General features: G+C 36.7%; 1 protein-coding gene and 1 long non-coding RNA gene across 2 annotated transcripts; one reads left to right on the top strand and one right to left on the bottom strand.

The window, feature by feature from the left end:
* Nucleotides 1-4,248: 4,248 nt before the first annotated feature.
* Nucleotides 4,249-5,018, bottom strand: LOC128514084 (uncharacterized). Its single transcript, XR_008356433.1, has 3 exons — nt 4,903-5,018; nt 4,533-4,614; nt 4,249-4,382 (listed from the first exon to the last, which is right to left on the bottom strand). It is a non-coding gene; the product is annotated as an uncharacterized LOC128514084 (long non-coding RNA).
* Nucleotides 5,019-42,059: 37,041 nt separating this feature from the next.
* On the top strand, nt 42,060-129,989 carry ek1 (eph-like kinase 1). Its single transcript, XM_053487751.1, has 18 exons — nt 42,060-42,171; nt 65,154-65,218; nt 67,034-67,706; nt 90,309-90,464; nt 91,259-91,606; nt 94,179-94,291; nt 99,078-99,240; nt 101,717-101,825; nt 111,190-111,257; nt 112,346-112,471; nt 112,575-112,760; nt 118,703-118,764; nt 120,323-120,532; nt 123,294-123,443; nt 124,438-124,631; nt 127,153-127,290; nt 128,354-128,459; nt 128,547-129,989. Exons 1-18 carry the CDS (start codon nt 42,078-42,080, stop codon nt 128,652-128,654), a joined length of 3,069 nt encoding a protein of 1,022 aa, XP_053343726.1. The 5' UTR covers nt 42,060-42,077; the 3' UTR covers nt 128,655-129,989.
* Nucleotides 129,990-144,179: the final 14,190 nt, after the last annotated feature.

Genomic DNA, 144,179 nt, shown 5'->3' with positions numbered 1-144,179 from the left:
TAGATAAACAGAAGACATATGATGTATTCATAACTAATTAATTAAGTTTCTTGCATTACACATAAAACCAAAATTTTAATGATAAAATATTCATATGATGAACGTGTATTGGATCAAATTTTGATATTTACTACATTTTAGAGAATGTAAAAGCCGTAAGTTGACATAAATTTTAATGCAAGCTCACCCAATCTACTGTGGACAAAAAAATGAGCAGAAAAGAAAGTAAAAAAACTGGCAAAACAAAGATCAACGCACATATCAAGTGCACATCTATATACAAACATATACATATGTTATACATATAATAATATATACTTGTATATATACAAACATATACATACTGTAAGAATACTGTATATATTTTAGATTATTAAAATATATTTTACGAAAAATAATATAAAAATAACTGATGTAAATGTACTGTCTTTTATTCAGTGGATCTAATTTTACTGTTCTTTTATGTATGTGGCAAAAAAGGCCATCTTCTGCCTTTTTCCACTGTGAAGGCAAATGTTGAAAAAAAGATAGCCGTGCTGTAGCTGTGATGTGAGTGGAAAACAAGGTAGTCAGTAATTTCATTGCACTTTGAAAATGCACTATTGCTCATGCTTGAAACTGAAACATTACGTAAGTGAATCTGACGGAAATGTGTCTGTGTAGCATATAAGCAGAAGCTTTTGTGGTACAGTAGTTTTTTGACCGATGATGACAATTACAAGTGCGCCATGGCCTCTTAGTCAAATACTTCAGAATACTGTTGTTGGTTCTAATACACATATACAGTATTACAAGATACAAGAGTTGCCTTACAACATGATCAGTTGACTAACTTTTGTTCCGTATGTTTACTCATAATTTTTGGACACAAGATCTACTTGTGTGAAGTCATGTGAAAGTATCATTTGCCTGATATTGTCCTTTTTTGGAAGTTAGTCATTAGTGTTTAATGAGTTCACCAGTAAAGCACCAAAATGTGATCACCTACACTGATGTGCTTCTACATTTTCACCTGAGAAGAAAATTATATTTTTGTGGCAGAAAAATAAAGACGTTTAGATTTTAACTGTTCCATAGGCTGTTTAAATAATCTCATTGCTTGTTTAAAGCAAAACTCTTTTGTGACTCATTTATGACTCATATTAAGATTTAACATTGAGTGAGCAACCTACAATTGACTAAAATTATAAACACTGAATTTATAAGAAACAGGTCCATTAGATTAAATCAGTAAAGTAGGTCAGTATTGTCCGCAGGACTGAAAGGAGGGGAGAGCAGCTGCCTGCCAAAACCCACAATTAAAACCAGTCACAGACGCACTCAAAGCAATAGAACACATCTGCTAATGTTATCATATCCTAAACAATACTTTATCTAATTAGTAATTGCTTCTAAGTCGTTTTGAATTGCTTCTGAACCATCCGTCATTTAGTTCACAGCTAACTTGAGCTACAAAGCTAACAAGCTCTTCACATACAGCTGAATCGCTAGTCTCTGCACCCTCATGCCTCCAACCATATCATAGCTGTGCTGATATTCAGCAAAACTCAATATTGTGATATTATTCAAATATGTTTCAGCTGGAAAAACTTCTCATATCTTAAACAGACATGGTAATTATTTTTTACAATGTTTAACAAAGGATTTGCTTTATAGGAAAAAACAAAATTGCTGAAATTTTGGAATTGGGTTAAAAACTGTCCAAAACAGTATTAAAGTCTGAAATGATAGTGGTGAACCATTACTTTATTTAATTTAATTTAATTTATATAGCACTTTTCATTGTCGCAAAGCAGCATTTTAGAATAAAAAATGATTTGGAATTGAATTTAAAAAGTGAAAGTTTAAAAAGAAAATATTTAGTTTTAACTATCAGTTTCTCCCTGATGAGCAAGCCGAGGGCAAGAGTGACAAGGAAAAACGCTCTGAGATGACAGTATGGAGAAACCTTGCGAGGAACAGGAACTCAACTTGCGATGGAACTCAACAGCAATGGGGTGTCAACCCATTGCAGTACACAAGCATAGACGCTCACACTATGGGCATTTTTGGAAACACCAATTAACCTACTTTGCATGTTTTTGGACTGTCGGAGGAAATCAGAGTTCCCAGAGGAAATCCCCCCCCCCAAACACAGAGTGGACATGCAAACTCCATGCACACAGAACCAAAGGCGAGATTCGAGCACCCAACTCTGGAGGTGCAAGGCAACAGTTTTGACAACTAAGCCACGAAGCAAGAGCAAGTTTGTATACATGAATGCAAAAAGTTCCAAGGATATCCGCAGCTGTCTGACTCTAGGAAAACTGCTTGTTAATAAAACCAATTGGGGAAAAAGGGATTCTCTTTGCTAGGAAGTATAAAGATTGGACCTGGGAACAATGATAAAATGTCATGTGGTCTGGTGACCAGTCCATATTTACACAATTTTAAAGCAATGAATGTGTCAGAGTAAGCGCCCATCGTGTATGTGGTATGATCTCAGTAAGATCAGCAACATTATGTGTTTATGTAAAACTAAGTCAGCTGACTACCTACAGTAAGCGACCTAAACAACAATTAACTTGAGGCGAATGAGTTTAAGGTTGCCATTTCATTTTATGACTTTTGTAAGTTGCTTTTTGATAAAAATGTTTGCCAAATGCCTAAATGTAAATTTAAATGTACCCGAAAGGACACCAGGTCTTCCAGTGACTCATAGGATGACAATGGCAATTTTCATCAGATTCAAATTATGAAAAAGATGTTTTGGAAGCATGAGGAATCATTTTTACACACATTTACATTTAGGCATTTGGCAGATGCTCTTATCCAGAGCGACAAAAGTCATAACATGAAATGGCGACCTTAAACTCATTTGCCTCAAGTCTTTGAGGTGTACTAGAGATTAGATTTTAATTACTGTACACTTGACAAAGATCTTTACTTAAAGTGTGATACTTACTTTGGTCATCCAGTATACAGTATGTAGGAAAATCCCAAATCATGAAGCGTAGTAAAGTGATCTTTGCATCACTTTAAAGAAGAATCATAAAAATTTTACATGATTACAGAAATCTGTCACAGACTTACAGTGTATGAGGATGTAGGTGTTTTGATCAATGATTTTTTTTCTGGCATTCAAATTGCCATTTCAAAACCATGAGATAACCATTTCACATTAGAAAACGTGTCAACATAAAACCAAAAAATATTATTTACAATCACATTTATTATCCAATCACATTTATTATACATTCAAATTATTATTATTATTATTATTACTCTTTAAGGCCTGGAGCCTATTCCAGAGAGAGCTTAAGACAGGGTACACATTAAATAATGTGCCAACCGATCACAGGGCACAAACACACATACCCACTCATATTCTGTTACTGTACCATGGGGAATTTGGAAATGCCAATTTACTTAATTTGAAACCCGAGAAGCAAGTTTCAAACCCCAACTCTTGAGCTGTAAGGCAACAGTGCTAACCACAAAGCCAACATTCAGACGAACGCAAAAACAGACACTTTATACTATACACACAGTACATGGATAATGTAGCATACTGTAGCATGGCATTGACCCTTTTAGGCCCCCACTGGCCAATTGTACTGGAGATGATTGTTTATGTGTATGACCTATTGTGTGAGTCTGTGTAAACTTAGCTGAATTTTATATTTTTCATTTACTGTTTTCAACATACAGTATATAAAGAAAACTGTACATTTTCCAAATTCCTCTATGGTGTATGAGTGGGTGAGTGTGGGTGGTGTACCCTGACTTGTGCTCTGAGCTCCCTGAGATAGGTTCTAGGCCTTATGTCAGCCTAGACACACATTAATTATCCCATCACATTTAGTATACATTCAATTTGTTATTATTATTAGTATTAGTATTATTATTACTCTCTAATAATAATAATAATAATAATAATAATAATAGTTAAAAAAAATGTCATTATTTAACATTATCCTTTTAATTAATTGCCCAGTTTATATTAATTCCATATCATGGTACATGAACAAAACATGCGAAAAATTCTTATTTTAGAGTTGTTTTTATTTATTGAAAATGAGTCGTAAAAATACTTTACATAACATAATTAGTATCCAAATTAATCCAATAATAAAATAAATAATTTTCATAAATACAGTACAGATAAAGTAAAATATTAGATAAATATGGCATACATATCTAGTTTGTATTTAACACAAAATAAAAATGAACAAACACTATTTATTAAATATTAAATATTAAGGAATACAAAAATACTTTTTTGTTCATAGTTAGAACCATTATGTCATATTAAGACAGTATGCAGCATAACAACAGGAACCTCATTGTTTTCCTGCTTGGAGTTGTCAGCTCTTGGGCCTGTCCAAACACATGATTCCTTTCTTTTGGATAAAACAAAATTTAAAATTAGAACATTTTATGTATACAGTTCACAATAAGGTTGATAATAGAGAGTGAATTATCCATCTATCTATCAATCAATCTATCTATCAATCTGACAATTTATCTATCATGTATTTAATGTTAGTTACCTTTTCTAAATTTGCCAGAGTTGCATTGATTCCTTTTGCTTTTACACTGCTGCAATGGTGCTTCCCATTCTTAAGCGAAAACCTGCACACATTAAGAGTCTGATTAACAAAAAATAATTTGTTCACAGTCCTTACAAACTACAAATGGACACATTATCATATTGTATGCAATTTTGTTTATGGATGATTATAGATCTATAAACAAAATAAACATATGGCAATTAGTCACTGCTCATTATAATTAATGGATTCTCTTTTGCAGATTATAAGACTGTTTTTAGGTTAAGTCATTTTTCTTATTAACATAACAGATAGTAGGCTAAAGATATTTTCAATCAACATGAGAAATAGAAAGGTTAACTTTACTTACACATAGGCTTCAAGACATTTGCCTGATTTATGTGTATAGGCACATTGTTTTATAAGTTGTATGGGTACACGGCCCTCACTTGTGCGCGAACAGCAAGTTTTTGGTTTGTTGTCAATCGAGTGCACTGCAGTACAGGAAAAAAACAGGTTATATATATATATATATATAATTAGTTATATAAACCTTAGCATACAAGATTTGTTAATATACAATATATGTATACACACAGAAGATTTAACTTTAATCTAAGTTATTAAGAAAACTCACCTCCAAGCACACAACTGAACAGAAGTATGATTATGCAAAAGCAAAAGACCAACTGGCGTGCTGTCACAAAGTAATGCATCCTTGCTAACGAGGTCTATACCACTGGAATCAACTGTCCTTCCTTTACACTGCATTCATTCAGGACAAGACACTTTATATTCCATCTGAATTAGGGAAGTAATGGGTTCATGCTTTTAATCATGTTATGAATAATGCAGATGGAATATCTTGCAAACATCTCTGTCGCAGTGTATCATGACTCGTGCCTGTGCAATCATGTAAGATCTTCAGGTCTTCAGGCCTGATGGCTGAATCACTGTTCTAAATTGATGCATTACTTCCTTTTTCTACTTCCGGAGGTTCTGTGGACTGATAAAAAGTTTAAGATTAAGACTGAAGTTGCCGTAGACTGTTTTTATTATTTTAGTGAAATTAGATGTTGTAAATGCTAGTTGGTGACAGACTAAAATATTTTAAATAGAATATTTATTGATAGCTTGCCAACTAATGATAAAAGTTGAGCAGCTTGAACTGTGCATTATATCATCGTTTTTTTTTTTAAGAATTATTTTTATTGATGGGAATAAAGAATTGATGTGGGCTAAATTTTGGCACATACACACACATACTGTACACATATAGCACACACACACACACACACACACACACACAGCATCACTTATTCGTACATAAGCATATTTCTGCTTTCATAAGCATATGCTGTTTTCTTAGGATAACTAGGTAATTGGTGGTCCCCTTAGTTAAAGGTAGGCTGGTACTTTCCAGTACTGTCTAACACTAAACGTTTTATTGTCAGTACCCATTCCCGGAAAGAGGTATGAGCAGCCGCTTGCCAAAACCCACATTCAAAACCAGTCACAGGTGCACTTTCAGCAAGAAAACATTTCTGCTGACATTGTCATCTTAAGCGGCACATTATGTTGTTAGTAATTGCTTTTATGAATGCAGTTCTAAAATGCCTCTGAACCATCCATCTTTCGTTACTAGTAGTTAACATAAGTGTGAGCTACCCCCAGCTTCCTGATGGGTTCATGACTCACCTCACCATTTTGTTCATGGCTGCAAAGCTTCCTAGCTCCTAACACAAGGTGAAATTCCAGATCCCTTTCTAACTCCTGAACAAGGGCACTACTTTAAAAAAAGTTCTTTAAAAAGGGATCCCACACTCTACATAGGGCTCTAGCTTTTCATTTTATGCTATTTGAGATTTAACCCCATAAAAGTTTTTTGGGGGGTACATCGGCAAGAATTTAAAACTACTTTTACTCCTAGTGATCCAAAAAACTCTGTAATTAAGAAATTTTTTATATATTACTTACTAATCTGATGCAGATGAAACATTATACTTATGTCTTTTTAATCTTTGTCATATAATCTCATTATGATATAAGAACCATATAAGCAAAAGATATGGTCAGGTTTTCTGGAGATATTGTATCATCCAGCACATTGGGATTTAACCCAAGTGTAACAATATAACTATAGTGTAATAGTTTCTAACTTATAGAGTGTGTGTAAGTGTTATGTCTGTCAGATTTACTCTCCTTTTTTTATGTCATTATAATTTTTGGGTTTCATTTCCTCTATTTTTTTTGAAGCATGGCTGTCTGTATTTGCCTTTTTAGCCAAAAGGGCATTAGGGAGTTTGAACCTTGATTTCAGACAAAGAGAACTGGATTGTTCGATGGTTTTGGACTGGGGGCGTTTATGTAGTTCTTATGAGTATTTCCGTTCCAACCTTTCCGAACCCTATGGCAGAAGTTGGGGGAAGGCCCACATTTCTCATTTGTGACGATGAGATGCCCAAACTTTTTGCTCGTATATTGTGCAGTATGTGGACACCTGAAAATGACACTATACACCCATTTGTGAGCCCAAAGATTGTAGATATCATTGTTTGCTGTGGTATTAAGAATTCTCTTTTCCTGGGACTAAAAGGACTTGCCCAAAACCTATTCCAGCATGCCAGTTGCCCTGACTTTTCATAAGCCTTGCCAATGTACAGTATGGAATGGATAAGGAAATGGTTATTTCTTCTAAACACATTAAAGTTTAAACTGCCAGCCTCCTAATACACAGTATGACTGCAGATCAATCCCTGTTATCCGTTTTCCCTCAAATGAGGATGGGTGCCCTGTTGAGTCTGGTTCCTTCAAAGGTTATTTCCTATTAACATCTCAAGAAGGTTTTTCTTGCCACTTTTGCCGTCGTCCTCGGCTTGCTTATCAGGGACAATCTTATCATTTTGATTCATACACATTTACATTTCATACGAACTTCTATAATTCTTCTGATTGTGTAAACCTGCTTTGCGACAATGACACTTGTTAAAAGCACTATACAAGTAAAATTCAATTGAATTTATTTAAGTACCAGAATACACTGTGTATAGGGAACTCACGTGTAAACTATTAAAAACATTGAAAGAAAGAAAGATTAATTATATGCTATGCACTGTGGATTTTTTTATTTTATTTAACCCACGTATACTATATTTAACTCCGGAAATTTATTTTAGGGTCTGGCAGACACAAGTAGTCTTTGCGAAATGAAAGCTTAGTCATTATCACATAGAGGAACTTCAGAGGAAATCCCCAGTAAGATACATATATAGTAATTGTACGTTAAAACACGGATTCAGACAGATATACATCGAAACTTAGGGAAAAAAAACCTTAAGAAAAAAATTCTAAAGATCCTTAAAAGTGGAGGCTATGATGCCATCAAAACTAAATCTAGGATCGGATGTTGTTTCATGGTCACGTTTTCAGTTTTTTTCCAAACATTTGACCATTTTTGTTTGTGTACTATTTGTGTGTGTATTGTAGATTTATATAGTATATTCAATTCAATTCAATTTTATTTGTATAGCGCTTTTAACAATAGACATTATCACAAAGCAGCTTTACACAATCAAAAGAATTATTTAAGTTTCTTTGAAATGTGAATGTGTATGAATCAAAATGATTCATGATGAATGTGTATTACCATATACAGTATATATATATATATATATATATATATATATATATATATACATAGTTTAACCGTGAGACAGTGTGTGTTTGTATACTGTGTATATATATATATATATATATATATATACAGTATACACACACACACACTGTCTCACGGTTAAACTATGTACATAGTGTCATACTCTATGTCATAATGTTATATAGAAAGATCCCCTTAGTAAGATATGTGTTAATACTTTAGCCTGTTCATTGTATGTTGATGTGCTTCTGAGAAAGGCATCTGGTGTGGTGGAGGTGATGCATACAAAAGATTAATGCAAACACACGCACTCAGTTGCTTGGTGTGCTGGAAACCACAGCTCAGGAAGTTACAGCACTATTAATGTTCTTATGTGTTTCCAACATCCCTGGTAACTGAGTCATTAGGTCATGTGTAATCTTCCATCTGCAATGTCATGGCGACTTACAATATGTTTATATTAATACACAAGGAATTTGCGGATGAATTGCCTCTTCTTTTGTATTCTAATATGACCCTAACATAACACTGGCGTCACCGCAGAATAAGATGGTGTCATGATAGAGGCTTTTCATTCAAATGCCAGATGTAAGAAAAGCGTCTAGATGGTACTGTAAGTGTTTCGGTTTCAGTTCAGAGACAATAAAAATATGCAAAGATTTCTATACTGAAATGTTTCAGTTGTACTTTACAAAATGTTTTTGTTTATAGAATATAATGATTATGATGATGATATAATGATTTAATTATGATAATTATTTAGTTCATAGTTTTTTATACAAAATCAAAACTGTTCTATATTCTTTAAATAATCTTTTTTACTGTATGTTAGTCTTAATTTGAAAAGGCAATTTTTTTTTCATTTTTTTTTATAATTAAAATCATATTTGATCATTTATCAAATTGAATTTAATTATTTTTTTATTTATTTTAAATATATATAATACTCAAAAATACACTGATCAGATGTTTGGGAAAAGCTGTGCGGAACTAGGGTGTGCACTTTGGTATAGTTTAGGTTAGTACATTGGGTGTTGGGGAAAATACAGTACTGTAATTAGATTTAATAAAGGCAAAAGCTTTAAGCAGGATTGTCTTTACTGAGAAGAATGTCTGCTGCCATCTTGTGCAGAAATGGAAACACTGCAGATATTCAATATGTACCTAAATTTCTGGATTTATATTTTTTTATTTAAAACAAAAACTAATAATCAAGTTGTTTACTGCATGTTATAATTCACAAACGACTAGCTCGGAGGTGGCCAAGTTCTGTTCAGAGCCATGATATGAAAGTGATTTCACATAAGTAGTAGGCATGCAAAGAGAATGATGTGATTTGGCAAAGATGAATTAAATTTTTTTTTTAAATAAATAAATAAATAAATAAATAAATAAATATAAATTAAAAAAAAAAAAAATTTTCTATTGTGATAAATCTATTGTGATAAATACCGACACACAATTATGTTTTAGTAACACAATGACCCATTGAACTTTTTTATATACAAACTGGACAGTTAATCCTCTGGATGACAATATATATATATATATATATATATATATATATATATATATATATATATATATATGTCATCCAGAGGATTAACTGTCCAGTTTGGACAATCTGAATACAGAGAAGCATTCTATTTGTGTAATAAGTATGTTATTGATTATGCTGTGACCATCTAATAGACCACTTAAACACACTTTCAAAGAGAAAAAATCAGATGGCATTTGTGATCAGCAGTGAAAATATAAAATAAGTTTGTTAGATGAAATTATTATAACAGTTTATTCATTTATTTTCTATACTATCTATCCTGTACAAATTCACAGGAAGCCTGGCAACTATCTCAGATGGCCTATACCCTGGATTGGGTGCCAGTCAATCTCAGTGCACACATACACGTACACATGCACACACTACAAGGCCTACTCTGTATGTCTTTGGACTGTTGGAGGAAACCAGAGTACCTGGAGAAAACCCACCAAGCGCACAGAGGACATGAACACAGGCTTGAGGAGTGAGTCAAACTTGGAGGTGTGAGGCCACAGTGCTAACCACTGTACCACCGTGACCCTGTTATAATAGTTTTAAATAAAACATGTTTCCACCTCCCAAAATAATAGTTTGATATTTTGCATTCTATATCCTTATATTACACTTTTAATCTTCTTTTGAAAGAGTAATGTAAGAATAGAATACCTAACATATTTTATACTGTACCACCAGTTCCATTATATGGTAGCCGGTAAGAAATAAAAAAGACACACACTCTAATATTTTGTTACCACACTCTAAATAAACTACATTTATGTCTATCCAATGTTGCTTTAATTTTTAACCAATATCTTGTATTGATGATGGGAGAGTCTGATCATTTCATTAAGTCTTCACCAACACATTCCAACGACTTTAAGTGGTGCTCAATTAATGAGTGGAAATTATCACTTATGCTCATGAACCTTACCATCCTGGAATATGCTAGTGCCATTAGAAAAGAAAGAAAAAAATCTACTGTGATAAATTGGGGTGGTAACCTAGTCAATCAGTACATTCAGGTCATCAGCTGACTGTGTTTTATTGCCACAGAAAGTTTCTGAGCTTAGACCTGACTAATCATAACACTGTTTCCAGTGACTAGTGCAGTGGGCAATATGCATGATGCATGCATCACATTATGTGTTTCTCTTCTTACTCTGATGTACCCATGGCTGGGTACAATAGGGTCAAACTGATGTAGTAGTATGAAGTATCTGCTTTTTTTTAAATGCATTTTTTTCATGAAAAATCACTGTCGTAATTGTTAAAAATGTACTTGAATATCATTTTCTGAGCAAAGTGAAGTTTGTTCATGTTTCTGTTCCTGGTTTGTGTGTCATGCATGTGAAATGCATCCATATACAGCAGTGGTTCATTTTAAATGTCAAATGATATTGCGGAAGACCACACTGACTTTCCCTGTAATGCAGTGACATTTGAAGCTTAATCCAATAGCATAGACTGCGCTCTTTGAGCCTTACACGTTTCCTGATATCGAAAAATGCGTTTTGAGATGTTAGATTTATTTTTATTTTATTTTTAATGACAAAACTACACACGTTTACACCATGGAATTAAGGGGATACCGACACACAATTTTGTTTTAGTAACACAATGACCCATTGAACTTTTTTGGGCATAAATATGTAATACTTGGATTTGGATTTTGTTAAAAAACCTAAAGAACTATCATTTGTCAAGGTCATAAAATTACCTCAAGACAAGGCTTTACAAACTGAAACACATTTCCAGTGTTTCTAAGAATTCTGTTGTACAATGGGTAGAGGTATAATTATTAGAATGGCAAGTCCTTTACCTGGAAACATCTTAAATCCGTCATCAGGCATGTGCATTTCCTGTGTGCACTGCGAGTGACCACACAGCCACTGTCATGCTGCAGCCCCTACTCAACTACAACCACAACCAGCAACAGGAAACCAGCACTTACTCAAACACAAAGTTGCTTTGCAACAGGATGTTTATAATGTTAACCAGTTAATCATACCTGTTTCAGTTAGAAAGTAACACATTATAGATTGGTCTATTTACACCCTAGCTCAAGTACCACTTTCTATAGGTGATTAGATATGCAACGTAATTCCACTTAACAATAAATTTGAGCTTGTGGCCTTGATGATCATCAGTATAATGGGATTTTATACACCTGGGTGTTAAAAAATTGTTGGGTACTTTCCACTTTGAAACTCACCTTATGAACGGTGGTTCAGAGAAATGTTTCAGGGAAATGGTCAAGTACACACACACACACACACACACACACACACACACTGGTGGGCTGTTACAACAAATGTTTTCCATTGTTTTAACAAAAGACATCTAACTGTTATATTATAGTGATTAATCAAAATGCATATTAGAAAAAAAACTGTGGTATTTTAACATACCAACAATTCTATGAGCTACAGAGCAAAGTAAAACCTTACGCAAAGTTTAAAAGATACCATCGGAAGGATGGGCTGATTAAATATCTGAATTTGTTCCACTACTCACGTCTGACTCTATGGTGTGAAGCGTCTATATGTTCAATTAGGCAGGTGGGGGGCGCCTGTGGTAGGAAGCTATGAACCATTTTTTTCCTGTCCTGTGCTTGTATAAATTAATACTTGGGGGTCTGATTGGGTTTCACTGATCAGACTAGTACGGGTGAAGAGATGAGAACTGCACTGTTTTGTCTGTTTGCTGTTTTGCTCACAGCGACCACCTGCAATTGTGAGAATATTTATAGTTTTTTTTTTCTTTATGTACACATTATTCTTTTATTTTCTTTCTTATATTATAATGAAAGTGATTTGGGATTTTATATATATATATATCATATTTGTTTTTAATATTTCTTCTATGTTCTCATCCATACAGCAAGTAAAAATGCATGCGTCTGTCTCAAGATATCAAATTCCATCATTCCACCTGCAGCAGTAAAAGACTACTATATGCAGAATTCAGGCCTCTGCCACATTAAAGCTGTTGTGTAAGTATGCTCAATTTAATGTTTAAAAACTAGTATATAGAACGCCAGTGTTTTCCTAAAAAGTTACTTGTTTTATATAATTTTATATGTCAAAATAGGTTTACTGGTAATTAATGTTTATTGTATTTATATCTGTAATAACTGCATACCTTCCCAATCAGTTTCAATGTAGTTACTGAATAATGGTTACTTTATAGTTATAGTTTAGAAAAAATAAGTACAAATAAGTCAGAAGGTTAAAGAGTTAAACTTGACCTAAAACATATCCTGCTGTTATGCTGACAGATTGTTTTTCTTGTGTTTTTAAAGTATCAAAACAAGAAAAGGAGTTACAATCTGTGCCGATCCTACAAAGCCCTGGGTTCGTAAAGCCATCCAATTAGTGGACGCCAGAAATAAGACTCGTTCCACAACAGCAAGACCTATGACTACTGTTTCTGAGCGCACACTGATCACGACAGTTGGTTTTTACAATGTGAGCTAAACTGTTCAGCGCTATTAGACTATTTGTATTCTGTAATGAGTGAATAATGCCCTGAATTTATTTAATGTTTAATCACTGTGCTAGCTTATTGTATGCATATGTGTGCATTGTGCCTGTGGGTGAAAGTTTGGGCAGAGAATGGTGGTCTATGTGAGAACTAATGCCCTGTCACCATAAGTAGACTTTTCACAAATGGAAGCTGTGGCATAAGTGAAGGTTCAGCACTGAATAATACATTGGGGGGTTCCCAGCATACCCACAAAGCACTTATTGTACTAATTAAGCTCAGCTTTACATGATGCTTATAAAAAATAATCAGATGTATGTATTTCATAAATGTGGGGCATTTGCAAAGTTAATGGACTTAATTATGGGTAAAAGTGACTCTTTATTTCAAACTTGACTTGATCACAGTGCATAAATAATGCATGTTTTACACTTTCAAATAGAATATTTTTGTTCTGTGATTATTTAAAGCTATTTAAGTTGCAATATTTATGTCACACAGTCTTCACGATGATAAAGTAAAAACTTTTTTTTTTTATGTTTTGCTAATTTATTTAAAAAATAAAGACTGTTATATGCCATTTACACACGTCTTCAGACTCTTTGTTATTATACATGCAATTGACCCCTCCAGAATCCTATACTCATATCAAGGGTGGACCTTGAAGTCCACCTGTGCTTAAGTTAATTCTGTAGACATAATTAGGAAAGGCACACACCTGTCTATATAAAGGGTCACACAGGGTAAATCGTGTGTCAGAGTAAAAGCAAAGTCATGAGGTAAAGAGAATTAACTGTAGACCTGCAAGACACAACCCAGTTCTGAGGGGAAAATACAGGAAAATTTGTGCAGCGTTGAATGTGCTCAAGAGCATGGTAGCTTCTACCATTCTCAAATAGGGTAGATTTGGAAGAGCCAACAGTCTTCTCAGATCTTTCCAGCTGTCCAGCCAAACTGAGTAATCAGGGACAAAGGGCCTTGGTCAGACAAGTAACCAAGAACTCAAGGGTCACTGTAAATGAGATTCGAGTTCCCTATCATTGTAGCTCTCCACCAGTCAGGCCTCTAAGCTAAAGGGCATGACAGCACAATACCTGTGGGGTATGTATTGTAGTATTATCATGCCCAGAGGAGCCAGATTATGTAATTGGCAGATGCTTTATATTCACATTTACATTTAGACATTTGGCAGACGCTCTTATCCAGAGCGACCTTTTCTTAACCAAAAGTGATTTGTAGTTTCCATCATTGGACAGATCATTGAACAGATCCTTACACTGGCTTACTAGGTTACTAAATAAGTACTAACAAACACTGTTGGGAATGAAGAAGAAGCAGAAACAAATATGCCTTAAGTCATCGTTAAAAGATTGCCAAAGACTGTATGGACATCTAGAGCAGAGGTGGGTAAAGTAGCCCAAAAATGTCTTTTAGTACAGTAAGAATAGCTGTACTTCAAAATAACATTACCCAAGTACATGTAAAACGAAGTCATCCAAAATATTACTCAAGTAGGAGTAAAAAAGTATTCGGTGAAAAGACTACTCAAGTACTGTGTAACTGTTATAGATTGTAATGTCCGATTTATTAGGGCCCAAGACTATAGGGTGCGCAGGACCCATTTGTTTTCCTAAGAAATCTTTTTTTCAACCATTATGGGCTTTTTGGGAGTTTCATTTTCATGCTTAAAAACTCATAAAAATTGACAGACAGGTTGGAATCTGCTGCCATTAGGATGCCTGAGAGTCTGGGCCCTGGGCAAGGCACGGGGCCCTCAGGGACCCTCACACAAGATTTTGCTGCATAGGTTATACAGGTACACGTATGCATGTATACATGTGAAACGTGGTACACATTTAGCTTATTGAGCCGAACAACTTTCGCACTGCATGTCCTGGGCCCAGCTCAACAGGAAGTCAGTTATTTTGGGTTGTTCGCAAAACTTAAAATGTTGATATACTCCTCATAGGAGATCTAACCATCGCCACCAAAGCGGGCCTACAGTATGTGATCTAAAGACGCTGAGGATGCAAAATTGTAGAGGGATCTTTGATATCTCAAATGAGTCAGCCGTGACGATACCTTAAACTTAAACTGAAAAGTGATAAATAACCTTCTGTGTGACGAATTAAGTGGCATTATATTCAGTGACACTTTCAGTGACATCGCATTGAGAACATCAGAGTGTGACGCTTTTATCCAGCATCTGCGGTCTATTTTACACACGTACACATCACAAATGTCAACACTCAGGCAGTACACACACATCTCTTTTACACACACACACATACAGATATACACTCATATATCACACACATAGACACACACGCATCACAAATGTTAACACTCACACATCACATCTTTCTTACACTCATGCAGAAGAACACACACACACACACACACACACACACACACACATTATAAGAATTATATATGCTAACATTGCAACGTTCCATGAAACAGCTAAGCTTAAACATGTTTCTCAGTTTAGAAGTCAAGTTTTTATATGCTGAACTGTCTGTCAAGATCTGTTTTAAACATGCTTTCTATATGAGGCCAGGGATGTTTATCCTCTTCTGTTGTAGCATTGCAGACAGATGCCTCTGCTAATTTTATGTTTTTATTCCCTGTCTACCACGGCTAAAGATGTTTTCCCGCTACGGCGCCAGTTTGTGTGTGGTCATGTGACTACATGTGTTATTGTTACTATGACTAATTGATCAGAGTCATGTCATTATTGTTATAAATGTTAAGAAAAGTAAGAGTTAAGTGTAGCCAATTGTAGCGAAGTAAGAGCAGCGTTACTCCCAAACAAATCTACTCAAGTTAAAGTAAAAAGTATGGTGCAGTAAAACTTCTCATAGAAGTGCATTTTTTTTTTAAAGTTACTTAAGTGAATGTAACGGAGTAAATTTAACTTGTTACTACCCACCTCTGATCTAGAGGAAGTTCATTCCACCACTTAGATGCCAGAACAGAAAAGAGACTAGATGCACATCTTCCTCGAGCCCTGAGAGATGGTGAGACCAGCCAATTCCAAGACAGTGGAAAATGATTCAGAACAGAAAGCTAAGGATATCATGTGTACAGCCTCGCAGAAACTACAAGTTACAAGTTGATTATATAACAAATACAATTTTTTCTTGTCCTAAACAGTCTAGTTTGGGTGAGTATTTCCCCATGATACAGTAGCCTCAGATGCCACTTTACCCCATCCATCACACGATTTGATGTGATGTGCAATTTTTGCAAACTACTACAAAGTGTGTTTCTATAGACTTGAGTTTGTATAGACTTCCTGTCTGCTCAGACAATATTATCTATCTCTTCTGATCTCTCTTCTAAAAGCAAGATCTTTCAGCACACAGGCCCTCTGCATATACTGTAGGATGCTTTTGAAAGTTATTGTGAGCCATAAATAAATAAAGCAAACATCTCTACTTGCTTGAGTTCAGTTATGCAGGAGAGGGGGGGACTGGGGGTGGTGAGTAGAATGAATTTCTTATTGTTTGGGTAAGGAAGTGTGGGCGCCTGCATAAGTAGTCACTGTATGAAGTAAGTGGGCCGACAACGTGGTTATTTTTCATATTAATAGTCAAAACCACAGGTTGAGATACCAAGGAATAAGTGACGCACTTTCACTTTGACGTTTCAGTGGTCAATCCTACTTGCTTTACTACTGAAAAGGGCTATCGTATACTGTATATGGCTACTCCTGGTAAAGAATAATATTAAAATATTGGAATAATATTTATACAGTACACAATATACAATATATATATACACACATATATACACACACATATATAATAATAATGTAATGATTCAGAGTGTGCTTCCTCTAAATGTTCTATCTTATATATATATATATATATATATATATATATATATATACACACACACATGGAACTCCACTGCAGGTCCTGCTACTGTAGGTGGGTATATTTTTTATGAATAAAAAAAACATAAATAACTAACTAAATTAAATAAACAATTGAAAGAACATTTAGAGGAAGCACACTCTGAATCATTACATTATTAGATCTGTAAAAGATAACGTTATTGCGGTATCTGTTTTTCTTTTTCAATCTTTATTAGCTGTTCTGCGTGTCCTAAGCAGCAGGCCAAAGTGGAAAGTAGTAATAGCGCATTATTACTCTTCACAAGTGGTTGTATAGACTAGATCTATCAGTTGACTAAGACATTTACCCGTTGACTAATACATCTACTAGTCAATGATCTGTCAAATAGAAAAGCCAGTGGAAACATGAGTAGCAAAGCTGATAGAAAACAAATGCACACAATAGCCGAGGGAAACAGGCAAAATGTATTTTTGTTGGTTTGGACATTTTTAAAAGTGTTGTGTAAGACTATGCTGGGAAGGTCTTTGACCTTTGGCACTTTCACATCACGTTTATGTTTAAGTGTAGAGATGTGGGCAATATTAGTTTTTCACTCCCAATCTTACCTGCTCCCAAAGGAATTTTAACTGCTTTTCTTAAATGTCTGTTTTAACCTTTTGCAAAACTTGATACAGGACATCACAATATTTAATGCTATGACTAATTGACTACATTGATCAATAAGTAAAAATGGGCATGCTACCCCTACTATGCAAATGTGTTTTAAAGACGACCTATTATACAAAAATCACTTTTTAATTTTTTTAGATGATCACATGGACCGCTTGTAAAAAAAAACTTTAAATAAAAAACTTGAGTAAAACAAACATCCGTAGCTTTTTGTTTTTCTTTCATTTTTGTATTGGTCAGCACTTATTTTTGTCACATCATATAAGAAAAATACACCACCCAGCATGTTGCTCAGCCCTGTTGTTCTCTGGTGGGGTGTGGCTGAGCAATAGCTTGTTTGCACACAAACGGAAACGGGGCATTTGAATGAAGACTGATATTATAATATTTCAGGTGTTAATTTTTTATTTTTAAAATTATAGCTTATAAATAATTAAAACCCAAAATTCAGTATCTCAGAAAAATATATTATTACTTAAGATTTATACATATATAAAAAGATAAAAAGTATGAACATGTACAACGCTCAATACTTGGTCGGGCTCCCTTTGCATGAATTACTGCAGCAATGCAGCATGGCCTTCAGCTCTCTCATCCTTCTCGTCACAATACCCCATAGATTGTCTATGGGGTTTAGGTTGGGGGAGTTTGCTGACCAGTTAAGCACAGTTAAGATCATGCATTAAAAATTTATTTATTTTTAATGCATGATCTGATGGATATTTTAGCAGGAGCTTTAAGAGCTTTTTTAGCCACAGACTAGTCAACGTGCCCATGCTGATTCCTTTCTACTGATAACTGCTCTTACAATGGTCACATGAACCTCAGCACTGGCTCAAAGAGCAATGGAAGAAAGTGACCTGATTTGATGGATCGAAGTGCCTGGGCAATTGATGGCTCTAGGATGTACAATGTGAAGAAAGCATTTGAGCAAAGACATAGGTGATGCTCTGGACAACGTTCTGCTGAAAATCCCAAAAAAATAATTGTTTCAGACCAAATATTCCATAATGGTGATCACTTTTAGCTGGATAATGTACTCTGCTGCAATGCAAAATCACTTAGTATTGGTTTAAGGAACATAAAAAAAATTGACTTGACCTCTAAAGAAGTCTGATTGAGCATCTGTGGGATCTGCTAGCTTAAAAGTCTGATCTACAGTATGAATGCCCCACATTGCAGCGTGAAGAACTTAAAGGATCTGATGCTAACACCTTGTTGTCAGATACCACACCACAGCTTACAGTAAGAGATCTAGTGAAGTCCAAAGCTTGATGGTTCACAATAGTTTTGGTGACACACCAATGGACCTACACAATATCAGGCAGGTGATTTTATTGTTATGGCTAATTTGAGTATAATCACTTATTGAATATTTGATCCATGGACCTACAGTATAATATGATTTTGCATTCTGTCTGTCTGCAAAGATTGGATTTCTAGCTTTCTGCCTGTTTACCCATTGTGCCTGTTAACGTGACCCCTTCCTGTTCTGAACCTAATCTCATCCAGCCCCGTAACCCCGAGAGTAACCGTATTGTACTGTATCTTTATTGGATTTCTGATCATTGGACTTTTATTTAGATTTGGATTTTACCTAGCCCTCCATTCTCTTGCAGAGTTCATGCATTGTTATCATTATTGCATCTTTACAATAAATATGGAAAAGTCTTTTAATCGGGGTTCTTTTCTGAGTCTTGTTTATATAAGTCCATTCATTTAATCTTAAATTTTTATTATTGATAACTAAAACGACTAGGTCAAAATGAGGAAGACTGTATATCAATGCTTAATTCCGATTTATTTAATTGTCCTATCTGGCTAAAATCCTAACTGTTTTTTATGTTTAGATTCATTTAATTCCATTTTATTAACATTATATTTTAAACATAGTTTTTACCAAATAAAATCTTTAGTCTATCCAAATAAGAACATGCACAATAATCCTTGGGGTATCCATGTGATACCATCTACTGTAATTCAGGTTGTCCATATAATGCTAAATCAAATATAATGATTAAGCACTGGCAGCATGGTGGCATAGTGGTTAGCACAGTCGCCTTACACCTCCAGATTCCAAGTTTGATTCCTGCCCTGGGAGTCTGTGTGCATGGAGTTTGCATGTTTCATGGGCCAGGGGTAGCTCAGTGGTTAAGGCATTGGACTACGGTCTGGAAGATCCCAGGTTCGAACCCCACAACCACCAAGTTGCCACTGTTGGGCCCTTAAGCAAGGCCCTTAACCCTCAACTGCTCAGATATGTAATGAGATAAAAATGTAAGTCGCTCTGGATAGGAGTGTCTGCTAAATGTAAATGTTCTTCTCTTGCTTGGGGGGTTCCTCCTGGGGCTGCGGTTTCAAAGACATGCAGGTTAGACTAATTACCGTTCCCATTTTGCCCTCAGTGTGTGTAAGTGTGTGCCCGTTAATGGATTGGCACCCTGTCCAGGATGTACCCTGCCTCATGCCATAACTCTCTTGGGATAGTCTCAGGGCCATTTGCAACCCTGTATACTGGCTAAAGCAGTACAGACAATGAGTCAGTAATTAAGTATTATGTTTTTTTTTTCAGACATAGTTGCATATTCTACATACTAAAATATTCCTGCATGAAAGGTTCTGGAACTTTCCATTAATCAGATTCTTCGGGTCATCATGGTCATTATGTATATGTACTAATGGCTACTGTGGAGATTTGTAAATTGTGACTCATGTCGACGCTGTGTGGAGACACCCAGCCACAATCTGTGGGAAGCTTTAGATTAACAGTGTTTCACATCTTCCATTTCTCTCCGTTTTGTGCTTTTACACCATGTGCATACACACACATGGGCGTTCTTTGACCAAATTGTGGGTTGGGGGCTGTGTGAGAAACGGGGAGATGGAAATGAAAGTGTAATATGAGGTGTGAAATGCGTAGCGTTAACCAGAACCTTTGTAGCTAGCACTGCTCCTGTGTCACAATGAACATTATTTATGCACTCTTTTTCTGCGTGGTGTTCTGCTTCTGTGAAGGTATGTTGGAACTGCTGCATCTATCTCACTTGAACAGCCACTCTCTACTGTATATAGTCACTGGGTCATTTTTTGAATTACAGAATCAGACAAATTATTAAGTACAAGCATCATTTAAGTTGCTGTACCAGATAACCTTCTGTTTCTAAAGTACTGTAACATTTAAAATGGTTGTGTTCTGTAGCTGCATTATGGTCGAACTTTTGCTGCTTGAAGAAACATACAGTTGATGATAAACCTGTTAGAAACGTTGTGGATTGTAAAGTCCAGAAAGGAGGACTTTGTCACTTTGATGCAATCATGTGAGTATTCAAAGATTTTTTTTTAAATTTCCTTTATACCACTTATAATTTACATAATTTAGCCTTTACATGGAACAACTTGTTAAAAAAACTGTCGTACAGTAAATGTGCTTTATACATTATATGCATATATTTTAGGCTGTTTTTGAATTTTAACTTGTTGCCTGTAAAGAATCAAAATTGGTTACTTGTTTCTGTGTTTATATTTTAATTCTTCAGTATCAAGACACGAAGAGGCCGGACACACTGTTATGATCCACGGGAAGACTGGATTGTTAAAAATGTTGTGATTAACGAAAACTTGCCAAATACTTGCCATGTGACCCTAGGGAAGAGAAAAACCAGAAAGGCTAAAAGGATGGCAGAGGAGGGAAAAGGGGAAAGAGAAAAGGAACGCAGGAGAAAAGAATTTGAAACTACAGTAAATGACTGGTGAAATATACAATAGTTAACTGTAACATGAAGTGTTTTAATGAGTGCTGGCACTCAGATATTTAAATAGACATACTGGAGCTTCAGTAAAACATTGAAAGAAAAGTTAAGAAATTTAAAAAACCACAAGCTCTGTAAAACTATTCAATTGTATGTTTTTATATTTTTTTTTCTCTATAGTGTCAATGTAATGTACTCCTGTATATGTGCAATATGTATATAGTACAACAATGTCAGAAATTTACCCATGTTTAATAAATGGCTTCTTTATTAAAAGCTTTGAGATCTTTAATGTTTTTTCTTCTTTTTTGTTTTTGTTATACATATACAGTAATCTTACATGGGAAAAAATATCTGTAGAGGCCACAATACATTAAACAGAGGTAAACATAAAGGTGTGAATAGATTTAAAAATAAATACAGCAAATAGAAGTTTAAATAGATGCAGAACAAAGATTCACTTAACTCAGGAGCTTGAATGATGCAACTAATCAGAACTAAACAAAGAACACCTGGGAACCTTCATGAAATGAAATTAAAATAAACAGAATGAAACATAAATGTCAACACAAAAATGTAAGAAGCCAAGTAGGCATACAGTGCCATCCAGAGGGCAACCCTGGTATAACTATCTTTAAAGCTCAGCTACACAGGTGGGCCAGGGCACCCTAAAAACTAAACTAAAAGTGACTGGCATGGTGACTTAGTCTGAAGTTAGCGTGGGTGTTGGGCTGAGACATGGCCTGAAAACTAGACTGTGACTTAGCATACAGTAGGTGTTGAACTAGAGCTTGGCATGAAATCTTGCCAGGTCAATCCAGACTGTTTTTTATTGTATTTTAAATAAAATGTGCTTTTTGCCCATTGATCCTCACACCTTGCCAGTTTACACTTTGTCTACAACTTACTTTAGTTGTTCTTAATTTGTATTCATGAAGAAAAAAATTCTTAATGTAAGCTTCGTCTCTGATTAAGATGCTGTTTTAGCTAATGTCCTTTGTGTGATATTTTTTACTTCATGTGCTATAAGTAGTTGTATGTACTCTTGTCCTCCAATGTCATTTATGCATGTAATTACAAACCAAAACTTGAAATTAATCATGATCCTGTATATTATTTTCAACAAACTCTCAAAAAGTGGTACTGAAATACCGTTCCTCATTTAAGCCTATATTACGTATTAGAACCTATAATTTGTACAGAATGTACAGAATCGATAACAACCGAGATATACCCCTACTTTAAATTCCTGAATAGCACTTTATATTTACATATAAATATCTACATTTACATATTTAAATATTTGCAAAATATTTACTTAGTATTTACATTCAAGGTCTGCATACAAAATATGCCAAATAACCATGGGAGAACTAGGAAGTCTTAGTAAAAGCAAAATCTTTTTATCACATTCATTACTAATTATGAGCTTCCTTAGGGTATATGTGTATATACAGCTTGATCTGTTTTATTCCTGCTATTAAAATAACCCTCCTGGTAAATATACTGGAAAGAAACTTTCCTGTGGTGATATTTAACAGGTCACAGTTGGGGCATATGGTTGCTAATGCCTAATAATCATAATTTCCTTTCAGATTGTGACAAGCAGCCACAGTGGAGAGTTTCTTTCTTGTGCATTTTAGACCACAGATGTATATGGTCCTGTGCTTTTTGTAGATGAACTAAAAATTTCTAATCTAAACCTTGCTTTGGCTTTGCTTGTTAATTATGAGCCATTAAAGAAAGTCTTATCTTGGTATTAGAATTTATACCCTTTATTACATTTTATATGTTAAAATGTACCAGCAGGAACATTTCTGGAACTTTCCACTTTTCTACAGTCCGCAGCACTGAGTAAACGATTGGAACATAAGTATATGCCCCCCTCAATGGCTATTGTGGTCAATAATAGTAAAAGACACTTATCTTTTCCATTCAGCTACATTGTTAAATTTACCCACACTTCTATGTATAGAGCTTCTTTCTTGTACTCTTGACACTACAGTTACCTAAACGCCCCTGTGCTTTCTCCGACCAAATTTGTGGGTTGGGGGTTGAGTATGTAGACAGAGATGGAAATGACGGTGAGATATAAGGTGTGAAATGTGTAGTTTCAGTCAGAATCTCTTCAGACAGCACTCTGCTTCACGATGAACTTGCTTCATGCACTCTTGTTTTACATGGTGTCCTTCCTCTGTGTTACTGAAGGTAAGTCAGATCCACTGCTGTGTCTCACTACATCTCAACAGATATTTTCTTACATTTTACTGTTTATTATATGAGATATAATGAGATTATAGAAATTATATAAAGATTATGAGAAGCATTACATCATTCATCACCATTATTGTAAACAGAAAGCTTTTGTTTCTGAAGTAACATTTAAAATATGCTTTTGCTCTAGCTGCGAGTTGGCCCGATTTTTGCTGCTTAAAAAAAAATCCGGTTAAAAGACTGCATGTGAAAAACGTCACAGATTGTAAAGTCCTGAGTGCAGGACTTTGCCCTATTGATGCAATCAAGTGAGTATTTTAATACACTAAATGAACAGATGCATTCATGTACTGTACATAGAATACTGCCTTTACTGAGAAAAGAGCTTAACTTACAGTAGGCCTACACATCTTTAAACTGTTACTGATTCTTAGGTTTTTGCATGATGAAGGAATTATGGAGATTACTCATTTGTTTATGTTTTTGTTCTTGAATTCTTGTGATCCAGTATTAGGACCAAAAAAGGACAGACTGTCTGTTATGATGTGAAGGACGAGTGGGTTATTAAACATGTTGTGATGAACGGATCCGACTCGTGTGTCGTGAAGAGACTACCAAAACAGCACAACCAAAACAGCAAAAAGGCAAACAAGGCAAGAAAAGGTGGTAAAAGAAAAAGGAAGCAGGAAAAAGGACGTTTAAACTAGATTATACAGATACAGAGGTGCTAAATTATATCAGCACTTACAGTACAGTTACAGTACAGTTGAAATAGACTGAGCTAAACTGATATACAAAGTTCTTTACCTGGATGCTGATGCTCATATCAATATAAACAGGCTGTTCATCCATATCCAGTTTAAAGCATTAAACTACAGTTTTGTTTGACTGATCAAGGATAAATTGGTAAAAATATATACTTTTTTGGAATCTTTTACTTCTGTTAATTTCATTTATTTATGATTGTCTTTGTTTTCCATATTGTAAACAAGACATAGTCCCAAGAATGTGTAAATGATTTTATGTGCCAATGTTATCTAAACATGACTGTGTAATATATAATATACTGTATAACATGTAATCTAATATATGGGTCTAAGCAAGATTGTAATATAAATGATTAAACCAAAAAAGGTTACAGTTTGCATTTATCAATTTTGTTAAACCAACATATTAAAAAATAAACATTTTATTTTTACCCATCTCAAGTACATTATTGACTTACTCTAAAGGAGACTGGTGTCGCTGATGAAATAATTTATCAATATTCAGATTTTTTCGCATCTGTCCATATTCGAGTTTGCATGTTGCATGTGTGTGATTGTCCCTCTGACCAGGGTGTACTCCACCTCGTACCCTCAGTCCCCTGGGATAGGCTCCAGGCCCCCCCGCGACCCTGTATACAGGATAAAGCAGTAAGGACAATGAGTCAGAGTGAGTGAGTGATGTCACACTCATTTAACAAAAATCACATGACGGGTTTTTTTTTTTGGTTGTAGGTTTACTTCTACTTAAGAAAAAAAGCTAAACATTTAGAAAGTCTGTAGAGAACTAGAGTTTGTGTATTAAACTATACTCCAATGAGTAAAAGAGGATGGTTGATTAACTTGAAGCTGATATCACTTATCCACTAGGCAGCACATTGGAACAGCTTAAGTTCACATTGTCACTGGTCACTGTAGATGATAGTGTGTACATAATTTCAATTTAATTCAATTTTATTTGTATAGCGATTTTAACAATTGACTTTGTCGCAAAGCAGCTTTACACAATCAAAAGAATTATTTAAGTCTTGTGAAATGTGAATGTGTAATCAAAATGGTCAGATAGTCTCTGATGAGCAAGCCGAGGATGATGGTGGTAGTGGCAAGGAAAAACTCCCTGAGATGATAATAGAAAGAAACCTTGAGAGGAACCAGACTCAACAGGAAACCCATCCTCATTTGGGTGAAAACGGATAGCAGGGATTGATTTGCAAAAATCTATGTGAGACTGGAAGTTCAGTATAACAGGAGATGTATTAAATTAAATGGATATGGAAGTATATCAGGGCCAGGGGTAGCTCAATGGTTAAGGCTTTTCAGAAGATCCCAGGTTCAAAAGATCCCAGGTTCAAACCCCACAACCACCAAGTTGCCGCTGTTGGGCCTTTGAGCAAGGCCCTTAACCCTGAATTGCTCAGATGTGTAATAAGATTTTAAAAAATGTAAGTCACTCTGGATAAGAGCGTATGCCTAAATGTAAATATATACTATACAAGGGTGAGTCAAAAATTATTCAGGCTTCAGTTATATTAAAACTTCTGTCGGCCAATGTGTCTTATCAGCGCTTTCTATTGAAGGCAACTGTCAACCCAGTCACTACTGTCCAGGATGGAACGTGTTACATCAGTTTATTTGGAACTGCGGTGTGAGCAAAAACGAATGCCCCATTTGTCATTTGTATGAAAGAAGAGCTGCATGCAGTGATCTTTTTTTTGTGGCCTGACAGCGTACATCATGCATCATGTTATTTATTATAGACATTGTGCTCAGCATAGAGAAAGTGTTTTGTCACATACAGTATAAGTGTATCTAAATGCATAGAGCAGTTCAAGGAAGGTTGCACAAGTGTTACTCATCAAGAAAAAGACGGACTCCCATCCACGTTCATGGCTCATGACAAACGTCCGCACACTTCTGCCCACGCTGCCGACTTCATTTTGAGATGTTAAAGCATCCTCCTCTGATGAAGAAGTGAAGACAGCAGTGCATTTGTGGCTCGCAGCACAGCCTAAAACGTTTTTTGTTGAGGGAATACAAAAGCTTGTTGACAGATGGACAAAATGTATTGAACAGCAAGAAGATGATGTCAAAAAAAATTATGTATTTGTCTTTTCTAAAGGTTGATTAAATTAGTTCTACAGCCAGAGTGTGGATATTTTTTGACTCACCCGCATACATTATTGCAATATTATATAATCTAATTTCTTATACTTTATAGAACTCATGAGTTAAAATATAAACTGCAGAATTCGCTATTAATTATTTAAATATTTTATATAAATATGTCGGTTAAATATTCATTCATAGATCTTTTCATTGTATTATTATTATTATTATTATCACTTTTATTATTATTATTATTATTATTATATTATTATTTAACTGTGCTGCATATCACACTTCGTACATTCATCTTTAATTTTGAAGTTTATCTTATTATTTTATCATTTTTATTTTGTTTGTACTTCCCCAGTTGACTGCAAGATCAGTAATTTTTTATCTAATAAATCTCTGTAAGGCCACTATATGTTGGCTACAAGACAAGTATCTTATCTGGAGTTTACTGGGGGGACTGATAATCAGAAACAGAGTAAACATGATTTCAGAGAAGTGCCCACACACGCACACACACACGCACACGCATACACCTGTTTTGTGCCTGCTGGGCCCCACGTGTGGCAGGCTGTGGTGCATTGAGTGTATATTGAGTTATACAGTGGGCAGCATTAAAATCTTTCAGTGATTTAAACTGCATTGGCTTTCCTGTGGGATCAGACTGGATGGGCAGGCCTTTCTCCCCCATCGGCATGATTGAGCCTTGCGTGCTCATGATCCTGTCACCATTTTGTTGGTGTACTCAATGTTGTTCAGGACACCTGCCGGTGGTGTTAATGTTCTGGCTGATGGTGTACATGGTAATGCTTTGTGGTGAGTATACATTTTTAGAGATCAGGCCGACATTGGTAACAAGATAAGAGACGAACTGTTGTGTTTGTTCACCTGGTTGCTCAGAGACATCAGTTCATATACCATACAATACACTAAGAATAACTGCCCATTGCTGACTACATTTTGATCAATGTTCTCTCTCTCACACACACAAACACAGATTTTTTTCTCCCATGTTTGAGTGTTTGTGTAAGTGTGAAAGACAGTGAGTTCTCGGTGTGATTGTGTCAGAACTTGTTGCCTTAGTGGGTAAAGTGTGCAGGTTTCACGCTGCATAGTACATTCTGGATTTCCCCAGCATCCCACTGTTTCAAAACATACAACCTGTTCTGTTGTTGTTGGTGTTGCTGCTTAATTACCTAGGCAACGGCTGGTACTATATCACCCAGGATAGCGCTTTATTTTATCTGCATTAATTTTCCCTCTATACTGACTAATCCCCACAGCATGATGCTGCCACCACCATGTTAGACCGTATGGAAACTTTTACTTACTGTAGGTGATGTGCAGTGCCCTATTTCCTGATTCAAATATAGTAGGTCAATCTTTATGTCATTAGACCAGAGAATTTTGTTTATTCAGGTCAACGCCTGTTGACACACAGAAGACATCCCTTTTAGTGAGGGATGTCTTCTGTGTCCCCAGTGTAAACAAAGAGGCCTGATTGGTGGAGGGTTACATGATGTTCTCCTTTAAGGCTCACACATCCCCACAAGGGGGATTTTATTTAAAGCAACACTTAGATCTGAAAGACTGTTGGTTGTTCCAAATCGCTTCCATTTGAGAATGATGGAGGCTATCATGCTCCTGGGTGTTTTAATGCCACAAAAAGTTTCTTTTTTCCTTTTGGAGATCTGTGTCTTGACACAATCCTATCTTATAGGTTTACAGATTCCATCAACCTCATGGATATGTTTTCACTCTGACATGCACAATCTAATGTGAGGCCTTATCCAGACTGGTGTGTGCCTTTCCCAACAGTGTTCAATAAAGTCAGTTAGGCACAGGTGGATTCCAGTCATGTCATAGAAACAGCTCAAGGACGACTGTTAAGAGTAGGATGCACCAGAAGCTGATGTTGGACGAGAATGCCTGGTTCATAGTCTCCACTCTAATTCATGTTTTAACATGTTGAGGTCAGGACCCTGTGCAGGCCAGTCAAAAGGTTCCTTTGAGAATTCTTTCCCATTTTATGGTTTTCCTTGCCACAATTACCACATTCTGCTTTGAACTGTATTGAATTGAATTGAATTGAACTGTTACACATTTCGGAGCACACAGTGGTTTGGTTTGGTTTGGTTTATATAGCACGGCTTTCACCTTTAGGTAGGTGGGGGTCGAATCTCACCTCTGATCAGTGTGTGCAAAGTTTGCTCTTCTTCGCATGCTTTGTGGGTTTCCTGTAGGTTCTAAGTAACCATGGAAGTGATTGGAACGGCTGATTTCAATGATTTGGATGGGTAAGTAAATTTTTTTGCCAATAAAGTGTATTTGCAGTATATTATAACAATAAATAACAAAAATACTAGCTGTTCATTTCATTGTGACCACTTTTAATATAATAATACAATTTTAATAACAAATATATTTGTTCTGCATTTCCTTATGTTTGCTTAACAAACTAATGCAGGGCTCATAATCCTTTGAATCCTTTCTGAAACTAGAAGGTGTAAATATGCATCACTAAATGTGCCAAATTGTAAAATTTCCACAGCAAATTTTTTCTATACACATAAGTTATAAAATTCTCCTTTGGGCATAATGTTGGGCAAAACTTTTATATTAACACTGACATCGGTAGTTCACATGGTGGTTGCACACGGTGGTAGAGGAACTCTTTCTCTATACAAAGGTGATACCCAACATAGTTTCCATAACAAGCAGCGCATCTCTCGAATCCTCTTTGAAAATCCCCTTTGTCTCGGTTAATGATCTCCGACTGTGTGGTTTGTCTTTAGTTCTCGTTTCTCCTCCTTTAAACTTAACCATCCATCTGGGCACGTTGCTCTTGTCAATACTGTCATCTCCGTAAATATCCTGTAGAGCAGTGGGAGACTGTCAACTCAAACAGTGAACGGTTAGTAACCCCTACGTCACAGTTCCTGTTATACAATTGCATTTCCAGCCATATTGCACACTGTTATAAAATGGAATCAAATATGGTTGCACTATGAGTTATCACCCAAATGTATTGCTTTTAAAATCACTATTTAATTTGAATTCTAAGTAAATGTATCAGTATGTTACACATTTTGTAAGACACAGTGGTTCAGTGTATAGCATGGCTTAGGTAGGTGGGGGTCGACTCTCACCCCTGGTCTGTGTTTACGCAGTTTGCCCTTCTTCTCATGCTTTGTTGGTTTCCTGTAGGTACTCAGAACTCCCCCCACTGTCCAAAGGTATGTGTTGTATGATAATTACCTTTTCAGTTACCCATTGTGTGAGTGGATGTGCACTTGTATATGAACAATAGGCATAAACAGTGTGTGTGTGTGTGTGTGTGTGTGTGTGCTTATAAGATATATACTTGTATCAATATTTGTATAAAAGTATCCAGAGTGAAGTATTAATATTTGTTCTTGTGATAAACATTTCTTCAAACGCTTTTGCAAGTAATGACCACCAGGAGGCGCTAGCCGACTGTGAATTCAATTAAATTTAGTTCAATTAAATTAAATTCTCTCTCTCTTTCTTTGTGTGTGTGTGTGTGTGTGTGTGTGTGTGTTAGCTATGTTAACTATTTCTGATTAAATCACAGACTATGGTCATTTAGAATGCACTCACTCACTCACTCTTCTTCTATACCGCTTTATCCTGTATTCAGTGTCGTGGGGACCTGGAGCCTATCCCAGGAGGCTTAGGGCATGAGGAAGTGTACACCCTGGACAGGATGCCAATCCATCGCAGGGCACACACACTTATCATACACTCATTCACACGCTATGGGCAATTTGGAAACACCAGTTAGCCTAACCTGCATATCTTTGGACTGTGGGAGGAAACCGGAGTACCTGAAGGAAACCCACCAAGCACGGGGAGAACATGAAAACTTCATGCACACAGAGACGGGAATCGAGCCTGGCTGGCAATCGAACCCGGACCCTGAAGGTGCAAGGCAACTTTCAACTTACATCACATTACTTTCTGTACTGTAGCATGTAAATGATGTAAGTGATGTACGCATTATTTTAACTGACTTATCAGAATTATTTCATGCATTACAACATTTATTTATTTGGCATTTAGCTAGTTGCTAACAACATCAACTTTAATAATACACAAGTGATAATTCAAATATTCCTATTCAAATGCTGAAATAGTACAGTGTGTGAGTCGGAGGAAGAGGATGGTGGAGTACTGGGAGGACTTGTCAAAAAGAAGTGAAAACTTCATGTAACAAATGAATGAATGGCCAAAAAAGTGCAATTTTGTTTCTATGCAGGATATGTCTAGCAAAAAATAAGGGCAAATGATAAAGGAAGAATCCTTTAGCATGTGCATGCTGCAACAAAATAAGACAATTAAATTCCAAAACCCAAAGCAAGGGCAGTTTTAACATAAAATCAAAAAATTGCCCGTAGTGTGTAATGTCCCCTGTGGTGGATTGGCACCCTGTCCAGGGTGTACTCCGTCTTGTGCCCTACTGTAAGTCTTCTGGGAGAGGCTCCAGGCCACCCTCGACCCTGCATACAGGATAAAGTAGTATAGACGTGAAGTGAGTAAGTGAGTGAGTTTCTTCACCAACCCCTTAATTAATTATTATTATTATTATTATTTTAAGAAGACAAAATTACAGTTTATCATGTTGTCAAGAAACCAGAAAGCACAAAACCTTTCCTGTGGTGGAAAACTTTACTGATCATTGCAAAGCCTCGAAACTAGAGACTCCTTCTATAAATGTTACATAAACATTCCCTTACATGAACTTTTACCATATCAATGCATTTATGTTTTTTTATTTAAACAACGCAATCTTTTAGGCTTCTTCTTTTTTTTTTTTTTTTGGTGCATTTGCTATAAACGTCCCTGTATATTATATGCTACAAGTGTTAGTACTGTACCTGAAATTGACTAGGTAACTAAGAGTTTTTAGAAATAGATTTTTATGAAATAATAAGCTGATCAGCTTTAATGTAATTACAGGTAATCCCTGTAAAAATATATACAGTTAATATATATGATTTTTATTGGTGCTGGTGTTTGTTTACATTGAGCAAGTAGCTTATTAGAAGCTTATTTGAAAGTAGATTATTAAATCAGGCACATAACACCTGTTTTATTCAACATATAGATTTTACTTCTGGTGCAAATTACAACTTCAGGTAGATACTGTATGTAAGTACTGCAAAAATTTCGTTTCCTTCAATATATGAAACATAAAGACATCATTGACAGAGTTAGTTCTGACCAATGTACAGACAAAACCATTTTATTTATTTATATATAGGTTACAAAAAAATTATTAGAATGAGCACCGTAATGTAAACATTGCAGCCAGAATTTCTGCCTGAGGCGCTGGCTTTATGAAGGACTAATAACCACATTCTGACTTTCTTATGAAAAAACCCAACCCATAAACATTAATGAAACTATGACAGACAGGCAATCTCATCCTAATGTGTCATTTTAAAGGTTTTATCTGGGCCTAGTTTTGATATTTTGTGTGCTAACCTAAGGGCATTAGATGATACTTGTTATATTACGCTAAACTATAGTCTTTTAAAATAAAGGAAAAGAAAGAAAGAAAAACAGCAAACATGCAATAGAAGTTAAGTTTAGGCCAACATTGCATGTCTTTAATATGCTTCGTGACTCTTCTCTCTTTTTTGTATTTTTCATAGCCTGTGTGCTTGTAGCTCTATCTGTGAGAAATGCATTTCATAAAGTTGTGCTGTCAGTGTTTTAGAGAAGGCTTCCAGAGCACTGAAATGAACTAGGCTATAACATCTAATAATAGTCATTGTCTGCTCACAGCTACTGATGTTGCAGCCTTTAAAGGGACGTTGGCATTTTGCACTTCATATTCTTGTGAATGTTAATACTGTTATTAAATTTTTATCTCACTGGCTTAGCTGTTTGGACTGAGGAACAGAAATACCCCCCTTTTATTATACACATCTGTTTCTGAGTGCTCTCAGAGAGACTGAAACAGGAAATTAGCATTTTTTTGTTTGTAGAGTGCTAATGAGTGGACGTGCAATTCACATGCACCCTCCTTTGTAGAAGGGAGTGTGTCTTTGTCTCATCTTGTACAGTATGTAAGTGAAAGTGTGTGTATGTGTACATGGAAGTGTGTGCATACAGGGTTTTGAAGTTACTGGATGTGCACGTGTGTATGTCTATATGAGTGTGAGGAAGATGTGTTAAGAGAAAAGCGTATGTAATTAGATGCCCCACGCTCTCATCAGCGAGTGTAAAATATTGTGGAAAACACACCTGCTCTCCCTTTTCACACTGCCAGAGGGGTAGAGTGGCAGCTCGGGAGCGGAATATCAAATTAATGTGAGGGTGCTATCAGGATATTGCATTCAAACACTTATGCCCTTCCTGGAAAGCCAATCCCCCTCCCCACCCCACAAATAAACATTCTTCTTCCATGAAGACCACACTTCTCCCCCTTATGACTATCAGTATGAGTTCTTATCATTGTCATGATGATCTATAAAGGAAATTGTGATGATTATGCTATTATCCATTATCTCAAGATCAATACAGAGAATTCTTTCATGTACTGTGGCCTACAAGTATATAACAGCCCTATCATATCCTACAGTTCAATGAAAAGGATCTCATAGACTCTCATAGAAGTCTGTGTTCTGGCTAAGCACATCTAACTAACATTAATATAATTCCACAGTTACACATTGTTCAAAAAGACAGTACATTTCAGAAATTAATTTAAATTACTCTAGACATTGGTCTATGAAGACCTAACTGGGATATTTGCCAAATTACATGGTTATTGTGATTATGTAAAAATGTAATTTTGCTCATTTTACCTTATATGTCTTTTCTTTAAAATCTGACCAAAGCTCATGTTTCAAAAATATTATTTTGTAATCAGCCCTGGAAAGTGACAGAATCAGTCCAGTTGAACACCATCCATATACAGTACAGTGCATTAAAAAAATTAATTTAGAAAAGATAAGAAAAATATATTTTATTCATAATTTTATACAAAAAGTGAAGCTCTCAAATACAGTATTGTAGATTTGTTACTCATAAAGTGAAATATTTCATGTCTTCTTTGCTTTAATTTTAATGATTACAGCTTATAAAAAGCAAAAATACAATATTAAAATATTTGTATATTCCCTGGGATCAATAATAGAAAGGATGTGCATGTACACACACACGCACACACACACATAAGCTAATTTAGCTAGCACTTTAACTACCCTCTCTACCCCTTCTCATTCTGCCTGTCACTATGGCCATCATCATCGATTACAGCACACGTCTGCTCTTCTGCCTGGCTCACCACCTGCTCTTCTACATCTGCATGATGATGCTGCACAAACTTTGGCACTGCAGATGAGGTAGAGGCTACTGCAGCCGTCACTACACAGGAAACACGTCTAGAATCTTTGCTCATTTGGTGGCATCCACCCCTAAACTCATAAGCTTTCTCTTGTATAACTTTTCTTCACTTTTCTGCCTATTTGGACCCGAGGGATAATGCAAAAAGATTTTACATATGCAAAACAAGATCGCTACATCTACATGTATGGCGCCATGAGACTGGACTTATGCAGTCAGTATAGCTGCTAAACTGACATGCTTCTGTCTTTCCATGATGGGCCAATCCTTGCCAAAAATAAATATAGAAAATAATACATTGCATCAGCCCACCGGGAATATGCCTGGTATACCAGATTACCGAATCCAGCTCTGTTTGTAATCCATGTTCAGATACTAACTAAAATGAATGATTGTATTTGCTTTTACACCACTAAATTAGCTCTGGTGAGTTTCACTTAGATGTAAAAATAAGAAGGTGAATAGAGTCAATTCATCCATGCAATTAAACAGTCACATGTTCTCAATATAATGACATGTATTACTGGAAAGCTCTAGTATTTGTTAAATAGTCTATCTAAGCAAACACATGATGGAAATCTAAGCAAGTTAAGGACAAAGTTCTAAAAAATAAATAAACAAATATTTTTTAAATTTGAACAAAACATTTAATTTTATATAAGTCACAAAAAAATCCTTATAAAAAATAAAATAAAATAGATAATAATAATTATTATAGTTTTTTTTTTCAATATTATTATATTAGGTGACATTAGCCTGGCCATCACGTTAGTCTGATATCTAGACAGGATTATGATAATAAATAATTAGTAACGTTATTATTTATTATCATAATATTTAAATAATTAACGTTAATTAAACAAAATATTGTGACTCCACTTAATTAATATAAATTTAACTCACCTCAATGTCCTTTTCCGGGTTGAACACTGGATTTTTGAATGGAAATAGTTTAGTGACTTTTAGTAAGAATAAGAGGCACCTCATCCAGTAGAATTTTTTTATTTATTTCACCACACAAAAAGATTGATGGCAAATAAGGGAACTGGTGTGTAATATAATCTTCATCACCAGAACAAAGTTTACCAATGTTACCAGGGTGGTTGTCTCTTGGCACTTGAGAAAAACAGGCATAATATCACCAATTCAAATCTGCAGCATGTATTTACTCTTAATGACTGATCTGCCAAACTTTCCTGCAGTCTAACAAATCTCTTCTGATTTTATTTTTTAATAACAAGTAAAAGTATACATTTTAATTAGTAAATAAAAGTAAAAGTGGGAGTTGTCAGAAATATAATTAAGTAAAAATACACATACCTGAGAATTCTACTTAAGTACATTATGAATAATATAGATTTTGTAAATTACAATAACATATGTACTTTAAAACCAAAAGTATTTTTTTGACAAAATTTTATATTTGCAGGCAAAAAGCCAAGGACAAAAAAAAAAATCCAATAGGGAAACATACTGCATTTTATTTAATTTTTTTCCCAGATTTTTCTCCCTCATTTAGTAGTGTCCAATTCCTCCCCGTCACTAGGGGGCTCCCACATTAAGCTTCTACCACAACTCAGTCGGGAGGGCCGCAGACTATCACGTGTTTCCTCGGACCCACGTGATGTCACCGACCGTTCAATGCTTTTCGAACTGCTCGCTCACGCACCGTTGGGGGCGGAGTAACACTGTTGGGGACTATCCGCTGCCTCCGCTTACGTGAGCTCACAGACGCCCCTGATTGGTTTGTAGAGCCGTTTTAATGTGAGAGCACGAGTACCTCTCATCCCTCCCCTCTGAGAGAGCTCGGCCAATCAGCTCTCTCTAGACCTCCAGCTGTGAGAGGTTACAGCATCACCCGGGGATCGAACCCCGGGAATCGGAGGCCCTGATACTGCATTTTTATCTACAGTCCACATACTGTAGATTTTTTGGTTATTTAAGTAATATCACATAAGAGGAAATTCTGTTGTGCTGAATATCGGCATGGCTATGTTAGAAGCTATTTAGCTTTGTACAGTAGCTCACATTAGCTGTGAATAAAATGACACTGACAGTTCAGAGGCAGTACTGTAACATACAGTAGAATTAGTTTTTAAGGAGACAAACTGTTGTTTAAGATGACGTTACTTTATCAGTTATGTTTTTATGCACAAAGTGCTTCAGTGACTGATTTTAAAAGTGGATTTTGGTACTCAACTGCTCTCCCCTCTTCCCAGTACTGTGGACTATACTGACCTGCTTTCTTATGTTGGCAACATACAGTAATGCTTGTTGCATGGGTGGCATACAGTACTGATGAGCTGGTAGCAGAGCTGTTGGTTCCCTGTAGCTTTTTTTTGTTCACGCATGTGCTCAGGTTACTGACTGTGAAACTTTCTTCCTGTGTTCATGTAAGTTTCTGGTCTCTTCTCACCTCCCCAAAACACACCAGGACATATATTGGCTAAAGAGTGAATGATCATATACTTGATACCCTGTGGCAATACGTTCATGGTTCATCCCATGTTTCCAGTATTGGCTTTAAATTCTAGCTTGGACAAAGCACAAACTGAAGATAAATTAATAATTATTAAATTGTTATACTATGGATAGCTTTGAAAGGGCTGGTCTAAAGCAGACAAATCCTGTAGAGCTGTGTCCTATCCCCAACCATGCCTACATTATATAAATATCTGTCCATAATCCAAATCTCCTGTGAATGCTTGTATCCCAGTCACCATAAAAGGCAATGTTTTAAGGTAAGGCAACACATTAGAGCATGGCCTTATGAACCACAAGGGATGAACATATTTAAATAATTACAGCTAGAACAGATCTGCCATGCACCATAAGTTCTGGATTCATTTATTATCAACAGTGATTGCGTTCTTGTGTTCTTCATCACTATCCCCAAGTCCCTGATGTAGGCATTGGTCCAGCTGTGTGTGGGAGATTTGTGCACAGTTTGTTCAGAGGATTTTGATGAAGGGGTTAACTGGGGTCACTAAGGTCTTGTCGAATAAAAGAGCTGAGGGTATGTCTGTGTGTCTAAGATTAGGCTGTGGTCTATAGGATAGGGATTTGATGTTTGACCCAACTAAATGCGAACATTTAGAAATGGGAGTTGTAAATAATGTCTGCTACAGCTAAAGAGCTTTGCCTCTGCTCCCATGAGGGGTAGAGAGAGTGGAATGGGTCGGGACAAATGGCGATAAAGAAAAGTGTTAATTTTCTGTGTATATGGCCGAAAAGACACCACAAAACTCCCTGGAGACACCTTTACAAATGTCCAAAACATCATAAACAGTAAGGATTTTCATCAAAGGAGTTTCACTGTGTAGTTCATAAACTACTATAGCCCTGAGTCCCAGAGTAACACAATTATCATATTTATAAGGATTCTGCATATTGACCCAGTTAAGTAAATGTTACACAGGGAATTGCTTTATTGCCATAACAGTATCCCACTGTGTTTGTTTGCCTATACCCAGAGTACACACATGATATCTGATGACTAGATATTGATTAAATTATCCAGCGAAGCTGCTTGATAATGAAATTCCAAATAATTATAATGACCTAGCAGGGCAGGAATGGCCCAGATTGATCGTCTTTGTTCCACACTTCAGTAAAAAAATCGAGGTTTCATTATCCCAGGGGAAGCACCATGGACATAAACACTATCCCTGGGACGTTTCATCCTATGAAAACTATCTGCCTGATTTTTTTTTTTAATTTAGAGTATTCAGAGAGAAAGTGTATGATGTGGAGAACAGGTTTTTTTTTGACACCTATTCATGCATGTGGTTGTTGGGGATGAAGCATAAAAAAGAGATGAGGCCATATGATGTAACATTTGTAAAATGCTTTGTGACTGGTTGATAGCAAAAAAATATTTAAAAAATAGGGTTGATATTAAAAAGGCAAAATAAAACAGACATGGTGTTACATAAGATTATTAAAATTATTTCACTTCCTTTTTCATCTGAGGACAAAAAAGGAAAAAAAGCATATTAAAGAAGAAATAAAATTTCAGAGTGGTTCAATAGTATTCAGAAAAGGGTTTAATGTGAAACAAAAATAAAATAATAATAATAATAATAATAATAATAATAATAATAATATACAATACTTATCTCAAACTCAACTCTCCATGCAGGACACACCCTTATTCATGCATAAAAATGACCTTGACAAATTCGTTTAAACCCTTTCATGCATGTAGTATGCCTACATTAATCTTGCACTGAACTTGACTAACCTTCTAACCAACCATGTCTAGCTCTAAGCATTTTTGACCAGACCAGAAAAGAGCCATCTGTGTGGGGTTACATGGAGACATGGGCAACTCCAGAGCCATGGTGCTGCAGGACCTCAGTACTGACCCTGGGTCTGAGTGAAGAGAATGAGAGCTTGGCCTATCTGCCACAGAGCTGAGGCCTAAGGCCCCTCCTCTCCACCCATCCAGGAGACCAGCATTGTGTGCCAAGCTCTTCCCACACTCCTGTTCACCTCTGCTTGGTAGGGCTTGGGATCCCGTCAATCCAGCAGAGTGTGGCCTCTGACAGCCTGTGCTCTGGCACAAAGCACTTTGTTGAAGCATTGTTTGGCTTTGTGCTGCTCCTTAAATGTGCACAGGAAGGACAATACGAAGGGGGGCTGTTCTTACATGTCTGCTTATTGGATAAATCCAAAAGCTTGTAAAGACACTGTGAAGCACTAAGCTTCGGCTCGAACTTGGTTATTAGCCAAGCAGAGGGGCATGGGGCTTTGTGGTCATGCCTTTCTAAACAAACATACAGCAGTATGAATGTACCCTCGGTAGTTAGGGAACACCATAACATTTCAAGACTTATTTAAGATAAAAGTTGATATTTAAATAATAAGGATGACAGAAGGCATGGCAGAGAAATGTTTGCCTTTTGGTCCAACACAAATCCCATTCCACAAAGCATCATCAGCATTAAAACGGCATGTAAATTTGATTATCTTTCACTTGTATTTTTTTTATACAATTAGTTTTCTAATATAAATATAGACACATAAAGCATGTGATTTTATTCATTAGAAGTGATTTAGCAGAAGTAATTTTAATTTTTACATACAAAAATATTATATATTGGTCATGTGCTTTCATTTTTAAAATTAGTTTTTTGATTATTTATTTATATTCGCATCACATTTTCACATAATGGGTATGTTTAATTTTTCACATACTGTATATTTTACCTAATTTTTTTTTCACATTTCAATTTCTACATTTAAAAAATTGCAGAATTGAGATTGAATAAAAATTCACAGAAGAGTAGTAAAGACATGACATAATTTTAATCTGCTTTATATCCATATCTGAATACATAAATAAAACCCTGCATCAAATCTAGAATTTCTATACTTAGTCACAAAAATATTTAATTTATTATGACCTATGCTGCTGTATTTCATATATTTCACCACTACTGTTTTATGCTCGGAGGCTTTGGAGAGCGGTTTCTTCTTTCTTTCACCATGACTACAGATTGGTGATGGGCAGATATGATCATCAGAGCAGGACCTGGCCCTAGGAACTTGTCCACATGTCTTATTAGTCTCAAACATATAAGAACACTGCAAACATCTATGAACACTGCACAGTAGGGAGGCTTTTGCTGAAGGATGCCATGTATTTGTCAGCCTTGTTGAAACTGTCAAAGCCTAGTTGTGGGGGCTAATGGAGCAACCTGCTTTTTTTGATCAGGGCAAAATATAGATACAGATAGATGTTAAGCTGTCACCATTCTCATTAATAAAGTTGGATAATGGCAGTCATGGGTTATGGAGGAGTGTAGTGAACAGGTGATCTGTTGTGTTTTAACCCCCTAATTAGTCTCAGTGGGGCATAGCCTATATTTAAATATGGGTTAAAGAGTTTATTTCAAAATGTGAAAGGTTGTTTAGGCATGCTACAAAGAAAATTAGGGGGATGTTGACATCTGATGTAGATTTAATAAGAATATAACACTCACTCATGCACACACACACACACACACACACACACACACACACACACACACACACACACACACACAGATCGAAAGCAACGTCTGTTTCTTTGTTTAAGTCTAGAGCATGCTCCTTATCCAGCTTTTTATGGTTCATTAATTCTTATAGTAACCACACGCTCTCTCCTTCTGTCCTGTCTGTCATGTAAGGGAAAAGATAAAGAGCCTGAGAGAGGGCAATTCACAGAGGGAGCAAACAGAAAAGGGAGATAGAATGCAAGAGAGAGACATATATTTTATGGTGCATATAGTGCAAGATATCCTGCGCTATCATAAATACAATGCTCACATACCATATACCCCTGGGCAGTGCATTTTATTCAGGAAATCAGACAAACAAAGTCGTATATCTGCTTACAGGCTTTATGAGTAGCTCACAGAGCATGCAGAAGAAGTCATTTTTGTGCATTTGTATTATCTCCTGTCAACTTTATTTTAAAGGACTGTTTTTATTTTGTGTATTTTATTATAGCAAGAAAAACACACTCAAAAACACACACTATACCAATCCAAAGTTTGGATACACCGTCTAATTCCATGGTCATTCCTGATTTTTTTTTCTCTTTTGTTTTTCTTACATTGTTTTCTTTGCAATAATCTCCACGGAACAGTTAATATTGAGATTTGCCTGCTACTTATACTATTTTCATTCACACACACCCATTTTGGGGCCTCATAAATAATGGAACAAATAGCTGACAAGCAGCTGCATGGCCAGGTGTGGTCTGTTGCCTTGTTAATTAATGAATAATCAAGCATACTGTATATAGGGCCTGGAGGTGGTTCTTGGTGTTACATTTACATGTGGTAGCTATTCAACATGAGGTCCAAACAGGTGTGCAAGTGAAGAAGGCTATCTTAAGCCGAATTTCTTTTTTTTGAACAATCAGAGGTAGAAAAAACATTTAATGGCCAATTCAACAGTTTGGAACATTCTTAAAAAGAAGGAATTAACTGGCAAGTCGAGCAAAAGCAAACGGCCTGGAAGACAGCTAAAGTGGATGACTGCAGAATTCTGTCTATTTTGAAACAGAACACTTTCACAGCATCTGGCCAAGAGTCAAGAGCATTCTTGAGGAGGTACTGGTGTACTGTAGTGTGTCATTGTCAAAGTCTAGAGTTTGGTAATGCTTAGGAACAGAAAAGCCAGATTAGACTTGGCTTGGTTCACCTACTGTATGACCACGGAGACCAAAAAGAAGCACATTCGGTTTGATTCCACAAAAAAAGCCACTGCACCACAAACCACCAAAAAGCTGGTCATAACAGAGGGGTATCAGAAGACCCATCACATCACAGTCTGCTGCACACAGGGTTACGCAGGAAAAGATTTCAAGATTTTTGACCCAGACTCCAATCTTTCCAGATCCCAAGCCGTTTGAGCACCAATCGGATGTGTTAAACAAACAAGTATAATGCACTGAGGCCACACCTCACAAAAAACAGTTGGATCTGCCACTAACGTCCAAGTGCCAGACACCAGAGGTCTCGTGTAGCCATGCCCCAAGGGGCCAGAGCTGACCTGCGGCACAAAGGGAACCTTTACAATATAAAATTAATGTTTAAGTTTAATATTATGGCCTATGGGGGCATTTATTCATTTCTGTAAGGTAATAAGATAACCAGTGAATCAGCTTAAACATCTTTTACTTTACAATATGCAGTTCATATGGTAAAGTAACAACACTCAAAGTACATCATCTTAAATAAATTCCACCCTGATTGTTGTGCTTCAATTTTGCGAAATGACTTTTTCCACCCATACGTGAGAAGGAGTGACTGATGTCTCACAACATACTAAAGTAGAATGTATAATGTTTCCTTTTGAAATGTAGTGGAATAAATGTAAAAAGTTCTTCAAAATGAAAATGCTTCAAAATAAAGTCTAGGGAAAATGTACGTAAGTACAGAAATGAAATGCATTTACTTCGTTACTGTCCATCACTGTGCACTGCTCAGTCCATTTTACACAAGCCCCGCCCAATTCAGTCTGATTGACAGGTCGCGCTCCTGACGGATCCTCCTTACAGCCCGCGCTCTCTCGCGCTGCTTCATATATCCAAGTTTGCGCACGGGGATGCGCGAGCAGCCTGAACATGGCTCTCAACCGGATTTACTCATCCTTTTTTATTTTTCTTCTTCACACTTTAATAGACTGTCACGCATTAAGAAACTATCCAGATAATGAAGGTAAGCACTTATTAAATACCCGCGTTTTTTTTTTATTATTACGTTTTGTGCGCGTGCGTTTGGTGACTGATAACGGATATTGCCGTTCACTTCGGACGGGTCTGTTTCTTAAAAATGCATGTGAAGGAATAATCTGATGTTAACCAGCTCGACAATGCATAAGACATTGCAGTTAAAAACAACGGCAATAATAATGTTTAGTTTGAAAGTGACAGTTTTGCCCCTACAACACTACTGCATTCAGTGACTGGACTCGTTCACTGCCTGTTTTCCTGTTGAACAACAGCGGAGTCGCTCTGAATAGAAAGACTAATCCTTACGTTTAAAAAAAGTCAAGGAACCAGAGAATTAATATCTCGTGAAATTTAGCCTGTATGTGGTGAGACTTACTGTGATTGCAAGCTCTACAAAGAAGAAGAATCACTTCTGAGATGTGACTGTTCAAGTGTTGCTTTGCTCACATCAAGTCTTAAAGCAAAGAAGCGCGCGCACTGTCAGCCTCAGCAGCTTTTTATTATTTATTTATTTATCTATTTATTTATTTATTTATTTATAAATATATACTTCTTATTGTTTATGATGTTCGTGAGTTCATGATTCGGCTTTGTATGTATGCTGCCTTTTGTCTGTTGTAATGGGTAAATTGTGGTTTACACACGCGCGCGCGTGCACACACACACACACGGTATAAATAGGTGTGCATATGGTTGCATATGGTGACTATAAGCACATGGGGTTTAGAGAAAGCAGATAAACAGCCGTGAGTTGCTTATAAGTGTAGTTTTATTTTTTTATTTATTTATTTATTTATTTATGTTTATTATTCTTTCATGACAAAAAAAGAAAGTAGTTTTTGTTTCAAAACATTGACAAGTCTGACATTTCCTTAATGGCAGCACAAAGTTAATGGTACAATGAACACATTTATTATTATTATTATTATTATTATTATTATACCACACCGCTTTAGGATTCTTGAATATGATTAGTCAGAAGGTATTGATTAATTTTTTATTACGAAAGCAGCTCTGGCATTAATGTCAGCTGTAAATCACAGTACAGTGCAACTTATCACACAATGTAATAAATGCCCTACTTCTAATACATTCTACATTACATCTAATTCTACTGACTTGCATGGAACATGTTTTACAATAAAATATGCCTTACAGTAAATTGAGACATCTCATAAATAATGTAAACATTTAATCATAGTTATCATTTTTCCATAAGGATACGTTTAGGAGTTAAGGAGGGAATCTTTAGAGTCTATCTTTTGTAACACTGAGTTTTCCTTCAGTCTTCAGGACAAATAACCTTCTGCCTTTTGGTTACTCTGTATGTAGTGCACATGACAAGCTGTTTTTTGGTTCTGTATTAAGTTTAAGTGGCTGGTAACAAAAGTGTTTACAGGACCTAACCTGTCTTGCGGACATTTTAAAACAGCCATCCATACCACTACTACTGCTGCTACTGTGGGCCAGGAGTAGCTCAGTGGTTAAGGCATTGGACTACGGTTTGGAAGATCCCAGGTTCAAAACCCACAACCACCAAGTTGCCACTGTTGGGCCCTTGAGCAAGGCCCTGAACTGCTCAGATGTGTAAAGAGATAAAAATGTAAGTTGCTCTCGATAAGAGCATGTGTCAAATGCCTAAATGTACTGCTTCTAGAAATAATAATTCCTCATTACTGCTTCTACTTATATGTTTTTTCTCTCTTCTTTACTTCAGTTTTTTCCTCTTCTTTAATACTAAATCAAATAATTCATATCAACAAAGCCTGATCTTTGCTTAATGTTTAGCCGAACACATTCAGGTTCAGACTAGGCCTATATGGGCCTTTGGTAGATCAGTGGAAGGTTTTTCACCTGCCATGGGGAAGGCCGGGGTTCAGTTCCCCCCTCATTCCAGCCAATGGATTCAATGCCTGCCAGTCCCATGCCTGGATGAAAGGGCATACCCTTTGTGTCAAAAAGAGAATCTGTTGTAAAGCCTGTGCCAAGTTGTGTGCTGATCGGATGGTCTGCTGTGGCGACCCCCCCGATGGGAGCAACCGAAAGACCAACAACAACAACAAGAACTTGGCCTATATGGACTTAAGAATTAAGGGGCCTTTTCCACATTCATGTAGGAAATCCTAGGGAGCTTGCTAGAAGGTTTATCAGATTTTGTTATGGCTCATAGCGGTTTAGAAGAAACCTCAGCCGTCAAAAAAAACTTTTGAGCATACAGGTAAATAAAAATCATTGTAGCGGTGGGTCAGTGTGTTAAGGCTCTGAGTTACGGATCGAAAGATCGGCAGTTTGAGCCCCAGCTCTGCCAGGTTGCCGCTTTTGGGCCCTTAAGCAAGGCCCTTAACCCTGTCTGCTCCAGGGGTGCCATAAAACGGCTGACCCTGCGCTCTACTAACAAGAAGCTGGGATATGCGAAGAATAAAGAATTTCACTGTGCAGTAATGTATGTGTGACGAATAAAGGCTGAACTTAACTTATACTGTAACAGGTTGATTATTATGGATTATAGATCATCATTGATCATGGAAAATATATACTATTTAACCAAAGCCCTTTCCAAACCGGGATAGTCAAAGATTGCCATGTTTCTGCAAAAAAACTGCTATAATTTTCGCGTGTGCCTTCATGATCACATAGCAACACTCGGCATACCAGATGATGGAGTGATGCTGAAACAATACAGTGCTAGCTCATTTGTCTGGGTGTCTGCAATTTAATTTAACATGTAATTTAGTATGTAGGATTGTAAAATTATTTATTTCAACCAAAAAAAATGTTGGCGTTTAAAATGTAGGATGAAGTGATTTGATGGTTGGCACTAGACTGTTCACTACATGCTTATTGTTTTGCCAGACCTGCTGAACATGGATATGAATGACATGGATTGAATGTAGCGACTTCATACATAGGTTTTTCTTAGCAGGTGAGTTGACAGGACATGAATGACGTTTAACCTTAAAAAGTTTTGACATATCATAAGGTGTTTGCAGGATTAACCGTTTGTAGTAGCAGTTCTTGACAGATCTTGCCAATTCACAGCAAATTGTGAGATGTCGTAGGTGCTACATACTGTAGGTAAATCTTGAAAATTTGCTTGTGATGGTTTGTGATGGTTTGGCATGAGTTATATAGTTATAAATGGTAGGCACAGCTTATAACAGAGTGTACACCATAAGTCATTTGTGAGTACATTATATAACATTTTTATTGCTTGTGTTTAGCCAATTTGTAGGAAATTAAAGCTTGTGATGTTGTTGAACAAGCAAGAATCATCAAGAAGTATAATTTCGTATCTTTTGGCGCATGCTTATAAACCGTTCCAGGATGTGGGGAAATCCCTTAGGATGTGAAGGAGCTTAAAAATGAGATTTCCTTAACTATAAATGTTTAATAAGTTCTTTAGCTGCATTTTGTAATTCAATTTCCTATAATTATTTCAGTGTGCAGTGCACAGGGTTGATTCAGTTGGGTTTATTAGAAAATTTGCATTGATTGTGCAGCTTGCAGTCCTTGTAATAAACATCAGGAGGTACTCAAGAGATCTAGTGTATGCGTATGCGTGTGTGTGTTATCGTGGTTGTTTGCTTCAGACAGGAGACATTTTATTTTTGCTTTCCTTTACATCCTGAAACCTGTTCTGTATATTGCAATTCCTTACTACAAATTAGACAAAATTAGAATGATACGTTAGACAAAAAAATTTTATACCTAACGGTTCTCATACGACGATAGTGCACGAATATATAGACAATGTAGTTGGGAAAACTTCTCTTATACAAGTAAACACTAGACATACTGAATATTAAGTATAGTATTAATATAGCTGTATAGCATTAACTTGGCGGCGGTGATTAGCACTGTCGCCTTGCATCTCTAGGGTCCGGGTTAGATTCTCTGCCAGGTTCGATTTCTGGCTCTGTGTGCATGGAGTTTGCATGTTCTTCCCGTGCTTGGTTTGCATGTTCTCCCCGTGCACTGGTTTCCTCCGGGTGCTCTGGTTTCCTCCCACAGTTCAAAGACATGTAGATTAGACTAAATTGTCCGTAGTGTGTGAATGCATGTGTGTATGTGTGTGTCTTGCGATGGATTGGCACCTAGTCCAAGGTGTACCCCGCCTTGTGCTCCAAGTCTTCTGAGATTCAGTCCGCTGCAACCATCCCGAAACCCCCCGCCTTCCCGCGACCCTGATTAAGCGGTATGAATTAGTGAGCATTAACTTATTAAGCTCCAAAACGTTTAACATAGCATCAATTTATTACAATATTCTATACAAAAAAAAATAATAGATTTTATTATCTAGTCCATTTTGAACGTCTTAATTTTGAATCCAAAAATTCCTTCACAGTCTCACTCATCCTGTATTTAGGGTCACGGGGTTCCTGGAGCCTATCCCAGAAGACTTAGGGCACACAGGGTCCATCGCAGGGCACACACATACACTACAGGCAATTTGGGAACACTATTTAGCCTAATTTGCACGTTTTTGGAGTACCCAGAGGAAACCCACTAAGCACGGGGAGAACATACAAACTCCATGCACACAGAGGGAGGAATCGAACATGCTTGGGAATCGAACCCAGACCCTGGAGATGCAAGGCGACAGTGCTAACCATCAAGCAACCATGCAGCCTCTTCACAGTCATGTGAAATGTATTTTTAAAGCAATATTTCTGGGGACTGTTTGTTTAGAGAATGTTATATCACAGCAAGCTCGTTAAACAAATACAATACCCCAATTTCAGAATATATTGTTTAAAATTTTATAACGAAACTGGGCAAGTGCAGGCAGAATATGCAGTGGAGGTCTCAAGAGTGTCTGCATCTTAAAAGTCATTCCCCCATGGGGCAAAAAGAGATCCAGTCAAGGCTTGCTTAGCGTCTGGTAGAGTCGTCCGGCACCAAATTTAATGCTTTAGGGACACGAAGAAAAATTTTGACAAGAAATGAAAATATATAGCACACGGCAAGTAGGGAGCTGTTATTTTTATTAAAGGGCAAAACAAGATATAAGCAAAATAACTGAAAAGTGATGGAAGAATGTAGCCAAAGATCTGGACAACAGCAAAGATTTCTTTTTAATTAGCTTTTATCTTGGCCGAATTCCTGTTTAAATGCTTCCCCCTCTGGACTGTGTTATACATTGAGAGGAATCAGATATAGGTAGGCTGTTTAAATGACTCAATTTGTGCATTAAGGCATTGCCCCTGTATCTTCAAGAGACCTTTAGGTTTCCTGTCTTTAGCTCCTCATTCTCATTAGCTCTCTTTGTAAGCGTTCCTACTGTGTTTGGAGAGGCCTTCTTCACTGTCATTGTTCTCGTTACTTGGCACTGTGGCAGAGAAATTAGCATGAGAAAAAGTCTTCCTTTAGAGGCTCTGTTTAGAGGCCACAGTGAAGGAAGGCCCGGGTCTCATTCTTTTTCTCCTGCTCTCTCTCTCTGCTATTATTTTCTGATCTGAGATCTGGAGAAGAATGAAGCAGTTTGCTATTGTGCAAGCGTGGTAATGAAGTCGCTTAATTGGCTCAATCTGTGGTCTTGAAGTTTTAAAACCTGGGTTTTCATGCACAATCATTTTCTCAGGGGAAATAAGGTCTGGTTATGGGTTTACTTGTATTTATGTTCATGAAACCTCTCAGGATGTAAGAGTATAAAAAAATATTTGGATATAGTCATATCTTGCTATTTGGCTTTTCTGATCCTGATGTTAGAGTCACGTAGCTGCTAATCTGATTTTTGGTTTCTTTGGCATGGATTGAAGAAACATGAAAACTTTGCTGGAATGCATTTTGCTGTGTATGTGAGTGTGTCTGTTTGTTTGTTTATTTGTGTGTGCTTTAAAATTTGTCCGGTTTTAGACACAGTAGGATGATGGTTGATATGTTTGGCTGTCTCCAACTTATTCAGGAATGAGCATTGTAACATACAGTACAAGGTAGACAGTGACCAGACCTTAAAGATGTGGAGAAGTTTCCAGTGCTAGTTTATAGCTACCCAAACCAATTATTATTTATTTTCAAGCTAATACACAAGTATGCTTGTGATCAGTAGAAATGTTATGATTATGATTATTATTATTATTATTATTATTATTAGTTCATAAACATCTGTATCCTCACCTGATTGAAAAAATAAAGAGGAACTACTTACCTCAAGGACAGTTTCGGTTTAATTATACTTTAGCACCTTTTGGAATGCATTTTTAAATAATTTAATTCAACTTAATTGAATAACTTTAATTTATTAATTTATTAATGAATTCCCCAAATTCATTAATTATTAATGAATTTCCCTGTTATTTCCCAAAGTCTGCCAATTTCCACCCACCAGCTAGCTCTTCTCCTTGTGACAGCTATTAATCATGATTGGCGAAGGCTAAACACGTGCTTTCCCTGAGCAATGTAAATTCAGACAACTGTACCAAGAGCCTGATGTTAAATGTTACGATACACTATATTGCTACACCGCTAAAATCTACTCTCTACATAAAACAGGTGCCCTAAGCAGTTTATACCATACATCTAGTCCTGAAACAGGCTCAAGTTTGCTTATAAAGCTGGTGTGAGCAGCTGCATCCGCAAGAGGGGATTAATATGACGTGTGGAGAGGGCTCGTATTGATTCAGAAGCAAGTACTTCAGCTCTCCAAACTGATTTTATCAAAAGCCACCAATCTCCACTGATGAATGAGCTCCTGTGGCCTCTGCGTCCTAGTGCCTCTCTAAAATCCAAACTTTAAGCCATATCTCTGTCAGGTCTATCCAAATTATAAGCAAATAAATAACCTTGTTCAGCAAGACATGAGACACAAACCTGTGGTACTTGAAGTGTCTGGAGCAGGATTGTGCACGGATATTCAAATTCCTGTGCTTGTTAACCTTTTGAGGTTCCAGTATTCAAACACAGAAATCACTATTCAAGCGTTCATTAGGCCGTATGATACCGAGCCTGTAAAGGCAAATGGGAGGAGAAAACGCAGAAGGAAAAAATTTATTTTTTTGCCAAATGAATGAGAATTCATGAGAAAGAAATGTCAACAAAAAATTAACAATTGTTAATCTGTTATCAAGGTCAGATTCTCAAGTCAGTTGTGAACTTCTGTGTAGGGCTGCATGATTAATAAAAAACAATAAATAAAATAAATCATGATCTTGATCCACACATTCACGTGATCGCGTTTCTTGTATGTATTTAAGTTTGTTTAGGTCACGTTGCATTCAGGTGTTCACTTTTTTTTGCAACAATATCAGATGCTATATCAGTCACACTCTTTGGTCACACTCACACAGTGTAAAAGAAAACTATTAATTCATCAGTCAGGCCAGAGATTAGCAGAAGAGTCAGTCATGAGGATTACTTCTTTCATCTCTCTTTTTCAATTATGGTGTTTTACTGTCACTCATGTGACACGTAACTAGGAGGCAGACCTAAGCAGACTTATTTACTGTAGCTCAGTATCATCAGTTAACTTGGTGGAGTTGGAGTAGTATGCTATTATTTTTATGCCAAAAGCCTAAGCGTAAAACTGTGTTATTATTTTATTTATTTATTTATTTATTTTTTTTTAAAATTTTTTTTGCTTGCTCAATTCCAGTCAATCCGGGCCTGGAGTGGGGTACATTATAATGACCTGTTTTTGATTGGCTCCTTTTGATGCTCATGCGCTTAATGCGCATATCTTAGCATGCAATGATAAAATTATTATTGATCATTATTTTATCATATGGTAAGTGTCTTACACATGCACGCTTACAACAGAGACAGGCATGCACAGTTCTAGTTGATATAGAGTATAACTTACTGTATTTAAATACACCCGACATGTTGATTTTAGCTGTTACACAGAGAGTCTGAGAACAAAATGAAAGCTACATAGAATTATACTTCATGTATTTCAAGAATGAGCAATAAATTCTACACTGTAAACTATGTAAAAACTACCTAACAAACTCTGACATTTATCTTATGCTGATATAATAATAATAATAATAATAATAAAGTTAAATAACACGTGTGATGATGAAGTACTGTAGTTGTCCCAAAAGCACGGGTGCTATTTATTAGTTATTTTTATTTATTATTCTATTTATTATTATTATAATTTTTTGCGGGATTTTCCCTTAATTTTTCCCTAATTTAGTCGTATCCAATTCCTCCCAGTCACTAGGGGGCTCCCACATTAAGCTACCACTCAGTCGGGTGGTCCGAGAACTATTAGGTGTTTCCTCCGAACCACGTGACGGCAGCCGACCACATCTTTTTGAACTGCTGGCTCACGTACTATTGGGGCCGGCATAACACACTCGGAGGACAGCGCTATCCGCTCCTTCCGCTTGCGTGAGCTCACAGACTATCCCGAATCGAATTTGCGATCTCCGGATGATAGGGCGAGTACTTTACTGAAAGTGACCTTTTTTAAACCAAGAGAGTCCTGTGTAGGCAGCATTTTTTTTTTAAATACAATAAATGTTTTTGGTTAAAAAAAAAAGTGAGATAATCGTGATTTTAAGTTCCATTTAGATAAATAGTGATTTACATTTTGGCAAGGATCATGCAGCCTTACTTTTGTGGTAAAATTCTGTACATGATGTTCAGAAAGCAATCAAACAGGCATGGATTGAGCCAGTGACATCAGAGCACTGCAGATGTCTTTTTGACTCTATGCCCAGCCGGATTCAAATAGTTTTGGAGAACTTGACAATAAATATTAATCGTTGTACAGCAATTTCATTTGGCATAAAAAAATCGAGAATGTCTTTTTCTGACAAATTCCACTTTCTGAGTTGTGATTGCTTATAAGAATATGGTCTTATCAATGATTGGTTAGACCTTTACTGTACTTGGAATGCAAACCAATCCAGGGGCATAAAGAAGGGATGTAAATGTACTGTTTTTTTTGAAAAAAAAAGCTGGAAGTATATGAGTCACTTGGATTTTTGTGACATCTTGTGGACATTTGTCTCACTTTCTTCTTGTATATATATATATATATATATATATATATATATACTTTTTAAAAACCCTTAGAGTGGCTTCTGCTACAGTAGGGCTACATGCTGAAATAATGAGTTGATTTTAGTGAAGCTTTCTCAGTAGAGAAAGGTTTATGTAGTGGAAAAATGATACTTGATTACAGCACATTAAAGTCACATTTTTCTCCTTGCTTTTTTCTAGCAATGGTCTGGGTATCAGTAATTCTTATGGCAAGTGAAACATTATAAAATGAGCTCAGTCAGAGCTGTCTTTCTGGTTCAAGCTAGATGTTAAATGTGTCCTGTCCACTTCTCCACCCTACGGCCTCTTTCTGTTTACTGTCATTAGGTGTTTTCTATAGAACTAATTTCTATTTGGTTATGGCAAATTATAAAACCTCCCTTTGGTGAAGACCTCAACTGAGTGACTGAACACATTGAATGTTTACCTGACTGCAATGATGATGCACTATGTGGATGTGACAGAGCACTCTTAACAGAGCAATGCACTACTGTAAGTGGTCAAGACAGAGCAAATTGAAAGAATGCTACTCAATAAAGTGGACACATACCATAATGAATTGGATTAGTGATAAATAAAATTAAAGATATACAGTTATAAGTGAACTTTCATCTCCAGCCTCGTAGGTAGAAGTAAGTAAGTCTCTTGGAGGATTCATGTTTGGTTTGTTGAGTCTTCATTAAAACATCCTAATCCTCTGAAAACTGTAAAGCACACATTGCATGTGTGTCTTCGCCCTTCCATGTCCTTCACACATTGTGAACATTAGGACATCTTTTAACACTTCTACTGTATAATAAGTTGTTAATTATTTAGCTAGACTAATTTGAATCAAACCCACTAATGATATTAGTTATGCTATAGAACCTTTGCAATTATTCTGGTTAATGTGCCCTGCGATTGGTTGGCACCCATATAGGGTTTACCCCACCTTGTACAAGTTTGCTGGGAGTAGACTAAATTCCCTTTTTGTTATAGATAATGAATGGATGGATGAATAAACTGGTTATTTGAATTACAGTTTAAAACATTTTTGACTTAAAAATGTTTAAGTCAACATAACAGCAATCATAAAAAAAAAAAAAAACAGTCTGTCAAACTCCAAAACACTTTGTGTGTAGACAGTTAAAAAAACAGCCAAGATAAACAGGCACCACTTTGCTGAGGATTGAGTTTGTATGAAAGAAAGGCGGAAATATGTCTTTAGAGATACGAGCAAATTCATGTTTTTCATGTCAAATTATAACGCAACACTTAGGTAGGAGTTCAGCAATTAGAATTATGCTATTTTCAAGGTTGGCATATTTGATAGATAAAGTAAAAAATGTATATTTTTAGCCATTTTTTGCTTTTCTATTTTAATGAGTGTATACAGGAGTCTGTATTGTACGATATAGAGTGGCATCTTTTTAGTGCATTCTAGGCAGTATGATTGAATTTATTTTATTTTATTTTAACCATCTACAAACATGACTGATCAAAAAGTAAAAAAAAAAAAAATGGGTTACATAGGCAGAGAAATAGCACAGTTACATATAATCATGTGTTTTTATGCATGGTCTATGTGGTTTCTATGTTTCCGGCACAGAATAAGTGTTAACAGGAAATTTACTGTGTAAAGTATATTTACATTCTTAAACAATGAGCTGTAATGTAAATGTTGATGTCATTGTTTTAGATTTAATAAGTATATATTGGTTAATATTGATTAGCTTCATTTTTGTTCAATAAATACAGGTAGTCCCCTATTTACGAACGAGTTCTATTTTAGGAACATCCGTGAGTTGTATTTGTTCTTAAGTCAGACAAAGAGTCTTATACGCCTTTGACACGAATACACAATGCAAAGCATACCAATCCACTTAACTAAATCAGACTCCCATCATGTGGCCAAAAACCCATAACCATGCCTAAGGAAATTAATCTCAGACATGTAGAATGTAACAGTGTTTTTGGTGTGCCTTTAAATCGCGAGGGGAAACCCAGACATTATTTTGTTGCGGAGCTGTTTTTTAAGTGTAAATTCTCATGATTCTTTATGAAGCCAGAGAGAAATTGAGCCAGAGAGTCTCATCAGACCTGAGAATTTTGTTTCTTATGGTCTGAGAGTCCTTCAGGTGCCTTTTGGCAAACTCCAGATGGTCTACCATGTGCCTTTGACTAAGGAGTGGCATCTGTCTGGCCACTGTACCATATAGGCCTAATTGGTGGATTGCTGCAGAGATGGTTGTCCTTCTGGAAGGTCCTCTCTCCACAGAGGACCTCTGGAGCTCTGACAGAGTGACCATCGGGTTCTTGGTTACCTCCCTGACTAAGGCCCTTTTTTCGCTCAGTTTAGATGGCTGGCCAGCTCTAGGAAGATTCCTGGTGGTTTTAAACTTCTTCCACTTACAGATGATGGAGGCCACTGTGCTCATTGGGACCTTTAAAGTCTTTCCCCATATTTTATGCCTCGAGACAATCCTGTCTCGGAGATCTACAGACAATTCCTTTCGACTTCATGCTTGGTTTGTGCTCTGACATGAACTGTTAACTGTGGGACCTTATATAGACAGGTGTGTGCCTTTCCAAATCATGTCCAATCAACTGAATTTACTAGGGATGCACCGAAATGAAAATTCTGGGCCGAAAACGAAACCGAAATTTTTGGATGCACTTGGCCGAAAACCGATACCGAAACCGAAAATGGCTTCATTAAAAAACATGTTTAAAATATTTTCTTTTTGTTTGTATTAAAAAAATGTTGCATATTGCAACTTTGCTGTCCTCATCTGAAACTTTGAAGTGCTTCCAAACCGCTGACATACTCCGTGTTTGATGCGTAATGACAGCGCGAACGAGACGGGAGGATGGGAGAGGCGTGGCGACACTTTCGGTTTTTATTTTCGGCGCTTTCCGAAAATTTTCAGCGGCCGAAATTTCGGTGCATCCCTAGAATTTACCACAAGTGAACTTCCAATTAAGCAGCAGAAACATCTCAAGGATGATCAGGGGAAACAGGATGCGCCTGAGGTCAATTTTAAGCTGGCAAACGCTGTGTATACTTGTGTACATGTGGTTTTTCAAATTCTTTTTTTATTTATAAATTTGCAAAGATCTGTCATTATGGGGTGTTTTGTGTAGTTTAATCTATTTTTGAATAAGGCTGTGACATAACAAAATGTGGAAAAAGTGATGCGCTGTGCTTTCCGGATGCACTGTGTATATATATATATATATATATATATATATATATATATATATATATATATGTACTGTATATGTATTAACACATCAACATTGATTATCAATTATATATTTGTAACATAAGGACAGGGTCTGGTGACAGGGACAGGTCAAGAGGCAAACAGCCCTAACCCCTAGATCCCAATCCGATTGAGCACTCATGGGATTCGTGAACAAGTGTAATCCACAGAGGCACCATTATTGATTCAGAGTTAAAAGATATGGTGTCCAGCTATAGCAAACATTGCAAATATTGACTTTTTATGTACTTGATGTAAATATATACAACTGCTACATTTTAGTTTTGATAAAATATTTCAAAATTAATTACTGATTTCCATTCTTTTAAAAAAAAAGGCTTTTGTAGGTGTACAAATAATGAATGTATTGCTGATGTCTCGGTACTAGGATATTACAGGGTATTGCTCTGATATGTGTTTATCCATAGTGTTTGGTGTCTTTGGTGTTTTTAGCTGTTTGTTATCTGAACACTCTCTGTTAGTTCAACAAATTTAGTCAGGATTGAAATGAATTCAGGTGTATGAGGTCTGTCCGGTTCTAGTAGGTCTATACAAACAATCTTCTAGCCTTATTAGCATGGGAACTGTCTGGCTACTCTCTGCCATGCTAATGCTAATGAAAACAAAGCTGACTGCAAACTGTTTTTAAGTGTAGTAGGTTTATTTTTTGCTTGGTTTCTTGATGGGTTTTAAATGGTATATACAGTATATATTTTTGCCGTTTATTTATTCGTTACATTTTTTTTTATTTCAACCTGTATGTGATCCTGTCAAGCTTTGAAAACTGATGCCTTCCTGTGCTGTAGTATTGCTCTTATTTTGATTTGCTATGTGCTTGATTGTGATATTGTCAGCACCAGTTATTACTCCAACATTGATGCAAATCCTTGCCAAACGTCCCACTCTGAATGGGATATATCGTTTGTGTAGCTGCAATGTTTAGAACTGGCTGGTTACATCTATGGAAGATGGCACTCAGTCTGTGGCCACAATTTGGGTTGTAACATAAAAGTACGTTGTGTTGCTTTGCAGCATTAACTTGCCTGAGACCTTTCCCAGGGCTGTATATCTGATCAGCTTTCCAGGGTGGGAATAAACCTTAGTAAGACACACACACACAAGGGCAGGTGTGGGGAAAGATGTTTTCTTCTAATGAAGGATCCCAGGTGTGTGCTCTCCTCCTGTCTATGACTACAGGTCACCATCACACGCCACATCTAACAGGCCGGTTTCTTCCAGGCATCATTACAACCTGCTTTCTGGAGTCTGTCAGTGTTCTGTGACACACATTATACACACTATTATCTTGGGAAGCAGGTGTTGCTTCTTTCTGTTCCTGTATTCACTTGTCTAAGTGCTTCCTGTTTAAAAGTAGTCTGGGCACTGAGAAAGACAAGTACTAAAGGTCTTGTTCTTTCCCTGGTCGTGTGTTTATATTATGTTATTAATCTTAAATTAGTTCTGGTTTGTAGGAGAGATGTGCTTTCTAACATTAGTATTTCAGTATTTGTAAGCATTATTATCATAAAAAAAAACACTAGTAGAGAGAAAATAGCTTCTGTGAAGTTGAAATTAGGGTTGTGTTGGTGTCAGTGTCAGTAAATTTGATTGTTTTTCAGACATATGGAAAAATATTCATGATTTATGGACAGAGACGAAATACTAATACTAAATTCCAGCTGAATGTTTCACCTCTAGCAACCACATATCTCCAGTTGGTTGAAATAAGAAAAAGTTTATAAAAGTTCAAACTGTCAAAAAAAAGTACAGAATACAGTATATTGGAACAAAGAATTAAAGACAAAAAAATAATGCTTCATGAGAACAGTTTCACAGACAGAGCTGTGCGCTTATTCTGTACAGGGTCATGGGAGGTCTGGATTCTATTGCAGAGGACTCAGAGCACAAGAAGGTTACCCCCTTGATGGGGTTCCAGTTCATCTGCACAAGCACACACACACAAACACACACACACACACACACACACTCACTTACTTACTCAGACACTCTCTCACTCATCGTCTATACCGCTTTATCCTGAACACAAGGTCGCGGGGGGCCTCGAGCCTATCCCAGGAGACTTAGAGCACACACATACACACACTCAGACACCCAATCACACACTACGGGCAATTTGGGAACATCAGTTAGCCTAATCTTCATGTCTTTGTACTGTGGAAGGAGACCAAAGTACCTTTGCTGCCATTTCATTAATCAATGCAGCTAATTCAATTGATGGGTCAGTTTTTGTTTCAGAATCCATTTACTAGATACTTTTACATGTGTAGGCAGTTTGTGTGGTGCAATAAAGTGGCAGAAAAAAGATATATTTTAAATCATACACTAATCAGCCATAACATTATGACCACCCTCCTAATACTGAGTAGTCCCCTCCCACCTCTGCCACCAAAAAAATAATGTGCCTATGTGTTCTGACACCTTTCTATTGGAGCCAGCATTACCCGTTTCTTCAATTTGAGCTACAATAGCTCTTTTATTGGATCGGACTACACGGGCCAGCTTTCACTCCCCATTTGCATTAGTAAGCCTTGGCCACCCATGACCCTGTTGCTAGTTCTTTCTTGAATCACCTTTGGTATGTCCAAGGCATGACCCACTGCAGCTGAGGAACATCCTATAAGAACTGCAGCTTTGGAGTTGCTTTGACCCAGTTGTCTAGACATTACAATTTTTTGTAATTACTGTAGCTACCTTAATTCTAAAGTTGCAGAGGTAATGGAAAAGCATAAGGATTTTAGTTAACTTGACAAGGGACATATTTTGTTTGGTGTGTGTGCATATCAGAATTATCAAGAAAGGTGCATATCAGAATCATATAAGAAATTGAAGTTGTGTGACCAAAGTCTGCAAGCAACCCCATGTTTATGTACCTTTATCGCTGCACAGTGACAAAAATGCATGACAAATCAGTTGGTGGGAGACAAGTACCCTTTTAAATGTTCACAAGGAAACTAAGTTCCTCATGTGTCACCAGGTTGGTTTACTTTATTTAAAACCGTCTGTTTAAATTCTCCAGCACGTACAGTATGTGAACAAAAACTGTAGTGGCAGGACCTTGCAAACATATAGTTTAAACAGTTTCTTCTACACAGAGCACTCACATGTCTCTTGGGTCTTTTAGCATTATTTCTCTGTTTAATTTTCTTTTGAAAATATTACAGTGAAGTCCATTATTGCTCACAAGCACAGCACAAACAACAGCTGCAAGAGACAAAGGTGAAGTGTCAATTTAGTTGTAAGATAAACATTTATGAACTAACAATAAGGTGATAACTCAGCTTGTGATATTGCACAAGATTTAAACATGTCACTTTTATATGAAGCTAAACTGCAGTATCTACAATATGTAATGTAAAATGGCTCATGAAGGGTTAGCATTAGGGTTAGGGTCATCCAAATTGCTTAATGTCTTTTGACATCAAGAATGAATCTAAAACATCAGGCTTACTAACTTTAATTTTTTGTAACTTGAAGGGATGTAGTTTTAGATCTTAGGTCAATTTTGTATGGTTTCTTTGTTTGACAAGGCAATAAATGTGATTTTACTAGAATCATTAGCCGGTTTCCCTGTTGGACCAACATCTACTGATTTTACTGTTGATATTTAGTTTGAGGTCTGTTCAGGGTGTTAAATTGGTTGCAGACGAAAGGGTGAAAAACAGCTGTCATCAGCAGTATGAACATTTCAGCTTGTATTCCAGTAAAAAAAAAAAAAAAAAAAAAAAAAAAAATATATATATATATATATATATATATATATATAAAATGAATAAATATTCATTATATTTTCAATTTGAGTCGTTTCTTTTTAATTCGATTCAGTTTTTTAACAATGGTCATTGTTGCAAAACAGCTTTACAAATTCAAAAAAGGGAAATGAGTTTGAAACGTGCAATGAAATACAGTGGGGAAAAGAATTATTCAATCCCCTGCAGATTTTGTAAGTTTTCCAACTTACAAAGAAATAAAGCGTCTAAAATATTTATCGTACATTTATTGTAAAGGATAGGGACAAAATATTAAACAAAAATCCATTGTATAAATGTTATAAATTGATTTGGATTTCAATGAGGAAAATAAGTATTTGTTGGCAAGCACAGAGGTATAACATTTCTTGTTGTTGGTTACAGGGTTTGCATACATCTCATGAGGGAGTTTGGTCCACTATTCTTTACAGATCTCTAAATCCTTAAGGTTTCTTGCTTGTAGCTTGGCAACTCGAAGTTTCAGCTCCTTCCTTACGTTTTCTACAGGATTAAGGTCTGTAGGCTGGCTTGGCCAATCCATGACCTTAATGTGCTTTTTCTTGAACCACTGCTTTGTTGCCTTTTGGATCATTGTCAAGCTGGAAGACCCATTCACGCCCGATCTTTAGAAGGTTCTCACATGGCCTCGTCCAAAATGTTACAATACATGGCCCCTCAATACGGCAAAGTCAGCATGTAACATTAGCAGAAAAACAGCCCCAGTGCATGATGTTTCCACCTTCGTGCTTGACTGTAGGGCTGTTGTTCTTAGGGTCATAGTCATTATTTTTCTTTCTTCAAACATGGTGAGTTAAGTTGATGCCAAAGAGCTCAATTTTGGTCTCATCTGACCACAGCACTTCATCCCAATCCTTCTCTGTTCATTGGCAAACATCATACAGGCCTGTGTATGTGCCTCCTTGAGGAGGGGGACCTTGCAATGCTGAAGAATTTCAATCCATGGCGGCGTATTGCGTTACCAGTGATTTACTGCCTTGGGTTATTCACAAGCTCCTCTCGTGTATTTCTGGACTGATCCCACACTTTTCTCATGATTATCCTTACCCCATGAGGTGAAATCTTGCATGGAGCTCCAGACTAAGGACGATTGATGTTTTTTGTAGTCATTTCATTTGCAAATAATCGCTTGAACAGTCTCCTTCTTGCCAAGCTTCTTGCTGATAGTTTTGTAGCCCATTCCAGACTTGTGCAGGTCTTGCCCCTGATGTCCTTTGACACCTCTTAGGTCTTGCCAGTGGTGGTGAGGTTTGAATGGAAGATACAGATTGTGTTGACACGTGACTTTTATACACATAACGAGTTGTTAGGAGCACCTTCTTAGATTAATCTGTTTACCACATGAGCACATAACCACACACCTCACTGGTATGCAACTCAATTTATATAATGATTAATATATAATTATACAATGAAATATAATGACAACTCAATATATATATATATATATATATATATATATATATATATATATATATATATATATATATATATATTGCGTTGTCATTATATTTCATTGTATAATAATTTGATTGAGATCATTCTGTCTCTATGCTTTACAATAAACCTATAATAAAAAAATTATAAAGCCTTCATCTCTTTGTAAATTAAAAACCTAAAAAAATCTACAGCTGATCAAATTATTATTATTTTCCCTACTTTATGTATAAATCATAATTATCAGATTGTCCAGATGAGAGACTGCAGTCACAAGTCATTCGTTTAATGTTATCCCAATTTAGTCAATGCTGGTCCAATCTCATTTTATTAAAGTAGTTGTAAAGTTCAAAAAAGACCTAATACCATTGTCAACCTAATGACAACCCAAATTAACATTGTTTTATTGTTTTAACAACCAAAAAATCTTGCTAATAAGGGATAAAGTACTTTTTTTTGCAAATGTTATGTAAATGCAGGGCATAATGAATGTACTAATAATAACAAATATTGTCTTATTTAAATACTGGCACACCAAACAGTTAACCAAGAATTTGCATGGCCAAAGTTTGTATGACTTAATCATTGTAGGTTAAAACTTAACATTCATCACCTTCTGTAGGATAGTAGGTTCTCTAACATCCTGTGTTTGCACCGTTCCTGTTGCATTATGTTGGTTTTGAAAAGTACATTTTATCCAAGTGAACATCTGCTTACTGTTTATCTCCTTCCATGGGCTCTTGGTGGTCTTTCTCAAAGATAAAATACTGGTGACTACCATATCATCAGAACAGGCGCTCTCACCTTCTACAGATTAACTCTGCAATCTCTATTAAAAGGGACCACCCCGGGTCATGACTTCCTGTCAGCAAACCATGCAGCTCTTTAGTGCTCAGCCTGCTGATAGTTTCTGGAAGATGTGAAAAACCACTAAATTCTATCAGTATTCACATTTCATTATGACAGCGTGAATAATCTAACTTTGTCAAAGCAAAAATAAGCATAATCTGGGAATTCAGACTTTTTTAGGTCACAAGTTTTGATCTTCGCCTTTTTCATGGAAACATGAAAAGTTTCAAAAGAATTTCTTTTCTTTACTTTTCTGTCCTTTGTTTTTTTTTTTTTTTTGGTAGTTCATGCTAGGCCTATTTTTAAAGACTATGTGCTCAGTTGACAGGTTCCTGTTGGAGGCTTTCTTTAGCCCCAGAGTGAGCTATCGTCTCCCTGTGGACTGCACCATTCACACCTCACACCTTACTTCTTCTTGTTCCAGCGGATATCATATTTTTGCCTTGGCATATTCTTATGTCACATATGTGTAGAGAGTCTGACTCAGAATTAGACTGTTCCTATTTACTAGATCTACAGAGAGTCGTTGGGTACGAGGTGTTATTATGATCTAATTTCTAATGGTATTATCTGTGGATGCCTGCCAGAGGATCTTGGGTTCTTTATATTCCTATGAATCCTTTCTCAGGCACTTTCTAATAAAAATAAATAACATAAATGTGCCATATAATGTCTTAGTGCTGTCAATAAAGCCTTAAATAATCACATCAGTGGTAAAACATCACTGAAATAACCTCGCAGTGTGTTATTGAGGCTGTGAAGGTGTATGTGAATCAAATTTGGTGCATCTTATATAAATTGTTTACCTGAATATGGAACATTGTGGTTTTGCATGCTCTGTTCTCGGGGGTGCCTGCTTGCATTAAGGATACTTGGATAAATACAAAGTTTGTCTTCCTCTTTTTTACTACTACTTTAAACAACTTTAAGTGTCATGTCCAAGAGCAGTAAATTGGGTTCTGATTTAAAAATTGGACGTGTGAAATAATGTATCTCATATTACAGTTACACATCATTGATGTTTTGCCACACTTTTATAGAATGATACTTATAGAATCACAATATAAATCGAATTGGCACCTAGGTACCTTTGGAATATTGTATATGGAGTTCCCTGGTGATTTTCATTCCTACTAAAAATGTAGGCTATACTGTGAATAGGCATCTGAGAGTACATACACCTAGCTGAATGTATTGATTGTATATAGGAGTATTAAATTATCATGCAAAAATTAATCTACAACAGTCAAATATTAATTAACTATTTAAATGTAGTATCGAATGTAAGTGATTTTTATCATGCTGTAGTATTGAAAGGTTATTGAGCTCCTAATACTTTGCAAAAAAAAAAAAAGCATTAAGATCTTTACCATGCTGTCTGTCTGTCTGTCTCTCTCTCTCTCTCTAAATGTCTCTCCCGGTTTTCAGCTTTATGCTGTTTTGTAGAAATTTGATTTCTTTATAATTTCTGTAGAAATTCTTTTTTTAGGAGAGACTGTAAAGAAAGTGGAGCTTTTTACGTCTATAGAGCTCTGTGTTTGGGAGCATCATATGTCAGATCGCTGTATTTTCATACTTTTATCATTTTACTAAACACTGTAAAGTGAAAAAAAAAGTCACCAGCACTGTGATTTAGTTGGCTCACGTTTAGCTTTGATTATGGTGCACCAATTTGGAGGCTAGTTTATGTGTGAAAATGATTCCTCATGCTCCCAGAACCACTCTTTCACAATTTGGGTCCTGGAATATGCCTGTGGCATCAGAGAAGAAAAACTCCATTGATGTGATATAAAATGACTTCATTTCATAACCTTGCTGTCTTGAGTCTAGACCTGGCCAACTAAAGCAACCCTAGATCATAACATGCATCTAGAGGCTTGTACAGTCTTGTGCACTATACATCGCTTCATGCTCTTCCCTTCTGCCCCTGTTGCGCTTCATCAACAAACGAAGCCTTTTTTTTTAATCAGTCCCACTAACAAGTTGTTTTCCTATGGCCATACAGCTGTTTATTCCCAATTCTGTAAATTTTATAGTTTAAACTTACATCTTTTCCAAGTGATCTCACTAATGATTTTTTTCTGGCGGCATGTCAGCCATGAAGTTGAAGCCATAATATCCTTCCACTTTTTATTAATGAGTTGGACAGTTCTTAACACTATTCTGTTTTCCGGAAACTAAATTTCATTCATTTTTTATTTATTTGTTTGCTTGATACAGGCCAATAATTTGACCCTTCAAATGTGTTGCCTTTTTTTCTGGCCAGGTGGTGTGTTTCATGTGGATATAGTGGCACATCACCACAATCAAAACATCCTGACATTAGATTATGTTTTTAAAATGTTTTATTACTGTAAATATCCTTTGAAGTTGACTTGTTTATGCTTCTAGTAAGATCTCACAGAATGTCTGGTAATACTGTATATTTAATTATGTTTTTTCAGTAATACACTGGTAGCTCTTGACACCAGCAAAGACTGTAATTGATCAAATGTAATCAAACAACTCGTTTTTTCCGCCATTGACATTAAATCTGTCTCTTCACTCAGTATGAAGCCATATTTACACATAACCTAATTTAAACCCACAAAGCATTGTCTAAAGAATTTTAATTATGTTTGTGTCGTCTATGCTTATACACACACAATTCACTTTTAATTAGAGGTTAGATACATATTTTGGAATTATGCTACATTTTTTAATTTAACGCCATAAGGTGTGTAACAGCAGAATGAGATGCTGGCACACAGCATGAAAGAGGAGGAACATCTGAGGTTTGAATGTGATTAAAAATTAATCGGTCTGCTTGCCCAAGCTGTAATTGGTTTGGGATAAAGCTCAAAAAGGGAAGTTCAGGGCTTAGTCTAGAGGGAGACAGACTATATAAATAGAAACTGAAATTTTTCTATTCTTAGTGTTTGTTAATGGTTTTAAGTAGCAACATTTGTTGAAGCTGTGTTTTTTCAAATTTTAAATGTATTATTAAAGTTTAATGTTTTACATATGATCTTTTATAAACCACAGTAATCATTAGATATGAAATACTGCAGGGATGTAATGGTACACATATTAAAATACAAAAAAAAAAAAAATGTTTAAAAATGCATTTTGTTTCTAATTTGCCAGTAAGAATTACTGCTGATTGGCCGAGCTCTCTCAGAGGGGAAGGAGGAAAGGTAGATAGTGCTCCCACATTAATTATGGCTTTACGGCCAATCAGGGACGTCTGTGAGCTCACGCATGGGGAAAGAGCGGAGAGCGCTATCCTTCGAGTGTGTTACGCCGCCCCCAACGGTGCGTTAGTGCGCAGTTCGAAAAAGATGTGGTCGACTGGTGACACTTGGTTCGGAGGGAACACGTGACAGCCTTCGGACCTCCTGACTGAGTAGTAGTAGTAGCCTTAATGTGGGAGCCCCCCTAGTGATGGGGAGGAATTGGGTATGTTTAAAATTAGGAAGAAAATAAGGAATATCAGGAAAACTGGGTGCAAACAACCAACTAGCTAGAAATAGTATATTTATTTGTTTGTTTGTTCATTTTAGGATAGAAATATATGTACTAATGCTGGACAATCAATTGCAAAAGAAATCTAAATCACAGTATTTCTATCATAATTATTTAATTGCAAAAATCTGAACCTTATTATAAAAACTAATAATATAGATCATACATGCATAATCAGAAATTTATGTCGAGTCTGTCAATAATTCAGTACACATATTTGTTAATTCAATAATTTTAAAGTGATAAAAAAATATTGGGCAACATCCACTTAATACATGGGTCTCCAAATCCAGTCCTGGAGGGCCAGTGACCACCACAGTTTGTAATTTACTAACACCTAAAAACCCACTGAACCTAGTATTTAACAGATTATTTAAATCAGCTGTGTTTGAGAAGATGAATCACCAAACTGTGTTGGACACTGGACCTCCAGGACTGGATTTGGAGACCCCTGACTTAATGAGATTATTTGTGCCATTATTTACTATTAGCCTAGATAAATGCATATTGAATACAAAATGTTACATTGAATAGTTTAATATCTTAATCACACTATGTGTCAGGATAAACTCAATGTGATGTATTGATTTAATGCTGCAGCCCTAGTATGTACATTACTTACTTTATATGTTCAGAAAGTTATGGCCAGTTTGCCGCCGTTACACATTTATAGAGGTTAATTTTACATTTTAAACAATAATTAATGAAAAAAAGGTTTTGCTTTCACTTTGCTGTATCAAAAATGTACCAAACTGGAACTTCAAAACCGAGGTAGGTATCGAGCCGCGACTTTGGAGTACTGTTTTTCGTATATTTATGCATTTTCGTACATTTATTATGTGTAAACTAGAGAAGGCTTAAAGACTTACAGGTATATAAAACATTTCTATGAGAGAGGTGTTGCTAAAGGATTAAAGAACATTTTTTATGTTATGTTAATGTTCATCTTATTTTTTGAAAAATATTTTACATATATATTTATAATATATATATTTTTATTTTAATAATTAAGTGTAGCAGAATGTGTGGAAAGATGTGTAAATAAGTAAATAAGCATGTTTAACAAGAAGACATCAAATATAAAGTTCTGAAAACAGCTGTATTAAAGTCTCTCTCTCTCTCTCTCTCTCTCTCTCTCTCTCTCTTTCTCTTTCCAGTGACGCTTCTGGACTCTATGTCAGCTCCAGGAGATCTGGGGTGGGAGGCCTACCCATCAGAAGGGGTAAATACATTTCCCAGTTTCCTTACTTACGTGATGCGCCCCAAAGACTTACATTTTGTGTTTAAGCAGTATAATGAATTTAAGAATCCTGTCTGGAATCCATTTTTTCTTTATCTGCTTTTGGTTTGCTGATACTTTGGCAGGAGAATAATTTAAGGAAAAAAAGTCCACATGAGGCAATATAAAACATTCACAGGGAGTAACCCTCATCCCTAAATCATTTAATATTTCATAAATATATATATTTTTTTTTTCAGAAGACTCACTTAACCCAGACAAAAGCTCCACTGTCTGGTCATTTTGTGTTCTTTAGTAACCTTTTGACCTCACAGCCATGTGGCTTTGCTATTATTCTGTAGAGTTTAAGTGCAGAATTTCACTCATCTGTGACCCTAGCCTCTCGTCTGATATCTTTTTGGAACAAAAATGAACTTTCATACACAGCTCATTAAAATAAGCGTTATCCTTTCCAAACTCACATCTGTCACTATTTTAAATTATAAAGGCAAGAAGTCAGGGACTGTTGTAGTAATGTATTTGGCTGTAAAATGCAAATGTTGATTGGGACGTGGCTCCCTTCTGATGAGACGAGAAAAAGCTTCCTGCTGTTTGAATAGTTTGTTCTTGCTGATTACTGACTTTTCATACTGAATACTTATGCTTAATTAGGTTTTTCTTTTTAAACCTTCATCATTCATCTTTCAAAGTCTCATCACTCAGGAAAAACTCAAATGGGCATAAAGGTTTCCAAGGGCACTCTACCCACTAAAGATAAGCTTTATTAGATCCATTTAACAGTTAACAAGATACAGAATAATGTATCTTGCTTGGTATATATAAGAGCTACGCCCTATCCAATATTATCATAGCACATGTGTAGCTGATGCGAAAGACGGCAAATAAAGAACCAGGCAATGTTTTTTTTTTTCCATTTGTTAAGATTTTATTTTCTACACTGTGGAACAATTCCACGACATCAAAACTATAAAAATAGCACATATGGAAATATTTAACAAAGTCACAAGAAACCAACAGTCTATCTTTACTTGAAGACATGAAGGTCAGTCCATCTTGCAAGAATAATGTCTTTAAGTGCAGTCACAAAAACAGTACTGGAGTTTAACAACCGACGTGTATTTATCATGAGCACAATACATCACTGAATCATATAGAATTGTGGATTAAGACGGTAATCCTGTGGGGCCCACTGAATAATTTGCACTGGTTTTTATTTTCATGTTGACATGAGTCAGAGATGAAGCTTGCAGCAAGATGACATTCATTAATATTCAAGTGCTTTGAAAATGGTGAGTTGGTAACATGAATGAACCTTTTGGTCTTGATGTCAGAGTACAGTACAAGTAAAAAAAAAAAAAATACACTTGGGATTTTGCTCTTGAGGATGGCAAGGAGTTAGTTGGCTGCATTAGTTGACATCCAGAGAAAGAAAGAAAGCCAGACGCCTCCCTTTAGCTGTCTTAGCAGCTTTGACTAGAATTGCTACAGTATGAAATCCCCATGTTGCTGGTCAGGCAAAAAGTCACATGAATTCCAATCTAACCTTTCTCATTCAAGTGTATCAAATATGTATCTGATTTAAGATCACATCTTAAAGTGACTCAAATCCGATCTAAAAACATCAGATTTGTGCATTCAGACAGCCCTAAAAAAATCTGATCTGTGTCACAAAAAAAAAAAATCTGATTTGAGCTACACTACTTCAGAATAGTAATGTAAAAGTAGCCTATGTGTTGCTTTAAAACAAACAAACAAAAAAAGAAATCACTGTTTCTCATATGGTTTGTGTCTTTCTAGTGGGAGGAGATCAGCGTGATGGATGAGCGTAACATCCCCATGCGCACATACCAGGTGTGCAACGTGATGGAGGCCAACCAGAATAACTGGCTGCGCACAGGACTGATCCCACGTGCCGGTGCCCGGCGTGTTTACGTTGAACTCAAATTTACACTGCGTGACTGCAACAGCCTGCCAGGTGTGCCCGGAACCTGCAAGGAGACATTCAATGTTTACTACCATGAATCGGATGGTGTTGTGCCACCCCCACCGCTACGCCACGCTCGCGAGAGCCAGTATGTCAAAATCGATACAATCGCAGCAGACGAGAGCTTCACTCAGAGCGATGTGGGGGAGCGTGTCATGAAGCTCAACACAGAGGTGCGCCACATCGGTGGACTCAGCAAGCGAGGCCTTTACTTAGCGTTCCAGGACCTGGGTGCCTGCATCGCCCTGGTGTCAGTTCGCGTGTTCTATAAACGATGTCCACTGGCCGTAACAAACCTGGCACTTTTCTCTGACACGGTGACAGGTGGCGATCAGGCCCTGGTGGAAGTGCGAGGGTCTTGTGTGGAGTATGCCGAGGAGCTGGAGGCACCACGCATGTTCTGCAGTGCAGACGGAGGCTGGCTTGTGCCGATTGGACGCTGCGTGTGCAGGCCTGGGTATGAGGAGATCGATGGGCAGTGTCAGCGTGAGTGTTACCAAGCTTGGTCTTTTGCATTAGATATAAGAAGAAGTATAATGGGAACCCAGTCATATTAGGTGTAATAAAATGAAGAACTTGTTTTTTTTGAGGGATGACGTCTAGCAAAGGTAAGAGAGTTCAGGATAGCTGAATATGGGAGGATAACCGATGTGGCCCATGTTTTCTCTATCATCTGTGTTTAAAATAAACACATTCGAAATGACTTTCTCTCTGTCTTAATAAAGAGAAAAAGTTGCTGAAAAAGTTAATCAAATTTTGGATTTTCTCATTTAGATTTTTCAGATGTTCAGTTGAGTCATTTTAGGGATCTAGAAATAAAATAAGTAGGTTTCTTATTTTTAAGGAAGATGATCTCACTAAGTTGAGAAGCATGTTTTGTATTTGTTCACTTGGATCTCTCAGTAGAAATAGAGTGTATTCATATATAAGAATTGCAAGTGCTTGTATAGGCCAGGGAAATTTATCAGGCTTTCTATTTAATTCACTGGTCGTATTGTTTAAGTACTGTATATAATAGTACGGGCCTGCAACAACAGCAGCAACAACAGTCAACAACAATCTTATTACACTAGTCATTATATATATAGACACACTGGCTGGAGGACAGTTCTAAATAAAATTTTTAAAATCATATCATATAAATCCTTTCACCTGGTTTTCTTTAGCCCAGTGGCCCTTATTTATTAAGTTATACCCTACCTCTCCAGCTAATCTCCTTCTCTGATCCTAACTCATTTTTCCAGATCAATTTTCTGCTGAAATCATTGGCCATCTGGGGAAAAAATGATGGAACCATGCTAGCAAGATATGTTATCTGGCTAAGATAGAAAGGACGCTTGGCTGCATAGGCCGCAGAAAATCATAGAGGAGAGCTGAGGTTAAATTCCTCAGAATTCTAAATGCATATCTCAGTGTACTGTACTGTATATTCAATTTATCTTCAGTCAAATATGAAATATTGGGCCTCATGCAAGAAGCGATAAATGGATTTCTCTTATTTTTGATTATATATATTTTAAGATTATAAGTTTGTTATACCAGCTAATTTCTGGGATTCATATATATTTTTTATTTTAGCTCTTACCCTTGAGTGATTGAGAGCACTTTTACTAAGATAAGGGAAAACTCTTGTTTTTATTGTCCCCAAATTGTTTGTCTGTTGCACAGAAACATTAAGAAACATAATTTGCATCATATAATTAAATTTAGATTTTTATATCAAGATTCAATTCAGGATTCAAAGATCTTTATTGGTCCCAGAGGGAAATATGCTTTTAGAGGAATAATACTGATTTGATAAATTAATCCGTGAGCTAAAGAGATACTACTGGTCAGGTGACCCAACTTAAGACTATAAAAAAAAAAACCTTGGATGCTTACGGTAGTGCTGTTAGTGAACAATTTTGTTTATTTAGCTGTAACGCCAGTTTTAACACTCTAGAGTTACAGACGCACTAAAATAAATTTTAAAATACTACTAAAGTTTTCACTACTTTACTTCTTTTCCTCCTATTAAGTACCTTTCTTCTGTTGCATCTCTCCAATTCTGGTGCCCTACTTGCACCTGTATGGTGTTCAGAGGTGTTACCTATCCTAACTACATGCTAATCCTATGCTATGCCTATGCATCGCCACTGTAAGATCAAGTGAGATTAATCATTCACCTCACTTGGGTAAGAGCAGATTGGGATGGTTAAGAATGTTTGGTGTATCAGGGAAATTAAGAGAAAAATTAAAGAGACATTTAACAGAATGTTGCTGCATGAAACCAGTTGTTTTCTGCAACATTAGAATGAACTATAAAAAAAAAATTATAAACTGATTAGTAAGTGTGAAGCTGTCTGAGACGATCATTCTGGAAGTTATTTCTAGTCATAATCAACAAACAGCCGTTCAGCATCATTTATCAGTCTTTTGGAAAATTTCATTGGAAATGGTTTCTTAGGTCACGTTAACCTTAAAATTCCTGCCAGACTTTTAAAAGGATTGGATTTTCTTTGCACCCATATGATCACGTTGATGAACGCCAATCAACTGTAAATGGTGACAAAGTGCCTCCTAAAGGCTCATTTAACTTTTATAGAGCAGCATTGCTTTTGAGAACTATGTGATAAACCAGGTTCACTGCTGTATGTGTGGTGTGGTGCACAGAAACGATGACTGTTTTGGCTAAACTTGAGGTAGATGTGCTGTTGATAAGAACCACAAATTTTAGATTACTGCCAAAATCATGTTATCATTTTTTATAGTTTAGGTCTGTTATTATTAGAATAGAGCTAAATACATGCATGCATTGTAGATTCACTTAATCAGAAATCATCTAGTTAATAACTTCCTTGTGGAAAAGAATAGCAGGTAATCTTTCTTTGACGCAGTAATTTATGTAATGAAAGACAACACAAGCTTTTCAGACCAACAACTGAAAAAAAGGTGATACACATGGCTGTTCATGGGTTGTAGCTTTAAGGGAAAGGTAGACAGCTCATGCGGCGTCTCCTTCTTCGTCATGTGTATGGTAATGGCTTTAAGCACAGCTCTTTGTGCTCCCCTGTCTCTTTCATCCACTGAGGCGCTAATGGATTCATTAAAGGGAGCTGCTTTCCTGACACCGGAGCCATACTGTAATTACACTCTTATTTTTTCGCATTCCCGGCTCATGCCTGTCTGATTTTTCACCTCTTGTTTGCCTCATGGTGTCCCCTTGTGAGATAGACTGTGCTGTGTGCCTGTCACTTTGAGACCTCTGTTTAGAGGAGCCTGGTGCTTTTTAAATATTCATAGGCCTTTCGTGGCCTGCTGAATCGAGGGCGGATGTGTAGGTGGGGGGAAGGAAATGAAAGAAGGATGTTAGTGATTTTAGCAACAGAAAAAAAAAGTGGTAGAAATGGGACCTGAATGTGCTTATCCGCCAGAGAACGAAAGAAGGTGTTGTAATTAATTATCACCTAATTTGTTAGCATGTCACCAGTCTTTGTTTCGTTTGTAAGAGAGCTCCTGCTGGATTTGTTAATAGCTGTTAGAGATAACAGCAGGACAGGTCTGATAACATTGAGCAAGGAGTTCCCTGTCTTTGTATAAAATAGCTCTTTGCTTTACCAGCTGTCTCCCAGGACATGCATTGTTAAACCAAAGAGAGGCTCAGGGGGAACCAGTCCGATACGAAGCAATCATAATTTGGGGGTCTAGTTTTATTTATTTTTTTTTCACCAACTCTAAAGATAAATGGAAGTTTTGTGCTTTTAACTTCTTTCTTTCCAATTATCCATCAAGTTAATCATTTGGTAAAAGAAAAGAATGAAATTTGTACAAAATACACAAAAACTTTAAAAGATAGTAACTTTCTCGATTGTATTTGTCACTTTAGTGCAGTTGGACTGCAGAGGCTTTTGAGGATTACTTACGTTGTACCCTCGTTTCAGATGCCAGTTGGTTTGCCATTAGGGAAATGTACAACACTAAAACTTGTACATCAATTTTGATTTATAAAAGATGTGGAAAAAAAAAACCAAATATCTCTTTAACACCAGCATGGAGAAAATACTTGGATCAACTGTTCCTGTTGTCTGATTGACAATATATGCTTACGTTGGCTTTAAATTTTTTTTAAAAGGCAACGGAACAGAAATTAACGTCACAGAAAATAACCAGCCAATTATTATTTAAACAAAACATAGAGAACATACATTTCTATTAAGAATAGATAAACATATCAAAAAATTATGGACAAGAAAAAAAATATGATCAGGATATTCATGCATGAATATGCATAACATGCATTTATTACCAAAAAAACCATAATGAAACAGACTGGAAAAGGCGATGCACTATTATTATATATCCTTTTAAAAGAAGACTTGCCAGAACGGATTGCAGGGCATATAATCCAATATAGAGTTGATGTACTAGTTGTGCATTACACCTAGGATCCCATGCATGAACACATATACATTATGTATTCATTATTATTTGGCTTATTTATTATTTATTTACCCATAACTTTAACTACTGTTTCATATATAAGTGACATAAAGTCAATAGAAAAAGACAGTTAAATCATCAAAAGCGATTACGTGTCTGGAATTTCATTACCGTACACACTTTGTTCAGTGTAGCTGACTGCATTTGTTGAGCATGTAGTAAAAAAAAAGCACTGTTAAAACCCACACTTTCATCCATCCATCTTAACAGTGAGGTTTACACCACAAGCTCACACACACAGCCTCACACTGAAAGATTTACTCATGCTGGAAGAGATCCTAATCCACAGGAGTGTGTTTCGCCTGGCCAGCTGAAGAAACAATTGTTGTTGCGTCCACTATGTTCCACCATCACTGTAGGAAAGGTGTTGTTATGAAAAATGAGAACAAAATGTATGAAGCCGTGACTCATGTGCTGATTTTTTCTCCGTGCTCTTTCCCAGTAGGTTGTGGAAATTTTAGGACTGCTGTTTTTTTTCCTTTTCTAATGCAGCTATAATTCCTATATATTTACTTAAGAATAACCTGCTTTGGATTGTCATTGGAATTATGCAAGCAGCTGAATTTTGGCCACTTAGCCATCACATTGTGTTCTGTATCCTGCAAAACAGTTTTACATCCATATACTGACAACTGTAAGGAATGTTTGTATGTACTGGCGGCACAGATGTAAGGATTTAATACCCTTCTGTCTCCTGTATGTTGTCCTTCTGTTGGCCAGTCTCTTCTGTTCTGTCTTTTGTTTCCTGAGCCTCAATTTTCTTTTAATAATAGTTCTTCCTCTCTCGATGGCTGTCAGTCTTTTAACTGTTTTTCATGTTCGTCTCATTGTCTCTGTTATCGTTAGCAAAGAAGCACGTACACTACACTATTTCACAGACCTGACTGCTTTGCTTTTCATCACTCAGGAGTAAAATAAGACCACATACCTACTTTATACCTATTGTGGTAAAAAGCTGAAAGCATAGAGGATATTTTTATTTCAATTCTGCTGCTGCATCCATGGTCTAGATGTATATCAAATGCTCTTGCAGATTTAAACGAATATCTGTTGCAGGGTATATGTGTTTCGATTCTTATGCCTTTCCCTCATTAGTGCTTGATTATATAGCTACAGTTTTTATGAATGCTGATTGAAAGTCCTGCTTGAGTGTGCCAGTGATTGAGTCACAGACTGGCATTGTATATGGTCTCTCTCTCTCTCTCTCTCTGTCTCTCTCTTTCTCTCTCTCTCCCCCTCCCATTTTTTCCTCCATTCACCTGCATTTATGCTTAAGAAAATCAAAGGCATGCTGAATTAAGAAACAGCTCTCATGTACTGCAAAAACGTATTTTAAAGTCCCAATAAAATGACTCAAGTGTTGCAATTCGATTATATACAGTAAGTTGACGAATTTCCTTTAGAAATACAACATAAGAAAGTCGTTTGAATGTTGTTGCAGTGTTTGATAAATCTCACATCAGGCTACATAGTAGGCTCGTATATAGTTTGGTGCATATAAAGGTTATACATTTTATTTAATGAAATAGGTGAACTGACATATAAAGAAGGAATCTTTTTTTTGGTCAGCCTGTGTTTGCAAGACATGCAGGAATTAAACAGCTGTAAGTTGGTAAAGCACACCTCGAATAAGTGTTACATAGAGTAAAGTTCCACGCTCTTTAAAATAAATAACATCAAACCATTTAATTAAAAAAAGAAAAATATTGCATACGAAGGTGCATAGCTCTTTTATAAGAGCATTTATGTTATTTGGTATTCATGGAAATCCTGTAAATAAAAAAAAAAAAAACCTTTTGTATTATACAGCACTTGTGCTGAACAAAAGTATATGTCTGCATAAGAAGAATAACCTGTACTGTATAAACCTTAAATTTATTGACTTAACTATAATCATATACAGCTTGGGAAAAAGTCACACCCTTTAGGATTTCATACTGTATGATGGCGTATTCGGGCATAATATTTTCCTCATGCTCTCATACTCACTCTTTCACAATTTGAGTCTCGTTATACGCAAATGCTTAAAATAAAAAAAACAAAAACAAAGGTGTGATACATCCAGGTCATTCATATACTCAGAGAGAGCTGGCTTTATTATATTACCATAATGTTGCCCTGACCAACTGAGGCAACCCCAGATCATAACACTGCCTCCAGAGGCCTGTAAAGTGGGCACTATGCATGATGTGTACATTGCTTTATGTGCCTCCCTTCTAACCCCGACACTCTGGACACATCCGACCATGCAAGCTTTTTCCATTGATCCAAAGTCCACTCTTTATGCTCCCCAGTTAACGGAAGCCGTTTCTTTAAATTAGCCTGACCAAAAAAAATGGTTTTCTTATGTCCACACAGCTGCTTAGTCCCAATCGTGTGAGTTCTTTTTGCATTGTGCATAGCTGTTAATTCGACTGTTGATTCTTTTATGATGCAGCTTCACCAAGTGTTGAATGAATTATGGCACTTTAATTTATGAAATAGGATGGCAAGTTTGGGTTATTTTTATTATGTGTATAGCATTTACAGATGCACATTTGCAAAAAGAATCATTAAAATGTTTTGCTTTCTGCATGCAAGCTATAAACAAATGTCCCAGTTGACGAAAGATTTAGTGCACACATATTATGGTTAATATTATTTTCTGCCATAGAAGTATGTAATAACCACCAAAACTCTGCCTCTACTTTTTGTTTCGTAATCTTCATCCCATTTCCATCCTCCTGTTTATTTGCAATTCATGAAATACGAATGAGTCTTGTTGGGAAACTGCTTTTTCTCATTACACTTTTATCAGTATTTGTATTTTTCAGAAGTTGACACTGTTTTAAATTAAAATCAGAAATTTCCCCAAACAAGTTTGAATTTTTCCCACTGCTGGGGCTCATGTTGAAATGTGCTTAAATTTTATGAAACACTTGGACGAAAACCTGCTCACACAGCTCAACTTGCACAGCTGAGCCTTAACACAGAGCTGCAGCAGCTGAACTGAGCTTTAATGTGACTAATTCTCACTGTGAAGAGGTGCCGAATGGGTTTCTCTCACTGAAAGTGGGTCATGGGATTGTCAGCACTGCAGCAACGAGCTAAACTCTTTTATAAGCTTTTGCACTGTGAGCTTAAAAAATGCTAGGCTTGGATTTGCACAAATGAGGTTAGATATCAAATTTCCACAACAAGAAATAAGAGTTGTTAGCCGCTCATTTGAACAGATGTAAGACGAAAAGCGAAAATAATGTGACAGTATATGATGTAAGGGAAAAGAGAGAGAGAGAGAAGAAAGGAGGAGAGGTGTTTGTGGGTCAGTATGTGTGGCCAGTGTGTGTTTGCTCATGTGTCTCCACTTTCATATGATAGGATGTATGGGTCACTAGAGGTTAACCCATCTGGTATGCATCAGCATTGCACACACTAGTGCTGTTGTACTGGCTGGTGAGGCTGCAGTAATCACCTTTACACCAATTCCCTATAAAGCACCTTGAAGTTTTGTTTGCACATATGTAATCCTCAGCATGCAAACGCACCATGCTGGGCCCAGCACGACTCCACTGAAGCTGCTGAGAAAAAAACGCCACAAGCTTCCAACTACCGGTTGACCTGATTTATATATAAAAGTTCATTAGGAATATGTTTTTAACTTTTTGAATTTAGGATCTTAAGTGTGAAGTTTAAAAATTGGGGGCTTTGAAGATTTCTCAATGCTCTTTTATTCTAATCATATTGTTAAAAAAACGGGAACACATTGGAAGTTATGCAACTTATGCAATGTCAGAACATGTATTTCACATAAAATATTTCTTTAAGATCTTGTATTGATGATGGGTCGGACTGCAGCGTAATGTCCTCTTCAGCACATCCCTAAAATTTTCCATGTGGTTAAAGTCTGAAATGTGTAAAAAACACTCTACTACGATTTGAGCACAATGAATCCTGGCGTCAAAATCATCTTGGAATTTTCCATCATATTCGTGCCATTATGTAAGAAAAAATACATTGATGAATAAAAACCTTGCTGGACAACCCCAGAAGCAACTGCTGAAACAACCAGAGATCAGAACACTGTCTAACAGGCTTGTATGGTAGTGCATAACTTCATCCACTTCTCTTCTTACCCTGATGAGCCCATAACTCTGGAACAGGGTAAACCTGGACTCATCACACCACATGAGCTTTTTCTAATGTTCCACAGTCCATTCTTTGTGCTCCTTCTAATTAGCCTTCCTGCTAAGTGGTTTTCTAAAGGCTACAGAGCTGTTTAGTCCCAATCCCTTAAATTCTCTTCGCAGTGTGCATGTAGAAATGCTCTTACTTTCACCATTAAACATAGCCATGAGTTCCTCTGATATTTTTTTATGATTTGATTTGACCAAGTGTTGGTTTACTTGATGGTTCCTCACTATACTTCCAAGTAGGGATGCACCGAAATTTCGGCCGCCGAAAATTTTCGGCCGAAATAGCATTATCGGTTTCGGCCGAAACGTAAGAAAGCGCCGAAAATAAAAGCCGAAATTGTCGCCACGCCTCTCCCATCCTCCCGTCTCGTTCGCGCTGTCATTACGCATCAAACACGGGGTATGTCGGCGGTTTGGAAGCACTTCAAAGTTTCAGATGAGGACAGCAAAGTTGCAATATGCAACATTTTTTTAATACAAACAAAAAGAAAATATTTTAAACATGTTTTTTAATGAAGCCATTTTCGGTTTCGGTATCGGTTTTCGGCCAAGTGCATCCAAAAATTTCGGTTTCGTTTTCGGCCCAGAATTTTCATTTCGGTGCATCCCTACTTCCAAGTTTTAATAATGCGTTGGACAGTTCTTCAATTTTATTACTTTCAGCCATCTCTTTACTTATTTTCTTTTCTGATGCAGGCCAATAATTTGTCCCTTCTAAAACAGAGTAACATCTTACAGAGTAACACAACCACAGGACATGTCTTTTCAAATGAGAAGCCACTCAGTGCATTAGATAGGGTTAAATAAAGTTTAAAAAGTTGCCAGCTTAACCATATTAATTACTGCAATAATTATCCAATGGAAGGCTCTTACTTATTTGCTTAGTTAAATCCATCCTTTTTTGATCGGACAGTGTATACAGTGGTGTGAAAAAGTGTTTGCCCCCATACTAATTTCTTATTTTTTTGCATGTTTGTCACACTTGAATGTTTTCGATCATCAAACAAATTTAAATATTAGTCAAGGATAACACAAGTAAACACAACATGCCGTTTTTAAATGAAGGTTTTTATTATTATGGGAAAACAAAATCCAAAACTAAATAGGTCTGTATGAAAAAGTGTTTGCTTCCGTGTTAAAACATAACTGCATGATGCGTTTACTTGTGTTATCTTCGACTAATATTCAAATTGATTTTATGATCTGAAACATTAAAGTGTGACAAACATGCAAAAAAAAAAAAAATCAGTAAAGGGGCAAACACTTTTTCACACCACTGTATATGCTACAGATGCATCTTTTCCTAAATTTATTTGAACGCCTAAATTTATTTCAACGTTCTTTCACTAAGCTTACAATTTGTGCATAATGCTGATCTGAGTGTATTATGAGTGTATGAACATGCACCATCAGCAGCATTACACAACTTTCAAAAAAACTGTGCTCACGCTGCCAATTTAAAGCCTAAATTCATCCTTTTGTATCCTGTGCACTGGGAATAAAGCATTTGATATTTCATGTATGTAGAGCATAATGTCATCCACATAGATTTTCCAATGAAAATATATGAGTCCTTGCTGATACCTGTTGAAATTTGTCATAGTCTTCAAAGTGTCTGTTGAGCTTTCAGTAAATGGCTTGAGATTTCCCTGTAATGTCTTATAGATCCCTTTAGTCATTTATCAGTGATCTGCTCTTCCTGCCAATTTGGAAGCTGCTATGAGGACTGGGAAGGCTGCTTTCAGCTAGGCAGCTTTTTATTGGTCTCAGCAAGGAATTCAAAAGCCCAATACATCTGCAATGCCCATTTATGCCTTTTTTTCATCTACCCTTGACAGTCATGTCATTTTTTAGGATGGGTTTTACAGTGGACAAAAAGAACTAAATAAAATGCATACACGTGTTGCTGCTGTCATGTTAGAGTAAGAGGCAGATGAAAGCTCTTAAATTTATGCCCTGTTCATGCATCTGTTTTTCCCAGCGTATATTGGTTTGTTTAATGCAACTATCAAGTTAATTCTCCGGCAAACCATTTACCACATGTTGCCAGTCCATTAGTGGTGAGTTAACTGTTGTTTGGATCAATAACAATTCAGTTCTCCACTCTAATAATAAGCAGCATGTAATTACATCCTAGCAGATGGCGAAAGGCCAGTTTGCAATATAAACATTTTTTTTTCTCCACATTTCATGTTCCTTTTTGGCGAAATATAATTAAACAGTAATGAATACTGAACAGAATGAAGCAAGGATTTGGAAACATAAATTTGTAAACAAACTAGGAATTTAACTGAATAAAAATACATGATTTGGAATCAGTAAATTGTGTAAATACAGATTATGGATGTGGCGCAGACTATTCTTAGTTTGTTTCTTCTTGGACAAAATGCCAGAAAGACTTACATAGCATCTGGGTTAAAGTAAATGAATGCATCAGAGCTGGCATGTTGCAGGATGTGGTCGAATATGAACTTGAAGTGGTCAAATATGAATTTTATGGTAGAACTCATTTATTCAACATCATCACACATGGATTTAATTCCCTTATCATTGGGAACTGCCTGGCCTGGATCACTGTGGTTTGAGTTAAGCTGTTTCTACTACTAAAATGTTTTTGAGGAAATTATGGTAGGGTTATAAAATACCTTATGGTTTACGCCCAAAGACAGGGTTAATGGTATTGCCATCTAGCCTTTATAGAAACCATCACATTAGTTGTACAACTAGCTAGTCATAGGATAACTATGATGCATTTTGGGGACCGAAAGCAGTAAAACATAGACATGAAGTGTGGATTAGCCATAGACTGATAGTTTCCATATGTGTGTGCAGAAACAGACTTTAGAACGTTGGCTTTGTTTCAACATCTCAGGTCTTGACCTCTGTAATGTAGAGCTGTACAGATTAGCAACTTCTAGAAGAAAGACAAGGAAGATTCATCCATTACAAAGTGAGCTGACAGCTAGCATAACTAATAACGTTTTTGTGAGTTTAGCACATTGTTCCTCTGAGTGCTTTCTTTCTGCTCTGTATTGTAAAAGTCTTGTTTGTCAAGTAATTCAAAAATGTCATTTTATGTGTATGTGTTTGTATTTAAGAAATTATACAAAATAGTTAAAGAAAACAATTGACATGTTGTTTGTTGAGTTACTTGAGCTTGTTTTAGATAATTTAATATTGGAGAAGGAATATGCATAGTGCCCACTATATAGTACACTGGAAGCAGTGCTGTGATTTTATTTTATTTTTTTTAACTGTTCAGGTCTAAACTTTTTGGCTTAATTATGTGGCTGATGACCTGAATGTATTGAATGACCAGTTTATCCCATCATGGGAAAATGGAATTTGTCTTTCCTGATTACATGGGCATATTTCAAGATGACAATGCCAAGATTTATTGGATTGGAATTGTAAAAGAGTGGTTCTGAGAGCATGAGGAAATGAAGAACTTGAAATAAAAAGAATGTAATTCTAGACTGAAAAAATGTAGGGGCATGAGCTTGTTGAAATAATTCAAACCTTTACGGCATTTGGCAGGTACCCTTATCCAGAGTGACTGTTTTCTTTCATATCATTATACATCTGAGCAATTGAGAGTCAAGGGCCTTTCTCAAGGGCCCAATAGTTGCAACTCGTTGATGGGAAGGTTTTAATCTGGGACCTTCAAACCCGCAGTCCAACGCCTTAACCATAGAGATATTCCTGGCCTGTCCCGATATAAAAAATATTAGAATGTGCAACTTTTTTGGCCAGACAGTGTAATTAGGTGTAATATCTGTTATGTTAGTGGCTCCAATATGTTTTAGCATGATACACTGTGTCATCTCTGTCTGTCCTAGAAAATTGTAAGACCGAAAAAAAAAAACAGCTACTGTATTTTTCAGATTTTTTTAATAAACCCTAGGAGAAAGATGGCACGTGCTGGCTTTGCCATGTGCACTATCTTGCTGTCGTTTTTGCTTTTTATTTTCAGATCTCACTCAATAATTTATCCTCTAGGCTGCTGGATGAGCATAAGCTTTAGAAACAAATATTAGCTCAGTTCAAAGAGAAACACAGTAAAGCAGTTTCATACAAATTTCTTCTCTGAGAGTTTCTTAATCTATTTGTAAGCTTTTCAAATAAAAGTACAAAAAGCCTGCTAATCCCATCAGATTCTCCATTATTAATTATAACATTTAATATAAACTGGATTTTTCGAAATTAGCATTTGTGAGACTAAATTGGAATAAGTGTATAAATGTGTGTGCGCTGCAACGGACAAGCATTCTGTGCAGGGTTTATTTTTGCATCTTTTCCTGCATTTCCAGAGCAAGATTTGGATCCACAATGTCTCTGAGCAGGATAAAGAGCTTACTGAAGATGAATGAAAAAGTTAATGCAATAGACAGTAGGTGGGCAGGGTGATGGCATGAGATCTGCAGGTTTCTTGTACACTGGCCTTCAAAATGACCCTATCTGGAAATCAGAAAAGAGTTCACAGTATCGTCTGGAGATCACAAGGTGAAACCTTATAGCGCCTCAGATGTCTCTTGGGAGGCAAAGTAAAAAAATTGACCGTGTCCTGTCAGTGGGAGTGCTCTCTCTTCTCTCTCTCTTCCTCTCTCTCTCTTCTCTCTCGCTCTCTCTCTCTCACTTCTCTCTCGCTCACTCTCTCTTCTGTCTCGCTCTCTCTCTCTTCTGTCTCGCTCTCTCCTTCTCCACCTGCCAGTCACAGTGACACTAGTCAATATTGGGGGCCTTTGAGCTTATGTGTGCAGGAAAAGGGTCGATAGTGCTTTCCTTTGAAGATTGTACACCACCCTGTGATGCAGCAGTTTAAAATGTTGTTGGCTGACTTCAACTGTCTTGGAGGAACCTGGTTGGGAGCTGGTTGATTGATATGATATGGAAGAGCTGACTGGTGGGTGGGAATCGGAAGGTAAAAAAAAGGGGAAAATCTTATCTTTTTTCAATGAGAGTTTTGAACAAAGACAGAATAGCACCACTTCATGAAGGAACCAGTTGCAGTCTCATGGCCTTAAAAGTTTAACAGTTATTCAGTGTAAGACCTTCATGGAGTTATACAGCTGCTATTTTAATATACAGTCAGGCCCATAATTTATTTATTTTTTGGCATGTGGCCTCCATACACCACCACTTTGAATTTGAAATAATACACTGAATATGTGAGGAAAGTCAAGACCTACAGCATTAATTTAAGGGGTTTAACAAAAGTGTGGCATTATCCATTCGGGAATTACAGCCATCTTCATACACACACATTTTATCATAAATAATAGAACATGCTAACATAATTGCACACATAAGGATTGCCTTTAATACTTGGGTGAACATCCTTTGCAGTCAAAGACTGCCTGAAGTCTGGAACCCATGAACATGACCGAATGCTGAGTTTCTCCCCTTGAGATGCTTTATTAAAGGCTGTATAGGAACACATCTTTGTAGTGCTATAAAGTATGCATATAAGTATATTTCCGAACTGCCAAAAAGTCTCCTAACTTGGATGCAGCTTTGAGTATGAGAGGTGTTTTGCTCCTTTCTATATACATTAATGAAACCTACTTAATAAATCCTTGCATGTGCCACTACTGCAGATCTGAGAGCAATGACTCCCACATATCTCTCACTCAGTAGCAATAACACACTTGTTTCTCATTTTAATTTTAACTACAATGGACTGCCTGTTGTGCAATAGTCATTTTTCTCTTCTAGTGTTTTACCATTAAATATTAAAAAAGATTAAACAATTGAATCATCCAAAACTAATAGCCTATAAAGGGCAGAAGAAAGTGTTTCTCGAGTTGAGGTTTAAGGAGACAACAGGAGTGTGTAATAATATTATCTGCAGTCAGGAACTGCTACCCCGTTAACTACAGTATAGTGGGAGTATCTCTGCCTGTCTTGTAGAAGGCTGGGGTTCGATTCCCTGACGGGAACCAATATGTGTTCACCCATGGGTGGCGTCCGGCATAAAAACCTGCGCCAAATCAAATATGCGGATTGGATGATCTTTTGCGGTGACCCCTAACGGAAACAGCCAAAAGAAGAACAATAACAATAGGCTGGATCTGCTTCCTGGATGGGCAATTTAGGTACACCCTGAACGGGGAGCCAATTCATCGCAGGGCACACACATGCACACACTCTACACTATGGGCAACTTGATAAGGCCAATTAGCCTGATCTGACTGTGGAAGGAAAACAGAATACCCTGAGGAAACCCACCAAGCACGGGGAGAACATGCAAACTCGGCCAAACATGCACACAGAGGTAGGAATCGAACCTGGGCTCTGGAGATTCAAGGCGACAGTGCTGACCACTAAGCCACCGTGCCAGCCAGTTTAACATCAGATTTGTTAAATGTTCAATGTTTAATGTTCATAACATAGGTAATGGTTAGTTAGTACTTAAAGACAATAAGAATTTATAGAGAGATATAAAATATTTTATCAAATCAGCGCACACAAGCATACACACACTCACTCACTCTGATACTATGGGTAATTTGAAAATGTCAATAAGCCTTTGGACTGTGCGAGGAAACCCATACAGCACAGGGAGACCATGCAATCTCCATGAATAAGGCAGGACTTAAACCCTTGACTCACAATGCTAATCACTACACCATGTACTGCCTGTCATTTAGGATTTTGAGATAAATTAAAGAATAATTGTTGGTAACTTTAATGGTTATAAATGATTACTTTAAAATCTGAATTGCTAAGGTGGACAAAAGTGGGCTAAATCTTGATTGGCAATTTGATTATGCCTCTATTTACTGGGTAGAAAAAAACTGCTCTTTTGCATTATAAGACCTCAATGGATATTATGGCAGTGTAAGATTTTTGCATGACTCAACCCTTTCGTAAGCTTGTATATGTACAGGTATATATGAGCGGAAAAAAAACATATGTGTTTTTTATGATTGTGAGATGCTGTTGTTGGCCTAAGGTGAATTGTCAGACTTTGTATTTATGCTGCTCCATTTTCCAAGCATATTTCAGCTAGGGTCAACATACAGAACTGTAACAGTAATGGAATATTGCATCACGTTAAGCCATTCCTAAAATTCTGAAAGCCTGGTTAAAACGTCAGAAAAAAAAAGGTAAAAAAATATATTTTCAGTCCAAAAGTGACAATAGATGTGTCTAGTCTGTCTCGTTCAGCACGTGGTGCTGGTTCAGGTGGACATTTTGTGTTGAGAAGCAAAGCCGGGGAGATTGGCGCTGTCAGCAAGAGCATGATGGATGGTGAGAGGGAAATGGCCTTTGGAAGGCAAGATCACTCCAGGGAGCCGTGAAACAGATTGAGGCTCAGCAGAGAAATCCCACCAAGAGTACAGGGTTAAACTCTCCATCTCCATGGTTTTCTTTCTGTGCCCTCTGTAATTGGACAGACTTTCTCAAAATGCTGCATGTGTGTGTTTCTGTTTGTGTGAAAATCCACACTGAGAGTGAATTAGGTTTCCAAGTCCATGGGGGACTAGGATGGATTTGACCAAAAGTTTACCAAAATTTTTAGTCCTTACAAACCGGTCTGCATTTAGTAGGTTGGATAGTGACCTTCCTATGTGTGAGTTTAGAGGAGGTAGTGGGTATAAAGAATCTTTCACCGGCAGAGGGGAATAAAATTTTTCAAATAAATATATAACAGAAAAAGTAATGTCTAGTAGCCAGAACCAATAGTATCCTGGAGCTGAACTCTCCTCAGTGGTTTCCATCTGCATGTGTTTTTGGGTGTGTTTAACCTTTTAGCATTTCTCTCTATGTCTTCCTGGAAAGGCAAAAAGAAACTGGTACTTTTGCATTGCAGCCAGTGTACACTGTTTATGTTTTCCTCTTAAAATTCAATGCTTTGATTGTAAGATAAAAAAGTTCTACAGAGACTTGAAAATGTCACCTTTACGCAAGCTCATGCTCAGGTCAGAAAGGTAACTAGGTTATATCATATACTAACATAAGCATAATGGAAAATCATGACCAAATGTGGTAAAATACCTGAAATTTCCAAGGGAAATAGGCTTTTACTTTGTATTAGACGGAACATAGGATTTTACTTTTTTTTATTGTTTGCTTTTCTTTTTCCTCTTACCGAATACACCAAGGTCATCGACAAATTGAAAAATGTGCCTTTTTATTCATTAAGACAAGCTGCATACACAATGTGTAACTTGATTAACTTGTTACTGTGCCAGATATGATCTCATTAATATTATTATTATTATCATTATTATTCTTATTAATATTCTTCTTCTTTTTATTATTATTATATTGTTTTTTACTCCATGGCATAAAATGCTTTTTTTTCTGCCTATTAAGCCACAGCTATTTTACCCATTTAACAATGTGACTCTACAGCTGTAACTTCAAGCAGGAGCAAGAAAAAAAAAGTGAAATCTCTTTTCCATTTAAGTTATTTTTTTAGTTGTTAAATTTAGTTGTTTTATTGTTATGTTGTTGCACTGGATGACTTGGCCTGGGTCTTAGAACCCATATGAGGCTGTTGCTGTTTTACTCAAAATTCCTTGTGTTCCTTATACTTGTGTTTCATGTAATGTGACACTGTCTAAATGCTCTCCTTTAAGTTCAGAATGAGAAATGGATAGTGTCAGTGTTTTTATGTCTGTGCTCCATTAAGCAGATTTATTTTCATTTACTGTCTAACGATACATGAAACAACATAAAATATGAGGGATGTTTAAGTCAAACTGGGGCTTGTGATGAAATTTCTCGTGAATGAAGGCATAAACAGTAAGATGATAAGACTCTTAGCCGCAATAAAACATTTAAATGGTGCAAACATTTTAAAGAAAGTCATACGTTCTTAAATAATGATCCTGGCCAAGGTGGCGCAGAGCCCCGTGTAAATATCTATTAAGTGGAACACCTGATTTTGGAAAATCTATGGATAACTTGTCTTCCATCTCTCTTCGAGAACTGTACACACAAGAGTTCATTTACGACGAACTCTTGCACATTACAGAAACTCTGGTGGTAGTTCGTGCCACCCCCCCATACAGTCTTGACCTCTCTTCAAGTCATCTCCACATGTTTGGACCAATACAGGTGTTCCTGGGAGGCCAGCATTTCTGACGTGAAGCAGACAGCCCAATCATGGCTATGGTGTAGTGAGTAAACTTTCTATAGTAAGCACTAGTGAAATGCTGGAATATGTGCATTAGTGTAGCCGGGGACTATATAAGACAAATTTAGGTAGTTTTATTCTACACAATAAAAGTCTCAGTTTGACAAGCATCAGTGTAATGGGTCCTTACATCTATGCTGCCTAGTTAACATTTATTTTATTTGATTGACACCCAACCCTTCACCAAAATGCGGCAATATACAGTTCATCAGTTGAGGATTAAGGGACTTGCTTGGGAGCCAAAAATGGCACCTTGGTGCTTCTGGGGATTTAAACTTGTGATCTTCTTAACCAGTGAGATCTTAGATATATTATGGGGCCTACAGGGATAGTTATCCCATCAGCAACTATTGCTCACCCTGGCAAAATTCATTGAGTAGATATTGATTAACCCTAACTGCAACGACAAAGAGTATTTTCTTTGCCCACCCAAGTGTGATAAGCTGGTTTCTGTGCTCTTAAATGATTTTATGTACTCTCTGTTTTACAGAGAAGGCTTCTGTGTGTGATAAAAAAATAAGAAGAAAAAAAATTGTTTTTTTTTTTTGTTTTCTCTCAGCAATTCAGGGAAAATTCCAGGTTATTTCAACACCTTTTTTTTTTTAAACCTCTTTTCACATCTAGTTACTTTTGCTTACATTGTGCAGTGGAGCCAGACATTTCTCCCAAATATGGTGACTCCAAGAGAAAAATGCTGGGATTCATATTAGTAAATGGGTGCGTTTTAGAATAATGTTATCGTGGTGACACATTCTTTTAGGAATGAGAGCATGAAAAGAGCCTGTGTCCCACTTCCCTGTCTAACTTTGCCCTTCTTCCCCCTTAGCCTGTGATGTACAAATTCATTGCTATAAATGACTAAAAGCATCTCTGCGATCCACTCCCTGTCACATCACCAGTGCTTAGAGGAAAGACCATAATTCTTAGCTGAGAGGAAGCAGTGCAGTAAAAGAGAACATTTTATAGGAGGACATCTCCTAAAGGTCTAGACACCATCTTAATCATCTTTTAAATTCAGTGGAAGTAGGTGTTTCCCCCCATTGTACCAAAACACATCTACTAGCAGATGTGTTATAAAAGCTTAGATTGTTTTCTAGTTTGCCTATTTCTCTGTCTGTGATGAAGGAACCCTCTGCTGGTTAGCTGTCAAGGTGACAGGTTGATGTCTATTGAACAGCTTCATTTATAATGGAAGAGGGGAGAAGAGGCCGCAGATTGAATGAGAATTTAAGTAGCATGACACAAGCCTTTAAGCCTTTCCAATGGAGCAGGAATTACTCTCTCTCTCTCTCTCTCTCTCTCTCTCTCTCTCTCTCTCCATTGTCTTTCTATTACCTTTCTTCATTTGCACTTTTCATGGCCCTAGATTTTATAGGCAGAATTTATTGATTACTTTGTGCGAAGAGGCAGAGATCATGTGCATCTAAATATTTGATAAGTAGTTCAGAGTGAGCTAGCTGAAATTGGTTTCTGTTATTGGGTCCATTGGCTTGATCGAAGCTCTCGTTAAACCCTGTGATTTTACTGAGGAGAGGACATGAATGGTACCATTGTATTGACTAAAGACTGGACAGGGCTCTGTGACCCAATATTTGAAGTGATTAAAGCACAGTCATTTTACAGAGAAGTGCTAGTCATTGTTTGTGTCAAGATTACACAAATTGTCTTATTTGATCTTCATGAGATTTTGATGTTTGAGGTGAATACTGTATTCTGGTAGAAATGATACATATTGTTACTAGTGTAAAAAATTTATAAATGAATTGCAACTTGGTTTGGTCCACGAAGGCAGTTCTGGAGCTAGTTCGGAGCCAGCGCCCAATTTCGAACGAGTTCTCTGTTTTCTGACAGTCACACTTTCCAGACAGCCAAATCAGTTTCATGGCAGCAACAATACTTTTCTGGGAACAAAGAACCCACGTATGTCATGGGCTGGGGGCAGGATTATCAAAACCGACTAAAAGTTTGTGTGCGCCTTCTTTAAGAAATGAACTCATAATGAAGTGACCAGCTTAAATGCTTTGTAGTATTGATGGTTTGTTCTTTAAGTAGACTTGCAAGGTCAGGAGAACTGCTCGTTAAGCCATGTTGAAGTCCACCATTGTTGCTGTGCTTGCTGCTAGCATTTTTTTGCGGTTAGCATTCATTAATCACTAACATTGCTGGGAAAGTAGAGATGTACACAGTGTATACAGTGACGTACTGTAAATGATGTGACTCTCTAGCCCATAAAAAAACAAAGCAAGTTCTTAGACAGTTCATTATTTAACTTGGCTCCAAAACCATTAACTAGCACCTGATTGGCTTGGGTGAAAAAGGTTTAAATGTTGCTTGCTTATGTTGACATTTAGCATTGGTGCTTTTATACAACAGTTCCAAACATATAATTTATTATCAAGAGTTCATGACTTAATTAATCAGTCTTTTTCTCCACTAACACATATTCTTCCATAACACTTGTTATGTCATCACACTGATTACATTTTATGACTTATAATTAAGCAATATCACAGAAGAGGGAGTGCTTCTGTTCTGAATATCAGCATGGCTGTGATGAGGCCATAGACATGAGGGTGCAGCCTAACCTCGTGTGTGATTTCGCTTTTATACAACAGTTCAGAAAACGGCATTTACTGTATTATTAGCAGATTATAATTTGTTGTTTATTTCTTTATTTTGCTCCACCTGCACATATCCTTCCATAACTGCTGGAACTAGTGTTGTGACAGTTTTGCTCAACAATTAGTGTAATTAACTGGGGTAAAAGTTAAATATTAAAAAGGTTAAATATTCTCATTGTGAGATTTATATTAATAAATAATTATGATTCCAGTAATGACTGAAAACTATTCTTCTTATCATTTTTGATAAACATGCAGCTTGGGTTTGTGTCACTTTTTTGCCTCTGGAAAAGTAGAATTTTGTTCATTATAACCAATGTGTGAAGATCCTTGCTGAACTGTCAACAAAGTACTCCAGAAGTGAAAAAAGTTAAGTGGTTTGATGCTTTTGGTTTACACTTGCTTTCAAACTTCTTTGGAAAACTGTCACAGTCTGTCAGTTTAAACTTCCTTTTTTCATAGACCTGCTGTCAAAACTCAAAAACACTGCTTAAAAGCAAAGGAATTCTTTTGCACTTAGCTCAGCGTCGGATTGATTCCCCAGGACCACAGTTTGGGTTTCTTTTCCTGCTCTACAGTTAGCAACTGGTAAGGAGGCCTAGAGCTGGTATTAATAGTGAGGTGCTGGCTTTGGCAAGCTCTAGAGACGATACCCAAGAGACCAAGCCCTTTTGAAGTCTGTAGGATTTGCCAGGGAGTAATAAGAACTTGGAAAGACCACAATACACACACACACAGCTAGGAAAGGCTGGCTCTAGTTCAACCCTTATCAGACTTCTCAGCATTTCTTACATTATTTGACCAGGAGATACATACATACCCAGCACTACTGGCTAATATAGCACTACAGGTTTACGGTTTAAACATTAATTCATCTTTTGGCTCGATGGAAAGACCCAACTACCTGACCCATAAACACTAGGTTCACATTAAAAGCCACGTTGTTCTAATTTATGGTCAGATTGAATTTTCATATCATGACGGTTTACATTCAAAATTACAAGTGACTTTCATCTGAAGCTAATGTGGACGTGTCTGTCCCCGGAAATGGCACATACTGTACAGTATGTATACACATCAATACATCTTCGTTTGCACCACCTGGGTTAAAACACATCATGATTTCGTGCAACCACTCGTTCATTTTAAACAATAGATGTGATTTTAGCATTAAATCGCCTTGGGATTTTGTTCTGAAGGATGTTAAGCAGTTAGTCAGCTGTACTGTATTTGTTCTTGAGGTCTAGAAGAAGGAAGATGCCTTGCTTTAACTGTTTTAGCACTGCTATGAAATCCCTGCACCGCCAGTGTTGACTGATGTCAGCAAGAACGCCACACATGCACAGAGGCAAAAAGTCGCACGAAGTCCGATCTGCCCGTTCTCATTCAAATAACATCACCTCACATATGTCTTACATATAGATCTGATCTAGGAGCAAAATTTGATTGACTGGATTTGGAACTCAGGTCACTTCAGGCTGGTAATGTGAACACATTTTATGAAGGTAACTGTCCCAAAAAGTTTCGGGGGTTTTATTTTATTTTTTAAACCTAACCACTAATAAAATATGCATGCTGTTGTCAGCGCTTTCCATTTCCTGGCTCACGCAGGGCGTGTAGTGGCCTTCACCACTACTGTCTTATCCCCTGAGAGTCACCACTTTTCACATAAGAAGATTTATAGGCAATAATTTCAAACACACAGGAAGATGTCAGGACATCTGCATAAATTTTGATGCTTCGCTATTCCCACATGTGCATGTGGAGTCATAAATTTCTGACGTGGTGGTGTGGGGGGTTGTGATACACATGCATACGCTGTGATAAGTTGCTGATCTGGGGTTGGGGTATTGTAGGAGGTGCAGTTAGTTGTCAGGATGTCAGCAGCTGGAAACATTGAGAATATACTGTAGTGAGTAGTGCACACTTGGCATGGTGTGTTTTAGTCTTTAAACATGGTTTTTGACAGTGTAATAAAATGTAATGTGTGAAGATTTTACCAGTGCGAAGGAATAAATAAATCTAAAAATACAACAGTTACGTTTAAGTTTTGCTAGTGAGCATGTGGCCATATTCAAATCGGCAATATTATTAGAACTAATAGGTGTGTCAGTATGCCAGATTTAGTGCTGACGCTGGTATTATTAGGGCATATATGAGGACTGATGTGCAGTTAAACCTCTGTTGGTTTGAGAAATCATGTGAAAAGGGACATCCTGTAGAGACAGCATGACTAGACTGAGCTCTGTTGTACAAGTACGCCTCTCCTTTACTGTCTGGAAAATCTGACAGTGGCATTGTGCTGTGTATGATGAGATGTGACATGCTTGAAAAGTGTTTGCAAAAATAAAGAGTTTGCTTTTAGTGCTGTGGCAATATGGGAGTCTGGTACACTGTCTTTGCGGAGCACTCAAAAGTAGACACACACACACATGCACACGCACATTCTCGACAAACACAAGGACCGACTGGTGAAGCTACACTTAACCCAAGAAGATTTTACATAAACACAGGTGATCATTCCGCAGAAGCTAATGCTCACTGTTTGAATAGTTTTGTCCATTAGAGGCATATCTATTTGCAACGCTTTGTTATGAATGTGTTGCATCTTTAGAGTGTGTAATTGCCACACATTTCACCCTTGTTGTTCTTTTTTTCTGACTTGCAGCCTGTAGGCCTGGCTTTTACAAAGCCTCCGCTATGGATGCCTACTGTATGAAGTGTCCACCACATAGCTACTCTCATCAGGACAAGGCCTCCGAGTGTGTATGTGAGCGGGGATACTACAGAGCAGAAAGTGACCCTCGCTCCATGGCCTGCACAAGTAAGATTGTTAAATATACACTGTTTAAAGCACCATGAAAGTCCTAAAAGGTCCAAGTGCATAAAATGACAAAAATCAGTCATGTGTCTTATTTCTATCCAATTTTTTCTTTGCATATTATGGAATATTTAGGCGAACTGATACAAAATCCCCATGTCTTATTATAATAGTTTGGTCATTTTTAGGAGCATTGTACACATTACCCTCAAACCAGTATATCTGATGAGTCAAAAGTTATACGCATTCTTGCTGTAAAGTTTATTTTAATTAATATTTAAATAAAGACAAATACAAAATTTTTCATTATCCTCTCCTCACCCGTCAAGCTTTTGTATTACCTCATGAGAAAAGGTTTTATGCTGAGCTTTTGAGTCACTTTTTCATCAGAAGTAAATCCTCCTTCCCGTAGGGCTGCTTTCAGGGGACTAAACAGGTGAAAGTCCGACAGAGCAAGATCAGGACCATAGGGAAGATACTTTAACATCGTTAACAGTGTTAGCAGAAGTGACCAAATTTTGTTAGCAGTTATCCAAACGCTTTTGTTTTACGCCCTTCCGTGTGTTGTTTCGACATCAGCATTGTCGGGGCTTTTTCCAGATGTATTCTGTGTTCTAATGTACAGTATTGTTTTACAATAAAATGTGCTGTGAATAAAGTGTAAGAAACATAAGAATAAAAACAGATCACAAACTTATTTTGGGGGTTCAAATATGGGGGTTGCTGACACTCCTTCTATTGGAAAAATATACATTTTTAGCATTATTATTATTACTGTGTACATTTTTTTGTGACAGGGCCCCCATCAGCACCAGGCAACCCCATCTCCACAGTGAACGAGACAGCCGTGACTTTAGAATGGAGCCCGCCACGGGACACAGGGGGCAGAGGGGATGTAACCTACAGTGTCCATTGCATGAAATGCTCAGGCTCTGTAGGTGGGATGGTTAAAAAGTGCGTGCCCTGCGGCAGCAGCGCTCACTTCAGCCCGCGGCAGTTTGGCCTGGCCCACCCCAGAGTTCAAGTCAGCGAGCTCCAGCCTAGAACCAACTACACGTTTAGCATCGAGGCGGTGAATGGAGTCTCAGATCTCAGCCCAAGCCCTCAGCAGCTAGTGAACATCAACATCACTACCAGCCAGACAGGTTAGCTAAACACACACACACACACACACACACACACACACACACACACACACACACACACACACGCACACACACACACACACACAAATTCTGACTGTTCAAGTTGATCATATGATAAAACATCGGTACCTTAATGGCCATCATCATCAACACACGTAGTGATGGAGTATCATTCAGAGATACTGTACAGTGTCTGTAGGCATCAGTACAGTCCAAGGGAAATGTAGAATATATGATAAGATGCATTAAAGCTTGTGGTGGCATTTTACACTAAACTAATATACTTTCTATTGTGGTTTTGTTTTGATTTATTGCTTGATAATATCACATAATATCAAACATAAAGCTCTTATACACGAGTAAAATAGTTTTGTGTACATAATTGCATTGAACTAATTAAAGATGTATCACCAGTGTAGAGTCTTGAGTATAGTTTTCAGTTAAAAAAGAGTTGCATAAACTATTTGCCTGTATTATAAGTTTTTACAATATTCATTTCTGACTTATCAGAGTTATCTGATTAAAAGCAAGGTATTCCACTAGTGCTGTTATAGAATATAACAGCACTGGGATGTTTTACCCTTTAAAGCAGGCAGCAGTGCCAGCAATCCCGTTTGCATACTTCAATTTAATATTCGCAATAATTCTTCTTAGACACAAAATCAGAGATGTCAGGAATCAGTGAAAATTTTAAACACTGAACTGTGGTGTAAACAGTGTTTTGGAACTGAAAAGCAATACCAAAATCGAGGTTGTGCTGTTATACTGAATATCAGCATGGGCACTTTACAGCTGTGCTGCAATTCAGTACAACAGCACTCTGTCTTGTGTGATATTGTGTAATTATAGTTTTAAGAAATAAAATGGCCACAATCAGGATCGGCGAATCATGCACAGGCCAAGAAAACAGCTAATTTATCTTTTTATAAGGATGATTTCTATTTTTATTGATTTTTTTTCATAATAATTGATCTAAAATCCAAAATGTTGGTGAGTTTTTATAAAAAAAAATTGGTGAATATATTTTAGTTTCAGTGGTGTGAGACAGGTTTTTCAGTTATTTCAGTACCAGTCATTAGGAAAAGCTAATTCATGGCGAATCCTCCTACTCCATCCTCTCTTCAGAGCGTGCACACTACTGAGTGCTAGCTTAATGTGTGCATGACCTTACACCCTGTGCCCACAGGCATGTTGGGAAGTGTTATTTGGTCCCCTTGGCCCCACAGAAAAAACACACAGATGGAGAAAGGGTGAATGGGAGAGAAGGAGAATGTCAAATATAGAGTGAGATCAAGAGAGTAAATTGGGAGTGAGAGAGGAAGGGATGAGCACAATAGGAGAGACTATGAGGGAGGAAAGAGCAGACAGAGAACCAGAGAGGAGGGTAGGACGGAAAAGTCAGAGAGAGAGAGTGAGAGAGGACAGAGAATGAGCTGTGATGAGGGCTCTGAGAGCATACCCGACCAGGACACTCAAATCAACCATCTCACGCTAATAAGAGCCGACAATGGCGTTACCATAGCGATCAGGCGGGGTTGCTGGGAGGAATATGTGATGGCAGGCAGCTTGGTCACTGTGTACCGTTAAAATATTTAATGGTACATAGGATTCTATTTTAATGGTACATACAGTAACGGTAAAATTGCATTCTATTGAGAAAGTGTGTATGTCCAAAGTAGTGAAATGTGCGTTTGTAAATGAAAAGAAAAAAAAGGTCCAGCCCTGATATTTTCAAATATAAGAAATTCTGTAAATCTCTCTACGGTACATTTACATCTATCTTATATATAATCCTGATGTTGCTGACACATGAAAAGATCCAGTAAAAACAGGCTCCATAGAAATGGTTAAAAAGCACAATATCCTGCAGCACCTGGACTGTGTTATAATTTTGCAAAGCAGTTTCACTGTTTTGCTTCATCTGGTCATCTCCGTTACTCTTAAGGGGACTGAAGGACTGTCAAGATTTTTTTCTTTTTCCTCTTCCTTTATCTTTTCCTTCTCTTTCTCCCCCCTCTGTGAGTCTGTTCATCATTCATTGTCCGGGGCCACAACAGGCAGTCCTTGTTTATACCCGTCCCCACACACTGACACTTTCATTACTGCTTCCTCCTTGTTTTCTTTCTACTCACTTCCTGGCTCACGTTCTCATTCTTGCTTTCCCTCACTCTGCCTTCTCACGTTTCTTTTTCTTTAAATTCAGCCTTCTGTCTTTACTCATGTTTTTTATCTCATTTTTCTGTTTTTTTTTTTTCTTATTTTCTCATTGGGCTATGATAGCAGACATACAATAAAGTATTACGATATCCTGAGAGCTGCTGATGCACCCTGGTCTTGTACATGCTGTTTGGAGCATGAATGCTCATGCAACATTACTTACTACACACATTGCATAATTTATTACCTTTCAACCCTCTCTCTCTCCCTCTTCCCTCCTACAGCTTTTCATGGCCTTTAATTAGAAGGGCAATGAATCCTTTATCTTTATAATGCAGATTAATCTGGATCTGTCTTATTTCGCCCCTCTTTCATTACGTCTCTTTCTCTCTCTGTCTATCTCTCTGTCTCTTAGTGAGTGTGATTGTTAAAGAGAGGAGAAGCAGGGACAGCATCACCTTGGCTTGGCAGGGTCCAGAAACGTCTGATGGTGCCATGGTGGAGTACGAAGTCACCTATTATGAAAAGGTTAGTCACTATTTTGAACTAGGCTAACTGCCCAAATCCTCACACTCACGTTTCTGGCTGTGTCAAAATCTCCTCTGATTGGACATATGGTAACTGTTGTGCCACTGCATTTTATCACACCCTGGGGAGCCACTGGGATGTCAGCGCTCATAGTATCTCTGTCTCTAATTAACATTCCTGGATGCTGAATGCATGCTGTGTGACCCTGAACCTTGTAACACATTTGGTGACACTTTTGTATTCAATGATTTGTAAATGAAGGTTTATTCTGGTTAAAACAAAGCTTAATGTCTTTAATGTTAATTTACAAAATTACTTTATTGTATTAAAAATATAATGTGTTTGTCTCTTATCTGTTAAATAGTATTTTATGTAATATTGAACAGGTAACTATAAGCAGTGTCTTAATATAAGGATAGCATTTAATAATAATAATAATAATAATAATAATAATAACAATAACATCAACAATAGAACATTTTTGAAAATAAAATTATTTGAGTATTGGTTACAATTGTGTGTACCACAAAGCCACTTTCTGTATCTGTACCTTTTTGTTGCTTTAAATATCCATATCTCATATCTGTATCTTATATAAAAAATGGTGGTGTAGTGGGTAGCATTTATGGCCTCGCACCTTGAGGGTTTGAGTCCCCCTTCAGGTCTGTGTATGGAGTTTACTCAAGATAAATAATTGAGCACTGTACATTTTCAATATTTCAACATTTCAAAAGTTTCATATGACCTCAACAACTTAAAACAACGTACAATAAATCTACAAAGTAATATGTAGATTTGTGTTGCAAATTCTAATTATGAATTTATTATTTGTCTGGATATGTTTTAGTAATGTATTGTTAATTTTATTTAATAAAAATGGTAGCAAAAGACAAGCTAACGCTAACACTAAGGTTAATCATGTATAAGTTAATCACTGAGGTTAAGGCACTTTACAAAAGGCAATTCTAAAGCTATTATTAGATATTAATTGGTTATTCATACCTTACTCTGTGGTTAACACGACCACAACCATGTATTAGCTCATAATATCTCTGCTTGGCTCCAACAGCGCACTGGTGAGCTGTCTGTCTAGTAGCCAATTCTACACAGGGGACTTTTGGAAAGAAGCAAATTAAAAGAATGAGGTGTTGCACTGATAAAACATATCTGCAATATTGGACAACAAAGCTTTGAAATAACACAATATAGCATTAGGTAATTTAAGGAACAACAACAACAAATAAAACTGGAATAGTTCATGCAAGAAGAGTATTGTCAAGTGCATTCGCAAAACCCGTCGAGCACGATGATGAAACTGAATCTCATAAGATCATTGAAGAAAAGCAAGATCAAAACTTACTTCTGCTATAGAAGAAAAGTTCATTTAGAGTCACCAGCCTCAGAAATCCTCAATTAACAGCACCTTAGATTAGAGAAGGCTACGTAATGAAGGCTTTACAGAGTAGACACAGTGGTAGATCAACTGTTCAAAGGAGATTATTGCATATTTTGGATGCCTTCAGCCGTGTTTTACAAAGTAGAAAGAAATACAAAAAAAAAAAAAAAAATCAGGAAAGACGACGAAATTAGAAGGTTTTTCTAAACATTTAAATAATAGTGTACATTCAGCTTTTTCAGTGGATTTGAAAGATCAGTCAAGGTAAATGTCACCAATTTGATGGTAGTGGCAGTATTTTTGAGCACCTGCGATAATGTGTGCACTGAATTCTGCACTGTGTTATATGACATGTTATCACATTTGCTTTTTTTTTTTTTTTACGGAGAACAAGCAGGTTGCTTCATGACTCTAGGGAAGTACTGTGAAGATGTATGGTGATTATTATAATTTATAAAGATGATTATTTAGCTGGTTATATGACTTTGAGAATAAGATCACAGATGAGCAGGCTTGGAAGCTGTGAATGGTCACTTTGTTTGATGTTGAGCACATGGTCTACCTACTGTAGCTTCTGCCAAGACTTATCAAACTTATTCATTAGTGTTTAGGCTTAATAGCCCTAGAGAGTTACCAACAGAGGGTCTCCTGCCTGAAAAAAGAAACATGCCACATGCCTCTCGTCAGAGCTCATAAAAGAAGATGAATGATGTCACTTCATAAAATGTTAATGTAGACATTGGCAACAGTGAAATTTTAAGACAGAAAACAGAGTAATAGAACAACTGTTTAGATGCCTTTACTTGGACAAGCATTGTCTCTTTATTTCCTCCAATAAGTGCAAGCTATGGCACACAAAAGAAGAAATTCTCTGAAAACTTTAGTGCAGACAAAAGCACTATTAGCGTCATTCATTGGGTTCGATAAAATGGATAGATAAATAAATTAAGTTGAATTAAGTTTAAATTTTAAATAAACTAATAGGAAATTGTTGGTTATTTAAATACAATTTAAACATCTGTAATTTAACCAATTAATATGTAGTTGCTTGGGAAAACCCTTAATATGACCAAGCATTACGTAATATTAACACTTTTAACACTTTGATTATCAGCATCATTTACATCAATCTCTGTCTCATCACCTGAGACAATTGTCACTTAGCATTCAATACTAACTTTGTTTTATCCTCTTCTCTTGATTGATATCTATCAGTTTCTCAGGAAAGATGGCAGCGATGTTAAAGGACGCTGTATGCTATAGCATTAGAATTTCTTTTACTACAACTATGAGGCCTATTCCAAACCTGTTCCAGTTTCCCCATGCACAGTGAGAACTATATAAAGATATGGTTTATTGTGGGTCATGGATACTTTGAACAAAAAGGTGGTAATTTGTATGACAGCTTGACGGGTTGAAGATAAACATATATATATTTTTTTATTTTACATAGTTCATACTTCTAGATATCTAGTCTTACTTTATGACTGTATTGCAAATGTGTTACCAGTACACTAAAGGAGTGCAGGACCATTTGTACGCTGAATGCATTTTCTATATTATAACATATTTTTTGTGGCTGGAATAGTGTTAGAATTCTAACGCTGCCACTGCAGTTCAACCAAGAGTTCAAAAACACATAAATGAGCTTGAATGCGCAGAAGTGACTTTCAGCATGCACAAACGAGTTTGAAAGCATGGGAGAGATTCAGTGCAAAAAAACAAGTTTAAGATTGAGAATAGTCAACTAAATATAAGCATGAATAAGTACAAATTCACAAGTATGAATGGGTTCAAGTTCATAAGCATGAATAAGTTAAAAGTTAAGTGAAAATATACTAAGAAAATATACCAAAATTCGTATTCTTACAGTATGTATGTATACTTTCTGTACAATGTTACAATGATTATTTTGAGCATATGAGCATATGCCAAAAATAAATTAAAAACTAATAGCAAATAAGTGTGCTTTGTGAATTACATTGACCCTGTACTTAAAGTATATTTTCCTATAACATATTTTTGGAACGCATACTATAATTCAATTATGTTTAAAGCACAATTCCAAAATAATGGCATCGCATGATGTTAGTGTACTTTTTATATATTAACTGATGGTACACAATTGTTTTGTTTTTTTTTTGGTAGTAGATTTGCAATGTACTATAGAAGATTTTAATATATTTGCAATCCACAAATATTTTCTTTGGTTTTTTCATTACGTATTTGTAGCATGTGTGTAGTGAAAATGTTTAAAACAATTTCTGTAGCGTGCAAGTATAAACAATATAGTACATAATATTTGTTTTTTATATATTAGGTTGAGTCAAAAAAATTTATGCCCTCCAGTTGGCTGTTGGCTTTCCATTTAACTTCCCAACTCCCTCTTCCATACTGTCTTCCCAGTCATGTTACATCAATTTATTTGTACATTCGGTCCGAGCAGAAATTTATGCCTCACTTGTGACTTGCATGGAAGAAGAGCAACATGCAGTGATTTTTATTTTCTTTTTGTGGTTTCATGCCAAAACAACTCAGGAAGTGCATAAACAGAAGCGGTAGGGTTTTTGCAAACATACTGTAAATGGGACCAATTCTCTAAGGGAGGTGAAAGTTTCCGAAAGGGAATCATTACTTTTGATGGACATGGATTCATCACTACGAACCTGAGAGTAAACGACACAGTATGAAATGGAAATGTCCTCAATCTCCGACCAAGAAAATTTTCAAAAGTCAACCATTAGCTGGAAAATTGATGCTTACAGTTTTCTGGGATACTTAAGGTCCAATATTAAAACAGTATCATGAAAATGGTTTATTCATTCAGAAGCTTATTAAAAGAAGCTTATTGTTTTGAGGTTAAAGCATCCTTCCTAAAGTCCTGATGTTGTTCTATTGGACTTTCACCTGTTTGGTCCCGTGAAAGTAGCCTCTACAAGGACAAAGATTCACAGAATATTATTAATATTTTTAATTAGGGAATACGAAAGCATGTTGACAGATGACCAAAGTGTATTAAAAAAGCAAGAGGATTATGTTAAAAAGTTATGTATTTGCCTTTTTTAAAAAATTTTTTAAACTAAATTCGGGTATTGTTTTTGACTCACCCTTGGACTTGCATTACCGTAAATACTTGTGTCAAGTTATCATATTGCCATCCTGCTTTTGGGGTCACAGCCAGGCTGATCACAATAAGAGTTGATTTACTGATTCCTGACACAACAAACTATAATACAATTTTGCATCTATTGTAAGATATTTATTTTGACCTTTTTTTTTGTCTGGTCAGTATTGAAGTGTGTAAAACCAGTAAAACATTTACACAGGATTATGTGGTAGTGATTGTAATTGTGTGTTGTTATGCCTGTTCTTCAATTTGACATTTTTAAGAATCAGAGAGACCAGAACTACACAGTGCTGAAGACCAAATCCAACATCATGACAGTGGAGGGCCTGAAGCCAGGAACGACTTACGTGTTCAGGGTCCGTGCTCATACCGACGGAGGCCACGGCAACTACGGAGGAGAGATCGAACTGGAGACAAGGCATGAGGGTGAGTGTGGGGTAAAATCTGAATGTGCCTTAATGTTTTTTCATTCACTCCTTTTCATTTAGGTTTGTGACTGGTTCGCATTTATATTGTTTCACATTTCAGTAGGTGTCATGATGTTCAGGGTATTCCTCTTTGTCAGTCTTTTCACTACATCTTCTCAGTCTGGAAACGTTGTTTTTCCTAGTCTTTCTGTTCTATTATGTCTTAGAACATACTGAGCTGGGGCAAAGACATCATTAGAAATCACTGAGAGAGCTAACAGTGATTGATAGACTACAGCTTTTCAAATCATTTCTCAAAAGATTTCCAACTCCTCCGGCTCCTTGTGAAACAAAGTCAGGCATGGCTCACTGTTGACCTGTTTTTTTTTTTTTCCGTGAAAATGACAATGCTTGACACAGTTAATCTCCAACAATTGTAAAATATTTATGAGCGGATGATATCTTGTCACCAAACTCAGTTAGTCCCTAGAGGCGCACACAAAGTCACGCTGCTATTTTTTTCCTGAAGTGTTTGAAGTTTTCTTGTTTTTTCACCCTTCTTGAAATGCGTGATAAGAGTTCAGAGTAGGAAGATCCTATGCTTTACTAAACAAAAGCAACAATAGCTGCTTTTGAGCCTACATACCCAATATATTGTGTTCTATCATATCTCTTATGGGCAGAACATTACATATAAAAAAATCATCTTTTTGTATCTTATTTTAAATAAATTTACATTTATAAATGCTAACTATTTATTAAAGGTCTCCAAGATGTGTCTGATTGTTTTCAGCCGAAAGACACTTTAGATCATGCATTCTCACTCACCTAACTAACTTTAATTTTCGCTATTTTTTTTAAACGTCATTTTAATGTCTGTGGTTTTAAATAAATTGTCTTTAAGTACACCTTTGCTAAAGTGTCTTTTCCTAGCCCACCAAAATACAGACACCAGAAAACATACCTCTTTTTTTACCACTTATGTACACTTACACATTATAAGGCATTTCCTATACATTTCTACACAAATCCCGTTTTTGCAGTGCCAAATGATTTATTTGGTGTCTACTTAAAAGTATTTATATGTGATAACATCCTTTAAATGCTCTGCACACTGAACATGAAGTCTGTCACCTGGAACATGAGTACAATGTAATCAATCAGAGTCCAAATTTCACTCAACTTGTTCGGTGCTTTCCAAAGTTCAGTTGAGACTCAAATGAAGCTTCTGCAGTCACACTGGACTTAATTTAGTTGGAATCTTTTAAATTGCAATATATTTAGTACAAATTAAATCCTTTGCTTTCCCCTAAACTAGCCATATGGCTAACCTTCATGGTGACACAACGGAACCGATTACACACTTCAAGGTGCAGAGCAGGACAACCAAGACTCGTGGTAATGCACTTACTGTACATGCAGTCAATTTTGTAATTTTGATATCAGATTTAAAAAAGTACAAACTATTCCTTTTATACCAAAACCAAGTGCTTATTATGCCAATATTTTCCCTCCATAATTTTTAAAGGATTTCTCTTTCCTTCTTTATTTTGGATAACATGTTCTGCCTTGTGAAGTAAACTGAGCTATTTTCTGTTTTGACTCATGGAACTCATTATGCTGACCAAACTGGGGATCTATTTCCATTTAATATACTGTATGCATATGTAATCTGAAGATCTCAGTAGAGGCCCAGTCCAAGTATGAAATGGAGATAATGCTGTTGAATCCAACATGCATCCTCTTACATAAGTATTTTAAAGTCTAATAAAACTCTTACTGTAACTATGAGTCATTATGTTATAAATAGATTTATGCATTAAGTTCCACTGAGAGCACTACATCAGGGACTTTGAAATTGTACAATCTAAAAAATTTACTTTTAATTTACTAACTTATTGATACTGCATTACACACTATTACTTCAGTGTGTAGTATGCAGTGTATTGGAATATTCTCACGCAAATTGTGAAAAAATGGTTCTGAAAGCATGTGGAATTGTTTTCACACGTGACCTAGCCACTACATGGTGTGCTGTAATCAAAGTTAAAGTTGATTGGTTAAAATATTAGTGTATGGTTCTGTGATTTATGCTAAGAATAATATCACAGTCAGTTCAGACTGATTAATCTGAGAGAGAGGCATTTCCCATGTGGTAATATAAAGCATACCATCACTAGGATGTTTAAATATTTATGTATTACTTGGTGTCATACGTGTCCTAACATTACACTATTACCCTTACTGTCGGTCAACAGCATTGGTGAAAGTAGTGAGTACAGTCTGCGATATATGATGTGGATGCCTACATCCGCATCACAGCTGTGCTGATATTCAGAACAGCAGCACTCTCTATTGTTTATTGATTATATATCATTGATCATAATTATGAGTTCCAGAATAAAAGTAAGCATGGTTGTAATGTAATGGCTGTGATCAGCACTATTAAAAATATTGTGTTTTTTTTTTTAACTCAGCTCTTGTTTTTTGGACAGACATGTTGGCAGTGGGAGATCCAAACCAGAAGACCATCTTGGCTGTGTCCATTGCTGCTGGTGTTGTACTTTTTATACTTCTTGTGGCCTGCTTCGTGGTCAGTGGCAGGTAAGAGACCATGGGCTTTCAGTTGATTTTGTGTAATTTATCATATATTGTGTATCTTAACAAGATAGAACTACAGTGGTCTTTCAGTTAGGAGTTTCTTATATAAAGATTCAAATTTCGCCCGAACACTTATGGCAGCTTTTTTTAAGACTTTAGGAAAGAGAGGGAAGCTTCTTTATTATTAAAAAAAAAGACAGTAAAGGTTTAATAGTAACACAACATGTAGACTATAAAAATACTAGGTGAGAGAAGTTGACGTCTGTATTTTACAGAGAATATAGTAGAAGGACTGGGAGAAAAAGAAAGGTGGTCTGCTAAAAATTGGAAAGGTCTATGATTGCAGACGGTTGCCTGGGGAGATGAAAGTGAACACTTGAGACACCAAATGAAAGAACAAGAAAGTGTTGTTACATCACTGGCAATAGCATGGGTCATTAAATGAAGATAAATAAAATGATCAGAAGAGAAGGGGCACAACGGGAAGCAGACAGAGGGAAAGAACTGGACACTCAAAAGAGAAAACTGTTTAGATAACACATAAGAGGATCAGCTTTTGATGTGTCCTCAACTGATCAAAAAGCAGGACATCATACCTTTATTCTTTCCTTATCAAAGGATATCTGACCTGATTGAAATCTCATGATGCAGCTTTCTAGTGCAGTTGCCATCTTCAATTCATCATGAGCCCATATAGGATCGCATAATGCTGAGTGTTATAATTGAGAAACTGTGTGTGTATGGGTGGACAGATGTTTGTGGTAAGACTCTTATGGATGCAATAAACAAAGGGTTTGATTTCTGGAGCAGAAAGTTGCACTTTGCAGCTGTGACACTAATGCAGTGAGACAGGGTTTAGAGTAAAGCACTGGCCACTGGAATGAAATTGAAGGCAAAACCAAAACACTTTAACTGCATTCATTGCTTTGGCACCAGATTATACAGCACAGTCTGGATATTTGATATGTAGTACTCTGAGTCCTTTTTAACTTTTTTTTTTACCCAAATTTTTAAGGAGGAAATAGAAGCTCTAATTTACAGGGATTTCAGGTAAATTTCAAATTAAAACTGTAATATCACATGGAAAGTTGGATTTTAGTGAGCATTTTGTAAACAGTATTTTCTGTCAGAATTAATAAAAAATAATGTATTCCAAACATTTTCATATGTTTTCCTTGCTTAAGTTTTACATGATAAAGTAGTAGTCAAGTATCTGTTGTAGATCATGATTTAATGACTTCTGAAATTGACATGATGCATATACAGTACATTTATGAAATCATGTTAAACTGTAATTTAAACAAATTACTTTTAAACAAAAAAGTTTTGTGGTAGACTCTCTCATGTAAGAAATAAAACTCATTTTTTCTATGAAATGAACCAGTGACAGAGTAGAGGGAAGTCAGCATTACTGAGCAACAAAAGCATATCTCAAATTGTTTTATTACGTTTTTTTATTACAATTACAATTTCTGATTTATTAATAAACCAACTGTCACACTATAACTATTCATTGTTGCATAATTAATATTGTATAATGTCAACAAGAAACATATCTTGTTTTCTTGTTAACACAGCTTTTCATGGTGCATTAGTTATTAGTTTTAGACATAAATAATACGGTGAAATGTTCACCATACAGTTCCCTGTGAATAAGCTCATACTTTAGAAATAGTAAATTATTAGAAAAAGCATATTAATAAAAACGTTATTTAAATTACAACCAGCACTATAGTCAGAGGTTAAAAAAAAAAAAAAAAAAAAAAAAATATATATATATATATATACAGTATGGGAATTTAAAGCCTACATAAGGATTTAACACTAATGCGGTATAATGAGGCATAATAACAGTAAGTTTGTGTCTGGGCTGGATTTAACCTTGGGTTCTTATAAGGCAGGCATTCTTATTAAGGTAAAAGTTTGAAGAGTTTAACAGCAGTAATTTAAGAGTAAAATGGCACATGGTGTTTAAGAAATTGCTTATTCGAAGTCAGGATTTGCATTTGCAGATATTCATGATCTTAAAGTACTGCATCAATGTTTATGATAGCAATATTTTGCATTCAAATTCAGTTTTTTTATGTACAGACATAGTTTGTTTAAAAATTGCTTGCCTATTTACATGTTGACAACATTTCAACATTTTACCTATATGTGAAAGTACACCAGTCCAGTCATTACGGCATACAGCTAATAAACAAAACTGTAGATCATTTAGTAACTGCTTCCTTCTGAAGTCTGGGTTGCCTCTGACCCATCCATGTGGGGTGTCCATCCTTCATTACTGCTAGCTAATGTGAGCATGAGATTCTGCACATTGACAGGCTCATGGCTCACCTTACCATTTTATTCAAGTCTAATTTGAGCTACAAGGCTAATTAGCTTCTAACACAAGGCTAAATCCCTCTCTAAGCTCTAAGAGACTATTTGGTGTTCTGCATCCCACATCGTTAGAGTAAAATATAGATTGTTCAGTCGACAAATACATTTTAAAGTCTAAAAAGTCTTTTTGGCAATTACAATGCAAAAATTGTAGGTAATGCCTACTAAATAATTTTATATTTTATATTTTATTATAATTATATGTTTGCTTTTTAAATTTATAAATATCACATTTGAATCAAATTATTTTTTCAAAGAAATGCATTTCATTTAGACCAGCAAATTTGAGAATAAAAATACTACAAAAATTAACAAAAATAAAACTTTATATATACAGATATGTCTAAACATTTGACTGGTGGTGTCGATTTGGCATAGTGTGCCACAACAAAATATAAGAAAATTGCACATATCTACAATTCCAGTGCAGTGACACGAGACCAGTAATATACAGTATGAGGGCCATTCAAGTCAAACCAGGACTCTTGATTGTGCAGAATAACAGTGAAAAACTTCATTTATTATGATAATTATTATTTATTATTTATTTTTCTATATAATCACCAGCTATAGTATACTAATGCACTTAACCCAGCATTTCACTAGACCTTGAATACCATCAAGATGGAAGGTTTTCGCAGTACTGTATGCCCGAGCCATGATCGGACTTCCTGCCTCATGTCTGAAATGCTGGCCTTTAGGGAACTCATCATGTGGATATCGCTTTAAGCAAGGTCAGGACTATACAAGGGATGTGGCAATAACTTCCAGTTGAATTCCTGTAATCTGCGAGTGGTATTCCTGAATGATTGTAAGTACAGGTCACACAGACAGATGCACTACTTCTGCAAGTTGGTGACAAGTTATCCATTGATTTTTAGGGATCAGGCGTTCTTTTTGCTAAATGTTTACAGGAACGAGTGCAGTGGGCTCCAAGCCACCTTAGCCAGGATCGACATTTACAGATGTACAGCTTTCTTTAAAACATTTGCATCATTCAGACATTTTATTGAGTCTCATTATGACACTGTGCTTGAAGTCAATCGGTTTTACACCTTCATCAGTTTTACTTGAAGTCCCAGTTTTACTTGAACACCCCTCATACATTTTTTTACAGAAATTGCTGCAGAGTTTCAAGGGAGTTGGAAATTTTTATTGCAGTCATTGTTAATGAGATTATTTTAGTCTTTTTTTTGTTGGTCAGATATAAAGAAATAGCTCTTCTCAAGTAAGAGTAACACTTACGAGACATGTCATCATTGTCCTGCTCTGCTCATCTGCTTCCTGCATTCAATGGGAACATAATTATAAGTGGTACTTGCACTCCACCAGTCACAGATTTCGTTTGCACATTTCTGCAAAATGTTCCTGCATACTTGCCAAACACGGCTGTGACTTGCCCAGGTGCTTCTCAGTCGGCTAATGGACGCATGCCATTTGCATGTTCAATTTGCATTGTTTGTGTGTCTTGACAACTGAGTAAGACAAGGCTCCTGGTGGTGTTATAAAGATTCATTATTTCTTTTGGAATTTAGCCAGCCGCCTGCTCATGTTATTATTGAATAGAATTATCACAGGTTAACCGCATTAGAATCTCCATTATTCACATTAATGTTGATTCAATTGTTTGTTGTTCGGTTGATCTTAAAGTTTAGTCTTATTAATGAATCTTTTTATTTATGCATAATAAGTCTCTCTAAGAAATTAGAGAATGTCCCACTAAAAAAATAATTGTTGTTGAGAAAACATCTTAACAAATCCATCCAATTTTAATTTTTTTTTTATTTCAAAACGGTGAATTAATGTGAGTGTTGTGTTACAACTGCAGTGTAGTCACCCATTTGACCATGGTCTGTATGCAGCTTCAGCAAAGCAAGTTAAACTGAGCACTTGACTTTTACAAATTGTTATAGGCAATATAGTGTAATCAGGTTTCAGTGGGATGTTCAGATACGTCGTGTCAGATTATGACTGCACGTGCTTTATTGGAAGGAAGTTCTCAGTGTTATATCATAAATGTTGAGCCAGAAGATATAATAAAAGTTAATGGCATCAGTGAGTTCAAAGAATTGACAGAGAAAGTGACTCCTTGTGCAGGTTTTAACATGGCATCAGCATTATACACTATACAGTGTCACATCATACAGTATGTGCGCATGGTAAGAAAGGAATGTTTCACATAGACACAAATCAGCATAAAAAAGTATTAAAGAACAAAAAAGCAGACTTTTAGATAATTTAAGGAATATCACACAGAAAGGAGTGCTTTGTGCTGAATATCAGCACAGCTGTGATTTGGTCATTAACTAGAAAAGATGAGAATGCACAGGCAAGAATGAGTAACTTTAAAGTACACTGCAATACACTACACACACCCACTCACAGACTTAATGACACGTGCCTAAGGATCAGCATAGGTTTGTCCTAAACCTATAAAATTAACTATATGAAATAAATCCCCATGCAGTGTTCATCATCTCCGAATTCCCTTTACTTACTGCACTCCTCATTCTCTGAATCTGCTGGTAATTGTCTATCACATTCCCAACTGTGCCATTAATCTCCTCGGGAATTTTATACCCACCAGCTTCTACATTTCAGCTATCAGAATTTTTTTTTTGTTCTTTGTCATTATTGTTCCTGGCTGTTGATTCACCATGTGTTTTAAATCAACCCACCTGGTGATAATTTGGGAACTGTAGTAGGTCTTGTCACAGATTATTTCTCCACCTTAGACTCTGTTATTAGACAGGCTTTTGTTCGCACTTAACCCCTTTCCAGTGAACTGCTTTTGAATTTCAAAGTGAAAAAGTGTGGGCTTCCTTCCCTTTCTTTCCTCATTGTTTTTTTCTCTCGTTCTGTATGTACTACGCTCACTCACTCATGACACACAGGAAGAACAACTTTGTCAGCACATCCACACCTCTGCATCTGCACCAGCTGTCACCTGTAGTTAAAGGCGTTCATGAAGACAGACACATACACTGGCAAAGACAAAAGATATTTGAACAAGAAAAAGAAAGTGGGTCGAAAACCGTTCATGAAAAGCTTTTCTTTTTTTTTTTTTTAATGTGTGAAGTCTGTAGAGAAACGGGGCGAGTTAATTGCACTCAGACATCCACTGTCTATTTTGGCGTCAAAAAAATATGTCATTAATGGATGTCTGTTATTTAAATCAGCACCTTCCTCCCACATTAGTATGATCTGTAAGAAGGAGGCATGCGTATTTGCAAATCTGAGAAGAACCTCTTGGGCTTCCAAAGTGTTGGGGGAAGTGTTTCATCAGTTTGTGAGATTGGGGTATAGCAGCTGCTGGGGAGTTTTTTTTTTTTTTTTTGCCACCTCAGGGGTGTGAGTGTAAGATGGGAGTGTTTTGGGTTGGTAGGAGGGTCGATTTATTCTCCCTGATTACCACATGCTTCAATCAAACACACTACCCCCAGCCTCCACCGTGAACTTATACCCCTTTACACCCCTTACTGTAACACCCTGCAAAGCAAACAACCATGTAAAAGCATGTCCATCCATCCATTAGCTGTGTATGTAACACTTGCATTGGTGTACATGTGTATGTGAGTGTGTGTGTGTGTGTAAGAGAGAGAGAGAGAGAGAGAGAGAGAGAGAGAGAGAAATGCAGACTAAGAAACTGTCACGGATGGTTTGGGTTGCTCGCTGGACAGGTGGGGTCTCTCTAGGGACCCCCTCCCGTCATTAAAAGCAATGAAGGGGAACCTAAACATACAAGTATCCCTAAACCCCCATTTGTGCTGAAACACACCCCACAGCCCCAGCTGTGCAGCAAGATGCAACAGGACAGATTAGAGGGAGAGCTGGATAGAAGATCCTTCCATCCCAGCAGTCTCTTATTATGTAATTGACCCCCAGAGCTCTACTGCCCTGCCTGAGGCTCTTATGTTAAGCTTGGGCTGCCGCACAGATGCCTACTGATCAGCTGTCATCAATGGTTCCTTTACTCGTTAATATTGGATGTGTTACTGGCTTAAACAACGTTCTTGGTTTTAGAGGAATTATGCAAGATATGAGAAAATGTCAGATATGCCAAAACTATGAGCTGAATTCAATTCGATTTAGTGCAATGCAGGTGCATTCATGTATCACTTGCAACAATAGAGTTCACCAAAGCTCTTTAGATTTAGGGAAGTCATGTGTAAGCCAGAAGAAACTTTTTGCAAGCAGCAGTGCTATATTTTACAATTTTTCTTTTTTAATCTAACGTCCACTCTGATTTTTTTTGTAAAAGTTGTGTGCAAATGTTCACATAAGTCAAACCAAAGCAAAACTTTTTTTTGGAATTTGTTTTTTTTTTGTATTGTATATTTAGCTATCATTAGTTTCCATAAGAGTCAGTAACGAGTACATAGTTAATCATCAATTTGAGTAAAACGATCAGCGATAATCTGTTTGTACTGTGCAGTTTATAATCAGGTAAAAGTGCTTCTTGCTCTGTACTTGCCCTTTCACTCACTATTACTACAACCAGATTACATTACACATACATACATCAACTAGGATAACTCGTATAATCATCTCTTACAGAATATTATTAACACTATGCACATGACAATGCTGTAATAGCCGAAGTACTTTGTTATTGGGGGTTAACTAGTACTTACCATTGTATGCATGCTGATCACAACAGATTTAGCTTTTTTTTTCCAGGAAAAATTAGTAACCTTGAGAAAGATTTTGGCATTTTAAAGTGTTACACATTCTTATTATGATAGTAAAGTAGTGATAGTGATAGATGATGGTAGTATTATTTTTATTATTATTATTATTATTATTATTATTATTATAGGTTTTTGATTGAACAATCAGAGTAATGTTTCTTACACATTTACCCATTATATTAATTTACTAGTCTCAGAAACACAAACAGTTGTTGCCCTCAGTCTGCTGTAAACGCATTACAATATGATAATACACTAATATCCTATTTGCTATTTGTTATTTTAATTAGTTTTTTTAATTAGACAGTTTGACATCTGTAGCATATTTGGCTGTTTAAAAAGTGTTAAAATTTCAATTAGAGCAGCAAAGCTATTTAGTGTTCAAGATTTCACAGATGTTCCTTTATTATCGCATGCAACAAAATCGCTGTATGATGAGATATTAAGGCAAAGAGCAAAGGACTATGTTCCTCACTTTCTCTCTCAAATAATGCATCCTACTTGGTATACGTCGTAACTCTGTCCCTAAGGCTTTACTTCATAATTTTAATCATGAGAGGTGTTTTTGTACCTAAAATATTACCACTATTGGTGACATTGTGACAAACATGAGCATGGTAACTATATTAGTTGTATAAGTAATTTGGATTGCCACACCCAATATTACCCGGCCATTGCATGCAGTGCCAGTCCCATGCCGGGTTAGAAAAATATGAGGGTTGCGTCAGGAAAGGCATCCGGTGTAAAAACTGTGCCAAGTTGTGTTTGGATAATAGTGGTGTCATGGTGTGACTCCTGGATGAAAACAGATGAAAGAAAGTTTTTTTAACCTATGGATTGCTTTTAGCCTTATGATGGCTTCCTTCACTTGCACCAGCATCTTCTTGGACTATAGTACTTGGAGAGTTTCCATAAAGAGCTAGCAAATGCATATTCCTAATTGTTAATGTAAATGTTATTCCTAAAAGTTAAAGCAATATTTTTAAGCCACTTGAATTAAAGCAGAAAATCTACAACTCAATCACATCTTGATTGATTCATTTCAAACGTATTGTGGTTGTATATGGAGGCACAATCATGCAAACAGCATCACTGGACACTAGACACATAAGAAAAGGAAAGAGAGAGTTATTTTATGATTGTAAATTGTAAGTTTATGTTGATTTATGGGAATTTAGTCAATTCGATTTGCGAAAAACAAGTTTTAATTTTGTTAGCATTCCAACACTTGGAATGAGTGTTACCCTTCAGGCTTGCTTTTTTGCTACTAATTGTAATACATATTATTTATTGACTAAGAATAATAATTTGATGGGATCCTGCTGGTTAAACCCGGCCATAAAAGATTTCTTTCACCATGTGTTCAAGTTTTTAGATCATAATTTGTAGGAAAGTGTAGGAAGTTTTTTACATTAGGTGTTAAATAAATGCACCACATCCGTATCTATTCAAAACAACCCCTTTGTGTCCCTTAAAAGAAAACTGATAACCAGGAGCCCTAATCTGCTCTGCTAAAGACTTTTCATTTTGTGATCAGCTACATGCGGTTCAATGGTAGGCCCTTGCTATGCATAAATATTCATCAGTAAATTTTCCGACTGCGTTACACGAGTATTGAGCTGCGCTCCTGTGGGAGTAGCTTTAGAGCACTGCCTTTCTCCAGCTGGTTCCTAACAGAAGGCAGAGGCTCAGTGCTGAAGTTCATCTGCTGTTGCCCAGATGGGCCTCCTTTTCGCAAGATGACCAGTCACTGGCCGTCTCCATTTTACCATGTAATTATTATGCTCTGTCAGGCTCTGTAATCCAGCTTTACTGGTGAGCTCCATTAAATATATTCCATGAAAAGAGAGAAGGAAAGAAAGCAAGTGAGTCTTGAGAAGGATTAAGGGAATAATGAAGAAGTTATCAGTTTAAAACCCTGCATGCTTCAACCCTTATCATTTCACACATTCATTAAGGAAGGTGTTATTTAATTCATGACCTTTTTGTGCAGCTCTGATAGATGATAATGTCTGACATGTCCAGCTTTCAGTGTATTTTTAGTTATAATAAGAATTGGGATCAGACATCTGTTAGGTTGCCAGACTCTTTAAATAGCAGATTCATGGCTGAATGATCTTCATCAAAGCTCACACAGTTCAATATTATAGCACACTGTTTATTATATATAATTCTCCATGGCTTAATAAGTTAGGCACACACATACATTTAATTAAATTGTATTAATTATTGTTATTATTATTATTTAGTTTATTTTGGATAGTACAGTGTGATATGTTTTCTTTTTCTAGGCACTGTGACTACATCAAAGCGAAGCAAGACCCCGAGGAGGAGAAAATGCAGTTTCAGCATGGCCGCAGTAAGAGACACTTTGGTTCCAGAACAATATTTTAGCTGTAGACAGGAAGTTACAATGGCTACCTTTATGCCACATTACATGTCACATTGTTTTTGTTCGGTTTGGATTTGCATGTCATGATGGTTCACATTCATAATTAGTGACTTATCTGACCTTAATGTGGATGTGTCTTTCCTCTTAAATAGGACGCAGACACACATTGATACACCTTTGATCATGCAATCTGGGTTAAAACATGTCACGATTTTGTGACATTCATTCATTTATTTCTAACAATAGATGTAATTTTAGCAAAAAAATATGCCTGGGATTTTGCTTTGGACGATGGTAAACAGTTAGAAGTAAGAAAGCCAGACACCACACTTTAGCTGTTTTAGCAGCTGTTGCTAGCACTGCTATAGTATGAAATCCTATCATTGCTGGTGCTAACTGATGTCAGCGAGTGCTCCATGCAAGCACAGATAAAAAAAAAAAAAGATGCAAGAGTTTTGATCCGCCAGTTCTCATTAAAGTTGCATGAGCACATATCAGATATATATCCAATCTAGCACCACATATGAAAGTGACTTAGGTTCGATCTGAAAAACAGAGATGTGCATTCAGACAGCTCTAAAAAAATTAAAAAAAAAATCTAAAAAAAAAAAGAAGGCTATCACATTAGAGTAAAAAAAATCTGAATTGAGTCACTGCAGACTGGTAATGTGAATGTAGCCTAAATCACAGAAAACATACAGTTGTCTACAGTTGTCTGTACTTAGTCAGAAAAGGCAGTCTGTAATTTGGGTCTGTTGTTTAGTAAGTGGACAGAGAGAAAGCATGGTTCTTCAGCACAAGTCACGCATTTATCCGTAAGTGAAGGCTTTGTGTGTTGAGACTCCCTCTGTTGCATTTGCTGATAAATCACTTCAGTTGCCTAATGTGTGTTTTCTCTAATGACACTTTTCCTGCCTGCCAAAGACAATGCTTAATGAGGTTGCAAATGTTGCATGTTGCTCTTTTAGGGAAATGGATGGTTTGCTAATGAACTAAGCAAACGGGATACAAAAAAACATTAGAGTAAACTTGTTGCCGTTCCTCATGGTTTTCAGTCCCAACTCCTGGTAGCAGAACATACGTTCATCCGCATACATACGAGGACCCGAATCAGGCAGTTCGTGATTTTGCCAAAGAAATTGATGTCTCGAATATCCGCATAGAACGAGTGATTGGAGCTGGTAAGGTTAAGTCTTTGAACTTACGTACTGTAGCTACAACTACATAGGCTAAGAAGGATGAAAGAATGGAAATTAAGCTGTATGTCCCTCTGTTCTTATCCAGGGGAGTTCGGCGAGGTGTGCAGCGGCCGTCTGCGTCTTCCCAGTAAAAGGGAGATCCATGTGGCCATCAAGAGTCTGAAAGCAGGCTACACAGAGCAACAGAGACGGGATTTCCTCAGTGAGGCAAGCATCATGGGCCAATTTGACCACCCCAACATTATCAGACTGGAAGGAGTTGTGACCCGATGTGAGTTGCAGTTCTATATACATATTCACATACACAATAGGAAAAAAAAGGGATGACATTGTAATGTGCTCTTAAAACATTGCATTAAATTAGGCATTTTTAGAGAGCTTACAAAAATATGACATATCATATCAAGTACGGTGTTAAGTCACACATTTAGCACTTTTTTAAATTTAGAATTTCGGCAAAACTCAAAAAGTGGGTAAATATTGTATCTTCTTGATCATTGAACAGAATTGAGAACGTTTTAATTCTAAGCAAGGTTTTATAGAACTTTAATGAACAATATATCAGCTAGTTACTCCAGTTTTTTGGAACTTTCCCCATAAACAAACTTGCAATGGCCATATCTCAGTAACCGGATATGATACAAAAACAAACCTGGTATAAAAAAACAAAAATCTGTTTTGATGAAACATGCTTAACTCAAGACATGAAAAATAAGACTTAATCCCTGATTTGATGTAATGCATCACAACTGTGCATAGGGCATCTGAAATGGGATCCTGGGATTCACAAAATGGTATGAAGTATGAGTGTTTAGACTGCATAGCTTAAAAATACTGTATGCATGCATAACACAGAATGGATTAAATGAGGCTACTAGTTTCATGTTATTTTGGGAAGATATTTGGGAACCAATTATATCCATTAGAAAATATTGTATAGGTCAAGGTTTGCTGCCACTAACGGTGAAAAAAAAAAGCTAAGCTCTAGACCTTACAGTTGTGAATGTGTGTTGTGTGTTTTATCACCAACTCACAGGTGATATTTTATGGAGCTCAGATGAATAAGCTTGTCTCTGGACAATGCGATTGACAGAAGAAAAAATGTTGATGCTGTGCGTCCTGTGCTAATTTGCATTTCAATAGAGCTTATTTGAAAATTTGTGCTAACAAACAGCACACATACTGGCCCCAAATTAGGAGCTATTAGTCTGAAGATAATGACAGCCATGGGGATGATGTTACTACTGATCTCTGTCCTACATTTATCAGTTCACTGAGAGCAATTTACCCATGTTATGTACTCGAGGCTCCAAAGTGGTGTCTTGTGGAAGCAAAACATGGAATGGGATTGGCAGAAAATTAATATTTAACCAGTCTAACAGATTAGCAAAACCAAAATCTAATTATAACAACGCCTAATGAAATTTGGGGCCCTTAGTCTCTATTTTTCCAAACATTTTAACATATTAACGTATTGATGTTGAGCTACCAATGTTTTCCTGCAATGCTTTATTTACTTCTCTAGCAAAGCATGTAGCATGTGGCTTAGCAAGCAAAAGTAAAAGAGGAGAGAGAGAGAAAAAAACATTATAAAAACCAGAGAGTTTGATTGACCAAGGATTCAGTGGTGCACAATGGCGCACAGTAATAGACAATAAGCCATATTGCATTTATATCACATATAAAATGGTTCCTAATTCAGAGTACCGATTCTTATAACCGTTCAGCTTAGACAGCAATTCTAGCTTTAACATAAGTGTAAGTGCTGAAAATGTTTGTCTTTTATTTTGAATTGTGATTTGTATTTCCGGATGTTCGGTCACATGGGTGGCGCAGGTGGATATTTATCTAATTGTGTTTGTTGTCTAAAGGTGAGAGAGGGGGTGAGTAGTGGGAGCGCTCACTTTCTGTTGACCGTCGTAAGCCGTATGCTGTATTGTTCTTGTATATGTTATACTGTGTTGTTAATAAAAAGGTGAATACAAATGAACGGGAACGCGTCACAGAGGAATTCCTTCTACTTAGCCTCTCAGCGGCTATAGGTTGTCGCTACAATAAGGATACATACAATGGTGGCCAATATAATTAAGATAACATATGCCATTTTTGTATGTTTCTCCCTGTGCACAAAACAGTTTGGTGAAGAAGGCAGTTGCTTCTTCGAAAAAAAACTCTTCATCTTCTCCATATGAACTTCAACAAGCAATCAATCAGTATTCTTTTTATATTTAAAAAATGTTTAATTTAGGAATGTCATTTAAGTATTAAATTTAACTTTTGTACCAAAACTTGTGGCAACTACTGAAGATCTGTATTAATGTGCTTGTTTTGATAAATAATTTTACATACATTGTCTTCTTTACAAAGCCTAACCCTAACCCATAAGCCAAAATGTAAGTACATGCAAATAGTGAGTCTGTAAAAAATATTTTGGTGATAGTGGGTGGAAATTATATTTATAAAGCCCATAAATCTGTAAAAAAAAAAAAGAAAAAAGAAAAGAAAAGAAAAAGAAACGATATACAAAACACGGACAAACTATGAAAACAAAAGAACCTACAAATATTTAATTCAATTTGTTCTTGCAAGCAAAAATGTTTTTTAAATAAAATTATGAAAAAAAATCTTTGAGATCAGTCCCCTTAAAATGCATAATGTTACGAGCACACTTAACAGTACATGTAATGTCAGACAGGTATAATCATGCAAATTTGCTAATTTATTAGGTATACTTATTTTTAAGCAAATTAATTATCACTTGTCATATACAAAACAACATACAATGATCTTCCAATTTGTAATAATATCAGATAATTACCTGGTAAAATTTTATAAGCTCTGTTATGATATATGAGTAATAATAATCACATCACGTGTGGATGGGGATGGGGGGGGGGGGGAGCCTTTGAGCGTGCATATGCTGGGTTTTAAGTGTGTCCTTCTCCATGTGTGTATGTTGATTGCTTTAGATAGAATAGATGGGATCATGTGCTGAGTGTCACAGTAATTTCACAGGTCAGAGAGCGTCCTGATGGAGCTGAGCAAAGGCAGACGACAGGTCAAGACCCCAGTACACGGTGTTACAGCGCCAGATGCCAATCTAGTGCCTCTCCTCTCTAGAAGAGCATAATCGCTCGTCTGACAGAGACAATTTAGGATGCATTAAAGTAGAAAGAGAAGTTTAAAAGACGACAACTCTAGTTTGTGTTTATTCTTGCTGACAGAGGGAGAAAGGAGGAGACAGCGAGCACAAGCATAATTATGTTGGAATATGAAATGTGGCTGTCACATTACACAGAGCTTAAAGAGCTGGTGTATCATTATCGCTCATGACAGTAAAAATTAGACCATGATTGAGCTCATTGTAATGCAAATAGAGCAGCGGCTAAAAGAATGAGACTAGACTAGACTGCCATCCTCCAGCCTGTCTTAACAAAAACACTGAGCTGTCATGGTCTAAATGATAAACCCATTGGGCATTTAACTGCCAGATTAGCAGGCTATCTTCAATCTGATAGGGTCCATAGGCTGTCTACTTCTGCTGAGTTTGGAGCTAATATGTTTTTTCTGATGGGTTCTTGCCTTGTGATTGGTCTGTAGACAAAAGAGAGAAAGGGAAAGAGAGAGGAGGACCATAATGGGATTTTTTTTTGACCTGGGGCATTACTTTTGCCTGGTTTTATATTCCAGAAAGAGGAAAGAGATTCCCTGTTGAAAATCCATTATAGTCTGGCATAAGGCCCAGTCTGTACAAAGAAAAGTACCACACACGCATGTTTCATCGAAAAGCAACATGCATAAACTTTTTTTTTTCTTTTTTATGTGAACACTAATCTAAATTTTGATGTAACCTCTCTCTCTTTCTCTCTTAATTTATGGGAATGACTTCCATCTCTCTCTCTCTGGTGGAAATCTCAAGGCACATTATGATCCAATTTAATTTTAATTCAGTGTGTCAAGATGTGATTATAAAATATAATTATTTCTTATTATAATAAAATAAATAGTAATAAAAGAATAAATAAAATTACCTATTCAGTACAAGTTGGGATTTATTTTCTACATTCTAGAACAACACTGGATTTTTTCATATGGCATATAAAAAACACATATGGCATTAGGTATCCTGAAAACCATCCCAGGAAAGCAAGACCAAAACTATCCTCTGCTGCAGAGGAGAACTTAATTTAGACTTACTAGCCACAAAAATCCTTTAGATTAGAGACGTTATGAAGGCTTTACAGAGCATAAGTAGCACAAGGATACATCTCTATATCAACTGTTCACAGGAGATTATTGCTTTAGCATTAAAATCAGGAAAGGCCTTGGATTTAGATGGTGTGTCCAAGCTTTATGTATACTGTATAAAGATCTTTATTTATAAAAGAAATATATAAAATATGTTTTAAATTTGTACTTTAGTTACTTAGAATACATGCATACATAAATAAACATCTATTTTCTGTTAATGATAAGAACATTGTTGTTTAGGCTGAGATTTTCTTTTTTAAAATTCAGATTAATCCATCCAATCTTTCCAGTCTTTGGAGAACTATAAGATTCAGGTCCATAAATCATACATGTTTTTAAAGCTCTGACTTGAAAATGATAGTTTGTTTCAGGTGCTGCAGGTTTATCCATGATGATACGTTATAATCTGTTGCCCTATTTTAATTACACTTCTTTCATCACTGGGCAAGACAGTATAATTATATATCACAGCTAAGAGCACAGACTGCTTCCTTGTCCAATATCAATCATACACCATTACCCACAGCCATGGATGAGCAGCTCATGACTAATTGGCATAATAAACTCATAGGGCCTCCCTTAATATCTTAAGAAATGATCTCTCCCTTTACAGCTGTAAAATTTAAAGGTTTTATCATCTTTTTCTGAATATCTGTTAGTGTGTTTTACGTTAATGTGCAAGAATGTAGATGGTGGAGGGCTTTGAGGAAATTGGCTTTGCTTACTGTTGAGGATTTGTTGAGCCCTAATTTGTTTTGATGACTCCATGACTTTAACATGCTTGTCATGTCATTTACTTTTTGATAAATGTGACAAACTCAGCTGTGCTTTATTATCAGTGACAGCCTGGAGATGCAAGCCAAACCTATTCGGATAAATGAATGCAACAGACGCAGACACAAGCAACAGGACTGGATAATTATATAATTAAATTGATAGAATAGAATAGAGTTTGGGACAGCTTGCAGTAAAGGATGACAGTAATAATGTGATTCGGTTAATGTCGCTTTACCTTTAACCTCATACCTCAGTGGTAGCTGTTTGGTAATTGTAGTCATTTCCATTTGAGTCACCCTTGTGGACCCCTGTGCAATTTTCTTTTAACCTTAAACTGCTGCCTGGGTGCTTAGAGGAGGAAGTTCTCAGACCTGTGAATGAGGTAAGTTAGAAAGCAACCCTATATGCATTATGATTGAAAGGAGATGTGTCTGAGGGCTTGAAGGGCACTAGCAGGGAATTTTCTATCCCATCATCCCAATCAAATCTTGTTCATAATCAGGGCCGATTAGCCCCTTGGTTGGTCCTGCTTAAGCCGCAGAACAGGTGGGGGCTCAGACTGGAGCTGTTTTGATTGACACTCGGTTATTGCACTGGAATCAAGGGAGAATTTTTAATCACTTTGTGACACACAGGTGTGAACGTTTCTTTCCCTTCCACCCTCATTCAGCCCCATATGCGGTACTGGCAGCTGCCAGTGCAGAGGGAAGTACACACTTTCCCATTAGCAGATTTTTGCACCCCTTCCCTCCTCCCTTGGCAAATTCATCACCACATCCCCAGGAGCCTCTTTCCTTTTCTCCCTCCAATCCCCCACCCCCTCCATCTTGCTTCCCTCCATAGGAACTCATTACCATTCATGGTATTTCTGGACAAAGATATTCTCCCAGGACGGCTCACTCTAATTATCTGCCTGACTGTTATTGAGAGCTTTGATTAGGGGCTGTCACTATGAGTAACAGGCAGCAGGTAGAAAAAGAGAGGTGGGTAGTCAATGTGGGTATGCTACCAGCATTCATTCATTTCTGTCAGGAAAGAATTAAATATGGAACATAAAGCCTTTTGGGCCACTTTGTAATGTCTTTTTGAGTCTTTTTTCAGTAAAAACGTCTCTCTCTCTCTCTCTCTCTCTCTCTCTCTTCTTTCTTTCATGACTGCCTGACTTCTACTCTTTCAAATCTATAGGTAAACCTGTGATGATAATAACAGAATACATGGAAAATGGATCATTGGACACATTTCTGAAGGTATTTTTTTTTGTTCACATTTACAATGGAAACAGGCAATTTCAATGAGGAAGTAACGTTTTCTTTGAAATTTTAGAAGATTTTCTAAGCGGAAGCTATACTCAGAATATCATTAATCTCTACTGTGCAATTTTCTGGAAATTCATTTAATTTAAGAGGTTATGAATTAATAAATACCCAGGAGCCAAAATCTCTGATTACTGAATTATATCAGCCAAGCATTAAGGCAATGACCACAAATGTAAATTGGTCAAAAGTCATAGGGGTCAGGTTTTTTTTTTCAGCAGTTACTAAAATCTATGAAGCCCACAAGGCATATTTCGACATAAAAGACTTTGAACAGCACTACCAAGAAGCATATAACAAAAATATATTATTTGGGGGCTGAGTAACATATAGTTTCAACTTTAAAAAAAACATACTTTTTTAAAAACTTTTTTACATTTTGTATATCAGTATAAATTAATGTAAATCTTAGTTCATATGATGCTTTATGCAGAACTAGTGTAAAAAATAATAGCTATTTCAAAACCTTTAAAACATAAGCAATTAGGATATAACACATGCAGTAATAGCCACCAATAAAAAATGTGAAAGTGATAATTTTATTCACCAAAGCTGCCACTGCAGTTTTTTTTTTTTAAAAACCTACCTGCAGTGTTACTTAATTAATATAGTTGGGTGTATTTCCCAAAATGAAAATTATTAAACCAGATTGAGGGTAAAGAATTTACTGAAATGAAATGATGGAATCTAGTAAACAACTCATACAAAAAAAATGAGGGGTGAAGGGATGCCCACACACATTGTTTAAAAAGTAAATGCTGGCCATGATAGAAAGGCACCAGAAAACCCAGTGCACCACAGAAAACCATGCACAGGGCCCAGCAGACAAAACGTAGGTTTTCCAGGTCATATGCACCCATGGGATATACTAGATGCAAGTCCAATCCACGGAGGCCCTACAACATAACCCACAGCACCCAAAGATGCCAACTTCTTAGTGTCAGATTCCACAGCACACACCAGAGGCCTTGGGGAGTCATGACCTGAGGAGTCAGAACTGCCCAGACAGAGCAACGTACACACTGCTGGGCAAGATGTGTTGTGTTGAAATGTTAAGGCTGATCTGTGTACAGTATATGAAGTGGGGAAAAGATAAGTTTGATGGACTGCAGTATTTCTGAATGATGACAATTTTTGAGAAGTAGGGTACCCAGATGAAATGTTGTAGAATGTCAAATCAGAAATACAAATACCATGACAAAGAAGCTGACTGACAGACAGAAGAGATTTTTAGGGTTTAGGAGCATACTCTACTTTAAAAAAAAGTGTATACTGTGATCATTGTGAAAGCAGTGATGCTGACAGGTATAGCAATGACAAGTTGAGAAGTAGGAAGCATCTCACAAATGCTAAAAGGAAGATAGTCCTGAAGAAATATGATAATTTACAGTTATATAAAAGAGTTTGTGTGGTTTCTAATGTGTTGCAAATTGTATACACAGACCATACATGAGCTGTTACTATGTTTGCTTTTGTATTGTGTTATGTATAGAAACATGATGGCCAGTTCACAGTGATTCAGCTTTTGGGCATGTTGCGTGGCGTTGCTGCCGGGATGCAGTATCTCTCTGAGATGAACTACGTACACAGAGACCTTGCAGCGAGAAACATTCTGGTGAATGGAAATCTGGTGTGTAAAGTATCAGACTTTGGACTGTCCCGCGTGCTAGAGGATGACCCAGATGCAGTGTACACTACCAGGGTGAGTAACAAGTTTTTTTTTTGTTGTTGGTTTTTTTTTTTTTTTTCATTCTGCCTTCTCTCTTAATTTTTCTTGTCTTTCACCTGTCCTTGTCTTTTTCTATTTTTGTGGAAAAAACATTACAGCAAAGGGCTTATTTTAGAATCCTAATTATCCTTTAAAGCTGTACACCCCTCCCCAGTATAAATGAAATGAAACAAAAATGAAACAAAATTGAAAGGCAGACTTGATCTAGTTGTATAATGAGAAGTAGGTCAGTAGTGTGTCTTTGACGAAAAACTTCACGGATGGCAGTGAAGGTACAGTAGTGCATAGCTGAGCGTTCATGCAGACGAAAAGAACGCAGCGTATTCCGCCAAATCACCAAAGTCTTTCTCACAAACACACACACACATACATACAGAAAGAGAGTCTTATTGACCAGAACTCTTTCTTTTGTTAAAAAGCTGTATCAATAATCTGTCTAAAATGTCTACATCCTTCCTTGAAAGCTTTTGGCAAACAGTCACTACTGACTGTACAACTGGATGTGGTTAGATTTGAACTGTTATTTGTTTGTGTTGTAAGGTGATAGAATTATACTGTAACTGTGTATTGTTTTGCTTGATAACCAATGTCCGTCTGATAGTATGACCCTGGAAAGTGCATTCAGATGTGTGTGGTTGTAATTACAGTACAATGCTACCCAACAACTAGGTTCCTTCCCTGTGCGTTCTGAGGATCAATACATAGAATTTAGCAACTTTTTTTTTTTTTTTTCAATTTTCTCCCTAATTTAGTCATGGCCAATTCCTCCCTGTCACTAGGGCGCTCCCACTTTAAGGCTACTACTACCATTCAGCCCGGAGTTTCTATCACGTGTTTCCTCCGAACCGCGTGACGTCAGCCGACCGCATCTTTTCGAACTGCTCGCTCACGCACCGTTAGGGGCGGAGTAACACACTCGGAGGAAAGCGCTAGCCGCTCCTTCCGTGTGCGCGAGCTCACAGACGCCCCTGATTGGCTGTAGAGCCGTGATTAATGTGGGAGCGCAAGTACCTCTCATCCCTCCCCCTGAGAGAGCTCGGCCAATCAGCTCTCTCTGTGCCTCCGGCTGTGAGAGGAAAACAGCATCACCTGGGGTTCGAACCAGCGATCTCCGGATGATAGGGGGAGCACTTTACCACTGCGCCACTCGGAGGCCAGAATTTAGCAACTTTGACTCTCGTTATCAGTATAGAATGATAGAGTTTGGGCTTCCGGAAGGGCGAAAGTGCGGATGCGCGCGCGTCAGAACGCAGGTCAAAAAAACTTTTTTAAAAAGTGAATAATCGTTTTTTTTTTCAATTACACCATTTTTGTGATCGTTGAGACCCGAAATCAAAATTGAAATCGAAATTCGATTAATTGCACAGCCCTACATCCAACATCACAACAGGGTGTGATCTCAGGGTGTGGAATTATTTTTTTATTGAACTCTTACATCAAGGCATTTCTGACCCACAAAGCTATCACTTACTGGATGTTTTTTATTTTTCGCACCATGTCCAAACTTTAGGGACTATTCTCTGTAAAAATCAACAGTTTCTAAAATACCCAACCCAAATACCAGCCCATCTAGAGCCAACATCCACGCCACAATTAAACTAACCGAGATTACTTTTCCTCCATTCTGACGGTTGACGTAAACATTAAGGGAAGGACTTGACTGGTGTCTGCATCATTTTATGCATTATGCTACTGCCACATGATTGGCAGATTTGAGCATTGCATAAATGAGCAATTCTACATGTGCTCATGATAAAATGGTTGGTAAGTATATTGTTTAGAGGAATTTTTTAGATAAACACTGCCTGGCCAAGAAAAAAAACAACTGTTTGGATTTAAATATGGAAATACTTAAGAGCCTTTGATTGGAAAATTACTGCAGTGATAAAATGTGTCAGCTTGCATCAATTCTTTTAACAATAGCTAATGCACTAAGTAGCTTCTCCTTTCTTAAACGACCATGCCGAAATCCGTTTCCCATGGTTGTGTTGAAGATATTAGTATGTTTCAGAATGGTCAGGTTATTAGTGTGTTTAAGAAGACTGATGAAATTATGGGAACTGGATTAAAGAACTGGGTAATACCGTACTGAAACCTGACAGGATAACGTAACCTGCACAATGTAATGAGAACACACAGGATTGGGACTAAACAGCCATGTTTCTATAGGAGCATCACTTTTAAGTGAGAAAGAATGGTTTCAGTTTGAGATTATATTGTAGATTGAGATTATATGTAGACAAAATTGGACTTTGGAGCAGTGGGAAAACATGTGTGGTGTGATGAGTCTGGATTGACCCTATTCCAGAGCAATGGGCATGTTAGGGTAAGAAATGAAGCACATGAAGCGATGCACTCAACTTATAGTGCCCACCGTACAAGCCTTTGGAGGCATTGCTATGATATTAGGTTGTACCAATTGGTCAGGTCTAGGCTCAGCAACGTTATGTGATAATGAAATAAAGTCAGCTGATGACCTGAATTTACTGTTAGCATGGTTGTACTCCAGGACTCAAATGGTGATAGAGTGGTTCTGGGAGCAGAAGGAATCTTTTTAACATAAGAACTGGTTAACACAGTCGAGTCCTGACCTTAACCCGAGTACTTTTTCAAAAAGAGCCGTTTTTCAGAAAGGACGTTTTGCAGGCAGGCAGTGCACCATCAACAAAACATAGTAAGATCGTTCTCATGTCTTTAAACTATATATATTTTTTATTTTTTCGGTTTGTCACAGGGGGGAAAGATTCCTATCCGGTGGACAGCTCCAGAAGCCATAGCCTACAGGAAGTTCACTTCAGCTAGTGACGTGTGGAGTTATGGTATTACCATGTGGGAAGTCATATCCTATGGGGAGCGGCCATACTGGGAGATGTCCAATCAGGATGTAAGTATAATCAGAAAAACGATTCATACAATACAGTGAACATTTCCTGTATCACAGCATTCTCAGATCAGTGTTAGATATTATACAGTAGGCTGTTACCCTCACCTTTTCTCATCTTAAATTTTATTACTCTTCACTACAGAAACATACTGTAGAGACTCCATCTAGTTACTGCATAGACAGCTCTTCTTTAGTGATCTTTCTGTGCCCTGGCATATAAACTTCAAGAGGTTCTCTGTTGTCTGCCGTCAGTCTGCAGGATTTCTCTGCCGGAGCACTTTAATTCCCTTGACAGCAGTTCAAGACTAAGAACTAACTCTTGCAAACTAAACCAATCAAATGCATCTGGAACAAGAAGATTTCCAGATTTCTGTTCACAGGCTGCTTTATAACAAGAGAATTGGAATCCATCATACCTAGCTCATGGCTAGGGTTTCCACATAATAAACCTTTTGATTTCCACCTTGAAAAGAAGTGCTTTGACAGGAAGTTGGGACCAACCAAGATTAGAAAATTACAGAGCATAGTTAACTTGCAAATTTATTATCAGGACATACAGTAAGACACCTCCATGCTTGTTAAAACGACACATTCAGAAGAAATTCAGAAATCTTATTCGCAGCATAAAAAGAAACCCATCTGTTCCTTTCCTTTGCCATGGCAACAGCATTCATGCTGAATATCTATGTATCTGAATAACTATTGTTCTGTGTTCATTGTTAAGATAACTGCTAACTTTTCATGTAACTTGTTTATAAAACACCCCAAACATATGGTTGTCGCATTAGATGCATTTTTTTCTATAGCATTGTTATTATTTTCTTACTTTTCTAGTTTATCTTTACAATTAATAATCATAGATACAAAATTACAAAATGGTATTTATATGTACTAATACTACTAATAAAAAAGCTGACCACTATATTTATTAAATTCAAATATTAAAAGACTAAAGTATTGTTTGACTGAAGATGTTTCTGTCGTTTCTCATCAGGTGATAAAGGCAATAGATGAGGGTTATAGGCTGCCAGCACCCATGGACTGCCCCGTGGTGTTGCACCAGCTTATGCTAGACTGCTGGGAGAAGAACCGCAGTGATAGGCCCAAGTTTGGACAGATTGTCATCAATTTGGACCAGTTGATCCGTAACCCCAGCAGCTTGAAACAGCTGGCCAACAGCACTGTCTGGTGAGAAAATATTATGTCTAATTTTAGGGCAATTTTTGTGTAGAGTAAAATTTTAAACCCCAGATAATTAGCAATGGATTGTCTTATCACCCAAAGCTTCTAATTAAATTTAATTACGAAATGGAATAAAAATTTACAAGAATGTAGGTAGATATATTTAAAAAAAATACTGACTTAAAAGGACCCAGATCTAAAATAAAGACTTAAGTAAAGGGTTTTGATTTAAACTGATTGCTTTGGTTAATTATGGATCACTAATTTGTTGCTGATTTTCAATTATATGTATGTCAGGTGTTCTGGGAAAACTTAGTTTGCACTGAATTCTGGTATCATTCACTAAAGTACTGGTAAAGGTAAAAACGATCAGCCCCAACACTTATTCCAGTGACAGGTGAATTGAATAACACTTATCAATTCTATTTAGTTAAAGTCAGAAGTTTACATACACTTAGGATGAAGTCATTAACTTTTTTAACAACTTCATGGAGTTCATGTTAACAAGTAATTTTTTCAATTAACCAATTCAACAATTGTCAAGAACCCATTCTTGAAGTGTTTCATCCCGTAGTCGAAAAACATGCAGATTTCTAAAATGCCTGTTGTACGTGAGTGAATGCGTGCTTGGCCCCTAGAATGAATTGGAACTCTGTTGCCTCCATGTTGTTGTCATAATGTTGTCTACAACGCACTAGGTGGGGTACACCCTTGACAGGATGGATTGGCATGCTTAGACTGGTTGATCTACACTGCCCAGCCAAAAAAAAAAAGTCACACACACACACACTAATATTTTATTGGACTGCCTTTTGCTTTGATTATGGCTGTGCCTAAACCTGACCCCCTGAAGCAACCCCAGAATATAACACTGACCCCACAGGCTTGTACGGTAGTCATGATGGTAGTCATCAATTCATTCTCCTTTGTTCTTACCCTGATGCATCTGGGTAATCTTGCCTCATCAGACCACATGACCTTTTCCAATGCTCCACAGTCCATTCTTTATGCTCGCTAACAAACTGAATCCTTTTTCACAATTAGCCTCACTGATAAATGTTGTTCTTAAGGCAACACAGCTGTTTACCCCACTGTTTAATCTTCTGAGTTCTCTTCGCATTGAGAGTGTGGAAATGCTTTTACCTTTACTATTAAACATAGCCGTGAGTTCTGCTGTTGCTCATTTCACTAAGCCTTCAAGTGACTTCCCATCATGCTTAATCAGGATGTCTTTCTTCTTCGAAGAAGAAATGTGCTTAGTGAAATCCAGGTGGTAACATTTCTTTTTTGGTCGCACAGTATATATACAAATATAAACTAAGTGTGAAATTTTTGGATGATATTTTGCTTAAAATATTCATTTCCTCATGATATTTTTTTTATAATAGAGAATGTGTTATAGATCTTCGCCAGCAAGGACCAACTTTTTTTTTTTTCTTTGAAATGCAAAGGTGATGCAGATATGATGCTGTGCTAGTGTAGATAGGAACCAGGTGGATGACCAAATCAAAGTTTTCTGAGAGAATCCAGACTGAAAGCAGATGAAGGCTGGTTTGTTTAGTTGGGCACTAACCAGCTTCAAAGCAAAATGTGCCTGCTTTTACTCTCAGTCCAGTGAACGGCACAGGCCACTCTTTATATTTGGATGCAGCAGAGTCTGAAATCCTCTTGATGTGATTGTGCATGTGTGTACAGGGATTACATTGTAATCAGGCATCCTAGCAGATCTGCAAAGCCGCATGCTAACTGTCCAAGTTCTGTCTGCTGATTAGCTCTGACATGCCTTTCCAAGGCTTCTGTGAGCGCTACCTATGACACATTGCACACACATGCACACACACACACACAGACAAACACATATACTCTACAGGGAGCTTTCTCCAAAGACCCCTCTTTCTTCAGTTCATGCTTTTGTTGCTTCCTGCTTTGAAACTGGACAGATGCAAGGGTCCAATCCTGCATATAGAGATTCACAAAAATTGTATTTGGCATGGAAAAGGAAATTATTCCTTTTATCTTGGAATCCAAAAGAATTGCAGAAACACATGCAATTAACATGCAGAAAATCTATTCTCAGAAGATCTGTTCTATTGTCAGTACTAGGTTCTATTATTGTTCAGTTTTAGTTAGAAAAAACTGTTCATGTCTAATTGGCAGAGAACTATAATGCAAACATCAGTTTTCACCATCCAGAGACAACATGATGATAGAAAAATTATCAAACCGAAAAACAGAGATAATACAAAATCAATATATATTCAGTAACCACAATTAACAGCTTTGGGTGTTTATTGTTAAGTTACGGCAGACAACTAGCAACAGATTTTCTAGCAGTGGCCAAATGATTCCTTTACTGAATGATTTCTTGGAAATATGTAAATATTTTCTCCTAAATGTTATGATATTGTAATTTGTTCATGTTCCAAGAACTTAAAACGTTTCCAAAAAAAAATCCTCACATATACTGTACCTTGTCAGTTTGAGCTGGCGTGAGAAGTGAATGACTTTATTCCCCCTCTGTCCTTAGGGAGGACCCAGTAACTCCAGAGCCTGCATTTAGCACGGTGGCTGACTGGCTGGACTCCATTAAGATGAGCCAGTACAAAGAACAGTTCTCCAGCGCTGGCTACGTCACTCTTGACTCAGTCCTCTATGTCAGTATCAGGTTAGTGTCACTGTTATGATCCTGCTGAACAGTATAGAATGCATCCTTGAAAAGTCCTCAACAGCTTCCCGAGTTAGGTTTGATTGCAAAATGAAACACCTCCATTTTGGGGCAGTAATGGCTTGAGGTAAGACAGTAGTTTATTTTTATCAATTAACAAAATTAAAAGTAAATGAACAAAAGAGAAATCCAAATCAAATCGGCATTTGGTTTAATCATCATTTGTGTGCAAAACAGCATTACTTTTATTTGTTCCAAACATCTTGGAGAACTAGCAAGAGATCAAATCGTTCTGTCTCTTCCTGGAATCCCAGTCTTGCCATGGTGTAAGACCTGTTAGTTGAAACTGTCTTCCACAACTTAGCATCTAATCAACATTTAAGCTACCTGTTTCTGTTTCAGTTACTGACTGTGTTTTAACCTACATATAAAATTGATCATTAGCACTTGCTTGGTATAATTGGTTAATCATACTGTACACATGACTCTGATTCGACAAAATGCCTGTCTTTGTGCAACTGTAAGAATTGATGCTGGTTTGAAACCAATGGGTCACACCAAATATTGATTTGATTTAGATGTTTATTCTGCTTGTTCATCTTATAAATGGTACATAAAAATAAACAATTAAAATATTTATATTTAAAAGCATTTTTTACTTTCCAGCATTCCTTCACTCCTATAAAAACTGGTTTACATTTGTTAATATTTTAATAGATTTGAAAATCCTTGTATTTTAGCCACTGGTGCTTTAACCATGTCTGTGCTAAAAATAAAGCCAGCCTTCTCAGCCACTAAATAGCCTGCAAATGCACCTAGTTGCCAGCTAGAGGGGTACTCCTCTAAATTAATATGCAATGTGTAAAAACTGCCAAGCTTTTCTCCTTCTAGGCTCTGAAACCGAATTTCACCTGTTATGTAAATCAAAACCATATTTAATGCCTAAATTCTGTTACGTAATGGCAGTGAAAAAATGTCTAAATTTCTCTACTAAAAAGCTCCAATTAAGATGCTTTCAATGTGCGTTGTTTAATTTTATTTCTCTGTTCTTGTTTATTATTAGTGAACTTGGGAAGATCGGAGTTGCTTTGGCTGGTCATCAGAAAAAAATCCTTTCAGGCATTCAGTGCCTGCATGTACAACAGCAGCAGCAGGAAACCCATGTGCAGGTATAAAATCTAGACTTTGGTTAAGCCCCTATTCTTCACTCCTAGCTCCATCCTCAGACAGGTTTGTCTTCCTGCCCACCACCCCAGCCAGCCACTCCCCGATCAGCGCTGACATCACTGACATCAACAGGCCTGCCTTTTCTGATTGGTGGCGAGGCTCAGGGGGTCACATCCAGGCATCTGGGCAGTATTTAAAACGGAGCCACATCACAATGTGGAAGTAAGAAAATTGCTCTGTGGTTTTAAGGAAGCACTGGGAAGCCTCATTGTATACTTTTACAGTGAACATGATCTTCAGTGGGAAGAAAAGACCACATGTAAAAAAAAAAAAAAAACTTGTTTTGTAGTAATGTGGTGGTCTGTTGACTTTAATGCTTTTAGTGTCGATGTAGGTGGTGTTTGTGTACCACAGGTGAATGGAATTCTGCTCTATGGCCATCTGTGAACTTATTTATGGTAGGATAATAGTATTTTCCAGCAGGTGACAGATACCTTGAAGCTCTGATTACACAGATACAGATTGGGAATGGATGCACTGTAACTCCATATGCCAAGCAGACTGTTGTCACGTGAATAGAGTACAGCATGCTTCTATTTGAATTTGTATGGCAGACGTCAAGGACACCGGAGAGACAAGAATCAACTGGATACATCAAAACCATAATGATTTGACTAGTCAGGAAATTTATGTCGCCTCTTTTTAATAATTTTCTTCTTTTTTAATGAACTGATATTAAGAGACAATTTTCCCTGACACTGAGTTGGCTGTGTCTTGCAATTTCATGGTATGTGAACATCATATTTACAGGAAGTTCTGTGTGTTTCCCTACTTCCGCTACTCTTTGGAGTATCATCATGCAGTACTTTAGCCGCTGAAGCACAGAAATGTTTGCTGTTAATAAAATGTTTTTTTTTTTTTTTTTTCATTTTTGGTCTCTTTGTAATGTTCCTCAAAATGTCATGTACATATTATCTAATGACAGACATGTCTGTCATACAGGCACTTCAGAATAGACATGTTACAAAATGGAATCTGGGTTTCCACTCAATACAGCTCTGTATTTGTACATTACTGTTTAAAGGATGTTTGTACAGTCATGATTTGGTGTCTTCTTGTTTATACACTTAGACAATGAGATGCCTAATTTCAATGCTTTAATGCTAGCTTTGGACAGAACAGGATTGAGCAGTGAATGTAATGGATGTATTAGCTTTATTGCAAGTCTGGAAAGCTAAACATTTTCTCAGGATTTTTTTTTCCTCATAAACCTTAATCATGAAGATGGTAAAGCTGAATAAATGGAGGGATGGAACTTAAAAATCAACATTTTCTTACCCTCCAGCATTATTGGCGTTCTTCAAAATGATTGGAGCCCATTAAAAGTGATTATATAAACATGGTACAGAATAATTGAAATTTTCTACTCAAACAGCAGTAGAAACTTTTGTCTTTGTTCTAACAAAATTTCTTTATGAGAACCAAAGTCCTTTTAAAAAACTTTTTGGCTCTCATGTTTGCCAAGTTTTTGATTCTCATTTTTAGTTCGGTCCCTGTTACTAACCAATCTTAGATTATTCTTTTTTAGTGACCTATGAATCATTCAAGCAAAAAAAAAAAAAACATTGTAAGGTATGAAGGTATGTGCTTGTGAGAATCAGGTGCAGATGATGACAGATGCTCAATCATGTTAAAAAACAATAAACAGACATCATAAGGTACTACATGTACTGTAACAATGCTGATCATTTTTAACATAATTGTTTTTTTTAAACGACAGACATAAAAACCCTTAAAATTAGCAAAAGATCAAATGGCTTTTTTTTTTAAAATATAGATCATGTTTTCTTTCCTAAAGGGTACTAAAAAATATGGAGAGCACTGCTTGTTATATTTTTTGCTTTTTTCCCTTATCTTTGCAATTTTTCATAATAGCAGTCCTTGTTGCATGATCATAAATTAACCTTTAGTTAATTTTTGCTTTTAGTAACACAAAGAATAAAATCTTTATTTTATGTATTTGTTACTGCAGTTAAATGTACTGCTTTTGACAGTAAATGTTAAAATAGGGGGGGGGGGGGGATATAAGGAAAGATAGCTTTGGAATTTTTTTTGTTTATTGCAATAATAATTGATTTATTATTTTTATGATAATTAAAAGAAAGACTTTTTTTCTTCCCCCTCATAAGATAGGCAAACAGAACGCCTGTTTATTTTTCGTTTTTGCAGCAATATGTATTGAATAAAGAGTTCCCATCCAAGTACATGGCACATTGGAAACGAACTGATATAATGTGAGGTTTCCTTAATATGGAAATTACTAGAGCATATGCACCTATTTAGATTTGCTGCTCAAGTACAGTAAGCAAGCGATCAATGGGAGAAGTTCAATTGGGAGTTGAAAAAAAAATCATTTATAATGAATAAACCTCTGGTATTTTCAAAACACAGCAGGCTTAATTGTGCAAAGTGGATTTCAGATTGCTGCAAACCCCAGTGATCTAAAGAGTTCTTTCAGTAATTTCCATTTAAAAGGCAAGAGGCTATTGTCAAAATGCAAGTACACACCTGACATGAAATGCCAACAGTGAATACAATTAAACCGTAATGTTGCTCTTTTAATCTGTTTGTTTTCCTAACACATACAGTAATCAGCTGTTCTTTTATTCGTTTTTCAGTTCTAAGTCAGAAATATTGTTGACACTACAGTATTCACACAGCTAATTACTGGCCTTTACTATTGTGCCAGTGAGCTTTCCTAATTCTTACACTTTTTTCGCAGATGTAGAGATTTTCATGAGAGAAAATTGGTAACCTACACATTTTTGCACAGCCACATAATGAGATATTTCCCAAAGAAGAATAAAAACAATTATCACACACATACAGTCAGGTGAAAAAAGTTAATGCCCCTTCATTTTAATTCCTTATTTGTGTGTGTGTGTGTAAAAACATAAAACAAATGATGTGATCATAGCAGGTCTTAGTATTAGGCAACTACAACCTCCAACATATAACTTTTTCACTGCCATTATTTATTTAAAACAATGAAGCCAAAAACACATGTGGGCAATACTACGTACCCAATGGTTCAATAGCTTGTACAGTAGATCCACCGTTTAGCAGCTTTGTTGTTGACTTCACTAAGACTTGCTACAATCACGTTTTACTATTGATTCCACACACACACACACAAAACCAACATAGAATTAAAAGAGGACACTAACTTTCACACATGATTGTAATGTATTTTAAACTCAGTCCATATAATCGCAGTGTACATTCAGCTGTCATAGTGTTGTTCAATGTTGTTTTGTCTGCTGATTTTGTGTTCATTTCTCTCACTTAATCACTGATCGTCGAATCAATAGTTCATATCAGCCAAGGCTTCACTTGGAATATTTTATTTTTGAGGTCTGTTGTTTTTTTGTATACTATGTTAATTTTGTTGTTTATCACATTCTTCAAAGGAACAGTTCCATTAATGTTGCTATAACAGTGGATTATGTTAAAATTATGCAAATGGCCTCATGCTGATTCATGCTTGATAGCGTCTCTTCCTTGATGTTAGCATGGTTTGTTGGGCTGTTTCTTTATTCTCCTGTTGAATTGTTGAACATCATGTCTATAATAAATATGATGATTGTTTTCTGTTGGTATTCCTGTTTAAAAGTCAGACATTTAATTGAAGCTGTTTCTTTTGATTTGATTTCTTTTTATTTGTAATTTATCCATTTAATTCGAATTTTAGGCAGATTTAAAGTCTTCTGTGGTGGCATACAGTATGTGTGTCTGCTTATACAGAGACACACATTCAAATAGACAGCACCATTCCTTTCATTCCCTTGTTCCTTTTCCAGGAGTTGCTTGTGAGGTCCATATAAATGTTGCACCAACAGTGCCAAGGTCTTTACTATTCTTATCATGCTCTGGGGAGATGAAGGGCCACCATCTGGAGTTGAAGTAAAAGGCTGCAAGTTATTTCCCAAGTTCTATATGGTAGATCCCTGAGTAAGCCTCCAAGCAGCTGTTCATCGCTCAGCATTTAAACTAGACCTCAATTGTTTCTGTTAAGTAAACTTTGACTGTTTTTGTAAGTTGTGTAATTTTAGCCTTTTTTTTGTGGTCCAGGTTACCATTTTGGAAACCTACTCTTACATGCTTTTGACCTACCCACTGCCATACACTCTTAAATAATCCTGTTTCAACAAAGTTTGACCATAAGGAATAGCTCATGCATAAAACATATTCTATGGGGAATTATGGCCAATCAAAGCAGTGCTTTTGCTTTGCCCTGAGGTTCGTCGTCAATCAAGTGTAATGCTGAGCCTTAATAAGGTTGGGTTCTGCTCATGTAAAATAAAATTTGAATATGAATTACTTGAGTGCTTATACCGTTTCTGCTGAGGACAAGAGTCTCTCAAGTACTCACAATGCTCACTGGTGGTGATAAGAATCACTCACATTGGTACTGCATATTAATTTAAATTAAGTATGTTAATTTTCTTTCATAAATATTACTGTGAGGTGCATCTGAGCTTCCTAATTACTAATTACTGTAATATGGTGTTTGTGAAGAAAGTTTTGTACCTCCATTTAGTAGCATTAAATAGAATATTCTCTTGTGGCCCAGGGTTAAGTACATAGTGCTCCTACCTCATCTACTGGAATTTGAATCCACTCTAAGTTTGGTATTAATATTGTTCTGCAGAATTGTGTATGCTATAATCTGAGGATCTCATAGATTTACTGTACTTGTGACATATGGCTGTAGAGGACCTTTGATGAACACAGGACCATGAAAAGCCCTACTGTATATGTAACTACTAAAAGTTTTAACTGAATTTTTTCCCAGTGGAAAGAAATTTAAATAGGCATTTATAGATTAGTTCAGGAGCTTAGAGGACACATTTTGGATCATTTAAAGAGAAGTGAAGAGCAAATTACAGTCTAATTGTGATGAAAAACAACATAACATCAACATTGTCCCAACGTCCGTAACACTGCCAAATTAACCTCACCACATTGTTTCCACAACCCTACAATCCTACTGAGTATATTAAGACTGAGAATTACTTATTTGATTTATTTGATGTTGTTCTGTATGGTGAGCAAAAATCACTTAAACCCTGAGTGTGTGGCACTCCAACACCTCACTTGGATGAAGAACTCCAATTTGCTGCTTTAACAATGACACCTGTTAGGGGGTAAGCCATAGCACATGTTAAACGCTGTTTAATGAAAGAATGTGCCTTTTGGCTTGTAGTCAAGCATGCTTACACAGTAGCATTCTTTGCCCAGTGAAGTACCTCATGCTTAAACAATGGAGCCCGTTTTTTCCCTCATATCGTGCAAACAGCTGAGAAGAGAAATGTCAGTTGGTGGTCGGTTCTACATAACACGTCATTGGATACAGGGTTACCTTGGCCATGCTGTCATCTGCAAGTTCAGACAGATTTTTTAAAAGTTCCAATACTGTGTCTGTAGTCAGGATGCTGGTTCAGGTCATGACGCATTTGAATTCTAGAACTTGGAGCTGACCAATTGCCAGTGGCCATTATTTTGGTGTAGTGGTTAGCACTGTGGTCTAGCACTAAAGGGGCATTGGGTTATTCACCCTCCAAAACTAAAACTGGTGGAAAAGTAAAGAAAAAAAAAGAAACCTGCATATGTCAAAACTATCCTAAAACAGAAATGTTTTAGTAAAATAAGAACTCAGCATCAGGACTATACAACTGTGTGGTTATAAGAAAACAATTTGTTAGTTATACTAATGAGGAAAAAGGCTTCAATGTGAATAAGGATTGTCCATAAAGATGGATTTTGAAACAATGGAAAAAGGTGATGTGGTATGATAACTCCAGATTTAGTGACGGATGCATCAGGGTAAAAAGGGAAACCCATCATGCATAGTGCCATGGTACAAGCCTCCAGAGGCAGTATTGCTTCAGTTGGTCACATCTAGGTTTTGTGGCAATAATATAAACTGAATACCAGAGTGTACTGAATGACAGGGGTGTGCTGGAGAAGACTTTAAGGACTTTAAACTCTCCTGTCATTAATACAAAATCTGAAAATAAATGTATTTATGGAAATAAATGTCATGATGTTTCATACGGTTATTGAACCAGTGCCATAGTGAATATGTGCTATAATCGAAAATAAAGGCAATCCAAAAAAATATGGTGTCCATTTTTTTGTGTGCATTTAGTGTACAGTATTTCCTGGTTTTTGTTTATGTCTCCCTTATGCATTACCCTGTATTAAACCTGTCTGCTTGTTTTCACTGTTGCCATGGACACAGACAATGAATTGAGTTCATGAACTAGTGTCCTGCCACATATTAGATGACATTTACATGAAAAACAGTGTCTGGGCAGAAACTTTAATTTTAAAGATGATGATAAAATGATTTTTTTTTTTAAATGGCCTACAACCATCAAATTATCTGTAGCATTGTACCATGATGGACCTGGTATCCCAGGGGTGTATACCACATTACATACAAAGGGTCCTGAGATACACCAATCAGCTATGACATAATAATTACAATGCAAAACCTCATGCACTTAATAGTGTACAGTAGGTTCCACTTGGTGTAGGTTCCATTTGGGACATGACTCCTGTGGGTTGCAGGGTGGCATTACATACACTAGGTGCTCAAATGGATTGGAGTTTGAGTTAAACAAACTTGAACTCATTCCCTGCTAAGCTCTGTACACAGCAGGCTCTGATGCACTGGGTGTTCTGGTGCCTTGGGCTCTTTGCCTGCTGGACTCAATGTGTGGCAGGCTGTGGTCCACTTTCTATGGTGGCCAGCATTGACTATTTTCACTGCTTTGCACTATAGTGGTTTTTCTGGCCCACAATTGGGCTGCTCATTGGTCCCCTCAAGCATGGGGACCAATGAGGTCCTTGGGTCTCCATGTCCTGATGTATAATTCATAATCAATGCTAGTTAACGTTTTTGTGGTGTTTATGTTATAGCTGATTGGAGTATACCTGGTAAGTCCTGTTTAAGCCACTTGAATACAGTATGTAACAAAACCTCTTGCAGACATCCACTCACATTAACCCACATTTTTCCAAATGTGTTTTAGTTTAGTGTAGATTTAGTTCTGAGAGCCACTGACTGAAGCTTGAGTGAAGCTTGATCTTCATTAGCTATGTGTGTGTAACTCCTATGTGTGTGTGTGTGTGTGTGTGTGTGTCTGTGTGTGTGTGTGCACATGTGTGCATGCGTGTTTGCATGTGTGTGAAAAGTCAAGCATGAAGCAAGTTAATCACAAGATTTATGAATTTGGAGAAAAAGGTGTCTGTCTAAATACAATGACAAATCAGATAAAGAAAATCAATTAATAATGTGCCGCATTCTATCTGTAGAATGTGAAGAGTGTGTTATTTTTCCTCTTGGCTGACCCATAAAAATATTTCTCTTGCTGATTTTTATCTAATTATTTAAACATCTGGTTCCTGCTGGTTTTCAATTAAACTAAAATAAATGTTAATGGAGTCTCCCAACAGTGATCTAAAAATTGCTTTTGAGTTCATTCTGCCATATCTTATTCTTTTAATTAAAGTAACAAGGCTAATGAAAATCAATGTTATGTTAACTATTCAAACCAAGGAGAATCAGGAGACGTTAAGTGTGGATTTCTGGGGAAATTGGCTGAGAATGTTTATTATCTGGTTTGTGCACATCTCCAAAATAGCTCAATAATCATGCACTCATCTCCCTTTGAACACAGCATGATTGTTCACACCTGCATCTTTCAGCAGCCATCGATTCCCATAGTCCAACATAAACTGTGTCTGCATTTTGTTCCAGCACTGGGGCCAAGCCAGGTCTCGGAAACCATCTGCTGATTGCTGCAATTTGGTGATTAGGATGTAATTGGACATATACTCGACACATCTGTTTAGGTGAACACCTTCCTGGAAACACGTATGGAGAATATTTCCAAATGCCTTAAGGACTGCATTTGCAGAGATTTGATATGTTACTGTAATGAATTCTCCACACATCAGTAATAAAATGAGCAATAAAAAAACAACCCAAAGTCACAATTTATTTTCACAGAAAACATCCACATTTCCATCTGTTTGAAATGTTTTCAAGTGTTCTGTAGACGAAAGCCCTATTTGAACCTGGAGCACTGCACGTAGCATCACCTCACATAACACATCAATACCTACTTTAGTTCCATGAAAATCATTTCAGTTCTTACTGACCTTGTTTGCATCATATTATCTGATATCAGCTTGAGTCTGAAGCTGCCTTTGTTTTACACTCTACGTGACAGTTATGCATCTGCAAGTTCTGTTGGCTGTATGATTGTGCCATGTTGAACATGGACAATTACTTACAAACAGAGGGCACTGGCCAGGATCTCAGTGTTTCCTGCCACCCCTTCGTCCCTCCCCTTCAGTGAAGGTTTATGATGATTTCATCTCCAACCCCCTACATCCTGCTGGGATGGGGACATTGGGTTTTTTTCCCCCCTTGGTTGTGAAGTTCTCTATAAGTTGTATTGTTGCTGTTATATAATCTAGTCTTTTGTTATTCCAGTTTTTGGTTATTTTACAGTAAAAAAAAATCTTTATCATTAAAATAACTGCACTTGCCTTTAAATTTATTAACGTCATCACAAATTATTTGTCTAGCATTTGTATGGTTTGTTCTTTGTCTAAAGTACTGTTTCATACTTATTGACCTTTTGCAGGCACATAACTACCAAAATCTCAGAAGTACCATTAAATGACAGTAGGCTACTATGTATTTTTTGATCATATTTGATTATATTGAAAGTGTATTTTAAAGCCAAAAATACGACAGAAAGGTTTCCTGAAGATTACCTATTACCTAACCGATGCTTCATTACAGAGATAAAAGACTAACTTTCCCCTTAGAAGCAATTTGGAATAACTTAGATGCAGTTTCTTAACAAAGTGTTATCTGGACTGTTTTTCAAATAAAAAGCCAAATCCAAATGCTGAAAATAACATTTGTCTTCTTCTTTGTCTTTCGGCTGTTCCCTTTCAGGGGTCGCCACAGTGAATCATCTGCCTCCATCTAACCCTATCCTCTGCATCCTCTTCTCTTACACCAACTAACTTCATGTCCTCTCTCACTGCATCCATAAATCTCCTCTTTGGTCTTCCTCTAGACCTCCTGCCTGGCAGTTCCAACCTCAGCATCTTTCTACCGATATATTCACAATCTCTCCTCTGAACATGTCCAAACCACCTCAATCTGGCCTCTCTGACTTTATCTCCAAAACATCTAACGTGGGTTGTCCCTCTGATGAACTCATTCTTGATCCTATCCATCCTTGTCACTCCCAAGGAGAACCTCAACATCTTCAGCTCTGCTACCTCCAACTCTGCCTCCTGTCTATTCTTCAGTGCCACTGTCTCTAAGCCGTAGAGCATCGCTGGTCTCACCACTGTCCTGTACACCTTTTCTTTTTATTCTCGTTGATACTCTTTTATCGCACAACACACTTGACACTTTTCTCCACCCAGTCCAACCCTAAGTACTTAAAGTCCTGCACCTTCTTTACCATTTGTTATTAACAAATACAATTACTGTACAGTCCACTTTACAGTCTGCTTTACAGGAGCACCTGTATAGGTTTTCTTTGATGCAGTTATTCAATCAGCCAATCATGTGGCAGTAGCAAAATGTCTAAAATCATAGAGATTTAATTATTTTCAATAATTTTTTTTACCTCAAACATCAAAGGGGGAAAGTTCCTTAATCTTAACTTTGTGTAATTATTATTATTATTATTATTATTATTATTAGACCTTGGGCTGCTCCAATCGAGGGGTCACCACAGTGGAACATACAATCCGCATGCAACTTGGCACATGTTTTACATTGGATGTCCTACCTGACACAACCCATTTTTATCTTGGCTTAAGATCAGCACTGCATCCAGTAGCTAAAGTGTGGGTACTGGGTGGAAATTAAACTTGGGCCTTTAGCATGGCAGGTGAGAAACCTATCACCAAACATGATCATCATTAATAGTAATAATTATGCTTTATATATATATATATATATATATATATATATATATATATATATATATATATATATATATATATATATATATATTTCAGTGCCTTAAACCCACATGTGCAGTGACAATAAAGTATCTAATCTAACCTAATCTAATCTAATCTAATCTAATCTAATCTAATCTAATCTAATCTAATCTGTTTGGTTATTTATTTAATTGTTGCAACAGAGCTAAAAATAACATTTAAATTAAATTATTGACCACAAGTCTGTCCTCTTGTTAACCTTGAAGTATGAGTATCTACAGTAAAACCAGGTCAACATTAGCATTGTCATGGCAAAAAGCACTTAGTATTGCTACTAGAACTAAAACACACTTATGGAATTGGTTCTGAAAACACAAGAAAACAAAAACATTTTTATTTTAAAAAGCAAGTATGGATATTTAGTAACATTTAAACATTTAATATAATATGTCAGTCAGTGTTTTTTAGTGTAATAAAAACGTGTGCGGTTGAGGATATGGAGCAGATCAAAATTAATGGTCAAACTTACAAAACAAAGTGGCCTCAGTCAGTTAACCTTAAAATACCAAATAAGAAAATGATGTCTTACTAACTGTTAATGATCTTTTATGCACATGATTCAACTTGTTTAAACTTTGACCTCAACTAAATTAGATGACAGCTAAGGTCATCTAATTGGTAAAAAAAAAAAAAAAGATGAAAATTAAATGGAAAATATAAAATGTGATTCTAATACTTAATAATAATCATTGCTTTAATACCTTACAATAATCTCTATTCAAGTGATTTTAATATCAGTTTATTGAAGCTGAAATCTTAGAAGGAGATTAAAAAGTCCCCTGATGTGTAAAAAAAAAAAAAAAAAAAACCTGACTCTTAGAAAGAATGGATCAATAGAAGGAGGAAATTGGATTTGACTATGAGTGACGATTCCTTCTATGGGTGGTTGTAAAAGGCTGTGGAGGATGGAGAAGCTCTCACCTCTGAAGCTAAATGTTCTTGTATTCATCAATTTTGGGCCGGGAAGAAATTTTCATTAACTTTACATTAACCTTCATTTCATTAATTTTCATTAGGAAGGATGGAAATTAGACCAGGCGTGCTTTTTAAGCATGAGGTCTAACACACTGAAACCAATGATCCATCTTCTTTTACTGTGTATTTGCCATGCTTGTTTGAGAGAGGAAGCAGCAACCTTTAAGAATCAATCTCCATTCCATCTAATGTCACTCTGCAGTCCCCCCCACCCCAACACACACACACACATACACACACACATACTGTACACATACACACGCACACCTACACACGCACACACACACAAATACCCACCAAGGAGGCTTTGCTCCAGTATATTTAACGACTGCTTGTAAATACAACAATAATTCAATGTCAAAGGCAAAGATTTATCATAATTTGTACCTTGCTTGTGAGAGAATATATTATTCTGTCTAAATGCAAAACAAAGAGGCAGCAACAAATGACCACTTGTGAAGCATGGCATATATGTGAGAGCATTTTTGAAAAACATGTGATCAGCCTTTTCTTTTTACAGCATTTTTTTTTTTATAATATTTACAACAATAAAGACAGTCCCTTCCAATGATACTAACACAACACTGACTGATAAAGCAGACAATAAAAGATAGAGCTGTTTTCTGGGGAGTAAATGTACTTTTTTTACCCATGTTATTTTTTTAAAGATCAAATAATAAATCTTGTCCTCTTGATTTTTATAAATTCCTAAGCACAAAAAAAGCCTCAGCCAAGCTGTGATATACCTCCTATCATCTCGCTGAAAATATTACTATAATATTAGTGATTGAGGTGACTAGGAAGTCTGGAAAAAATATAATGCATTAAGCTAGTTTTTTTATGCCACTACATGACGCATTAATGAAATACAGCGGGGTCAATACCACTCAAAAGCTGCTTTCACGTTGCAGAGAAATTAATAGATCAAGTGAGCACTTAGAATCAAAGCTTATGAATTACAGTTCAAATCACATACCAGTGGACTTTACTGCACTTTACCCCCCAGCACCACCCCCCCCCCCCCCCCCCCCCCTCCCCCACACCCTCCTGGGTTCTGGGGACAGCATTGAATTCCAGAAATGTTATTAAAGTCAACAGGCTAATGAAAACATGTCAAAGGGTTAGCACGGATTATGTTTGATAAGCAATATAGTGGAAGATGCTTAGGTGGCTGTATTAAGGGCTGGCAGAAATCGCAAGAGATATGATGGAAATAAGATAAGGAAACAAAGGACAGATTTGTTACTGATTTTACTGGTCAAATTAGCATCAGTGGCCTTGTTTCTCATAAAGTATATGCAGTAGCACTGACCACATTTCTGTTCAGGGCAAAACAAGTGAAAACAATAATTTAAATAAAATTAGACAATAAATAAAATAAAAAACCTAAATACACTTTTTATAGTTACTAAACACCTAATACTGTAGTAAGAATTGTTACATATAAAGTAATAAGTCTAACCAATAATTAATGATAATACTGTCAAATAATATTGTTTTTTAATTTTTAAACAGGAATAGGGATGCATTAATAAATATGGTATAATATTATGTAGGTGGGTTGTTTTTGTTGCAGGTAACATTGTTGCCTTACAGTTGGGCACACGTTTCTAAATTGACAATGATAAAACTTGCCTCTAAATTGTTGTTGAGTTCAAATTTTAGTGCAACTTTACCCATTTAAAAAAATATATATATATATGCGGATATACCTAGAAATGTAAAAAATGTGTAAATATTAAAAAAATATACCGGGCTTAGTTGGTCTACTAATAAAAACCAGATGCAAATAACAAGAAAGAGGATATGTATGACTCACATGAGTGATTACATCTACTGTAGATATACGCCTAAACACAAATATGGCTGCAGAGTGTGCTGCATATCGGTGGACCACAAAAAAACAAACTTTTCTCTTGATTTAATTTTAGGAAAATACCCTTGTGGTTAGAACTGATAAATAAATGAGAAAATGAACAAAGAAACGAATGAAAGATTGAATCATCAGTGCGACTTGTTTCTTTTGGTACACAGGTCAAAACAGCTATGCAGTTTGAGTATTGTAGTGTTTTCCTCCTAATCATTTTATGCTTTTATGTCACCACATCATATTTCATGCAACCACTAATTCAGTTACATTTTCTTCTGCCAGCATTTTGGGAATTTGTTTAAAACTGCAAAATATTTGAAAGAAAACCCAGCTCGTCACTCCTGTGAGACTCCACATGCTCCCACTCCGTTCTGCTCTAAATTGCATCTGTTTCCAGCTACTCTGCCATAAAGCAGTGGGAACCTTATCTTTAAAAATAGAAAGCCTATTCACAAGCTCCACAAGGGCACAGACCTGTGCCGCCCCACGACGCCACATGCAGTCAATCACTAGCAGCCTGCTGAAGGCTCTCTTTATTATGTGCATATCTTTCATATCCCAGGGAGCTTGTTATAGGCCAGGCCCAAGCCCATGTAATGGCATGCGTGACAGGCACCTCGACAGCTTAAAGAGCCTTTACGAAGCGTCCCTGTTTTTATGCACTCCTCCTCGCGCCACTGCAAGACTGACAGTTGACCTTATCAGCACTCTGCAGAGGAAATTTACAGCGGCGACCTTCTGAAGTGTGCATTTAAACATCCCTTTTACTCTGCTGAGGTGGGTATGAGATCGGACTCTTTTGCTTTGGAGATACTGCTGAAAGTAGCATGGTGTCCATCTCACTGGTCTGCTGATAGCACGCTATCTTTATAAAATACAACATCCAAGGCAAGAGTAAATATCAAACCTTTTCATATCCTATTTTGCTACAAGATGTGAGGCACGCACAGTGGAAGTTGACATATACTGTATGCAACAGGCGTACATGTGTGCCTTGCACAGTTGAATCAGCCATACAGCTGCATGAATGATGATTAAAGAGTACACTACATCAGAGGCAAAAAGAAATTACTAAATGCCAATCTTGTACAATGCCAAGCCTTGTGCAATTTACCTTGACACCAAGCTCAGAAAACTCTTCTCATCTGAGATCAGTGGTGAGCAACGGATCTAAAATAAGTGCACTCTTTTTGAAACACTCCTTGGAAAGATGATCCTGACTAAATCAACATCAGATAATTCTGTGTTCTGTGCTGTGTGGGAAAAGCCCAGATTTATTTTCACAGCTGTCTTTTTATTTAGTTAGCTGGAGGAGACTTAGCTGTAGGATTAGACATTAGCTTTAGCATTAAGTTGTCTATGCTCCAGAGAACAGCACTGATATCTGAGGAGGAAGTCATTTATTCATTCATTCATTCATTTATTCACCGTCAGTAACCAGTTCATTCTGCACCATGGACAGCGGCGATGAGTTAAGATTACAATTTGCTATTCTGTCAAACTATTGGCATGTTTTATGATGTGGGAGACACTGGAGGACTGAGATGAAACCTGCATGGACACCAGAATAACATGTGGCACTCCACAGTGGCATTAACGTGACCTCAGGCTGCACTAAGATGGCAGCACTATATGCTATAGTACTATACATTGCTAGTGGCATCCAGAATTAGTTCAAAGCATGTCAATCACTGACAGTCGGCTATCTAATCAATGTCTATTTAAAATTTAAATTTTCCATTTTCCTTTCCAAACAGATGCACTCAAATGGAGAAAACCAAGAAGAATGACTTATATGTTATAGACCATCCATACGTCCTATATTCTAATATTGTCTCAACCTATAAAATAGTGTTTTATTAACAATAACATTCTTTACATCCTGTCCTCATTTACAAATAAGCAAATAAGCTTTTTGCTGTATTTCTTAGGGCTATTAGTACAAAGTGTCTTTGCTACCATATCATTGTAAAATTAGCAAGTGTTAACCAAGACAACATCAAGCAATTACAAGCATCATTACACGAATCACATACACTTAGCATATACTATGAATATCAGATACATAAGGTATGGTCTGTAATATTATAGTTTCAAATTTGATTACACTTGATCACACTAATTGTTTCACTGCATGGTTATTGCATTATATCAAAGCCTAAACGCATGTCTTTGGATTTATTCTGACAGACAGAAACCCAGGCAGAAAAAACCCTCACAAATCCCTTTAGCAGTTTTGATTGGATCATAGGATTACAGTTCAAATGCCATAAAAATCACCGGTGTGCAGAGTGGGGTGTAGAAATGAAAAAGACAGTCTTTGAAGACAGTCAGTAAAAGAAACATTAAATAGTTGCTCTCACTTACTCTTTCTCTCTCATGCTCTATATTGCTTATCCAGTACTGAGTCGTGGGAAGCCTGGAGCCTATGCCAGCGGACATAAGGCACTAGGCGGTGTACATCCTGGACATCCTGGACAGGGCCCTAATTAGGGCACAAGCATGCACATACGCACACAAACACACTACAGATGATTCAGAATTGCCAATTATATAATCTGCATGTCATTGAACTATGGAAGGAAACTGGATTTCCCGGAGGAAACACACCAAGCATGAGGAGAATATTTAATTTTCACACACACACACACACACACACACACACACACACACACACACACACACACACACGCGCGCACACACACACACACACACACACACACACACACACACACACACACACACACACACACACACACACACA

This window comes from Clarias gariepinus, chromosome 26 (assembly GCF_024256425.1).
Source record: "Clarias gariepinus isolate MV-2021 ecotype Netherlands chromosome 26, CGAR_prim_01v2, whole genome shotgun sequence".
NCBI lineage: Eukaryota > Metazoa > Chordata > Actinopteri > Siluriformes > Clariidae > Clarias > Clarias gariepinus.
This window is presented reverse-complemented; position numbering and strand designations above follow the sequence as displayed.

Excerpts from the sequence above, each read along its gene's own strand:
- ek1 (XM_053487751.1), top strand. The coding sequence starts at position 42,078 with ATGGCTCTCAACCGGATTTACTCATCCTTTTTTATTTTTCTTCTTCAC. Across the intron at positions 90,465-91,258 it reads TCGCTCCATGGCCTGCACAA|GGCCCCCATCAGCACCAGGC; the intron begins GTAAGATTGTTA and ends TTTTTGTGACAG. Across the intron at positions 94,292-99,077 it reads AAGTCACCTATTATGAAAAG|AATCAGAGAGACCAGAACTA; the intron begins GTTAGTCACTAT and ends GACATTTTTAAG.